We start from the raw sequence: 144,179 nt of genomic DNA, 5'->3' as shown, positions 1-144,179 counted from the left end.
TCTAGGGTTGAAAGAGATGCTGTAGTTAATGTTTGAATTTGTCGGAATCTGGCTTTAAAAATGGTGCAGTACCGGAAAGGAGGGTCCAACCTTAAGGAGAGATTAAAAAGAGAGAGAGACAGACAGACAGACAGAGAGAGAGAGAAGAAGGAAGAGGAGGAGCAGGAGAAGGAGGAGCAGGAGGAGGAGGACGAGGAGGAGGAGAAGCACCCTAAGAAGGGACCATGATATCTACATAATAACCAGACTGAGATTAGAGATGGAATCCTACTGTCTAGTGCTCCTGCTAAAATCAAGTGGACTGAGAGACCCAAAAGGGAATTGAAGCAAAAAAAGGAAGAATTCCTCTGTGCTTTGGCATTGATGCACATAGACCCGGGGGTAGAAATGGTGGCTGGTCAGGCAGGTGGGCCAGGAGGACAGTGAACTGGAGGGCAAAAGTATCATACCGTATAAGATGATTCTTGCATCTTTAGCCTCAGCCATATCCAGTCACTTGTAGAGTGACTGTTTTTGCAAGCTGGCACATTGGCATGACCCATCCAATTTATTAGCCACTGGTTCAGCAAATGTGATTCTGAAGACTGGGGTTATCCTGGTGGCCCTGTTGCCTGGCCTGTGGGTGCCATTTACAGCATTTTCCTGTGTGGACCATGGCTGACTCAGGCCATCTTCAGGTGTCAACTATTATGACACTAGCTGCTTTCATTTTTGACCATTGATTAAAATCCAACCTGTGTCATTTCCCTTCTCTCTTTACTTTTCCTGCTTCCAAAGCAGTCCCTTGAAAAGGAAACTCCACTTTCAAAATTTTAGCTAGGTAAAAAATATACATACACACAAAAATATGACTTAACATGTTAACACATGTAGTAGTTTTCTTTGGCTGTTGTAACAAGTTACCACACACAGTGACTTGAAAGTACACATTCATCATCTTACAGTTCCATAGTTCAGAAGTCCAAAATGAGTCTCACTGGGCTAAAACCAAGATGTCAGAAGCTGTGTTCTTTTCTGGAGGCTTCAGAGTAGAATGCATTTCCTTGCCCTTCCCGGCTTCTAGAGACCACCAGTGGCCCTTGGCTTATAGACCCTTCCTCCGTCTTCAAAGACAGCACATGAGGCCAGGGTCTTCTCCTACTGCCAGCCATCTCTCTGGTTTTGTCTTTAGACTTTCTCTTCTACTTTAAGGAACTTTATGATTACATTGGGCCTATAAGAATAAATGATAAGACTCTTCCTACCTCCAAGCCAGTTGATTAGCAAACTTAATTCCATCTGCACCTTTAATTCCCCTTTGCCATGTAATCTGACATGGTCACAGGTTCCAGGACTGGGATGCGGACATCTGTGGGGGCCATTAGTGTGCCTACCATACTAGGATTAGGGGTGATTTTGTTGTTGCTATTTTTATTTCACCTTATGTGTATTTTTAAATTTCTATATAATAGACATGGATTACTTACATACATTTTTAGAAATCACTTCACAAAATGATACAACTTTCTTATCCAAAATTTCCCCGTCATTGTCCCCCGCCCCCAACGCCACCATGACCACTACCACTTAAGGACAAAATAAGTCACTGAAATTTTCCATAGGAGACTACTCTTTCTTGACTATTTGCTTTTTTTTTCTTAACAGCTCTATTATATTTCCACAGTTATCTTTGACTTGTTGTTTAATTTTTTTTTTTTTTTTACTTCTGTGGTTGGGAGTGGAGAAAATATTTGTTTTTAGAACTTTCTCCATCAGAGTCACCATTGCCTCTTTTACTTGAGAGAATTTTGACATATTTATAACATATACCCCCAGTCTCTGATATTTAGAAAATTCAATCAGCATTTTCTCCATGGATCTTGCCTCATATAATAATAAAAGCTTACATTTATGTAGTACTTATGATGTTCCAGGCACTGTTCTAAGCACTTTACATATATTAAGCTAACTCACTTACTGTACACAACCATTTACTGAGATAGCTACTATCTTTATAACTATTTTATTTTTTAATGTTTATTTATTGACTTATTTATGTGGAGAGCACAAGTAGGGGAGGGGCAGAGAGAGAAGGAGAGTAAGAATGCCAAGCAGGCTCTATGCTGTCAGCATGGAGCCCAATGTGGGACTCAATCTCATAACCATGAGATTGTGACCTGAAGTGAAATCAAGAGTAGGATGCTTAACCAGCTGAGCCACCCAGGTGCCCCCTTATTACCATTGTAAAGGTGGAAATAAGGTACAGAAGAAGGAAGAAACTGAAACACAGTGGAGTTAAGTAACTTGCGTAAGGCCACACAGCTAATAAGTGATGAAGCTGGTATTCCAACTCCAGAATCCAGAATCCATCCTCTGATATTTTGTTATATTGCCATTCATATTTTTGTATCTTCTTTTCCCAACATGTTTTTCTTAATTTACAATATTTTTTCATCTCTTATTCCTTTTGCCCAAATTACCATTTTTTTTTGAGAATATAATTTTTCCTATTAGCATACCAGGATTAGGAAAGGAAGTACAGCATCTCTCATAATCTCTATTCTTAAATGCCACAAACGCCACAAATTTTACTGGTGATTACTCTTTTTGGAAGAATATTCCTGACTGTTTACTGCTGTGCTTTTCAGTCCTGTATCTATGCAAGTTGATTCTACGTATTCGGTGTCCTTTCACTTGTTTATTATTCCTGATCATGTTTGAATGCTTTCTGCAACATAGTTAAATCCTGTTATATCATAATCAAGACAAATATTATACCCTAAAATCAAATTCTTTTTTACATTTGTTTTAGAAGGAAAACTAATGTATATTGATTGGCTCTTGAGCCAGGAAAGAGGAGATGCTTTTTCAAATGTTTGTTTAACCTTCACAAGACAGCTGTGAGGCATGTGGTGCCGTCCTTACTTTACAATTGAGAAATGAGGTATTAGAGAATAATTCTATCTACAATTTACTGAAGGCTTGCCTTGGTCCACCATCTTTTTTCATGCATTATCTTAGAAACTTCGAAGGTGGTATTGTTTATCTCCATCTACAGAGGAGGAAACTGAGTCCTAAGGAGGTTAATTAATTTCCCAAAAGCTTATAGTAATGATGGTTTCTCTGACTTCAAGGACTATTGCCTTTTCTCATTACCACACAGAGATTTGGGTTCCAACTTCTGCTGGAAAATCTATTGTTCTTATGTTCTTCACTCTTACTCCTCAAGAGTGTTTATAAATTGAGGTGAATTCAAATGCCTGCAGGCCCCAAACAGGTAACAAAATGGAGCAAGACAAACCACGTGTGGGGTACACAATGGTGTAAGCTAAATGGAAGTCACAACTGATCCTGGACCTTAATATCTCCAAAGGCACATGGATAGAGCTGATGGTGAGGCTGCGTCCATGCACAAAATAGAGGGTGGAAGCCCCACATCCAAGAGTGATTGAGACCAGCTGGCTGAGGGCTCAGGGGCTTAGAGTTAGTGTAACATTTTTATGGGGGAATGCCATCACATGTTCCAGATCATCAGATTTTTTAAGACAAGACAGAAAGTTATATTTTTAAATTATAGTTTCTAATGTTTCAATGATGGCAATCAATATGGCCCTTTGTTCTTGGGCCTCCAGTTTGGGACCTCTCTTCTAAGGCTGTCTTGTGCCTTCTTACCCATTTTATCTTTACTTTCCTCCTCCTTTTGCAAATGTCATAGAATTTCTTTTCCTTATTTCTTTTTATTTTTTTTTATTTTTTTTATTTTTGAGACAGAGAGAGATAGAAAATGAGCAGGGAAGGGGCAGAGAGAGAGGGAGACACAGAATTGGAAGCAGGCTCCAGGCTCTGAGCCATCAGCACAGAGCCCTATGCGAGGCTCGAACTCACAGACTGTGAGTGAGATCATGACCTGAGCCGAAGTTGGACGCTCAACCAACTGAGCCACCCAGGAGCCCCTCTTTTCCTTATTTCTTATACCATTTTTAAAGAAATATTTCATTTCTAACTTTTTTTATTGGGGTATAGTTAACATACAATTTTATATTAGTTTCAGGTGTACACCAATATGATTTGACATTTATATGCATTATGCAATGATCACCATAAGTCTAGTTACCATTGTCACCGCACAAAATTATTACAGTATTATTGACTGTATTCCCTATGCCATACTTATATCCCCATGACTTTTTTATTTTATAGGAAGTTTATACCTCCTAAACCCCGTTCACCTATTTTACCCATCCCTCCACCCCCTTCCTCTGGCAACTACCTGTTGTTCTCTGTATTTATGAGTCTATTTCTATTTTGTTTTGCTTGTTCATTTGGTTTTCTTTTTAGGTTTCACATATCAGTGAAATGATACTGTGTCTGTCTTTTTCTTTCTTACTTACTTCACTTAGCAATAGCCTCTAGATCCATTCATATTGTAGCAAATGGCAAGATATTTTTGGTCGAATAATATTTCACGGTGGGTATGTATGCATATATATTACATCTTCTTTATTCATTCACCTATCCATGGAAATTAGGTTGTTTCCATATCTTGACTACTGTAAATAGTGCAACAAACATAGGGGTGCATGTATCTCCTCGAATTAATGTTTTTATTCTCTTCAGATAAGTACTCAGAAGTGGAATTATGGGTCAAAAGGTGTTTCTATTTTTAATTTTTTGAGGAAACTCCATACTGTTTTTCACAGCGGCTGTACCAACTTACAGTCCCACCTACAGTACACAAGAGTTTCCTTTTCTCCACATCCTCACCAACACTTTTTATTTTTTGTCTTTTCGGTAGTAGCCATTCTGACTGGGGTGAGGTGATATCTCATTGTGGGTTTGACTTGCCTTTCCCTGATGTGCCAATGTTGATCATCTTCCCATGCATCTATTGGCCATGTCTATGCCTTCCTTGGAAAAATGTCTATTCAGGTCCTCTCCCCATTTTGTAATTGGATGTTTGCTTTTTGGTATTGAGTTGTATGCATTCTTTATATGTTTTGGATATTAATTCCTTATCAGATGTATCATTTGAAAATTTCTTCCATTCAGTAGGTTATCTTTAATTTTATTGATGTTCCTTTACTGTGCAAAAGCTTCTTAATTTGATGCAGTCCCAATTGTTTATTTTTACTTTTGTTGCTCTTGCCTGAGGAGACAGATCCAAAAACATTTCTAAGGCGTCCAAGAGTTCACTGCCTGTTTCCTTTGAGGAGTTTTATGCTTTTAGGTCTTACATGTCAGTCTTTAATCCATTTTGAGTTGGTTTTGTGTATGGTGTAAGAAACTGGTCTAATTTCATTCTTTTGCATGTAGCTGTCCAGTTTTCCCAGCACCGTTGCTGACTCTCTTTTCCCCATTGTATATTCTTGCCCTTTTTGTTATAGATTAGTTGACCATATAAGCATGGGCTTATTTCTGGGCTCTCTGTCCTGTTTCATTGATCTATGTGTCTGTTTTTGTGCCAGTACGTACTGTTTTGTACTAGATCTTGAAATCTGTGAGTATGATACATCCAGCTTTGTTCTTTCTCAAGATTGCGTTGGCTGTTCAGGGTCTTTTATGGTTCTATAAAAATTTTAGGACTATTTATTCCAGTTTTATTTTTTAAAATGCCATTGGAGGGGTGCCTGGGTGGTTCAGTTGGTTAAGTGTCTGACTTCAGCTCAGGTCATGATCTCACACTCCCTGAGTCTGTGCTGACAGCTCAGAGCCTGAAGCCTGCTTCGGATTCTGTGTCTCCATCTCTCTCTGCCCCTCCCCCACTCACACACTGTCTCTCTCAAAAATAAACAGTAAAAAAATAAAAATAAAAATGCCATTGGGTTGCACTGAATTTGTAGATTGCTTTGTTTGTAGATTGTAGATTGGACAATTTGTAGGTTGTAGGGTAGACATCTTAACAATATTAATCCTTCCAATCCATGAACATGGCATATCTTTCCATTTATGTGTGTCTTCTTCAATTTCTTTCATCAATGTCTCATAATTTTCAGAGTACAGGTCTTTCATCTAATTGGCTAGATTTATTCCTAGGTATTGTATTCTTTTTGATGCAATAGTAAATAAGATTATCTTTTTAATTTCTTTTTCTGATAGTTTGTTATTAGTGTATAGAAACCAAACAGATTTCTGTATATTAATTTTGTATCCTACAACTTTACTGAATATGTTTATTAGTTCTAATCATTTTTGGTGGACTTAACAATTTTCTTTTTCTATATAACCTCATGCCATCTGCAAATAGTGACAGTTTTAATTCTTTCTTACCAATTTGGATGCCTTTTATTTCTTCTTCTTGTCTGGCTGGTGTGGCTGGAACTTCCAGTACTGTGGTAAATAAAAGTGGTGAGAATAGACATACTTGTCTTGTTCCTATCTTAGTGGAAAAGCTTTCAGCTTTTCAGCATTGAGTATAATGTTAGCTGTGAGTTTGTCTTATATGGCCTTTATTATGTTGAGGTGTGTTCCCTCTATACCCACTTTGTTTAGAGACTTTTTTTTTTTTATCATAAATGGCTGTTGAATTTTGTCAAGTGCTTTTTCTTCATCTATTGATATGATCATATAACAATTTGTATTTTTTAATACTACCTTTAATACGAAGTAATATAACCTTTATTATACAGGGAGAAGACAGCCATCTACAAAACAAAAGAGGCTTCCAACAAATTCTTTCCTCATGGCCCTCTGAAGAAACCAAACCTGCTGTCATTCTGAGTTTCCGACTTCTGGTTCCCAGAACTGAGAGAAAATACATTTCTGTTGTGTGGGCCAACCAGTGTGTGGTATTTTGTTATGGCAGCCCAAGCAGACTGTTACGTCCTCCTTCAGTCTATGTTCAACATAACAGCCAGAATGAACCTAAATCAAATCATGCCTCTTCTCTGTGAAAACTCCCCAAAACCAAAGTTCTTCTACTGCCCTGAACTGATCTGTTCTCCCTGCTGCCTGCCCTACACCCTCTCCTGCCATGCTCCCCTCACTCTTGCTCTGGCCATGGCAGCCTGTTGGCCTGACGTGCCTCAGGCACTAGATTCTGGCTCTGCCCCAGGGTCTTTTCACTGCTGGCCTTCTGCCAAATGTTCTTCCCAGGATAACCACCTGGCTCTCACTCCTCACTTCCTTCAGGCCTTTCCTCAGGTACAACAATTTCAGTGAGGCCTTTCCTAGCCATTTAATGTAAAAGTGCAACCCTCCCACACCCTACTATCCCCTTGCCTGAATTCTTATTCTCCTTAGTCCCTATTACTATCTAACACAGGATATATTTTACTTATCTTTTAATATTGTCTGCCACCCTATTCAAATGTAAATTCCAATGGGGGCAAGGATTGACTGTTGTGTCCATTCCTTTAGCTATTGTGCCTGACACACCATTGATGCTCAATAAAGAGCTCTTGAATGAATAAAGGAATCAATGAATGAAGAAATTCTTTATACCAGTTAGAAGTCTTCCTTCTTCCTAAACAAAAAGCCTTGGTAATATTATTATCAACTTACCATGCCACATTTAACCATGGTACAATACCGCTTAAAAATCCTAAACAGTCTTGAAAGAGAATGAGAGGCCTTTTTTTCTCCATAACTGCCAATGACTCTTTTTATCATACTTTTTCCCTGATAAAGTAAATTTAATAAATCTAATTTCTTTGCTGTTCCAAAGTTCCTCCCACACCCATTTACAATGGTTCCTCTCTATTACTCCTTACATCTATTCTTACTGCATAGCATTTGAATTATTCCAATAATATCCCTTCAGTTTATCTCTATGGAATTAATAACCAAATGCTCAGTGCCTTGTTACAGCAAATGTACAATGTCTGCTTTCCTAGGAAAGCTATGGATTCCTGCTTTCTACTTGAGGAAGAAATCCTGAGCAATATTAAAACCACTGTAACTTTACCAGGATGCTAAAGATAAAGAGTAATAGATTTCTTTTCTTTTTTTAATGTTTATTTATTTTTGAGAGAGAGAGAGAGAGAGAGAGAGAGCGAGCAGGGGAGGGAGAGGGAGAGGGAGACACAGAATCCAAATCAGGCTCCAGGCTCTGAGCTTTCAGCACAGAGTCCGAGGCTGGGGTTGAACCCATGAACCACAGGATCATGACCTGAGCCAAAGTCGGACACTCAGCTGACTGAGCCACCCAGACGCCCATAGATTTCTTAATTTTCAAAAATAGAACCATAATCTAAACCTGACAAAACAGACTTATAAACCCTGTGTTTTTCAAATATGGCCTAGAAAAGTTTCAGAGTGATTTTAAACATCCAATGGAGCAAATTGTAGCTTCTAACCACTTCTGTCCCCAGTAAGCCCCTGAGCTAATCCTGGCCTTCTTTTGAACAGGACTGCTGTTTTCCTGCCCACCATGTGACTCACAAGATTAGAAACCAGGCCTTCCTTAAAGTCCCTTCCATCAAGATTCTATGAATTTTGTTCATGCTGGGTAAGGCACTGACCACAGAGGACTTAAGCTGTCATTGGTGTGAGATTCCTTGCTGGAATATTTTTGGAGTTTAAGGAGATATGTTTTTAAGCAGCAATCCAGTCTGCTTTTTAGTTTCTAAAAGATTTCTAGGAATCAGGGTTATCAAGAGACTGCCCTAACCGTTGAAGCTTCAATTACATCTTATTCTTCAACTTGATTTCAATGGCTTCCAAGAAGTATTTGCCAAGTGAGGCCGTGGTGGGAGGCAAAAGAGATGCATAGTGTCAGCCCTAAAAATGCTTGCCTTCTGGTAGAGAAAATCAAATTAACATCTTTAAAACAGTGAGAGGCCAAAAAATGCAAATTGGGTAGTGTTGATCAGAAGGGCAGGAGTGGTTCAGAGAAAGGAGAGTAGTGTGGTCTGAAGAAATCAAGAAAAGCCTCAGGAAAGAAGCAGTATGTCAGGCTGAAATTTAGAGGACAATAAGATTAGGGTTAGGAAGGGGGGTCACCGTAGTTAAGAGTAGGAAAGGGGGCGCCACAGTCAAGAGAAATAACATAAGCAAAAGCATGGACATCGTTCCTGAGGAATTCTAAGTGGAGGATAAAAATCTTCATCCTCTGGCCTTTTCCTTTCTTCCTCCAAAATGCATGATTGCCTGGCCCCCACGGGGCTCTGAAAGCACCCCGAGACTGAAGTCCATGTGTACCAGGTGAGAAAGCATGTGGAAGTCTCTTCCCAGAATAATAAGTGAGTAGTCCCTTGGTTTCTCCACTACATTTTGAAGAATATAAATGAGCAAATGTCAGATTCAAATAGATCCCTCAAGAAGGATAATTTTAGTTGACTGTTTGGGACTGGAAGCCTGTCTGGGCACGTACAAGCACACAGATATCAGTTACCTTTGGTTACTGAGGAGGAGCAGGTGTCTAAACAAAGCCGCTGCTAGCCAAACTGATTTAAAATGACACCGTGCTCCTCCACAGCCCCAGGGATTAGTGAGCATGCAGCAGGCCCAGGATCACCTTCTTTACAGATGGCTTTTGAGGACACCTGTACTTAATTAACTGTCACAGTCAATGGCTACATCTGAGCCTGACATTTTGTCCTGAAAGAATCATGAAGTTATACGAGCATTACACTGCTGAGCTTAGAACCTGGAGAAAGTGACTCCAGGCTGTTTGTTCCAGGCTCAGTGGCTTCTAAAACCTCCCAAGTGTCTCTGAGCTCCCATTTAACTTTAAGTACATTAGGCAAAGGTGCAACTTATTCGTTCTTATTTCTGTGCTATTGCCTTTTCTATTTGCCTAAACATGTTTACTGAGTGCTTACTCTGTGAAAGGCTCTCTGCCAGTTGTTTAAGCGAAGAAGGGAAACACAGAGATGAATGAGGCAATTTATGTCCTCAAACAGTGTGAACTCTCCTCCAGTAGTAGCTCAGTGGGGTAGAGTAAGTCTGAAGCCATCAGGGATACAGAATATGCCAAGGGGAGGCAGGGCAAGGAGCAATTAATCTTGAGGGAAAGTTTCTGCAAAGACTCCTCAGAGGTATTTTTTGACTTGTGTTTTCAAGAACAGACATATTCTAATTGGGAAAAGAAATATTCAATAACAGAGGAGTGTAAACAAAGGAAAAAATATGAAAATGTATGATATATTTAGAAAGTGATCAGGAACCCAGGGTAGTTGGAGGGATATAATGAAAAATATGTTTTAAAAGGTAGGTTGAAGCCAGATGATGGGGAAGTTCAATGGCAGGCTAAGGAGATACGATTTTTTCTCTGTGTATGAATAATAAAGAGTTACTCAAAGTTTTGAGCAAAAGGATATAGCATGACCACATGTAATTATTAGTATGTGAAGGGTGGCAAGATATGCCACCTAAAATATATTCTTTTGGCATAAGGATTATTTTGAGTGGAAGGCAATGGAGAAGAAATTGATAGAATAGCTCCTTAGCACCACCACCGTGCCATTTGCCTAAAAGCAGGGCATGAATTTGTAAAGGTGTCCCCTTCCCTTCTGTACTAGAAAGGACAGAAGTTAACACTGGAGACAACTCTAGACCTTTATTGGCCCGGAGAAATCTATACAAAAGGAATCTATAAAACAAACCTTGTTAAAACTAGTCCTTAGGTATCATTTGTTCCCCCATATATTTGCCTTCCCACAATTTGCCACCTCTAGAGGCTCAAAGTCTTTTTCCTTTGTCTTGTCACTTCTCTGAAAAAAACTGCTGTCTTTGTTAGGCTTTATAAGCCCAAGTTCTAACCACCTCTTTGAGTTCCTCACCACTGGAAGCTCCCATGTGTGTGCACAATGCACTTGTTGATAAACTTGTTCGTTTTTCTCTTGTTAGTCTGTCTTTTGTCAGTCCAGTTTATAGGCCCCAGCCAATACACCTACGATGGGTGGAAAGAAAATAATTTTTCCCTCCTCTACTTGTACTATCAGGAATGTGATGGATGGACTGAAGGTAAAAAAAACGCCAGTGAGGACCAGCAGTCACCATATTTCTAGAATGAGATGACAGAGGCCCAACCTGGTCCAGAGATAGTGAGAATGACCAAACGGGGCAGATTCAGTAATCTGGCTGAGGTACAAGGAAGAATAGAGGTTGGCTCCAACTTTAGCTGGAGTTGGTGTTCACATGTCATCTTCTACCATACTTTCTATGCGCATCCCATCTCATGGAATAGGACTTGAACTTATTTCTGTTCACAAAGAAACTTAAACTTACAGACCTTTTAGATCTTCCCAGAACACAATCAGTTTGAGTAGATTAAGACTGACAAAGGATCAAATCCAGTAGCTGCAAGAATAGAGATACTTTCAAATGAGAAAGAGGAAACAGGAACCAGTCCATGATGAAAGAGACTGGGGACACATTTGATGTTCAGCTGCCTGGTGGTCATTAATGTAGAGATCGCCTCACTGTAATTAGGAATGCTCACTTGGTGTTCTCTCATAGCAGTTGACAGAGGTGATGACTGCTGTTTCAGATATTTGTGAACATTTAGGGTAATCTTTTGTTTGTTTTTCTTCATTTGTTTCTTTGTCAGTTAACTATTGGAGAAACATAAGTTTCAGTTCTATTGAGTCTTCCACGTTGAAGCCAAGATAGAAAATTCTCTCAGAGATTGAATCTCTTCTAGAAAACTTCATCAGCATTGAAATAAACATTAGGGGAAATCTTGTAACAGAGCTATGAAGGCCAGAACCTTTCTTTTAAATTTTTCTTTTTTTTAATGTTTATTTATTTTTGAGAGACAGAGAGAGACATGGTATGAGTGGGGGAGGGGCAGAGAGAGAGAGGGAGACACAGAATCTGAAGAAGGCTCCAGGCTCCGAGCTGTCAGCGCAGAGCCTGGCGCAGGGCTCGAACTCACGAGCTGTGAGATCATGACCTGAGCTGAAGTCGGATGCTCAGCCAACTGAGCCACTCAGGTGCCCCAAGAACCTTGTCTTTTGAGGGGGAGACCAGGCCTTTCGTCTGATGGTACAGGATGAGGATGATTTATTTTAATTTTATCTGTTAAGTCCCTTATTTACATAAGCAATTGCTTTTGGTCTATTACAATGGCTTATGCCTTCCTGAATCCAATCCTAGAGCATCATCTTTCCCAAAGATTCTGAGGAGAAAGGACTTCATTTGTGATCTCGGGAGCTACAAAGAGGCAGCACCTCAAGAGCACACCTCCGTACTGGGCAGCCTGCCTTGCCTCAGGAACAGAGGAGGCAGCCAGCCTTTTGTCCAAAAAGCTTTTTCATGACTAACCGACAGTGAAACTGTTAGGTGGAAAATGTGCTACAGAGTTTCCAATTACTCTGAAAGTAAAACTAATGTCCTCATGTACTTCCAGAATAATTATTAACGTCTTTCGTGATTGAAAACTTTAAAAAGATTCAGATCATTGGAATTAATATGCTCAAGTGATCTTGCCTAGCATCTAGATCATCTTGAGTAATTTAGATCAAAACGTTTGCTTTTATGTTCTAAAACACTTGTGAGACATAATTTTCAAAAATACATTCGTGAATGACAAAAAATATATATATAAAGCAAATGTTGTGGCCCAGGGAATTTTGATATGTTCATTCATAGTTATACTTCAACAGTGTGTTGACCCAACTGACAGTTTTTGAGACTCGTTACCTGCCAAAGAGTATTCATAGCCTAGGGTTCATGAGCAATTGTGAGTTTGTGGATACACACACACACGTGTGTGTGTGTGCGTGTGCGTGTGTTTGAGGTTTGCCTCTACTAACAGAAGAAAACTCGCATAAATCTGCCACTTAAGAGACAATCTTCATCCAAAAATAGAGCTTGATTCTTGTACTATATCATCACCTTACAGTTTGAGGAAGAGGAAAGCATCATCTGGAAGGAAAAATACGCTTAGGAAATTCACTGTGACTCTCTGATTTTTTAGGTGGTTTCCACAAAGCTGACATGGTTTTGTGTGTGTGTATGTGTGACTGTTTCTCTCACAAAAGAAATGAGCAAATATATAACAAAGAAGACGTTTTAGCAAGACCGAGTTTCGCCTCTGTTTTTGGTCCTAAAACCAAATATTTTCAAGGTAAAAACTTTCCAAGCAAGGGGAAAACAAACAATAGCGTTCTTTGTAAAAATGCCTTCTTGCCACTAATTTGAATGATTTTAGGTAATTACAGTTGGCCACGATGCAAATTCTCATGATGCAGGGTCAGTATGGCAGTAGGAATAGAAAGTACAGGCTCTTTCTCAGAGCCTTGGGCACCATCTCAAGTTAGGTTCTCTCTGCCCCAGGCCTCCCGCTGGCTCATTCCCAACCCATGGCCTCTCATGCTAAACCTTGTCTAAATCTGACAGCTCCACCGGGTCCTACGCTCGGTGGAAAAATACCATGTGCACATGTTATTTCCCATCCTCTATGGCTGGAAGACACTGATGACATGTAGTGCTCCAGACTTCCAGAGTCATTTCCAGTAACGAGATATTTTTCATGGCAGGTGTCCACGAATCACTCCGTCCTATAGATGGTCGGGCTGAGTCTCAAGGATTGAATGACCTGCACTCTGAAAATCCCTACAGAGCAATGACAGAGCCAGTTTCACAAGGTAAGGCCTCCAAAGAAATGGGTCATCCACATGCAAAGTCAGGAAATAAAAATGTGGCCTCGGGCTCAGTTGCAGGGGAGAAATTTTAGGAGGGCTAAATATAGTCACCCAAACCGGAAGACAGCCAGCGCTCAGGGTGCCCGCTTTAGGGGCTTACACAAGACCACTGTGGCATCCTTAATTGCCACGGGTGTGTTACGTAGTTCTTTTAATCTCTTTTAATCTCTCCTAAAAATAAATCCTTAATGAGTCTAGCTCCAAATGTTGACTGTATTATCATTTTTAAGTTAGGGATGAAAAGAGACTGTGGTGAGGACTAGAAAGGAGGTGTTCCTTCTTGGGAAATCAGAGGTGTAGCCCATGAGTTGCTAAGGGATGATCCTGAAAGTTGATCTTCTTTCTTCTTTTTAAGACAAAATTTCTTACAGACCCCTGTTTAATTTGTTCTGTACAATATTATTTTTTTGTTTTGTGAAAGCCTGAGAAATGTGTCTGTCAAAGTGTGGTTCCTCGCTGCCCCGGTCTGAGGATAAGGCCACTGCTTTGCCTCACCTTCAGAGTTGTCTGTGCGCCGCCCAGAGGTGCTAGTCCCGTGGTGGGAGTAGTGAGACCAACATATGGGCCAGCAAGGTCCCTTCACTCTCCAGGGAACCCCACCTTCCCGGGTGCAGTAGGGGTGGTAGAAGAGACTGGGTGTTAGCAAGGGTTTTGGAACAACGTACGTCTGGCAGTTGAATCGAGGTTTCATTTCTTACTGTCGCATCCATGCACAGACCTCAGGTTATTTGTTTCTACCTCAGAAATAATAACACCAGGCCTTCCAACAAAGGCTGTGAGAACAGATGAGGGAATGGTGCAGGGTAGTCATCAAAGGACCTGACACAGGATATCCTCAGTACACACTTAGAGGATCTTGCTTAGCATTGAAATGATCATCCGGAACAATCAGGCAACCATAGTTGTTTTTATTGCATCCAAAACACTTCTGGAAGAGCTCCTGGCTGGCTCCGTCGGTAGAGCATGCGACTCTTGATCCTAGGGTTGTGAGTTCGAGCCCCACGTTGGGTGTAGAAATTACTTAAAAATTAAATCTTTAAAAATAAATAAGTAAAATACTTTTGTAAAACATGATTTGGCATTTGATAAAGAGTATTGGGGACAGGGTTGGTTTTGCAAATGGCATTGTTCCCATGGGATAACTCACATAGATTAGTGTATGTTATCACTACCAGAAACAGAGAAGGAAGATTCTTCTTAACTGGCATTTCAGATGTCTCCAAACTTTTTTCTTTGACTCTCAATTTAAAGTCATATCAATTTGCTTCCTTGCTAGAAGGTTTGTACATGAAGGCGGCATTCCACTATGGTAGCCCAGCTATTCCAAACTGGCTGCTTATTAAGGCATTCACCATTAGTGGTCTTCCATATTTTCCTATGTGTTTTCCCCTTCCTCAAAAGCAGGGGCCATATGGGCACCTCTCTCATTCCCTGCGCCCCCCCCCCCCAGTCTTAAAACTAGCTAGAGTTCAATGAACTCTTAGCGATTAACTGTTGGATGCATGTAGAACCATTTACTGCTGAGGGATTTCTCCAAAGACACAACCTACAAGCTGAGTTTCCCATCTCATGAAAGCCACTCTCTCCACCCAAATTTCTGTATTTAACTATAATCTTCAATAGATAAGCAGGTGTTGTGGGGTTTTCGTTTTGTTTTGTTTTGTTTTTTGGGCCACTGGTTAGCTCCTTCTCTGTTTAACTGGTTTTGTTTCCATCCAAGACTACTCTTTTGTTTTTTCTTCCTACAAACTATTTTTTAAAAAGAGGTTTCTCTGGGGCGCCTGGGTGGCGCAGTCGGTTAAGCGTCCGACTTCAGCCAGGTCGCGATCTCGCGGTCTGGGAGTTCGAGCCCCGCGTCAGGCTCTGGGCTGATGGCTCAGAGCCTGGAGCCTGTTTCCGATTCTGTGTCTCCCTCTCTCTCTGCTCCTCCCCCGTTCATGCTCTGTCTCTCTCTGTCCCAAAAATAAATAAACGTTCAAAAAAAAAAAGAACATTTAAAAAAATAAAAAAATAAAAATAAAAAATAAAAAGAGGTTTCTCTCTGCAACTTTTAGTTTCCCTGAGGCTGGGCAGATAGACTTATGAGGCTTGAATTTTGTTTATGTGCTTTGAAAAGTCTAATTATAACTCTTTGGGGAGTCGCTGTGCAAAGTGTTGTATAAAAGGAGAGCTGGATGGGGGACTGACAGGCTGGCAGGGATGAAACGTGCATGTCACTGTGGTGCTGGTGCAGCTGCCGCAGCAGCTAATGCTACAACAAATAACCCTGAGACAAAGGTTTGCTGCAATACATTGTTGTATCTTACTGGGCTCTTAGAGGGGGGACTGGTTAAAGGAGGGCAACATAGCACTCTTAAATATGGTGAAGTTGGCTGCCTTTCCAAGCTGACTTAGGGGAACCAAGGAGTCCCCCCCAAAATGGTGCAAGCCTTTCATTCTATAGCCGAAAGGTCAAATGTGGAATCTAAAAACTCCCTGCTAAAGCCATGGTGTGCCACTACATAAGACAGAGTCACTGACTGGTCAGGGAGTGGCAATGAGGAGAGAACTTGAGGTCAAGGCCCTGAGAAGGAGAGGCTTTGCTGGGGCGCCTGAGTGGCTCAGTCGGTTGAGCGGCTGACTTTGGCTTAGGTCATGATCTCGTGGTCTGTGAGTCGAGCCCCACATCGGGCTCTGTGCTGACAGCTCAGAGCCTGGAGCCTGCTTCGGATTCTGTGTCTCCCTCTTTCTCTGCCCCTCCCTTGCTCATTCTCTCTCTCTCTCTGTCAAAAATAAATAAACATTTAAAAAATTAAAAAAAAAAATACCCTACTTTGGAGTAGGGTATTTATATGTTTTGTTCCTAGGCTGCTCCAATGAGGATAAAGTAAATGTTCTTGTTAAGGATATCCATTGAGGAGTCTCAGGATAGCTGCTTTACCCCCCTCCCACCCGCTTTACCACACAGTCTACAATCCACCATGCACATCTAGCCTTGTGGGCTAAGAATTGTCTCTTCCTCTCCAAGTGTCTGTTTTTTGTCATTATTTGTAAAAGCGAGGGCAAGGAGAAAGTTAGTGGAAACATCAAGTTGTTTATACCTTTGCTTCTCAAAGTGTGGCCAATGGACCAGCAGCATCAACATCACCTACTGACATCCTACTTGTTATAAATGAAGACTCCAGCCCCTACCCTAGACCTACCGAATCAGAATCTGCATTTTAACAAGGTCCCCAGATGATGTACGTGCACATTAAAGTTTAAGAAGCACTGACTCAGATCTTAATGTAGATTTATTTAATTTTGGTTTGCACATTAGAAAGACAATGGATCATTTCTGGATGTTGAAAGAGGATACGAGGACGCAAGAAGCTGTACCCCGTTCTATTCCTTGACAGATTCACCGGAATGTCTCCGGGGCCCATCATTCTGTCAATCCTAGGCCAAGTCACTTTACTAGTTTATTCCTACTCCCGCTGGATCAATACACTCCACCTGCCGGTGACTAGGTCTCAGTCATCCCCCTTCTTGTGTCCGTCTAGACATTCCCAGAAGAGGAAGGGAGTAGCTCACATATGCTCACCCTGCTACAGACATCGTGTCCAACCATGCTCAGAAGAAGAGGACATCTTTCAGACCTCCATGGCCCACAGCAGCTGCACTCTGGTCTGCTGTTACCTGGAGTTCTTTGCCATCTGCTTACTAGGCTCTAATATTTATCTCTATCTCAGGTGAGAACATTTCCCTTAGAGTGGCCACCTCTTTTCTGAAGAGGGGGGCAGGAACGGAAAGGATGGGAAAAGAGGGGGTCCCGTGCAAGACGGTGGGAGGTAGTGGCCAGAGAGCAAAGTGGATCCCCAGGTAATGCTCTGTAGAGATATGGGAGAAGAAATTCAGCACACAGTCTGCTGTTTCGTGTGAAGTTTCTTTCTGAGCTGTGCTCTAACGCCAGCCTCCCTCCATTTCTCCAAGCAAGACTTCAGCAAAATCTGCTGTCTCTGACTTCTTGGCAAGAGAGCTGAGCTTCAGAGACCGTGTCTAGCCTGTGGTCAGGTGATGTGGTGAGTTGAGATATTACCTCACCTTTGAAGGCATACCACACCAGCTGGCTAAGTGACCTAGATTTCAGGGGAAACAAGAAGTTGAGAACAGTAACTATGGACGTGTAAGTCCCCAAAATTCTAGAAACCTTGTGAACATCATTGATTTCCCACAGAATGTGGGATGAGGGAGGCTCGAACTATTACTTTTTACATTAAACACATGAGTGCTCCCAGTAGGGACTCGGAAACAATTCTGCTAGTGAGTGTAACTGTGTCCTTTCCTGCCAGGACAGAAAGGTTCTGGAAGGTTAGGGAGATTAGTTTGAATTGAAGTCAGGAAAAGCCACTGCTGCCTGCCTGCACTTAGCCCTGAGGACCCCCTTTGCCGCTCTCTGAAATCCAGCTTCCATCCCTTTGCCCTCTGCCCCTTGTCTGTCAGACACGTATGTGTCTGAACCCTTTTTTTTAAATTATTTTTTTAACGTTTATTCATTTTTGAGAGACAGAGAGAGACAGAGCATGAGCAGGGAAGGGGCAGAGAGAGGGAGACACAGAATCGGAAACAGGCTCCAGGCTCTGAGCTGTCAGCACAGAGCCCGACACGGGGCTCGAACTCACAAACTGCGAGATCCTGACCAGAGCCAAAGTCGGACACTCAACCGACTGAGCCAACCAGGCACCCCTGAGCCCAAGTTCTAATTCCCTCCCAGAGTCACCAGTGATATTGAGGAACCTATAACCCCCAAGAAGATTTTGTCTGTGGAGCACATTTAAAGGGTCTACACTGGGAGCCACCAAGTCCTGACATCTGCAAAGCTGAGCCTCTGCTGAGCTGTAGCTGAGAGACACAGGGACAAGAGAACTTGAGTTTACTTAGCTGCTACCACACGAGCATGAAAAGTCACCTTTCCTGTTTCTGGAAGTTCTCCTCGTTCTACCTACCCAGCCCAGTGCCTGCCAACGTACACAGATGCTTCAAAGGAATGACTGAGCCTTCTTTTATGCAGGGGTGTTGACTGGTACAAACATGTATATCTAGTTGGGTCACTAGATGCTTGGTTTTCTTCATTCAGGCTTAAAGCACTTATTCATCTAGAAGCCTGAAAATCTATCACCACGCCACTCGTGGTCTGCTGGCTCTGCCACCATCTCCAATAGTCCTCAACCTTTGGAGGCCATGAGAATCACTTGGGGTGACAGTCAAAGATGCAGATTCCTTGGCCCTGAGCTCAGTTGAGACTTTGTCCTGGTGCGCCATGGGCAACACTGGAGAATCCCTGCTCCAGGGTGCTAAGTCCAAGTTCCCTATCCTCCAGAGTCATTAATTTCTGCCCCTCCATAGCCTTTGGATTTTTTTTTAATGTTTATATTTATTTTATTTTTGAGGCAGAGAGAGACAAAGCATGAGCAGGGGAGGGGCAAAGAGAGAGGGAGACACAGAATCCGAAGCAGGCTCCAGGTTCCAAGCTATCAGCACAGAGCCCGATGCAGGGCTGGGACCCACGAACCATGAGATCACGACCTGAGCCGAAGTCAGATGCCTAACTGACTGAGCCACCCAGATGCCCCCATAGCCTTTGGATTCTTAAATTCCCTTCAGAGGTAGGTTCATCCTTTTTGCTTCAGGCATATTGTGGCTTTAAGAGTCGCCTATTTATTTACCAGTGTAGTCAGGTTCCTCTTTTTTAGTTTCTCTGACTCCATTTTTTCCCCCTAAAACTCTCTCCTCATTCCTCATAATTCTGCCCTTCCTCCTGCTTCATCTCTCTACTTAACCTTCTGGAAAAAATTAACCTTGTTAATAGTCCCTTTTATACAGACTGCAAAACACAACAAAGCACACTTACATTTTAAGGGAAACTTCTCTTTACTATCATTAAAATGTTTGAAATACCAAAGACTCCATCTTTATATGATTAACAGAAGAACCTCAGACCTGTGCGCATGGAAGGAGCAGTGACAAACTTAACCTACCTTAATTTTTTTTTTAAATTTTTTTAACGTTTATTTATTTTTGAGACAGAGAGAGACAGAGCATGAATGGGAGAGGGTCACAGAGAGAGGGAGACACAGAATCCGAAACAGGCTCCAGGCTCTGAGCAGTCAACACAGAGCCCGACGCGGGGCTTGAACTCACGGACCGTGAGATCATGACCTGAGCTGAAGTCGGACGCTTAACCGACTGAGCCACCCAGGCGCCCCAACTTAACCTACCTTAAAATTGTTGCTGTGGCCAAATCATGTTCCCTGTAAACAGGGAGCCACTCTCAAGCTGCTTTCACTGTGAGACCGAGGACCTAAAGCTGTCTCACCGTTCCTAGTCACCATTACAATGAAAAGATGCTACTTTAATAAGAGACTCTTAAAAAATGAGAACAAACTGAGGGCTGATGGGGGATGGGAGGGAGGGGAGGGTGGGCGATGCGTATTGAAGAGGGCACCTTTTGGGATGAGCATTGGGTGTTGTATGGAAACCAATTTGACAATAAGTTTCATATATTTAAAAAAAAAAGAAAAGAAAGGATGCTACTTTAGCAGTTTAATAGTACCTACATTCCTTATTTTAAATGAAAAAATAAAATGCTTTGAAGATTTATATTTACTAAATGGATGGGAAAAATAAGTGCTTCAAATATTGCAGGAACAAAAGAATCATTTTTTTTAGGCATAAAATTGGAAGTTTTAGATTCAAATTACTTTTTACTCATTCAAATCCTTTTGGTGAGGTCTCAAATCTTTAAAGGAAAGGACAGTGAGCTGAATTAAGAATTGAACTGCTTAAAACTTGATGAGACAGATACTGAATTATATCTAAATCACGTAATGGTTTCGTGTTTAATGTATCTTCTGTAAATGTGGTGTTGGGTAATATTGCTTAAATTCTGCTTTTTTAATAAAGAGCTAAACTTTTATAGAAAGGAGGGAGAAAAGCAATGGATTTAATCTCTACTCCAGAGAAGTCAGAGCCCCCAAACCAATGCGGTATGACTGCCACCTAGTGGCAGTATATCCTCATCACAGAAGCCGTGCCTCCTGGAAGTAGGGGAGAGGGCTACAGCAGGTGCCCTGACTGCAGAGCTAGTTTACTAGCTGGTGGTGATTTAGTAATCACCACCAGGTGACTGCAGTAGAGTTTTATTTTCCACCATGTCAACTTTCATCGCTTCTAAAACTATTTTAAGAAATATTTACTTGTTAACATAGTTTCAAAGACAGTTATACAAGGACATGTAAATCATGGTTTTCATTCTCCGGGAGTTTATCTTTATTTCACTCAGGCTCCAAATGGACAAATAATATATATTTGAGGTTCAAGTTTCCTATCAATTTAATTCTATCTTAGAAAACACTTTGTGATTTAAAAAAAGCACTAAGTTTTGCTGATTTTTGTATCTTTGGCATCAGTAAGGGAAAGAACAGTGGGGCTAAATCGGATTCACCCAGCTCAAACACTGACCAGCTGTGGTACCTTAGGCAAATATTTTATTATTTTCCAACTCATTTGTTCAACCTGTTAAACAGAAGAGCTCGAATAGATTGTCTCTAAGATGATCTCCATGAAAAGTTCCAAGACTTCGCCTGTTTCTTAATTTCTACCCCACTGTGGACCAAAACATTTCTAAACTTTAGCTGAGTGGCTCCATTCACCCTGTTCCAGCCCTCCCACCCCACATGATTACGGGCGATTTCAAGACTGACCCAATTTTCATAACCTGATTCTATCCTGGAGCCTTCTGGGAAACTGGAGTGTCTCCGAAATAGCTCAACTGAGTTGGTCAAGCAATTTTTGCTGCTTGCCATTTGCACCTGTGGGTTAGTAAAGCAGTCTTTTCAAATGAAGTTGGCAAAGAAGGCATAAAGGATTTGAATAAAGCCCACAAGGTTCAAAAGCGTGTAACCCGACATAGTTTCATTTTGTTGAGTTAGCAGCTATTTTTGCAAACTTAAAAACAAAAGCTGGTGTGTTCGAGGTTTCATTTCAGTCCATGCTTTCATTATTCAGAAATCAGTGCCAAGACGATTAAGCATGACCTTTCCACACAGATGGTGCCTCCCTTTGCTGGCACAAACAGCACCTGTCACACTCAACCTCAAATGCAGATGTTTGCATATTTTTAAGATACAGTGTCTTAAAATGGTAAAATGAGTGCTGACGTCAAGGCTTTGCGGAAGGGCACATAATATCACTTAATCTGTTTGAATTACTTGATAAGAAAGCCATATTGCAGTTCTAGGAAATTAGGAGACATGTAAAACAAAGCACTCTTCTTAAGCCACATGTCCATGTGCTTTCTTAAAATTATTTGAAATAATGTACAAATACTGTTGATTCACTGTGATAAGAGGTGTTTTGTTAAGCGTACATGATCCCCCAACTTCAACACAAAGTATAACGCGTACTCCGCATGTGCAGAAAAGCTTCAGCAATCCTGCATGATTGTTTCCAAAAAGTCACAGTATCTCCAAGTTAAAAGGAAGCTTACAAGTCATTTCCTCCCCATATAAGAATCCCTTCACTAGTAGCTACAAAGGCAAGGGAGAGAAAGGGCTGGGAGCAATCTAACCCCAAGAATAGCCTATAAAATTGAAAAAAAAAAAAAAAAGAATCAACTTGAGGAGAAGTCAGTCTGTTTTTATTATCACCAGCGACCAGCGGTTCCAAACCATGTCAATGATAAAATACTCATCCAGGCAGGAGCAGACCGCCTTCACTTCTCCACCCTGCCCCACCCCACCAACTCCCATGCTTTCTACAGGATCTGGCCTCTGATGTAATATTACATGACTTACAGCATACACCTTTCTTTTTTTTAATAAATCTTCTTCTTTTTATCTCCTAACTATCAAAGTGATATTTTATAACTATAAAAACAATATAAACAAGCATTTCAAAATTTGTGCATGATTTCATTGTGCAGTGCTGCTTCCAGCCTACCAAAGCGTGTTTCCCGTCTGTCCCCCTCTTACCATTTTTTTCTTTACATGATTCAGATCATTTGTATATCCATACTAAAGACTGTCAATCACATTTTTAAAGACTGCATAATAATTCACCATAGAGGGCTGTGCCAAACATTTTTTAACTATTCTGTTAGTGTTACGCATTTAAGCTGTTTCCTGCCTGTCACTCTTATAAGATAATGTCATGGTAAAGATTACCATAATATTACTGCATTTGTCTAAGTATAGTGGTTAATATTCCTGGAAATGGAATTACTGGATCAAAGATTAAGCACTTCTTACGAAAATCTTAGAAATTATACTGCTAAATGGCTAGTTTGCATACCAATAGCAGTGCATGAAAACACTGATCACACTAGATCTCACTGACAGCCAGCATTATCAGGTGGTTGGGTTAGAGAGAGAGGGGGCTGTTTGTTTATTTTCATTTGTTTGCGAATTTGATAAGCAAAAATGTATCCCATTGCTAATACAACTTATACTCCTTTAATGACAAGTAGGATTTTGCATTTGCATTTTCTCATTTATGAATTCCTCTTCAAGCCCTTTGCTTGTACAGATAGCCAGGCTTTGGAACTTATTTTTTATTTAAAAATGCACAAAGAAGCACAATTTTTTATAAGCTTGCCTGCCTGGGCAAGTCTCATACTGAAAAGTTTTTCTGCTGCCATGTAACCTTGACCCCACCGACCAAGTGCTGCCTTTTGGAGGCACACGCACACTAAAAAGGCATCCTTTCCTTTCTACGGCCCTCTATATCCTTACAGATAACCATCACAGTCTCCTCTGTGTTTTTCTTCCCAGACTGACCAACTGTTTCATCATCCTATTTGGTCACATTTTAGTTTATTGGAGTCCACTGGACTGGTGGACAGAAAAGAATACAGGAATCAAGCTGTGGTTTCACCAGGAGGATGGGGCAGGACTTTGACCTCCACTGAATATGGTGCTGTCTCTGTTAGTGTTGCTTAAAGCATCCTTAATCCTTTATCTATCATCTGTCTATCATCTACCTATCTATCTATCTATCTACTTTCCTGCACGATTTCATGGATGTTTCACAACAAGTAAGAAAGCTTCCGAAACTCCCAATCTTTTTTTAAATGACTTTTCTCAAGCCAGGTCTCTTTATTCTGTGCTCAAAAGATTGATTTGAAGACCCTAAAAGCAGATCTTTACATTCATGAGCGGTGTGGCAGATACACTAGCAAAGCAAAAAGCAAAAACAAAAAAACAAAAAAACAAAAGCACTCTCCTCTATTTGGCACACAGCTAGATTTCAATTCCAGGCTCTGCTGCAGCTGGGTAGAGCCACAGGATAAGTCACCTTCAGTGGAATAGGAGAGATGATATGTATCTGTTATTGGTCCAACCCCTAAAAAGCTCCCTCAACTGCTCCTCCATGTTGACCGGATTTGGGAAACTGAGAACAACTTTGAAATCCATGTGTTAAAGACAGCACAATGACTGATGTCCTGGTATGTAAATGACTATGAGGTGGGGGAGGGGGGTTGCCCCCGCTGACTTGAATACCCTCACTGGACAGTTACCTGAATAAGAACTGAACTTCCTATGCGCCGAAGTATTAAATGTTGAGTCCACTGGAAGTACTAATTTAGCATACCCTAACACAGGAGAAAGCAAGCTACAGAGGAAAGAACACAGAACGAGAATAGCATGCGTCTCTCCCATTCCTGACCTCTGCTCCCCTTTTATCACAGGATCTGGGAGCCCACAAACTGCATCTCATTGATTCCCTTGCCAGCTGTCTTTTAGAAAGAATCTGTCTCTTGGGAGACTAGAGAAAGGAAGAAATCTTTTTTTGTTTTTTAGCTTTCTGCTTTAGGCAGTACAGCCAGCAGCGGTGGTGGCATTTGCGAGCCTCGGAAGCAATAGAGCCAGTTTTCAGCTGCATCAACAGAGGTGTGTCCCCCGGGGTCCTGGAGACCAGCAGTGGCAGTCTCCCTCCCATGCTCAGCAATGCAGACTTGTGTGCCCGGATCATCAAAGGAAGTCACAGCTTCATGATCTCCTCTTATTCTTCCAACCTCTTTGTAACCAGTTCCCTGCATTATATCCCTTCCTGGATGAAATATCCAGAATGTTTTCTTTTTTTCTCACCTGGACACTGACTGACAATACACACAAATTCTGTTTCTGGAGCTGTGTCCTAGAATCCACGCTCCTGGAGCATGCACTTTGTTGTTTCTGAGCCCCAACTTTCTCATATATTAAAAAAAAATAGCAAGAATGATGAAAACTGCTCTGCCTAATTAACATAACATTCATGATATCTAAAAGAAAGTGATTATGGAAACTCATTGTAATTTATACATACATTATTTTTTTTTCAGTTGTCACACTTCTAATTAATTTAGGGCAAAGCTGTACAACGTAGCAAAGCCCCATTTATTACATTTTATCTCCTACAAACTTAAAAAATTGTAAGTAATTATTCCAGGCCCCAAGGTAGACCATGAACCTACTACCCATTAAAAAAAAAATTTCCACCCTCCTAAAAGAAGTGTGATGTTTTGGGCGGACAGATCAACATCTGAGATAAAATCTGTTGCCGTGAAACATAAATTCTGACCTGGTAACCTGACAGAGCGCCAAGATTCTAACACTACAGAATTCAAGGCATTCTTTTGAATACTGTACTTGAGTAGTTTTCAAAGGAAAATCAGGAAAAGACTTCCAGCTCAGTGAAGACCTTGATCAAAGCATGGTACAAGAGAGCAGGTGTGCAGACCTTGGGAAACGCGTGGCAAATTCAGCGGGCCATGGGAGTGCGTTTCCACGACGGGGCTCTCACCACTCACTGCTTTGGAGCCAGTTTTCCATAGCCTGCTCTGCCAGCGCCCCAGTCCTGCCGTTACGCATCTGGTAGCTGGCCCCCAGAACAACCACGGCCATACTGCCTGCCCTCCTTAAAGCCTGCGTCCCAGTCTTTGGGAATGATCTGCTCGTCCTGATGAGTTCTGTTCATATACCTCATGGCATTTCTGCCTCTGCTCTTGAATAGTATTCCACAAGGCAGAACCCACATGCTGTCTTCTTCAGCTTATCCAGGCCCATAGTGGTTTTCTTCATGTCACTTTTGCGGAAAAGTTCACAGATTTGCTCTTCAGTTGAGTAATAGGAAAGACTGCCAACATACAACCTACGGCTCTTCTTCGGTCATTTTTCCTGTTCTTCATTGTCACCTCGGAAGTTTTCCTGTTCTTCAACGTCACCCCGAAAGGGTGGGTCCCGGTACTGGCTCAGCTTCACGTAGGAGTCGCTGCGCAGCGCCTTCAGAAGGCCATGGACGCAGTGCAGAGAGGAAGACAAAGACGCCGCCACTCTGGGAACAATGAAGCCCGGCGACCCATTATTAGCATTATTGGTATTATTATTTTAATGCAACCTGATTAAGCTTCCTCTTGTTGGTCGTATCTTTCTCTTTCTAGAATTTCAGGAGCCTCTCGAGTATTTCTAAATCTTGATCCAGTTATAATATATTAGTTATTTCATCCTCTGAAAAAGACTAATATAACCTGCTGCCAACAGGAAGAAAGCTGATCTTCTATAACCACTGAGGTGATTGTATTTCTTATTCCAGGGCAAAGCTTCAGTTGTTTCAACATTGCCTCTTGGCAAATGTCACCAAAGAAACCGTGAGCCTGGCTTCCTGTACATATGCAGAACTGATTAAATGCCAGAGATGGGCTTGGGCACAGAATACATGGTAGACACAGAGGAAGGGTGCCTCAGTATCCCAGGTGAATGTTCCTTGACTTCCACTCACTTTGCTTAGGCTCCTCTTAGAAGAAGCAGGACCTCAGCCCTTTATCACTCACAGCTTCCTGTTATTTCTGGGAGTTCCCAGAAACCACCTCATGTGTGCTGAAGACCAAGTCCCCTCCTGTTCTCTTGCTCTATCTTTTGTACCAAGGGTCCCGCAAAGACCGTTTAGCCATGTCCTCCATGAGGCTGCCCTATGCAGTGTACATGGCTCCCCCATGCTCCCCTGGCTCTGTGGAGGCAGTTCAGTAAAGTGCACAGAAGCAGGAAAGGGCTGGCTTTTGATCCCATTACTGCTCTCCTCAGTAGGGGACTTTATATAGCTGCCTTTAATGGATTTATGACATCATCGTTTTTATGATGTTCTTGGAGTAAGAAAAAATTGTGCTTGAGGTAGACCAGGGAGAGTGACAGGATCACATTGCAGGAGATCGTGTTGGGTAAGAGATACTTTCTTGCACCATGCACAAAAATAAATTCAAAGTGGATGAAAGACCTAAATGTGAAACAGGAAACCATCAAAATCCTAGAGGAGAACACAGGCAGGAACCTCAGTGACCTCAGGCATAGCTTCTTACTAGACCCATCACCAGAAACAAGGGAAACAAAAACAAACATGAACTATTGGGACCTCATCAAGATTAAAAGTGTCTGCACCATGAAGGAAACAATCAACAGAACTAAAAGGCAGCCCATGAAATGGGAGAAGACATTTGCAAATGACATATCTGGTAAAGGGTTAGTAGCCAAAATCTATAAAAAACTTATCAAACTAAGCACCCAAAAACAATCCAATTAAGGAATGGGCAGAAGACACGAATAGACATTTTCCAAAGAAAACATTCAGATGCCTAACAGACACATGAAAAGATGCTCGTTCATCATCAGGGAAATGCAATCAAAACCACAATGAGATACACCTCATACCTCTCAGAATGGCTAAAATTAACAACACAAGAAACAACAGATGTTGACAAGGAAGTGGAGAAAGGGGAACCCTCTTGCACTGTCAGTGGGAATGCAAACTGGTGCAGCTACTCTGAAAACAGTATAGAGGGTCCTCAAAAAGTTAAAAATAGAACTACCCTACGACCCAGCAATTGCACTACTAGACACTTACCCAAAGGATACAAAAATAAAGATTTGAAGAGGTATGTGCACTCCTATGTTTATAAAACATTGTCAACAATAGCCAAACTATGGGAAGAGCCCAAATATCCATTGACGGATGAATGGATAAAGAAGATGTGGTATACACACACACACACACACACACACACACACACACACACACACAATGGAGTATTACTCAGCCATCAAAAAGAATGAAATCTTGCCATTTGCAACAACATGGATGGAGCTAGAGTGTATTACACTAAATGAAGTAAGTCGGTCAGAGAAAGAAAAATACCGTATGATTTTACTCCTATGTGGAATTTAAGAAACAAAACAGACGAATATAAAGGGGGGGGGAGAGAAAAAAGAGAGGGAAACCAACCATCGGAGACTCTTAATGAATAGAGAACAAACTGAGGGTTGATGGAGGGAGGTGGGTGGGGATGGGCTAGATGGATGACAGATATTACAGAAGTCACTTGTGATGAGCACTGGGTGTTGTATGTAAGTGATGGACACTGAATTCTACTTCTGAAACCAATATTTCCCTGTAAGTTAACTAACTAGAATTTAAATAAAAATTTGAAAAAGAGAAAAAAATGTTGGGTAAGAGATAGAAATATATATAACATATAACTTTATAGATCATATAATTGATTTGTCACAGAAGTAAGCAAAAATGCTATGTAATCAATCAGGCAGAGCTAAACAGAAGTGGTATCCAAAATATATAGATTGCAAATGAATACAAGGAATCTTTTGGGGTGTTGAAAACATGCCAAAATTGAATTGTGATGACAGCCACGCAATTCTTTAAATTTAGTAAAAATTGCTAAATTGTATTGCTAAACTGTGCTAGAACAGAGTCCCAGAGGTGCCCTTCATTTGTTGGGTGGTGGGAAGGTCTCAGGCATCTGGGAACAGGGGTGGCCAAGAGGACTGGAGAACAATCAGGGGTTCAGGGCAGTGGCTATTTATAAACTCGGATGGAAGTACTTCAGTATGCTAACAACCAACATTAAGTGTTTTGACAAACAATATGGCAGAGTATGGAAATTGGAAGGACAGGCCAGGGGCAGAAGGAGAAGCATTTGAATATGGTGGCTAAGGAAGCTCCTTCTGAGAAGGTGACCTTTGAACAAAACACCTGAGTGAAGTGCAAGAGGAAACCACATGAGATCTAGAGGGAGAGAAAATCAGGAAAAGGGAAAAACTGGTATAAGGCCCTGAGGCAAAAATGAGCAGGTTCAAGGAGAAACAAGAAGGATCGGAAAGCTAGGTTGAAGAGAGTGAGTAAAGTGCCAGATGTGTATGGTGTATAATCTGGGGGATACCCTGTCCCTGCTCCAATAACGCAGCAGCTGAAAATATGGGTAGGAATGGAGATAAAGTCCACAGCACCCATCAACTTGATCCTTGGCATGCTCTTCCTATGGCCCTGATGGAGCCTGTGACTTTTGCTGTACTGTGGATTACAGTGGGTGAGGGGCACATACGGCCCTTAAGAAGTTGTGAAAGAATGGAGCTTATCCTGAGTGACATATGGCAGTGTGATTCTTAAGGAGCCTCAGTGCAAGACAAGGATTTCCCACCGCTGCAGGGGAGTCTTGATTCTCCACCTTCCCTGAGATGGGTTTTGTCAACTGCACTGCTATACTACTTCTATAGAACTTTCAAACACTGGAAGATGATATGAAGGAATTAAACCACATCACTGGCTTGGTGAAAGGAACAAATATTTCACATTAGATAAAGAGGGTTGGGAATGGAGTTCAAGATTAACTACTGAAAATGAAAAGTGAGAAAATGATAGAGAAGAGGGTAAATAAGAAAGAGGAACAGGGAAAGTTTGGGAAGGTTGAAGTAAATTTTACACCCTGAAGTTGGTGAGTTATACCCATATCCAGACAGCCTCCTTATTCAACAAAGAAGCTAGGACTGCTTATGGAGATGAGACAAAAATGAAATAAAGTCTCAATTAATTCAAGACAACCCAGTTACCTTAGCTTTTGATACTGGATTAAGTGATCATATAATTGTGGCAGAAAACACAGAGGTGGTGGCTTCGAGCCAAACCAAACTGGCATTTTTTTAGTGTATTTATGTATTTTGAGAGAGAAAGAGAGTGCATGATTGGGGGAGGAATGGAGAGAGAGAGAGAGAGAGAGAGAGAGAGAGAGAATCCAAGCAGGCTCTACACTATCAGCACAGAGCCCAATGTGGGGCTCAAACCCACGACCCTTAGTTCATGACCTGAGCCAAAAGCAAGAGTTGGATGCTTAACCAACTGAGCCACCCAGGCGCCCCTAAATTGGCATATTTTTAAAAGCAATATGGCAGCTCGGAGCCCACCAGAGAATTAAGAGGTGAGATGGAAGCCTTTCCTTTGGAGCTTTCCTTTGGAGAGCTGGCCTGCAGCTAAAAAACATGGTCAGTTCTTTCTCTGCTGTTTCTGTGCCCTAATTTACTATGAAATCATGATTCTTTTTTCTTTTTCATGGGTTGGGAGAGCAGACAGTGGAAAACAAAGTTAGGCTTCCTCTACCCCAAGTTCTGGTAACCTCAGTACGTGATACTCCCAAGCCATGGTTTCCCTTTCCAGAATGTATCCTTTATTTCCCACCAACATAAACAATGGAGAGGAGGAGATCATGCTTATTTAATAACAAACAGTTAACCAAGGAAGCTGAAAGATGGTCCTTTCTGTGAAGAGAATAAATAGAATTGCCATTTCCAGGTAACCAGGTGAAAAGCAGACATTGTGATAGTTAAGCTTCAGAAATACATTAGGAAAAGATCAAAAAGGATTTTTTAGAGGAGTCTCAAATGTTAGAAGCCCATTCTCCTAATAAGGAAATTCAACTCTGGACACAATAGCTCTCAATGATTTGGATATGATAGTCATTCCAATAGAGGCCCAATATTTCTTTTTTTTTTTTTTTTAAGTGTTTACTTATTTTTGAGAGAAAGAGAGTGTGAGCGGGAAGGGGGAGAGAAAGGGGGACAGAGATTTTGAAGCAGGATCTGCACTGACAGCACTGAGCCAGATGCGGGGCTCGAACTCACATACTGTGAGATCATGACCTGAGCCAAAGTCAGACAGACGCTCAACTGACTGAGGCACCAAGGTGCCCCAAACGCTCAAAACGTCTTGATAAATAAAATTTTTTTCCAACAAAGCATAAGATGTTCTAGAATTGTTAAAACAACTTGATAGTTTGTATCCATTTCTGTGTTCAAAACCTGTATGGAAAGAATTCAGTGCCTTGAACCAGCACCATTGAAATAAGTAAAAAGTCATTTGCAACTATGTGGATGGACCTCAAGGGTATTATGCTAAGCAAAATGAGTCAGTCAGAGAAAGACAAATATCATATGACTTCACTCGTGTGAGAAATTTAAGATACAAAACAGATGAACATAAGGGAAGGGAAGCAAAAATAATATAAAAACAGGGAGGGGGACAAAACAGAAGAGACTCATAAATATGGAGAACAGACAGAGGGTTACGGGAGGGGTTGTGGGAGGGGGGTGGGCTAAGTGGGTAAGGGGCACTAAGGAATCTACTCCCGAAGTCATTGTTGCACTATATGCTAACTAACTTGAATGTAAATTTAAGAAAATAAATAAATAAATAAATAAATAAGAAATAAGTAAAAAGTAAATTATGTGATATGAGGCAAGAACTGCAGTTTCTTTAATTTAAAAATGAATACATAATACCTAAAAAATCGAACTTAAAATATATTATGAAATATTTGTTATGAATACCCAGAATTTTGCTGAAACCATCTGGTAATGCTCTAGCAACTGGTGCCACTGTAATCCTGAATGTGTGGAGAGTGGAGCAGGGGGCCAGTGGGGAAGGGTAGGAGCCTGGGGAAAATGGAGTAAGTGACAGAAACAACGACTTCAAAGGAGAGGGTCACAGGAGCGCCTGGGTGGCTCTGTCGGTTGAGTGTGGACTCTTGATTTTTGCTCAGGGCATGATCTCATGGTGCGTGAGACTGAACCCCACATTGGGCTCCTCGCTGAGCATGGAGACTGAGATTATCTCTCTCCTTTTACTCTGCCCCTCCCCCACTCGTGCTCGCGCTCACTTTCTCTCTCAAAATAAATAACTAAATATTAAAGAAATATTTTTTAAAAGACGAGAGGGTCACAGGGGCGCCTGGGTGGCTCGACTTCGGCTCAGGTCATGGTCTCGCGGTCCGTGAGTTCGAGCCCCGCGTCCAGCTCTGTGCTGGCAGCTCGGAGCCTGGAGCCTGCTTCAGATTCTGTGTCTCCTCTCTCTGACCCTCCCCCATTCACGCTCTTTCTCTGTCTCAAATATAAATAAACATTAAAAAAAAAAAAGGAGAGGGTCACAGATGGGATAGCAGAATGAGAAAAGGAGAAGGGCAGGAAGATTGAAAGGGAAGAGGGTGATCTTAGTAAATTTTTGCTACTTTCCTGAAAATAAAGGGGGGGGGAGAGGTTAAGTAAAAAACAAAGCAAAACAAAATTTGCTGAAATGGGAACAAAACAGCTACTGAAACACTGAACAAAAAGCTGTAGAAAGAGAACAGGAAATCTCAGCCCAGCTGCCCCTTATCTCTGCCGTGTGTACGTGCGTCACCTCCCAGGCCAGGACTGGCATCTGCTGCAAGTGGACCCAGTGCTCCCCTCTGGGCAAGCTGTAGCAAAAAGAATTTTGAATGTTCACGTGCAATCAGTATGCTGTGCGTTAGCAGAGCTTAGTCTCCCCCAGGCTGTCTTTAGACAGGCAGAAATTTCTCCCACGCACTCAGAGTAAGCCCGGGCCTTGCAAATCACTGACAGACGGAGGTAATAGGGAAGAACTTTAAGGAGAGATGAAATGATGCCACGGGCAGATCCTCCCCTTTAGGAACAGCTCTGCTGCCTTGGTATCCTATACGGCAGTCTCCTCAAACTTCCAGGGGCACGGGAGTCACCTTGGGAATCTTATTTAAATGCACATGCTGGTTCAGAAGGACGGAACGGAAATTCTGCATGGTAACAAGCCCCTGGTGACGTGAGTGTTGCTGGTCTTCAGACCACATTGGGAGAAACAAGTAATAAAGCACCCGGTGACTCCTGAGTGAGTCAGGTGTGTGTGTGTGTGTGTGTGTGTGTGTGTGAGAGAGAGAGAGAGAGAGAGAGAGAGAGAGAGAAGGGAGAGAATCCAGAAGAACATTCTCTCCTGCAGGTACATAGAGAGAGAAGGCAGGAAACAATACATGTTCTTGGTCCATTTATTACTGCACTTTGTCCGATTCCCAAGGATTCAGAGTTATAGTAGTTTCCCTTTGGCACTTTCAGGCACACAGGATTCTCTCATGAACTGGGACACAAGGCAATACCAGCTGAAAGGAAGCCCAGTGAAGGAAGCGGGAGTTCCACCATGCCTGTTAGTTGGGCACCAGGCTGGCATCTACAACTTTTCCTATCTTCTCACCCAACTCTTCCTTCTCAGAGAAAACAGTCATGGGCGCATTGGAAAGCTTGGGTGATTGAGGCAGAAATACTGAGAAGATGCTAAAAACCAGACTTCAGGATCAAATCTAGTGGTTTGACTCTGATTTCTTTATCCACTGTGAGGGGTTCCTGAGATAGAAGCTTCCCTGGAGTCCCTTGTGTTTGTGTGTGTGTGTGTGTGTGTGTGTGTGTGTGTGTGTGACAGAAGGTGGGGGTGCTTGCACCCTCTTCTACAAGGTTAATAGCACCAAGAAGAAACTATGCTTGACCTCACGAAAAAAGTTAGAATTGATAGGCCAATCCCAGCTGGCATGACTTTATCTTTATTCCCTTTGACAGAAACTGCATGTGTGGGTGTCCTCAGAGGTAGCTACCTAAGTTTGCATACTTCCTGGCTGACAGAACACTCCTGCCCGTGCCTCAGGGCCAGGGTGGTGAGTGTCAGTGGGAGGAGTAACCAAGTTTCACTTCCTTGCTGGTTGGAGGCTCAACCACAGCAGGCTTCTCCCTCAGAGGAGGAGACAGTGAGAAGCAGTTGGAACTCATCTCTCTCTGCCTTCCCATAGCACCTGGCAGGGGCTCAGGAGACGTGAGGAGCGCGAATGGGCAGAGCAGAATCTCTAGAAGGGAAGATGAGTGCCCAGGATCCTTCAGATCTGTGGAGCAGATCAGATGGAGAAGCAGAGCTGCTCCAGGACTTGGGGTAAGAAAGCAGGTCTTCCTCTCAAAGTACTTCTTGGGTGAGCGTGGGCTCCCAACTCCCACCCAAATGCTCACTTCGATTGATTATCTTTAGCACGCTGCCATCTCCATCTTCTGTCCCTTCCACTTCACTCATTTGTGTCTGTTAGGAATCTTTCTGCTTGGGGCCAAAAGCATACAGTCTTTTCCCGGATCTGAAAACAGGTAGGTGGAGAGAATGAGACAAAAATCAAATGTCGGACATTCTTTGAGACTCGGGACAGGATTGAGATGCAGACGTTGGTGTTGCTTGATTTCCTTGATATGGGTCTGCTTTATGAATGAAGGTGCTGTTCCAGAGTTTTGAGCTCGAAGCTGTATTGCTAGGAAAGTAAACAGAAAGCCCAGCCTACTGCATGGGAGAGGGACTTTTTCAAAAGACAAAGAATGAGGAAGTGTCTGCAATGTCCCATCTGTATTTCTCTCTCCTGACACTGCGTCTATGAGTTCTTGTATGTATTCATGTCTGCAGGCACAACGCTGAGGCTTTTAAATACAAACAAGTCAGGAAGAGGATAGCATTTCTGCCTCTAACAGGTTGTAAGTTTAGGGAGATGGAGACATCACAGTCCTGTCAGAAGGGACCAGATGAGACAACTCATGGGGATAGTTAATAAAAGGAGCAAGTATTATGCAAGAGGTGTAGGGGGTTTCCTAGAAAAACTGGGCCTTTACCCTGAAGCATCAGAAATGTCCTCAAGAGGCTGATTTTGACACCTGGGCTTCACGAGAGGCGAGCCCAGCACCTGTCTTAATAAACAGCATTATCTCCACAGCAACCCACTGACCTAGAAACTGTTACCATCTCCATCACACAAAGGAAGAAAAATGGTACCAGAGGGCTTGAAAACATTGCCTACATACACGTCAACACTTGGCAAAGTTGGGATTTCAACCTGCAGAAGCCTACATTCTTTCTTTTTTTTTATTTTTTTTTATTTTTTTTTCAACGTTTATTTATTTTTGGGACAGAGAGAGACAGAGCATGAACGGGGGGAGGGGCAGAGAGAGAGGGAGACACAGAATCGGAAACAGGCTCCAGGCTCTGAGCCATCAGCCCAGAGCCCGACGCGGGGCTCGAACTCACAGACCGTGAGATCGTGACCTGGCTGAAGTCGGACGCTTAACCGACTGCGCCACCCAGGCGCCCCATAGAAGCCTACATTCTTAACCAGAGAAAGACTGAGACAGGGATGAAATCTCTCTGCATTAAGGCTGCAGAGATCGTATCTGTTTGTGTGGTGTTACTGTAAAAGTTCTCAAGAAGTCCTGTCTTTAGATTTTCAAATGGAGGTCTCCTCATTGAGCTCTCCCTTCACAAGATAAATCAGATAGAACAGCTAGAATTTTCTAGAAAGTAAACTCCCTCTATTGGGAATTCAGTGTTTCAGGATGTCACTGTTCTTCTAGGTTGAATCTCCAAAGAGAAAGGGTAAAATGCCCCTGAGCATCCAAATGGGTGTCACAAAGTTCAGGCACTAAAGCCAGACCCTTGGGATCTCATTCCTGGCCTTATTAAATTATTAAAGCGTACTTCTTTACATGCTTCATTATCAATATTCCCAGCCCACGATGGGTAGGAAGTTCCAGAAGAGAAGAGAGACAACGGAGATACTCAATTCAATTAAACGATCCGAGCCCACATTCTGTGCTTGAATGACATTGTCACCTCCCTGGATGACAGCGGTGAGCTAGCCAACGTCTCTTCTCTTCACCATATGCCCATAGCAGGAAGTGACTGCGGGTAAAACCCACAAGGAAAACAGAATTGTGCCTTCCCTCCTTGTTCAAAGAATGGACACATTCTCAACACAACCCAGAAACACCCAAAACAGATAACAGTTATGTCCAGACTTCTGTATTTCAGAAGGCCTGGAAATTACTAAACATCTGAGGATGATTTCTGTAACAACAGATAAGCTACAATTACCTAGGAAAATTGCTCTACAGTTGTGGTTCTTCAACCTTAATTGTACACTAGAGTCACACAAAGAGTTTTTAAAAGTTCCTGTACAGGCCACAGGCCAGACAAATGCCATTAGTATCTTGGGAGTGAGCAGGTTTTTTTTGACACTCCCTAAGTGGTTCCAGAGAGAGGCCAAGGTTGGGAGTCACTGCATAGAATATAAATCCATCAGAAGTGCTGAAAAAAGTGTGGCCTTATTTCTCATTTGTTGGGTAAGCACCTGAATCTTAAATCCATTCATAAATGTTGACTTCTTGTTTGTTGGTTTGGAGGCATTTTGCTCAACAATTTTATTGAGGTGTGTTTTACAAAAGAGTGGTACAAATATCACCATAAATTAATTTTAGAACATCTTCTTCCACCCTAAGAAGAACTTTCAGGAGCATGGTTTATTTAAATATACTTTAAATATTTAAATATACTGCTGATATACCACTTGGATGAGGGGTGATTTCTAGAGTCTTCCTATTTCCCTGATGTAAATCCTTCTACCATGGGCAATTTCCAATTGCCAAGGGTTTAACAACCTGCTTGGAAAATTCCTGAACCTTTCATAATGGACTTGAGAAAGTCCATACTTATCCTTCCAGGGCATCGCTGATACACCTTTTATAGGTGATGATATCTGAGAAAGCTTGAAGATGACCTGTTGTCCTTGGCAGAATCCTGAATATAAACAAAACTTTTTCTTTGAAATTTGAGGTCACTGGTTAGGTATGATCTGTACTAAAACTTCTGGTTAGTTCAGTTTTTCTAAAAGCTCCATAAAAACAAAATGATATAATGTAATTGATAGATAATAGGTGGCCGGTTTTAATGACTTCATTTTAAAATTATTTTAAATGTATTATTTGAGTAGTTAGGTAGATTCTTATGTTGGTATTTTGGGTGGTTAGAGAGATCTCATACATCCTTATTCTTTGGTCCCTATTTTTATTCAGGCTCTGCAATATCTAAGTTCTGAAAATTAAACCCTGAACTGCAGCAAATCCATCACTTGCCTTTTTCTAGGACACACATGGCTCACTCAGAGCACAGGTTTATTCTTTTCTAAAGTACCTAAGTCAAACAACTCAGATGCATTTCTGTGTCTCATTTATAGAGCGTCAATCTAAAACATTTATTTTCTTTAATCCTCAATGTGTTCACGTGTCCAAAACAAAGGAGAAACAAAACCATCTGTGATTGTTGCTCAGATTCACTTACGCTTTGGGGGTGTGGGATTGGGGGAGGAGGCGGCAGGTGGGCAGGAAGGGAGGGGCCGGGGGTATGGAGAATGGTCAGCAATAAGGAAGAGGGGCTGGGAACAGAGTCAGGCTGTTTGTGCTTTCTAAATGAAGCCGTGGGGGAATGAAACAAGCATCGAATACAAGCGAGATCACCGAAATCACCAACTAGTATAAAATTGCTGGTTAGTTAATAATTTGAAGTTCCAGACGTTCTTTGATCACAACAAAGGTCCCTGGAGGACAATGTAGGAATAGTATATACTTTGTGGATGGGTAAGCCTTCATCAACTGTGTAACTACAGACACAAGAAGGATACTATAAAACAAAAATATATTAGGACTTTTTAAATTAAATATTCAGATTATCTAGTCAGACGTATTCCTTCAAGTGAGAAATATGATAAATGTTCTCTTTTTATATACTTTCCCAAATCTCAAATTTTAAGAGAAAGCCACAGCATGTAGCTGTATTGGCTAGAGTCAAAAAGCTAGATTCTAAGTTCTGGCTGTTGAAAAAAATAAGGAAGTTTCTCATTTCTCTACCTCCGTACATGTAAGAGAAGGTTAGAAGAGATCAGGGGTCAGCAAACTTTGTTTGTGAAGAGCCAGATCACAAATTATTCAGGCTTTGCAGGTTTTATGATTTCTGCCACAGCTATTCACATCTGCCACTGTCATGCAAAAACAGCCGTAGATAACACGCAGACAAGTGACCGTGACAGTATGGCGTTCAACAAATATTATTTATGGACACTGAAATTTGAATTTCATATTATTTTCATGAGTCACAAAATATTTCTCTATTTTTCCCTCCAACCATTTAAAAATGCAAAACCACTCTTGTCTCTTAGTCTACACAAAAACACGTACCCTGGCAGGAAATACAGAAACATGTACCCTGGCAGGATTTGGCCCTCAGGTGGTGGTTTGCTGACTCAGGGAACAGACGATAATAAGCAAAATAAGTCCTCTTTATGAGGCAGACATTTTGCATACACTAGCTCTGGTCTTCAGACGGTCTTGGCGTTCTAATTTGCTATCCAAGGAGACTCACAAGCAGAAAACTCAGACTGCCTGAGGTCCCAGAGAATCTGTTGGGATACGCGTTATTTTCTGACCACGTGCTACGTGCCAGCACCATATACCTCTTATATGCACTATGTCATTTAGCTTTCCCAGTAACACTTTCGATGTGGTATGATTATACTCATTTTATAGAGAGGGAGAGTGAGTTCAGACAAGGTAGGTGAACTATGCAGGTCACAGACCTCATAGCGGTACAGCTGCGGGACATGCCCGCGAGCTTACCCCAAAGCTGATGCTCTTTCCACTGATCAAAACAGTCACGTGTTCTAATCACGACAATTAGTAGTTATTGGACGCTCACCGTGTGCTGGGCAGTGTGTTAAACCGTTTGCGTGTGTGATTTATAAAATTGACACGTCACTGGGAAGCGGGTACTAGTAACTAATATCACCTCCATTTACAAATGAGGAGCGTGAGGGACAGCTTTTATCACCATGCACAAGCTTACATGCTCATAAACCTTTACATCCAGGAGTTTGCCTGTCCAGTGATGCAACTTCCTGATTTCTATCGAACTTTTCTCTTCTTACTACATTAGTGCTATTTGTTAGTGCCAGATGAACTTGGAGACAAAAAGAAAGTTCCGTGATTATTATAACCAGCAGATGTGATCACTAAAAGACGTTTTTCTAGGGCGACTGGGTAGTTCAGTCAGATGAGTGTCCGCTCTTGATTTCAGCTCAGGTCATGATCCCAGGGTCATGGGATTGAGCCCCATGTCGGACTCTGTACTGATAGCAAGGAGCCTGATTGGGATTCTGTGTGTGTGTGTGTGTGTGTGTGTGTGTGTGTGTGTGTCTCCCTCTCCCCCTCCCCTGCTCATGTGTTCTCTCTCTCTAAAATTAAAAAAAAAATTTAATTTAATTTAAAAAAACAGACATTATTCTTTCACATCCTTCACATAATAAGCCAGGCCAACACCCTAATTAATCAAAAATTTATTGAATTTTGTGTAGGTTCCATTTTTCAGAGCTAGACAAATAGAGTAGGCTAAGAAAAGTGTAGTAAAGTCAAAGTTTTAAAGGAATCTGTTTACAGGGCGCCTGGGTGGCTCACTCAGTTAAGCATCAGACTTCAGGTCAGGTAATGATCTCTCGGTTCACAGTTCGAGCCCCACGTCGGGCTCTGTGCTGACAGCTCGGAGCCTGGAGCCTGCTTCGGATTCTGTGTCTCCCTCTCTCTCTGCCCCTTCCCTGCTCACACTCTGTTTCTCTCTCTCTCTCTCTCTCTCAAAACTAAACATTAAAAAATTTAAATAAGGGGTGCCTGGGTGGCGCAGTTGGTTAAGCGTCCGACTTCAGCTCAGGTCACGATCTCGCGGTCCGTGAGTTAGAGCCCCGCGTCAGGCTCTGGGCTGATGGCTCAGAGCCTGGAGCCTGTTTCTGATTCTGTGTCTCCCTCTCTCTCTGCCCCTCCCCCGTTCATGCTCTGTCTCTCTCTGTCCCAAAAATAAATAAACGTTGAAAAAAAAATTAAAATAGTTTAAAAAAATTTAAATAAAATAAAATAAAGGAATCTGTTTACAGAGCTGTGATACCAAGTAGAGCAATAAACCTAGTGCCTCTTTTGTGCGCAACTCTGTAATCTTGGATTCTAAAAATGGAAGGTGATTCTCTCATGGCTGTATGAGAGTATGTAACTACTGTATAGTTCAGTCTCTCCTTGACTCAAATGAATTTCCTCTTCAGTTGTTGTGTTTTCTGTTCCTCCCTGGGTGATGGTGACTTCCTTCTACTTACGTGTGGAAATCTGTCCACAAACCTTCTCCGCACTGAGTGGAGTCACTTTGTTTCATTCATTCGCTCCTCCATCCATTCATAGATCCATCTACTGAATGAGGACATTATGCCTTGCATAATGTGGGGACACTGAGCTTGAGAAGACACGGCTGTCACATCGGGGAGTTTACAGCACAAAGGACAGAGAATGCACCTACATGGACAGTTGGAACACAGGCAGGGGGTGCTGAGGGCCATGACTGTGTCTAGATGAAGCACACAGCATTTGGCAGGCAGGAAGGAGATCACTGGTTGTGAAGAAGATGGCTTTGGAACTGATAGGCATTTGTCAGTTGAAGTCAGAACAGATGAGTGAAGGGGTAAAAGTGGCAAAACACATGGGTGTTCAGGAAATAAAAGAAGCCCACATGACTCAGAGCCTCTCGTCCCTGGGACCCAGCAGTTAATGAGTGCTCATTCAGTAGGTTCTGGGATCTGCCTCTCGGAGTCCCCACCGTCTGTCTGCCTCATTCTCAGAGAAGGCACCCACCTGCCTTTCCTCTTCTGGTTTCTAGTGTCATAACCATAGCCTTAGCCATTTAAAAAAAAAAAAAAAAACCTGCATTAATGTCTCACTCCTACCACTTCCCTTGGTAAATTCCACTTCTGGCTCCTACTCCCTGATACAGACCTGTCTGAAACCAGCACAGTCCACGTAGTCAAGACTTAATCATGTTCCTTGCTTCCTCTCTAGAGTCTCTGTGGCCACATGTTCTCCTTGAGCACCCACCTGCCCCCATTATCTGTTTTCAGACATTTTTGTTTACAAATATTTATGACTTTAAAGAGCATAAGAGCAGGGTGCCTGGGTGGCTCAGTCAGTTAAGCCACCAACTCCAGCTCAGGTCATGATCTCACAGTGTGTGGGTTCGAGCCCCGCGTCAGGCTCTGTGCTGACAGTGTGGAGCCTGCTTGGGATTCTCTCTCTCTCTCCCTTTCTCTCTGCCCCTCCCTTGTTCACGTGCTCTGTCTCTCTCTCTCAAAATGAATAAATAAACTTTAAAATAATAATAAGTAATTAAAATTTTTAAAGCTTTCAAAAACTAAATAAAAAATAAAAAGCATAAGAGCAATAAGCATAAGAGCAATAAGCTAATTTGTTTTTATAAAAGTATGGTTAGGGGCGCCTGGGTGGCTCTGTCAGTGAGGCATCGGACTTCAGCTCAGGTCATGATTTCACGGTTCTTGAGTTCGATCCCCGCGTCGGGCTCTGTGCTGACAGCTCAGAGCCTGGAGCCTGCTTCAGATTCTGTGTCTCCCTCTCTCTGACCCTCCTCCGCCGTGCTCTCTCTCTCTCTCTCTCTCTCTCAAAGGTAAATAAACATAGAAAAATTTTAAAAATAAATTTATTTAGGGGCGCCTGGGTGGCGCAGTCGGTTAAGCGTCCGACTTCAGCCAGGTCACGATCTCGCGGTCCGTGAGTTCGAGCCCCGCGTCGGGCTCTGGGCTGGTGGCTCGGAGCCTGGAGCCTGTTTCCGATTCTGTGTCTCCCTCTCTCTCTGCCCCTCCCCCGTTCATGCTCTGTCTCTCTCTGTCCCAAAAATAAATAAACGTTGAAAAAAATTTTTAAAAATAAATTTATTTAAAAATAATAATAAAAATAAAAGTATGGTTAGATAAGAAAATATTACTTTTTAGAGACACATGCTGAATGAACTACCTGGGATTAAAGTGTCATGATATCTGTAATTAACTTTAAAAATGTTCATCCAGGGAGGGGTGGGGGGAGGGGGAAAATGGGCATCGAGGAGGGCACTTGTCGGGATGAGCATTGGGTGTTGTAGGTAAGCCAATTTGACAATAAATTATATTCGTAAAAAAATGTTCATCCAAAAGCAATAGGTGTTGTATGTAAGTGATGAATCACTAAATTCGACTCCTGAAACCAATATTACACTATATGTGTAATATGTGTAAACCTAAATAAAAATTTGGAAGAAAAAATAAAAAACAAAAATGTTCATCCAAAAATACATAAAAAATATATGGCAAAAGTTTGAAATTTATTCTACCTAAAATATGGGTACTATTAAAATATGTGTATTACTTTCTTCACTACTTTATGCTATTTTTCTCCTTTATTTTTTTTTAACAAAGTTTATTTATTTATTTTGAGAGAGAGACACACACACACAACATGTGCAGGGGCGGGACAGAGAGAGAGGGAGAGAGAGAATATCCCAAGCAGGCTCTGCACTGTCAGCGCAGAGTCCATGCGGGGCTCGAACTCCCGAATCATGAAATCCTGACCTGAGCTCAAAACAAGAGTCAGGTGTTTAGCCTACTGAGCCACCCAGGCACCCCTATTTTTCTACTTTCTGAAGTTATTCATTATAAACAGTTAAAAAAAATAATTATCTGTATTAATTGTTGAAAATTTGAGAAATGAAAGCACCCAAATTCAGCCATGTACAACCACTCAGAATAACATATTGTTCAACTTATCGCCAGTCTTTTAAAAATATTTTTCTGTAAACACACACACACACACACACACACACACACGGAATTGTGGCCATACCACATATATAATTTTTCTCTTGCTTTCTGGTAGGATATTTTTCCATTATCTACTTCTTAGTCTGTGTCAAAGCATGTTCTTGGTTTTTCCCCAGCCCAGCCTGTTTCCCTCTATTAAAGCTTGAATATTTAGGTTGGTCCGAATTCCAGAAGACTTTACATAGATTAAGAGTTTGGACTTCAGTCAAATTCCGCTTGACAGTATAGAGTTATTGAATGCTTATAGGAACGTGGAATTATATGGTCATCATGTTTTGTTTTTAGCTTAATCTGGAAGTTGAGCGTGGTAGGTAGCAATGGGTCCAGAGCCAAGAAAACAAATTAGTGAGGGAGTTTACAGGTTGGTGAATGAGGAACCAGAGTGATCACCTGGGAATGGCAAGAAAGGAACAGAGGTGAAAGCCAGTAATTCCACGGAACTAAGCACAGTGAGTGATTCACATCCGAAGAAGAACGACTTCTGCTTTTGCATCATTTTTCGAAGTAACATCAAAGGAATTTTGAAAACCTTAATGTCACAAGTGTCTTTTAATTCATTCTTTGTTTACTTTACCACCATACATTTCTAACGTTGTCTAGGATTCATGGTATTGCTTTTATGGTTCTGACTCACCACCAGTAGAGTCTATGTCTTGGGTTGATTCTCCAGATAATAGAAGCGTTTCGCAAATGTCAGTCCTAAGGCAGTAAGAGGTTTGTTGCCCTTCTCTCAGCCGAGCACAGTAAACTCTTTGATGGTGAGCTCCTCAGGAGCAGGGGGGCCCCTTGCCTGCTCCAGCCCAGCCCACCACTTGGCGAAGAGTGGGCGTCCGAATGTTTGAGTTGCTTCAAGTTGAGTCAAGGTCCGTAGACCATATGGACCATATGGACCGTATGGACCAAGACCATAATTCAAGGTCCCTGACTTCAGCACTCTACCGCACCACCCTGATGACATATTTGCATGTATTACTCTCAGACTCCATCTGTCCCCTTATACCCAAAAGTTTTTACCAGTGGGACAAATTGACATTGGTGACAGGCATCGTCTGAACCATGGAATACGGAAGCTATAACTAATGAAACAAGTATCTGTCTATATTTTTTCATCCCCCCAAAAGTCTGGGGCTCTTTCCTGTAGCTGTGACTTGCTAAAAGTGGCCCTCGCTATCTCCTGGACCAGCCCGCAATGGCAGGTTGCCAGCAACAACCTTGTTGCCAGCAGCAATTGTCCAATGACAACTACCTGCATTTTATGCAGTACAGGCTTCAAGAGTAATGAGCATAAGTGCAAAGTCAAGTTTGACTCCACTCAGAGATGAGCCCTCCTGAGAAACCTCTGGTATGGATCCCCACCCGGCTATTCCAAGCTTCTTGAAGTTCTTATCCACGAAGTATTTGTACTGGTCAGTCTCTGAGCTTTGGATCCCTGTCCAAGTCAAACAATCACTAAGCTGTGACCCCTAGGGAAACAAAGACACCCTTTTTGTCTTGCAACCATTCCTCCACCTGTGTTGGCTGACCTGGGGATTGCACCGAAGGACCCGTGCTGGAATGATATGCACCCCCCGCCCCAGTCCACGACACTGCCCCTCTGGTCTCTGCTGGTCCTTAACCTCCCTGATGAGTTATTTCACCTACAAGTCAGGCTCCACGGGTCTCTCTTGAACTGTCTGTGTCCTTCTCTCTTTGGTCTCCCGGCCTCTGTCTCCTGAATACTCTGCTCCCATCTGTTTTGTGTTCCCTAAGCCGCTGCCCTCTGTGCTTCTGCTATCTGGGTGAGCCCCTGTGCCTTTCTCTGGCTCTGAGTTTTGCCTATCTTCTCTCTCTCTGTGTCCACATCTCTTGCTTGTTGTGTCCCTGACTCTTTGCACCAGTCTGTGTCTCCAAATATCTGAGTCTCTGTCTCTGTCTCTGTGTTTCCATCTCTCAGAACTGCCTGCCTCACTCCTCAGACTCCTTCAAGAACAGGTTTGCCCTGATCTCCAACTCCCACAGAATTCTCTGCTTCCTTTCAGCCCTGTTTTCCTTTAACTGAGCCTTGACTCCTACCAGAAAGAAAAACATCCTTGGGTCCCACCTTCAATTCCTTGTTTGACCAGAGAGCCAGAGCCCTGCCTCTGTGATCACTCAGGTATGCCTCCTAATGCCTGGGGCAGCTGCCCTCACTTTTTCGCTCTTCCATTAGCATATGTAAATGTGGGCATGTAGAATGGCAATATGAAAAGCCACAGACAAACTGTTCCATGACAGAAACCTCTTCAGTGGAAGGACTGTGGTGAGTTTATTTTCGGCCTAACCTATGCATCACACTCATGCCTCTCTTAGGCCTCATTAGAGCATTCACAAACTTTGCAGAGCCTGTTCGGTTCCCTCCACTTGGACAAAGTCTGTTGCCACGATCAATGGAAAAATCAGCTCGCATTTGTGAATATGGAACTTAATATATTTATATGGACAACACTGTCTTGTCCCCGATATTGTCACAGCCTGATTCTCATATAAATTGCAGCACTGAGAGCTCTTGAGCTAACAAGGCATTTCCCTAGCCTAAACCCATGATTTCTGATGGCACATGGGGCCAAGAGCTTTATTTTTCACAAAGTCACAGTATCTAGCACCAGCCATATGCCCAACTGAACGTGAAGGAAATCAACAGCCAAGCGATCCTGTAGAACGACTCAGGTGCTAAGGACAGATGAACCCAAGTGAAGATTGCTTAGAGTAAGATTGCCCAACAGTGTCATCTTATATTCTATCCCTGTTGCATTCTGAAGGATTCCGAGGCCCAGTATCACCTTAGCAAGGAAGAAAACAGATCAAGTAGCTATATTATCCATGGCCTTTAAAAAGGGGAGTGGCATCATAAACCACACATTTGCTGTCTTCTGTCTAGAGGGTGCAAAGGGTGTCCATGTCATTGAAAAGTGAGAACCATTTTGAAAACAAAGAAAAAAGTGAAAATTCTCTAAAGAGTGTTTTTATCGGCTGTTCGACTCCAAGGACTATTAGCTGCTGTGACACAAACAGGAGTCTCTGTTCTTGCTTTAGGTTGAAATACATGTTTTCTTTGTAACTCTGATGGGATAGGTCTAGGTTCTGTGTCACTTCCCTTTGCCAGGAAGGGGAAAAATAAGTCATTAAATATATGAAGAATCTGTAGATGTGGGTTACTAAGAAATTTTCTCACCAAGAACCATATAATCTAAATGGTTGTGTGGCTCATGTTGTGACATGTAAGATCACTTTCTGTGTCCACGTGTCCTTCCAGTGTTATTTTGCATTACTCCCCAACATAAAACCTCCGTTCCAACTAGGCATTCTGTTTCCTATATACGCCATGCAAGTGTCAACCACAGTGCCTTTGCTTATGCCATTTCTCCAATTGAAATGACCTTTTTTCTCACTATTTAGTGAAACCTAAGTTTATTCCTGAAGCTCCAATTCATGATCTTCCTCCTCCATGAAGCTTTCCTTGATATGCCAGCCCCTCGTGAGCTCGCCCCTCCTATACCATTTATTGGCCATATCTCTAAGATTGCAGCTATTTGGGAATTTTCTGACCAGGAGAACAGCAAATCCTTCTCTTTTCCTCCCCATTGGTATTTTAAAGCCACTTAGGACTTTCTTTGCCCTCTTTGTACTCCTCTTTAGATGAGACACACTGTGGACTCAAACCATCGAAGTTACTGAAACAAAGATTTTGGGACCAAGAATCCTGAACCCTGTGCTTCTCAAACTCTAAACTGCATATCAATCATATGGAGCTCTTGATAAATACAGATTATAACTCAACAGTTGTAGGGGGCCTGACAACGTACATTTCTAGCAAGATTGCAGGGCACTGAGTAGCAAGGCTTCGCATTGTTTTACAAACACCAGGCCCTACCCGTTAGTGTTCATAAAGTCAATTTAGTGGCTCACGATCAATGTTTGTTTTAAAATAAATGGAGAAGGGGCACCTGGATGGCTCAGTTGGTTAAGCATCGGACTCTTGATTCCGGCTCAGGTCATCTCACAGTTCATGAGATCGAGCCCCACGTCAGGCTCTGCACTGACCACGAGGGGCCTGCTTGGGATTGTCTCTCTGTTCCTCCCCCTCTTGTGTGCATGCTCTCTGTCTCTCTCTCTCTCCAAAAATAAATAAATAAACATTTAAAATATTTTTTAGAACTAGAGGAAAGAAAATAGTAAATAGTAAGTATCCTACAGAAGAATAGTATTGTTTCTTATAATACTTTGTTTTTTGTGTGTGTGTATGCTATAATGTGTGTGCATGCATGCATGTGTCTGTTTAGAGAGAGAAAGAGAGAGAGAGATAAAAATGTATTTTATACTGTGGGCTGATTGAAAAAGTTTGAAAGCTTCTCCTCTAAAGGATAGAGCAAAGTGAAAATACCAACTCATATCAGCAAATTAAATTAAGGCAATAAAACCCAAAGGGATAAAAACTATGAAGTCTCCAATAATACTGAGGCAATTTCCCAGAAGGTTCTAGCACAAAGGGGCACCGCCCTGGAATGGGAGAAGAAGCTGACTTGAGGAGCAGCCTTTTGGATCTAGCTCGTCTGCCCTTCTCTGTGGTTCAATTTACTTCCTGTAGTTCACTGAGAAGCAGCTATGAAAATTCTTTAGAGGGTGGGTGTTTCCTAATTTGTTACTATATCATGGAAGGGATAATACCACTGTTTCCTTCAAAGTCAACTGTTGGTTTTGGTAACCTCATAAACCCAGTGCAAATATTCTTTTGAAGCTTGGGGAGTCTCTGGTCTGTTCCCTCCATTAGCCTGAGATATAATTAACAGCAATGTGTGGGCCTCGGGGGAAAAGGAGACTATAACATTACTTGAATGTATGTTACAAATAGTAGTTTCTTGCTCTTTTTCACTTCTTCAGAAAAAAATGAGACTAAAAGAATTTTTTTTTGAATTTTTTGTTTCAGGAAGATGAACCTTATTCCCAACTATGCCCACACTGAGCACAACACCTAGCATATTTATAACATGTTGTATAATTAGCAAATCTTGTGCCTTTCTCTCTCCTGCAAAAGTTACAGAACCATAAAAAAAAAAAAAAAAAAACTTTGTAAAAGAAGGCCATGTTCCAACATATGAAAATAAGAGGGTTTCCGTTCTGTGGCATTGTTATTAGTCACCTTGCCTGCTGGGAAAATTAAAGTTGCTGCTTGTGTGGGGTCACATAGCTAACAAGTTGGAAGCTGCAGCAGACAGACAAGCTAAGGAAATGACTGGAGACAAAGGCATGGTCTCCCCTCAACAAAATTCTCACTGATACTATCTAGACGTTTGTCATCCAAGTTAGCTGCTTATTAGCATTTCTTTTCAGTTGGCATTTCCCAGTAGTAGAACGGTTTCTTACTGCACTTCATTCTAAAGCCATCACCTCTTAAGGCAGCAGGAGAGGAGGTGACAGAACACCAGAGGAAAATGACTTACTTGGGAGTTGTAATCAACAATAGGTTCAGCATGAATCAGCAGCATGATGCAATTGTCAAGAAACTAATGCAATCCCAGGTTGCCTTACTGTGTACCCAGCAGCTAGAATAAGGGAGATCCTTCGGGATCCTTCGGGTCCACATGTTTTACGCCTCAGATCTTAACTTGAAGATAGATTTTTATTTTTTTTTAATGTTTATTTTATTTTTTTTTATTAAATTTTTTTTTCAACGTTTATTTATTTTTGGGACAGAGAGAGACAGAGCATGAACGGGGGAGGGGCAGAGAGAGAGGGAGACACAGAATCGGAAACAGGCTCCAGGCTCCGAGCCATCAGCCCAGAGCCTGACGCGGGGCTCGAACTCACGGACCGCGAGATCGTGACCTGGCTGAAGTCGGAGGCTTAACCCACTGCGCCACCCAGGCGCCCCTAATGTTTATTTTAAAGAGAGAGAGAGCTCACAGGCTGGAGAGAGGAGGAGAGAGAGAGGGAAACACAGAATCCAAAGCAGGCTCCAGACTCTGAGCTGTCAGCACAGAGCCCGACGCGAGGCTTGAACACACGAAGTGTGAGATAATGACCTGAGCCGAAGTCGGACGCTTAACCGACTAAGGCACCCAGATACCACACCTTGAGGATACATTTTTAAAATTTGGGAGGTATTCAAAGAAGTTAAGGTCCTTGAATGATAGAGGGACTGAAAGCCTGTCATAAAAAGAGAAGTTGAAGATCATGGAAAGAGAAAACAAGACAATCTAAATGCTTTTAACTGTTTATGTAAGTATCATGTATATAACTCCAAGAAGTAGCCCTGGGACCATCTGTGGAAAGCTAGGCTGCAGGAAACAGTGATTCAACGTACACAAGTTTTCTGGCCATCAACCATGGCAGTGCGGAAAGAGCTTGCCTATAGAGTAGTGAGTTCCCTGTCATTAACAATATGCAACATAGGTTGGATAAGAGTCTTGTTAGGGTTTAGAACTTTATTTATACACTGCACAAAAGAGTTTTAAAAGAAAGAATTACAAACCAACCTGATGGTTGTGGTGGCGGATTATACGTGGCTTTTATTTACTAAGCTAAACATTCCTAATTGCTTAATGTTTTAGAGATTAAAAGCATAAGTGACTTTTATAATCACTAGAAATAAGTTTACTATGAAGCCAATGAGGCTTCAGCTTCAGGGCTCCTCCCTGGCAGTGATATAGTTAATAAATGTCATCAACTCAAAGAATATTTAAGATTAGTTCCTGTACATGAAAATGTAAACTGCCCTGGAATCTTAGAGCTCATATTTGAAAGAAATTTGATAGAGGTCCTGGAATTGGCCAACAATTACAAAAACTTCATTACCAATAAACCTGAAAATAATTTTTCAATGCTATCAATAGTTTTTAAGAATATTCTAGATGAAAGACTGAATTTTTGTTTTATTCTCTCTCTAGAAGATTATATTATCAAAAAATTATCATATGAAGAAATAATCAAAGACAATACAACCGAAAATATAGGGGATAAAAGTACAAAGCTATGTGATACAATTAAGGACAATAGGCTATTTTTCTTGGTTTTGTGATGTTTGTGATATTTGTCAGCTTTTTGAGTTTCTACTTTTTTTGTGATTTCTCATTCTAAATAATTACTTTTCTTTTTTTAAATTAAACAACACACTTTTTTAATGTTTATTTCTGAGAGAGAGAGAGAGAAAGCACGTGTGTGTGTGCAAGTGAGAGAGCACACATGTGTGCGTGTGCAAGTGAGAGAGCACACATGTGTGCGTGTGCAAGTGCCCCACTTGCAGACAGAGAGAGGGAGGCAGAGGATCCAAAGCAGGCTCTGCACTGTCAGCACAGAGCCCAATGTGGGGCTTGCACTCACGAAACTGTGAGATCACAACCTGAGCTGAAGTCGGGTGCTTACCCGACTGAGCCACCCGGGTGCCCCGAATAATTACCTTTCTTATTTTTTTGTAATTTGGCATGAATTTTCTTAAACAGAATTCCATATTTTACAAGCCTCAAGCTCCTTATGATCTGACTCTTCCCTCTAAGAATCAGAATAACAACAAGAAGAATTTTAAGCCCAGTTCCAATTATAGGAACTTGGTTGGAACACAGTTCCATGCAGTTGGGACTCTATGTAATGAGCTGTCAGATGTGCCTATTAAGCCATAAGAATCTCTGTAGCTGTCAGCCAAGGACCTGTCAATATCCAGCGCGCTGCGTCACGCAGCCAACCTCCTGTCTTCGTCTCACCACACCTGACTGCCTCTTGCTGGCACGCAACCTGAGTCCTTCACTCCACCAAGTGGTGCTCTGATGCTAGATACACCTGCCATTCTCTTGTTTCTAGGTCTGCACTGCTGTTCTTATTCCTTTCCCGTGTAACAGCTCCCTGAACGATTGACACTCCAAATCTCACCAGCCTTTAAATGGAGAAAAAGTTCCCTTCCCTCTGTCTCTCTCCCCACCCAAGTGCTAGGTCAGTTCCAGTGTTCAATTGAATAAATGAAAGAATAAAACAAATTAGTAGCAGGGCTATCTCTGGAGGTTGCGTGAAGGAAGAAGTGAACTGTTTCTCACTGTTTCAAATGTTCATTTCCCAGTTGATACCTGAATCTATTTTGTTGTTATTTTTTTCATCAGAACAAGCCACATTAGGAAAATTTGATTGAGCTAAAGTCTCCCTTAACAGCACTCCTGGTGCCTTCCAGGATTTGAGTTTGGGGTGTAGTTTCTTCAGGCTTTTATTTTGTGCTTTTACATATCTTTCCACATGAACATATATGTGCTGTGTTGTTTGGGTGGAGGGGAGAGATTTTTTTCTAAATACGTGGTATCATACTGTGCTTTTAACCCCCACTAGTGGTTTTAACTTAATGACATGTTTTGGGATCTATCAGTCTTCATGCGTGTATGTCCACAAAATCCTCGGTGACTCTTAGTGAGGGTGCCCCTGGCTCCTGAGCAGGACAGTTTTCAGTTGTTTCAGGACTGCAGTATTCTTTTTTGGGAGTTAAGCATTCCGGGCACCCCCTTCACCCTCTTGACAAAGTACTAAAGCACCTGATTGCTTGCCCTCATCATTTGGCAATGAAATGCTCTCCACACCTTTTCTCTTCCGGTTAACTTTTTACGTCTTGTATTCTACGAGCCCTCTCAACTTTGTCATTTCGCCATTGGTAGATATTTAGCATGGTTCCAAATTTTTACTCTCACAAACAAGTCTGCAGTAAACACCTTTGTTCATACTTCCTTCTGCTTCTGTGTATTTCACGAGGCAGACGCTGGAACGGCCATCGCTGGCCACATGTCCATGTTTGGTTCACATGTGCTAGATTGCCCTCCACTGTATACCCTTACCAACAGTAGGCGATAATATCCATTGCCCTGGATTCTTCAAGACTTAATACTCTCTAATTCTTCAATTTTAACCAATCTGGCGAATAAAGAAAATATCACATTCTTGTCTTAGTTTGCATTTCTCTGACTAGTATTGACACTATTTGAAATACCCATTTCCTCTTTTGTGAAAGACTTTCACTTTCTCTTCTGTATGTGTACATATTTTAATTTTTATTACATGTGCTTTATAATCCGAAAAAATAACACACACGTTAAAAAGTAACTTACACGTCTACTCAGATATTGGCTCCTTCAAACAATGGCCTTGATCTTTCTTCCTGCAACCATTCTCTTGAACGTAGTTTGCACAGTACTAGTCTTATCCTCTTGAATAATTAACAGAGACTAGACTGGGGCTCTCCCATTTGTGGTTCCTCTGACCTGCCTCGTGCAATGCCTTGTGCAATGCTCTGTGCAGATTTGAAGCTTAATAAAGATCTGAACGATAGAAGGTAGAGAAGGTTGACTATGAGAAAACTACCAACTCTACTCTATTTTCAACCTTTAGCTCTTCGTGGACATGGTCTTGAACAATCCTTACCAAAAGTGGACATATTCCTATAAAGGACGTGTAATGTTATTTGGCTCTTGAGTCACTTCCCTGGAAGATATGCTCATCGAAATTTCTCGGAAAGGAATACTTAGCTCAACTAAAAGAGGAAGATCAGATATTTGTGGAAGAGCTTTTGGGGGAATGAGGATCCCATTGCTCAATGGACATCATGAAGTGATAGGAGGCTGCCTGGCAGTCCCTGTCTTGGATTAGCCCAGGTCCAGGACTCCTAAAACCCACCACATGGCAATATTGACTCAACCAAGCTGGCCACCCACAAATTAACACGTGCTGAGATGTGTCAGATTAGAGCATGGTGTGATCCTCCTTGCTTTATACTCAAGTATTCTTATGTGTTTATGATACATAGTAGTATTTAAAAGATTACCATTAAAAAGTTCTTAGTAAAAACTGCCTCCCAGCTGTGATTATCAGAAGAATTCTGTAAATGTTTTAAACACAGTCTTCAGATCTCACTGAAAATAACCCGAAGGAATGTCCAAATCTTTTATATTTTAGACTTTTGTTAATCCAGTTTTGTTACGTCAGATCCAAATAAGTGATCTATTGGTTCAAGCTGAATCCTACACTAAAGTGTTCATCCAGAAATTAATTATTGGCATAATGCATTTGAGAACATGTGACCTTGGGGCACCTGGGTGGCTCAGTCAGTTAAGCATCTGACTTTGGCTCAGGTAATGATCTCATGGTCCGTGAGTTCTAGCACAGCATCGGGCTCTGTGCTGACAGCTCGGAGCCTGGAGTCTGCTTCGGATTCTGTGTCTCCCTCTCTCTCTCTGCTCCTCCCCTGCTCGTGCTCTGTCTATCTGTCAAAAATAAACATTAAAGAAACAAAAACAAGAACATTAAAAGAATTAGAATTTTGGCTGTAGCCAAACCTGAAGTTTTTTATAGCTTCATTTTTAATTCCTCCAATTATTCTGTTTTTCACTGAGGTATAACTGGCATACAATATTGTATTAATTTCAGGTTCCAATTGTCCTTTGAAAGGATTTTGTAATGAGAAGATTTGAACTTGTCAGCAAATTAGCTCAATGAATGGGACTGCTTTACCCGTAATTAACTTAGTGGGTTTGCTTATAAAAAGTTTGTCCTAGGGCACCTGGGTGGCTCAGTCAGTTGAGAGTCCGACTTGCACGCAGGTCATGAACTTGCGGTTCGTGAGTTGGAGCCCCATCTGGCTCTGTGCTGACAGCTCAGAGCCTGGAGCCTGCTTCTGACTGTGTGTCTCCCTCTCTCTCTGTTCCTCCCCTGATCGCACTCTGTCTATCTCTCTCTCAAAAATAAATAAAGAATAAAAAAGATATATTTTTTAATGTTTCTCCTTGCAATTGCTTTGAGCTAGTAGATACACTTCTAACATAGGACAGAGGCCTCTGTGCTCCCACAGAGGAAATATGCTAAAGAAACATACATTAGGAAATGCAGATTTAGAAAACAGATAGCTTGGAGACCTGTGTAGAAGAAGCTTCCTTCTTGGTCTTACGTGTGCTTTTTATTATCAGGCTGAAGTGACATACGGTAGGGATGTCACAGTAGATGCCAGTGTGGTTCATGACAGCAGGCTCCCTCACCCTCAGAATAGGGCTCTCCCTTGAGGCTCCTGTACATTATACATACCTCTTCAGTAGCTCTTGGTTCACTGACGTAATCGGCGTCGTCTGCATAGTCGCCCGTGTCCCCGTCCTCTCCGCTGCCGAGAGGTGTGGGTCCCTGGCGGCAGCCGCTTCCCCCTGTACCTAGCTCTCTGCTAGTCAAAATAAATTCAAAGTAATGAAAAATTATATTTGAGCAACAAGAAAATCGCACCGCAGAGGATGTATCGCAATCCATGGCTTTGTGAGTCTCCGGTTTCGTGTAACAACTAATGTGTGCTGAGTTCTGCCGTTTGCCAGGCCTGTTCTGACCATTTCATGTGTGTTAATGGGAGCAGCACTTATAATTGGCCCATGAGTTATGGCTGTTATTAACCCTGTTTCAGAGGTGAGGAAACTGAGGCTCAGACTGGTTATGTAACTTGCCCAAGGTTGCACAGCTGGTAGGGGTTAACACCTGGGTAGGACTCAGGCAAACTGACTCTGGAGACCGCAATCCGAATTCACCATACTGGACTGCCTCTACCAAGTCGTTAAAAAAATGTGAAAGAGCTGTCATTAGGAGAAAGGAGAAAGGTGCAGAACTGTGTGCCTAGCAAGCTCTTATTGTCATAGAATTAAGAGGTGGTGGAACATACTAGATGCCTTTAGATGCAAAGGATGGCTCTGAGGAGGAAACACAGGAAAATGGTTGACATTGGTGTCCTCTGTGGGAGCGAACAGGGAGACTGGGGACTAAGGGTGAGAACAAGGCTTTATTTTTACTAACTCTTCTTTGGAACGGTTTGGAATTTTTTTTTTTTTTTCTTCTACCATGGATATATGCTACCTTTTCTAAAACAAAATTTTTTTTCATCTCCTTGGGACTTTTCTAGCTCTTCAGATATTTGTCAGTTTGAAACAACATCTGATGGGGCTCATGCGTCATGTGTAAAACATTGGAATTCCTTGCTTTCAACTTCATTTCAGTCATTCCAGTGGACTCCAGTGTAATAATAGCCAGTGGTTTTCCACACTGCAGAAAGTAGTACCATACTTGCAAAAGAGAGTATGTGAGAGAGGGATCAAAGAAAGACAGAAATTTGGCCAAATCTTATACTTTTTTTTTTTTTTTAATATTTATTTTTGAGAGAGAGCACACGAGGAGGGGAGGGACAGAGAGAGAGGGAGACACAGAATCTGAAGCAGGCTCCAGGCTCCGAGCTGTCAGCACAGAGCCCCACGCGGGTATCAGACCCACCAATCACCGTGAGATCAGGACCTGAGCTGAAGTCAGACCCTTAACAGACTGAGCCACCTACACGCCCATGGCCAAATCTTATTCTTATGGTTATTTTTGACTTGGACTTTGAAAAGGATTTGTTTACGCAGTGACAGTGTGTTTGTTTGCTAGGACCACCATGACAAAGTGCCACAAAATGAGCAGTTTAAACAGTAAAGTTCTGCAGGATAGAAGCCAGAAATCCAGGCGTCCATAGTATGGGTTCCTTCCAAGGGTTGTAAGGCAGGGACCTGTTCTGGCCTTTTCTTCTTGCCTTGTAGGTGGCCACATTCACATGGCACTGTCCCTGTGTGCACGTCCGTCTCCAAATATGCCCCTTTTATAAGAGGACACCGGTCATATTAGATTAGGGCCCACCCTACATGACCTCATTATAACTTGCTAAAGACGAGATGCTAGCTCCAAGTATGGTCACATTCTGAAGTCCCAGGAATTAGGACTTCAACATATGAATCTTCAGGACCCCATTCGACCCATAACACTGCCATGATCCACTTCTCTCTACTCTCCCCTCAGCCTGGCCCAAAGAGTTCCTTGTCCTGATGTTTGGGCTGAGACTTTGGTCTTTGGGCTACCTACGGTGGAGAATATTGTTGACGTCATCCTTGAGGGGAAAAGCCAATGAAGGAAAAGTCACCTGTGGTTTGTCCTGAGTGCAAGTGTGGTTCTCTCCTTCCTAGGTGGTACCATGGTAACCTCACACGCCATGCGGCCGAGGCCCTTCTCCTCTCCAATGGATGCGACGGAAGCTACCTTCTGAGGGACAGCAACGAAAGGACCGGGCTGTACTCTCTCTCTGTGAGGTAGGATGTCTAAGAACTATGAATTCAATCTCGCCCCATCTCTTCCTTACATGGGCATTGCTTTATCATCACACTCAAATTGCCAGATAGCAAAATTCTCATGTCACCAGATAAAATTCTCTCAATTCCTGTTAGACCTGCAGGTCTAAGGATTCCAAGCTCTGAATGGTGGACTGTAAAAAAAAAAAAAACATTCTTCCTCCTTCCCTTGGCAGGGAAGAAGAAAATGTTAGAGCCGAAGGATACTTTACGAATCGTTTAGTGTCTTGCTTGACTGATGGAAAAACTGAAACCTGAAATGGTAAAGTGTCTTTTCACCCAATAAATCAGCAATAGAAACAGCACCGGAATCCAAATCCCTAAAACCTGGCCCAGCGCCCTGTTAATATTCATTGCTTCCTCTGGAAAATCAGAATGATTTGTGGCTGTGCAACTTTCATCACAAACTCAAGCAGGCAGTGAGGCAAATTTTAAGTTTTTTTCTGTAAATGGACTGACCTTTCTCAAGGCTCCACTTCCCCTGAATGTTAGTAAAACTAATCTAGTCCTTACCAACACAAACCGGTGATGGCCCAGTCCTTCTCTGGTCTTTCTCCTCCCCTGCTTCCTCCTGGTTGGCCTCCGTATCAGGGAAGATGGCCTCGCCAGGTGATAATCAGGACAGCGTCTGTTCCCTTGGCGTCTGAGGGCCTGTAGCAAGTCATTCTGGGTTTGCAGGGAGTTGGCCTCGGCTTAGACTGGGAATGGGAGGAGTCCATGAAGTTGCTCTCAGCCACCCACTCATTAACCTCAAACTGTGACTGTTTTATTACTGTTCTGATGGCGCCTCCATATACCCATGAAAATGGTCCCCTCTTCGTTCATCTTTCGCGCTGATCTGGCATAAGGAGGTTTTCTCTATTCTTTTCTGCTCCACGTGGTCTAGGCCTCCTTGTCACTAACTCAGGAGCAACACTTACACTCTTTTCTCTCTGAATCCTCTTTTTCATCTAGTTTAGCAGTAGTTTCTTTTGTTTTGTTTGTTTAATTTTTTTTAATGTTCATTTATTTTGAGAGAGAGCACATGAGCAGGAGAGGGGCAGAGAGAGAGGGAGACACAGAATCCAAAGCAGGCTCCAGGCTCTGAGCTGTCATCACAGAGCCCGACGCAGGGCTCGAACTCACAAACCATGAGATCATGACCTGAACTGAAGTCAGAGGCTTAACTGACTGAGACAGCCAAGTGCCCCTGTTTTGTTTTTTAAAGTCTCCTCTACTTCTGAGAGGGGGAAAAACTGGCTATAAAAGTATTTCCCTAAATAATTGATGGCAGGCTTCTATGAGCTCAAAAGAGAAGAATCACCATATTTTTTTATCTTCTCTTTGGGCTTCTGGACCTACGTATTTTCAAATTTTTTTTTCAATGTTTTTATTTATTTTTGGGACAGAGAGAGACAGAGCATGAATGGGGGAGGGGCAGAGAGAGAGGGAGACACAGAATCAGAAACAGGCTCCAGGCTCCGAGCCATCAGCCCAGAGCCTGACGCGGGGCTCGAACTCACGGACCGCGAGATCATGACCTGGCTGAAGTCGGACGCTTAACCGACTGCGCCACCCAGGCGCCCCTGGACCTAACGTATTTTCTACGCCACATAACAAATTACCTAAAATGTAGTGGCATTAAACAACATAAACTGATTATCTCACAGTTTCTGTATGTCAGAAGTCCCAGTGAGTTCTCTGGATTCTCTGCTTGGGCTCCGACCATGCCAAAATTAAAGTGCTGGCTGAGGCTGTGGTTCATCTGGGCCTTCACATGCTCTTCCTTCAGTCTCTTCTTTCTTCTTCAGCCCTTTTCACTCATGTCCTTGTTGCTGTAGGACTGAGCTCCCCACTTTCCATCTAGCTATTGGCCAGGGATCGCTGTCAGCTTCTGGAATCCACCCACCATTTCCTGCCAAGGGGCCCCCACAGGCAGTTCATAGCATGGATGTTTGCTTTCTTCTAGACCATCTAGAGCGAGTCCCCCTCTCCTGTGACCAGCCAAGGAAACCTTTTTGCTTTTACCAAGACTTTCATGTGATTAGGTCAGGCCCACCCAGAGAATGTCCCTATTTTAAGGTCAGCTAATTTGGAGCCTCTATTACCTGCAAAATCCCTTCATAGTAGCATCTATATTAGCATTTATTGAATAAATGGTGGAAAGTGTATGTAGTCCAGGGGCTGAGAATCTTGGGGTCCTGTTGGAACACTTCCATCCAGGGCATGTCTATAAGCCTATTTTAAGGGGAGTGGAAGAAATAGGTGGGAGGGTGAGGAGGTAAGTAAGAGGGTCACAGATTTTTAAAAAACACCTTTATTAACAGTTTTCATGTTACTCTGCTCTATTTTGCTTTAAATTTTTTCTAAATAACATTTTGGAAAAATTATTAATCAGACATGAATTTGTGCATGGCTGGAAGCAGGAATGTTACTTTCTCTGATCGACAGCAAAGGTGAAAAATTTATCAAGGGGTCAGGCTGCAAATCCTTTAATGCAAAGATCTTCCCCCGATCTCAAACAAACATGTGGAATTATTAGATCAAAGAATGCTAACTTGTCATCAATATATTTCTCATTGGAATGGTTAGATCAGAAACTTCTTCCAATTAGGTGACACATATATATCACATCTATATAAAAATGTAAAAAAAAAATAACCACGGGGGGCACCTGGGTGACTCAGTCAGTTGAGTGTTGGACTCTTGGCCTCAGCTCAGGTCATGATCTCACAGTTCATGAGCTCAAGCCCCACGTTGGGCTCTGTGCGGACAGCACAGAACCTGCTTGGGATTCTCTCTCCCCCCCCCCCCCCCGCCCCTCCTTGCTCTCTCCCTCTGTGTCTCAAAATAAATAAATAATCTTTTTAAAAAATCACCAACAGAGGTGACAGGAACCACAACCCAGCTCAAAAGAATGCCTTTTTTACTCATTCATTTGTTCACTCCATCAATAATAAATATCTAAGAGCATCCACTCTAGGCCAAACTCTTTGATAAGTGTTGTGGAAGGTTCAGGCTTTGCCCTCAGGAAGTGCAGCTCACAGGACAGTAGGACACTATACAAGTAGCTCATGACAAGGAAGAGTGCAGTGAATGACGGGAAAGGAGCCAGATGAGTGTGTGGACTGTCGAGGGGAGAAAAGCAAGTAACTCATGTTGTGAGTATCGTGGCGTACTTGACCCAGCAGGTGTCTTTGGGCTGACACTTGTTCAGAAACAAAGGGGGCGATGTTGCTGGTGAAGGGGGCTGCAAGAGCTCAGGGACAATAGCGGAAACTGTGAGGAGAACTGTAGGTCCGGTTGGATCAGAGAAGCAGTCCTCAGGGTGTGGTCCCCAGACTGGCGGCATCCCCAGAGAACATGTTAGGGATGCAAATTCTTGGGCCCCACACCCTGGACCTGCCAAATCAGGAATTCAGGGGGCAAGGCCCAGAAATCTGGGTTTTAACGAGCCCTCCAGGTGATTCCAATTTCTGATGCGTGCTAACGTTGGAGCAGGACTTACACAGAGAGGAGAGGAATAGCAGGAGTCAAGTACTTATCTATTTAGGGGCACCTGGATAGCTCAAAGCACCCGACTCTTGATTTCTGCTCAGGTCAATCTCAGTTTCTTGAGTTCGAGCTCCGCATCTGGCTCTGCACTGACAGTGTGGAGTCTGCTTGAGCTTCTCTCTCTCTACACCTCCCCTGGTCATGCGATCTTTGTCTCTCTGTCTCTCTCTAAGAGTAAATAAATACACTTAAAAATTATTTTAATACTAGTGTTTTCAATAATTGTGTTGTAATTCTCAGTTTTTAGAAGGGTTTCATGATGATGCTCATGCCTAATGTTATATTTCCCTTCAAAACAAGATAATTCATTTCTTAAATAACCTAAAGCATTTCTTTTTCCTTTTCAGAGCCAAAGACTCTGTCAAACACTTTCATGTTGAATATACTGGATATTCATTTAAATTTGGCTTTAATGAATTCTCATGTCTGAAGGATTTTGTCAAGCATTTTGCAAATCAGCCTTTGATTGGAAGTGAGACAGGTAAGCCACGAACAGATACTTGACCTATGAGACATTGTTTCAGGATGGAGGAAGGGAAAGGAGGATTTCATTAAATAGTTGTCACTTCTGTTGGGTTATGTACATACGATATGCGATTAGATATGGTTAGAAACAATTTTTTCCAATTGCTGTGCCATATGCTACATTAATAAATTTAATCTATATCTGTATCTATATATCTGTATTACCTTTACGAGAAAACAATGTGCTTTGAACAAAGTAGACAGTTTTTTTAGAATGTGATATAATAATGGATTGATTTAAAGTACACAGCTTAGGGGCGCCTGGGTGGCGCAGTCGGTTAAGCGTCCGACTTCAGCCAGGTCACGATCTCGCGGTCCGTGAGTTCGAGCCCCGCGTCGGGCCCTGGGCTGATGGCTCAGAGCCTGGAGCCTGTTTCTGATTCTGTGTCTCCCTCTCTCTCTGCCCCTCCCCCGTTCATGCTCTGTCTCTCTCTGTCCCAAAAATAAATAAACATTGAAAAAAAAATTAAAAAAAAAAATAAAAAAAAAAATAAAGTACACAGCTTAAAAAAATAGTCTATTCATTTTACAATAATATATACAGTAAACAAAGAAAAAAGAAAGGCTAGAACAACTTTCTGATTCCTCATAATTTTAGACATGGACAGTTTACATATTGGGACCACCCATAAAAGATAATGTTGAGCATTTTTTAAAACAGAATTCATACTTAAATGTTCACAAATATCACGGAATGTTAAAAATATTGACTGGAAATTGCTCTTTTGAACAATGCCTTTATTACATCATAAAATTCTGTTTCTCTTGGTTTTTGTAAGTCTTTACACTGGACTTAAATATGGATGGAAAATTTTGAATTTCCCTGTTTGAATGGTTAAAGTCCAACTAGAATATTCAAGTTAAAAAACAAAAGACACACTACCCGGGTATCTGAATTATCTAACTTGTTTTTCTGTACCAATTAAAGTAAGCAAAAGATCACCCTTATATCTGTGATACAGAATCACAATTTTATGTGGCCTAAACGATGGTAATTCTTGGGTAATCAAAAGTTGGGTGATTCCAGAATGTGTAGCAGAAGAGGAACTCAAGACTTAACAGTACAGCTATCTTACCATGAATGTGTTTATACTTGCTTTCTTGGTAAACATGGCCAGTGGACTTTTTGTTAACTTCAGTGTGGTTGTAGAGATGCCTCGCCAGTCTTTCCTCCTCTGCTGTTTCTGTGGCCTGGATAGACCCTGATATGAATCACACGGTATCAAGTGTAGATGAAAAGCACAGTGGAAACCACAGAGTAGTTGCCTTACTTTATACTGACCGCATAAGACCTATACTAGAATATTCCAAACTGAAAAACTGAAGCTATAATCTTTTTTTCTGGTGGAAATTCTTCCAATCGGCCCTGAAAACTACTTTACCAGCAGTAGTTCACATAAACAAATGACAAGTGGGTATGCATTATTTATTTCCATTGCTACTTTGGCTATGGCAAGCATTTTAGTTTCTCAAATCCCTTCACTTCAAACTTACCTCCTACTTGTTTCCCACTCTATGCTTGACTTTATTCACTTCTTGATCATGAGAAATTGAGATTTTGAAACTAAAAACTTTGTTTTGCTATCCCTATTTGTGTCCTTCTTTATGTCCCCCAGGTCCTGATATAGTGCATGACACTTTGGGTGATGGATGGATGGGTGGATGGATGATGATTATGAGTGGGAACTCTTTGTCACTTCAAAGCCATGATAAGTGTTATCTTCCAGCCTTTTTTCTTCCTCCAAGCAACGTCAGCTTCCTTCTTTTGAACTCTCCTCCTAGACTCTATATTTAACCCATTTGATCATTCTCTGTGCTCCTTCCTGGACTTTATCCAAGTTACAGAACAGGTATACATTCTGTCTACCAAAAGGTTTCAAAAACCTTTAAGGTCAAAGTGAATGCAGTGGTTTCTGGGTGAAACTTTCTGGCACAGGTCCAATCTCCAGGCAAGAGGATCACCTAAGTCTTCTTCAAAGTAAAGGCTCCTTGACATTGAATTTAAGAAATGTTAAATTTCCCTGCAAATACAGTAATCTAACTAAAGAAGTTTTACTATTAATCCTTTGGGAGAGTGAAGATTTGTAATCCTGATTCCTAAGGTAGTTTTATCCAAAGCTAAAGTTTGTTGTATCGTTATCATTTCTATAATCATTTTTTACAATAAAATTCAGGAAACTAAGATTTTTATCCTCTCTGCTGCATCTTCTCTGTGCCATTCATTATCCAACAGGAAATTTGCTATTATTTGAATCCCTCGCTACAGGCTCTTGATGCTTATGGATATATACTTGACTTCCTAGCTTCCAGGCCTTGAGTTAGATATCACCAACTCTGAAATATTCCTCTTATCTGTCCCAGCCAGATGAAGCAAAGCCACCGAAGCTGGGAACAAGGGGAAAAACCCATGACAAAGAAGTGTTCCAATGTTGGCCCTCTGGGAGTAATAGGCCCCAGGAAACAAGATAACGTGCTGAAGTCATGATGACTCTTAAACCCAGCAGATTTTCAGAAGCCACAATCAGCACTATGACCTGTGAACAACAGTGAATGGAAACCAGGATGCCACCTTCTAAAAATAGGCCCCTTCTTGTTCATTTGAGTATTGGCTCTTGGTGTTGAGCAGCAGTGATCAGGAGGCCTCCAGTCTGATGATTTCTTGGTCTGCATCAGAGAAGTGCAAACCCTTAAAGTTTTCATGCAATTAAAGGTTACCAGGGGAAGCATTTGTCTGCACAATGGATGAGGCCAGCCAGGGTTCTTACCTCCAGATCCTAGAATGGAAAGGACTAGAACGGGGGATTTCAGGCCGCTCCTTTTAGCCCAGACCCCCGTCAGGCCAGCAGCACCTTGCAGTGCCTAGAGAGTGAGTTTATTTAAAAGAGACTTTCCCACACTTACCCACTGACAGGGACGGCACTGCATCTGAGGGCAATGGGCAGGACCTCCAAATAACCAATAGCTTTACCCGACTTCGCCTTGCAGTTAAATATAGTGTAGAGGGAAACCCAGAACACTCGGTTCTGGGTTCTAAGAAAATATTTGTATTTGGGATACGTAAAAGTGTTAACCTAAGGGGAAGAATACTATTTTAAGATCTCTTCTTTCCTATTTTATTCCTTTTCTCTACTCCTCAACTTCTCAGGATTTCTGTTTCCTTAATCTGAAGAATGAAGATTTCCTAAGCAAGAGCTGAAAGCCTCTTGACAACCTGAATATTCTACGGTTATAATTTCCTTATCCCTTGCATTTAACCTTTCCAATCTCCACGAAAGTTTCTGTTCACTCTAATTTCTCCTTATTAACAGCCATCAGCAGAATATCGTTAGATATTTCTGATTGCCAAATCCCAGTCATTTCCCAAGTAAATATCATGGTGACATTCAACATGCTCTCTTCCTTTACTTTCCTCAGTGGCTCTTTTGTCTTCTAACATTTTGTTTAATTCACTTTTTAAAAAATTTTTGTTTAATGTTCATTTATTTTTGAGAGGGAGAGAGAGACAGAGTGCGAGTGGGGGAGGGGCAGAGAGAGAAGGAGACACAGAATCCCAAGCAGGCTCCAGACTCTGAGCTGGTGGCACAGAGCCTGATGTAGGGCTCTAACTCGTGAACCTCAAGATCATGACCTGAGCCTGACCTAAGTCGGAGGCTTAACCGACTCAGCCACCCAGGACCCCTGTATAATTCACTTTTTTAAAAAATCTTTGCAAAAAATTAAAAAAAAAAACCACCTCTTTGCATTAGTATGTAAACCCTTTAAGAAGAGGGATATTTGTCATTTTTGTACCCTGATCATATGTCCCAGTAGGTACAAGAATGAATGGTAATAATTTTCACAACATTTCATAATTTCATGTTGGTTTCCCTTTATCTCATTACCAAAGCCTGCATTGCAGCTTGAATGACAACACATCAACCAGTGAACTTCTGACAATTAGTTTTTACTTCCAAAGTTTTGTTTTAATGTTTATTTATTTATTTTTGAGGGAGAGCATGAATGCATGCATGAGCCAGGGAGGGACAGAGAGAATCCCTAGCAGGCTCCAAAAGGGCTGTCAGTCCAGAGCTCAATCAGGGGCTTTCTGTGGGGCTCGATCTCAGGAACCATAAATCATGACCTGAGCAATCCAGGCGCTTCTTACTTCCAAAGTTTTTGCAAAGCATCATTTAAAATGATGCTTTGTGTGGTATGTATGCTCAGTAATGCTTAAATTCAGAATTTGCCTTTTTTTTTTGGTACATTTATTTTTGAGAGACAGAGAGAGTACAGAACGCAAGTGAGGGAGGGGCACAGAAAGACTGAAACACAGAATCCAAAGTGGGCTCCAGGCTTCGAGCTGTCAGCACAGATCCAAACACAGGGCTCATACTCACAAACCATGAGATCATGACCTGAGCCGAAGTCGGACGCTTAACCAACTGAGCCACTCAGGCGCCCCAGAATCTGACTTTCATTCGTTATGATAAGCTGCAATATAAAACTTTTCTTCCTACTTGTACATGGCTTCTAAATTCAACTCAAATAGACTTGGAAATTTGAGCCTTTTTTATTAGCATGGATACATTTGGGCCATTATTAATTTTTACTGTACCCTCTTATAATCAGCTAGGTTTCATACACATATATTCTTTGAACATAGAGAACATTTATCTTTATCCTTAAATGTCTTAATATTATTAGAACAAAAATTACCTTTCCTATTACCTTGTGTTTCTATTAGAATACTTCTGTATATGAAATTGCCATATACAATTTGTTATAGGAATTACTGTGTTGTGACTTTAAGCACCCACCCAGCATGAAAAAGGATGACACGAATCAAGTGTTATGTTTGTACTTACCCTTTATAATAATCCGTTCTCGGTTTTGAAGATCCCATCTGGTTCTTTCTTAAATGTCAGATTTCCACTTCTCTTTTTGTTTTGATGTGGGGATTCCCAACCTCTTGATAACTGCTGTCATTATTATTAATTTATTTTGTAACACCAGCCTTTTTACCCAGGTGGCATTTTAAAATAATTATGTTAAAATTCAGTGTAGTTTGAGAATTGTGTGCCATTTCTGAAAATAATCGATGACAACTCAGAATTCTGCCAAACCACAGCCAAGCATCACTCCTTTAGTTTCTGCTTGCCAAAAAAGCAAGTTTTCTCAGTTTGTCATAAGGTATGTTTGCAAAAGGAAGAGGCAGGCAGGGAAGGGAATACGGAAGCAACACGTATGGAGTACTCACTGAGTTCTGAACGGGCCGTTGGATGTTTTCGCAGATACCAAGTTATTGAATCTCCTGAACCATCCACGGTAATGTGAAAGTGGTCCCATTTTTAGATGAGGAATTGAAAACTTAGACATGTGAAGTTATTTGGCCAGTGTGGCACAGCCAGAAAACATCAGAGCTGAGAGTGAAATCCAAGCCAACCTGGTTCTAAACCACAGGGGCTTTCCATTCACCTCACTCTGTCCTGACGCTGGTCTACCAGTGACACAGCAGCACGACATTGCCACAGCACAGTGTGACCTTGAGTGGGTTTGGACAGGAAGATCTTTGCCACAACGACACAGTAGGATGTTTGTAGGACAGGGCAGAGCTATCCCCTAGTCTCTTCTTTAAGGTCTGTAACAATATTTTCGGTATGTGATGTAAAGGCATTGTTCTAAAGAATGTGAATCAATCTGAACTTCTGTCTTCGTGTTTACCGCTGTTCCTATGCTATTTACATGAATTGCCACTTGGGAAATTATCTTGGAGGACATCTTAAAACATAAAAGGCTGACTAAAAAACATGCATAGGCCCATCGCATTTATGTCTCTCTGGAAGAGATATAAGACAGCCTATGTAAATATGATACAGTAAAAGAAAATGTAAAGTTTGGGGTGCCTGGGTGGCTCGGTTGGTTGAGCATCCAACTTCGGCTCAGGTCATGACCTCACAGTTTGTGAGTTCAAGCCCCGCATCCGGCTCTCTGCTGTCAGAGTGGAGCCCGCTCGGATCCTGTCTCCCCACCCCTCTGCCCCTTCTCCCTTGTGCTCTCTCCCAAAAATAATCAACATCAAAAAAAAAAAAGTGACATTATAAAAAAGTAAATAAAACGTAAAGGTTAAATGAGAATGTGGAAGAAAAGGAAAATGAGACACAAAGACGCAATGATGTCAGAAGTAAAGTACTTTAAACGGGCAGTGTGCTTGGCAGGAAACAGGACACACCCTTGGTTACTAAGTGTCCTAGTATCTCTTGCCCCTGCATTAGGCTTGTGTGTGTAACTAGATTTACAGGACATTAGAATGGGAAGGGATCCCACAGACCGTTTCATTTTTCCTTTACAAATGGAGAAACCAAGGCCTGATGAGAAACGTTGAGGCAAAAACTCTCATCTCCTTTCCTCAGGCTACCTCCTCAAGGATCTGCTTGTTCGAATTTTGATTTCCATGTACACCCTTGCGCCGACAATAAAGTACATTTCACAGGCCGTAGAGAGTTTCCATTACTCCATAATGAGTAAATAGGTGAACTCCTAGTTCAGCTCCAGCCTCTGCCATTCATTCACCAGCTGTATGTCCCTGGGAAAATGATGTAACCTCCCTGAGATTCAGTTTCACCATCTTACAAATCAGAGCTGGTGACCTAACAGTTCATACCTTAATAGTTCCTGACTTGCTATTGAGGATTGAATGAGATTGGGTATGAAAGGCTATAAAAATCATTTTTAGCTTGGCATAAATAATCACTATTATTGTTTTTTAACAAAGCACCGTTATGGTAATCCCATCATATTGTCCGCAAGAGCTGCATATTCTTTGGTATACCATGAAGAGTTAGTTGGGGGCAATTAATTACATTTGTATTTATCAAGTGTTTATGTCATCTTCAAATTTTAAGCCAGCTCCGCAGAGGATTCAGATAAAGGATCACATAAAGTGACGGCTCCGCAAAGAGCGACCTGACTTGACTTGGACATTTTAACAGAATCTTCTGACCTGGCCAGCTGATCTACTTCTCCTCCCTCTGTGTAGTTCTCCCTGTGAGACTGGAAAGGGGCTATTAAAGCCCCTGTGTATGTAAGCGAACGTAGTTTGACCAGCATCATCTTAATGATGGGTTAAAGTTCATTTGCAGGGTAGGTTGCAAAGAAGAAAGGAGAAAGAGCTTGAATATTCCTGTCACTCCCTCTGGAAAGCCGCTTCCCACCGGCGAGAGATGACAGAGAAATCCGCCATGCACACACCAGTTGCCTAGCTTGTTTTCTGAACCTGAGGGCAATAACGAAGCATGAGTGGATGTAGTCTTATCTGAATTTAATTCAACAAATATGTATTGGGCGCCAGCCACGAGCTGAGGCCTACTAGCTACGGATGATGCGGTGATGAATCAGGTATCAACCTCATCCTCCAACATCTTACAATCTAGTTGGAAACCTGATGGGCAAGCACAAGCTTTAGTGCCTAAAAGAAATATTCTAAATAAAAGTTTCCCTGTTCAGAGCGAGATGTGCTCTTGTGCTACACTCCACTTCAGATATCGAACCAATGCCTGAGGCTTGAAAACTGTTCTGTGTTTCTGAAGCGCTGCGGGATACAAGATAAGGAGTCCTCCAATGCAGTCTCACCGTATCACAGACAGAGTGGGTGTCCTGTAAGTTACAGTTCAGCCAATGCAAACTGAAATGCTTGCCTTGGCCCTGCTCTGATCACCTCAAAAATGTACCTCCACCGAGTGTTTCTGAAACCAGGTTTCATATCAAAGGCAGGAAACAACAATCTCCCTCATGTAGTTCAGAAACTGAAGTGAAACTTGCAGCCAGGTTTCCAAGAGCTGGGCTGTACAGCTTCCTCTCTCCTCCCTCCACCAGCCCCTGCCTCCTGTTGCTTTTTATCTGAATCTTCCAACCAAATCCTGGAATTAATTTGCCCTGAATATCACTAAACCCAAGTTTCTCTCTTATGGGGCCAAGGCACTACCTTGGACCTTAGGTGGAAATACAATCAGTCTGTGGTGGCTACATATTCAAGTTTCTTTTGATTGCAACCAATCTTGGCTAGCTGAACTTAAAAAAAAAAAAAATAATGGAGGGAGGCGAATACAGGGAAATAAATGGATTTTCCTTGGGGGTGGTGGTGGTAAGGATTGGTATTCTCTCCCAGATTTTAAAAGCAGACTGAGCACCAAGAGACAATAACGAATCAGCCCCATGATCACGGCACCGCTGAAGCTTTCAGCAAGCTGACATGACTGCCTTGGTCCTGCTCTGATCACCTCAAAAGTGGGCCTCCACCGAGTGTTTCTGAGACCAGGTTTTATGCCAAATGCAGGAAAGAACAGTCTAATTCATGTAGTTCAGAAACTGAAGCTAGTGGGCCTTCTCTCCAGAGAAATCACTAAGCAGATCCCCGGAAGTAAGTCCCGTGAGTGCAGCCTGAGTGAGGTGTTTGTGGGGGAGGCCCAGGGTCTGTGGGGATCTACACTGGCATACAAGGATGGGGCAGTGGCTACGGAAGGGGAAATCACTCTTAGCCCAGCAGCCGTGCCAGGAAGCTCTATATATTATTGTTTTCTCTTGGGCAGACTGGTCAGCTAAGACCTTTCAGGGGGCTGGATGTTTATCAGTGGAAGTTGTCATTTTATAAGTGCTTTGCCATTTTCTTCATTCCACCATTCAATCCAGCCTCCTTCATGGTCTTACTAGTTAAAGTCAATGTATAGTCAATTGTACTTTCCTGTTGACTCAATATCATTTCCCTCAGTTTAGCTTTTGTTGGTGAGACTTTAGAAGAGGTTTTCGAAATAGAATTTGGTTCCCCCTAGTGGAGATTTGGACAGCTGTACTTGGCCTTGTGGCCGAAGCCGGCCTTGCCCGAAGCCGGGGTAATGGTAGACCTGGGAGGCTGGTTCCTCCCAGGCTCTTCTCTGACTTAACCCTGAATTACTGTGGCATCCATTTATCTACTCACTCATCAAGCTTTCATTATGTCAGCATCTCTACCAGGAAGTGGGATTGCAAAGGTAAATTTGGCACTGCTCTAAAGAGACTCACAGGGTGGGGAAATGCACCTGTTGAAAAGGCAATGGCTTCATAATACCAAGTGGTTATAGCATTGTGACTCAGGCAGCATTCCTTGCACACAGATCTTACACTATAGCACAACTGGCCCCCAAGGCTATGCTTATCTCCTGGGCACTGTACTATGGTAGGCAAGCTAATGGCCCACCCAAAGATGCCCATGTCTCTCCCTGGACCTGTGAATATGTTATGTTATGTGGCATGAGGGAATTAAGATTGCAGATGGAATTAAGAGTACAAGTCAGCTGACTTTGGATGGGGAGGTGTGCGATTACAATGGTGTGTCCATTGTAATCATAAGGATCCTTATAAGTGAAAGACAGAGGCACAAGAGGGAGACCCAGAGACATGGCAGTGTGAGCAGGCCTTAATGCACTGTTACTGGCTTTGAAGATGGAGGAATGTGGCCACCAGGCAAGGAATGCAGGCAGTTTCTAGAAGCTAGAAAAAACAGGGAATGGATTCTCCCCCAGAGATTTCCGGAAGGAAAGCAGTCCTGCCAATACCTTGATTTAAGATTATGAGATGCATTGCAGACTTCTGACCTCTAAAACTGTAAGGTAGGGGCGCCTGGGTGGCGCAGTCGGTTAAGCGTCCGACTTCAGCCAGGTCACGATCTCGCGGTCCGTGAGTTCGAGCCCTGCGTCGGGCTCTGGGTTGATGGCTCAGAGCCTGGAGCCTCTTTCCGATTCTGTGTCTCCCTCTCTCTCTCTGCCCCTCCCCTGTTCATGCTCTGTCTCTCTCTGTCCCAAAAATAAATAAACGTTGAAAAAAAAAATTAAAAAAAAAACTGTAAGGTAATAATTTTGAGTTGTGTTAAATCACTACGTGGTGATTTGTTACAGAAGCAACAGGAAACCACTACAGGTAGTATACTTGGGTACGTGCCAGAAAAAAAAAATTGGCTAGATACATCTTTCTAAAGCATCATTTAAAAAATTATTTTCATACTGGGGGCCGTAGGTGGCTCAATTGGTTAAGCGTCTGACTTCAGGTCATGATCTCGTGGTTTGTGGGTTTGAGCCCCCGGATGGGCTCTGTGGTGACAACTCAGAGCCTGGAGCCTACTTCGGATTCTGTGTCTCCCTCTCTCTCTCTCGCTCTCTGTTTCTCTCTCTCTCAAAAATAAACATTAAATTTTTTTTAAGTTGGGTTATAGATGTAGTTTGGATCCTTATAAAACATTATTTTCATATTAAACATGGAAAAGTAGGGGTGCCTGGGTGGCTCAGGTGGTTAAGTATCTGACTCTGATTTCGGCTCAGGTCATCATCTCACGGTTTGGGCTCGGTGCTGATGGTGTAGAGCCTTGGGATTCTCCCTCTCTCCCTCTGCCTCTATCCCACTCTTTCTCAAAATAAATAAATAAGCTTAGAAAAATGCATGGAAAGGGGAGAAAGCATAAGATTTCACGTTTTTTCTAACTTGCGAGCTGCTTTGAACACTGGGGTCCAGTCCCCTCTCCTCCACGATCAGACGGAAGGGTTTAGGAGGCACCAATACATCTTGGAGCTGCCATCAGTGGCTCCTAGACTCTGCCATTTTTACTCTCAGCACAATGTCACACATGGGTCTTTGTAAACTCAACATTTAAAAATTCATGCTCCCAAAGACGCAATCATTAGATTTTCACTTAAGAGTTTACAACTACTCTATATCAAAGCATAATAATATCTAACATTTTCTTTTTCACTATCCTTTTCACAAACAGTTCTTTATTTGGTGCTTCAAAGAGCCTTGTAAAGACAGGGTAATTCTTCCCATGTGTCCGGGGAGGAAACAGAAGCTAGAATGACCGTCCAAGAGTCAACAGGCACTGAGTGGCAGGGGTGGCTCTTTCCATGATGCCACGGTGACTGCCTGGCGCATCACTGGGGGTGGTTCTCTGGGGGGGTGGGGTCACCATGGAGCCAACCGCACATTCTGCAAGCATCTGGCACGTTGTGATTGTGTCACACGGCCCCTGAGTCTGCACAACGGCTGCTCTTGATTCACGCGTCTCTGCTTTCCTTATGACTGTCAAACCGTAACCGGCCTCTTGTCCTGATATGACTGGATCTGTTCTCATGAAAGGGTCACATTGACAGGAGAGCACTGACGATGTGCAAGAGTGGGACCGGGGCTTCAGATAGCTGTGAAGGCCAGTTTTCGCTGTGATCCCAACGCTATGGGTGTGAACTGGATGCTCAAGAAAGAGGAGGCCAGAGTCTCATTCTTTTCTGGGGCCAAGGTCAAGGACCCTCTCCTGGCTTCTCTCAGTGTTCCTTTTCAAGTGATAGCAGGGCGCCACGTGGGCGCAGTATCAGAGGCCACGGTTGTGTGTTTGCAGTCAGTTCATTGGGCATGCTCGAGCCCCGTGGAATGGTTGGGCTTTGTTTGTAGGTCTATTATTGTTATCAAGTGCTTTTTAACTGCAGAGGTGGTCTTTCTCTTTCCTCGTCTCTCTCTCTCTCTCTCTCTCTCTCACTCTAATTCAAGGTCCATACTTTCTATAATCTGTTGAAGTACCTTTTCAAAGAGGCCTTTCTGACCACCTTTAAAATACCACCTTCTCCCGATGCCACCCTCATCCCCCACTACGCCTGTACCTTGCTCTATTAGGGTTTCCATAACACTTCTCTCCCCTGACATACTTCTTTTCATTTTTTCTTCTCCTCCCCTAGCAGAGGATCAAGTGCTCTATCTTCTTTGTTTGCTGCTGTAGTCCCGCTGCCTGGACAAGTGTCTTGCCCATAGTAGAGCTCAAGAAATATTTGTTGAATGAATTACTGTATTCTTTACATCTCTGCCCATGTTGGGTACAATCTCCGTCCTGCCTTTATAAGACCCAGTGAAATAAAAAGCAAGAAGCCATAGCAAAGGGAGAAAGAAAACCTTAACTTACTCATTTTGTAAAGTATCCAGTTCCTGCTCGCTGGGTGATTGGGGCAGGGAAGGGTGTAGAGGGGGGATGGTCAGAAACATGGTGTCAGGTGGGCTCTCAGCTTCAATGTGCCATGCCCAAGGCCCCAAAGACTGGCCCCTTTTGGAGCCCTTGTGCTGCCCAATCCCCTCCTCCAGATGGAAGTGAAGGCAATCACACATAAGCCAGTTCAGGTCATGTTCACTGGAGGAAAGCGAAAGCTTCACGTAGTTTATTTTGTTAATTGGGTGTCAGGAGACAGTAGGGAAAATGCAACGAGTCCAGTTTTTTGAGATCCACTGATTTGTTAGAAGGCTTGTTCTGAAACGAGTGAGAAATAAGATCTATGGACTGAATCCTCCCATGCCTCCGTGCGTTTGTTGGGTTTTGCTCTCATGGTTTTTATAAAGCCTACCTGGAAAACTTCCAGTTGTAGCTTCAGGTCTGGATCCATGTTGTCTCCTCTACGAAATCTTTTCCAATGTGTTCTAAAGGAGGGGTCTTCGGGGGCCCCGGGCACCACCGGTATGCTTTGCCCACATCTCTGACGCTGGCCTCGTCACCCTGTTCATGCACATGACTACCCGTGAAGTGACATCCCGTGCTAGTTCTGTCTGAGCACTACGAGGACAGAAACCATCGCATCATGCTTTATATCTTCAGCGTCCAGCTTAAGTGCCTGGCATATAGTTGGTACTTGATAAACGTCGAGAAACGAATGAGTGAATAGGTGAAAAACAAGAGACTGAAATCTAGACACGTTATCTGGTCATTTAGCATTTGGACCTTCTTTCTGGGGCTCCTCTTTGATGAGGTTCTTTTATCTTCATCCAGGCACTCTGATTGTTCTGAAACATCCCTATCCAAGGAAAGTGGAGGAACCATCCATTTATGAATCTGTCCGGGTTCACACAGCAATGCAGACGGGAAGAACGGAAAGTGACCTCGTGCCCACTGCACCCTCTGTAAGTGGCCCTCCATCTGACCACAGCGTTTTCACTGTCTAAACGTGGTAATATGCAGTAAGAGTTCAAAGGTTTTCTATATTTTTTAAATGTTTATTTTTGCGAGAGAGAGAGTCTAAGCCAGGGAGGGGCAGAGAGAGAGGGAGAGAGAATCCCAAGTAGGCTCCACACTGTAAGCACAGAGCCCGATGTGGGGCTCAAACTCACGTACGGTGAGATCATGACCTGAGCCTAAGTCGACTGAGCCACCCAGGTGCACTGACTGAGCCACCCAGGTGCACTGAGTTAGATAGTTTTAAAAGGATGTTTGTCCACATAAAAATTCTAACTTGTGATATAAAACCTGGAAAGAAACATAAGGTTTGAAGCCCGTGACTCAGTTCACCTGGTCCATCTGGCAAATCATCAAAAAATACATTGCCATAGTGAGGATTCTAAGTACCTTGAAAATGGCACTTAGGGGTGCCTGGGTGGCTCAGTCAGTTAAGTGTCCAACTTCAGCTCAACTCATGATCTTACAGTTTGTGGGTTTGGGTCCCCTATTGGGCTCAGTGCTGACAGCTCAGAGCCTAGAGCCTGCTTTAGATTCTGTGTCTCGCTCTCTCTCTGCCCCTCTCCCCTTGTTGTCTCTCTCCTTCTCTCTCTCAAAAATAAATAAATAAACACTAAAAATAAAAAAAGAAGAAAATGGCACTTAAATTCTTCCCTTTACTTAGCTAAACAAGTTCTTGGTAGAATGGGTGAGAGATGTAGATGTTCACATAGTTGGCTAAACTGTTATTCTGCCACAAGTTTCTTATATTAAGAAAATTTGTGGGGCGGGGGCACCTGGGTGTCTTAGTCAGTTAAGTGTCAGACTTCAGCTCAGGTCATGATCTGTGGTGCATGAGTTCAAGCCTCGCACTCGGCTGTCTGCAGTCAGCACAGAGCCTGCTTCAGATCCTCTGTCCCCCTCTGTCTCTGCACCTCCTCTCTCTCTCTCTCTCAGAAAACAAACAAATAAATAAATAAAAACATTTAAAAAAAAGGAAGAAAAAATTTTTTTACATCTCAATGGTCTGCAGAGGAACAGTATTCCCCACTTTGACTATAAAACATCAGGATGTTATTTTTTTCCTATTCTTTTTTCCCCCTCCTGAATGAAGGGTATGGACGGACGGACAGACAGAAAATATTTGCACTTCTTTTTTTAATTTCTTTTATTGTTTATTTATTTTTGAGGGAGAGACAGAATGTGAGTGGGGGAGGGGCAGAGAGCGAGAGGGAGACACAGAATCAGAAACAGGCTCCAGGCTCTGAGCTGTCAGCACAGAGCCTGACGCGACGTGGGGCTCGAACTCACAAACTGTGAGATCATGACCTGAGCCAAAATCGGGCGCTTAACCAACTGAGCCACCAGGCGCCCCGACATTCGCGCTCCTTTGCAATGTGGGCCTTTGTTCAATTTCAGTGCAACAGCAGCACTCACTGTTCCTCAAGTCCATTTCTGTTTGCTCTATGAGCTGTGAGCCTGCAAGGAATCCTCCCAGAACTGCTTCCCTGCCCTGTGCTCAGAGCTCTCACACTCTCCCTCTCTGCCTTGCTTGCCAAATACTCCCGGTATAAGACATCAGGATTTGTGTGGATGATAAAGAAGACAAAAAATGAAATACGGAGAACCAACTCTAGACGGCAACTATGACACTTGAAAAAAATCATCCCTTGAAGGTATTAGGCTACAAATGACAAACGTGTGGCCTCTTTGTCTCTGCAGAACTTTTCCTACCCTGCCACCAAAGAGATCTTTCTTAAAAAGCAGATCGGTCACTTGACCTCCCTGCTTAACCTTGGGTGGTGGCCGCTGTCTTCCCCTCCCACCTGGCCCTGTTCATCCTTCTGGCCTCACCTCTGCTCCTCTCACACTCACAGTCATGTGCATCCCTCTGGCTCTGCTCCTTCTCCTCTCCCTGCCTCAGGTACACTGTGAACACCACTGCTGTGCCCTCACCCTTCAAGGCTCATCAGAGATTGGTGCCTCTCAGGAAACCTTCCTGGGCACCTCCTAGCTTTGGTGAAAATGCCCCCTTTTGTGCTCTGAGCACCCACTGTTCACTTTGATCCTGCCATCATCACGCTGGAGGCTAATAACCACTTGTGCATTTGTCTGCCGTCCCCGCGGTCTGACACTTCTCAGGACGAGAATCCGAGCTTGTCATTGGAGCTCTGTAGCCTAGCCTGGTTCCCAGGCGCACGTTACATTTTTTGCTACTCTGCTACGTCTCCTTGAAAGTAAGCATTGTGGGAATTGGGTGAAAGGGGTATTTTAGCTTTGTTAGAGTTGGAAGAGGAAGTATCAAACCTCAGAACCAGCAACATTTAGGAAAGCAAGACAATGAATAGTTCCAAGTCAGAACAGACCAAAGGCCAAGTGAAGACTCACTCTTGGGGTGCCTGGGTGGCTCAGCCGGTTGAGCATCTGACTTTGGCTCAGGTCATGATCTCACGGTTCGCGAGTTCAAGCCCTGCGTCGGGCTCTGGTGCTGACAGCTCAGAGCCTGGAGCCTGCTTCAGATTCTCTGTCCCCTTTTCTCTCCGCCCCTCCCCTGCTTGTGCTCTGTCTCTATCTTTCAAAAATGAATAAACATTAAAAAAACAGAAAAAGACTCAACTCCTAATCATTTTCCAGCCAACCCGCCCTCCCTGACTTCGTCTTTATGCATCCTTACCGCCTTACCAATCACCTCACATCTCTTTCATTTGTCCAGTCCATGTAACTTCACATTCTCCTCAGCTACACCCCCTCCCCCAACCGAGATCCCTGCTGCTACACCCGCCCTCCCCCCACCCCTCACCGAGATCCCTGCTCAGGGTCAGCTGCACCATACTCTACTACGTGTGTTCTTTATCAACAGTAAATTGCAGGACCTGATCTGTAGAGCTGGCGTGAACATGGGATGTAGCTCCCTTAGGTAGAAATAGACCTCTTTGAACCAAATTCTGAAAGCCTCATTGCTTACCTTCTTTGCTCACTCCGAGTGTGGGATGGATTCCCCTGCCCAAGCATCTCAGTATGACTATACACAGAACGTTCTGTACAATGGGGTTTTTAAAACAGTGGTGACTGATTGGTGGAGTGTGGCTGCACCCACACTGCGGAATGACAAATCCATGAAGCTTATTGTGCATCAATACAGGCAGAAAATTACCAATGTTTTCCGGTGTCGCAGGCAGAGAGAACAGTACAAAAGCCCTGAGGTGGGGACTAAACAGAGGTGCTTTGTAGACTGGCAAGATCAGAACGATTGGCATGAAGTGAGCGAGAGGGCAAGTGGTGGAAGATGAGATTATTGAGGGAAGGAGGGGTTGATCGCCTACAGCAGTGGGGTTCTTAAGGGGCCTGCTGCCCAGCTGAGTGTTGGGAAATTCGCGGTGCTTTGGGGCCCTCCTGGCATCAGTGGGTGTCAAGAACTGAGAAGAGCCTTAGACTTCACCCTGCTTGCAGACTAACAAAGCTCCACAGCCTCATGCCAGACTTCTGTGCATCTGCCTTTCCTCTGGAGGGAAACACTATTTCTATCTTCCAAAGTCATTTGATCGGGAGCGCCTGGGTGGCTCAGTCAGTTACGCGTCCGACTTCGGCTCAGGTCCTGATCTCGCGGTTGGTGAGTTCGAGCCTCATTGGGCTCTGGGCCGACACTGCAGAGCCTGCTTGGGGTTCTCTCCTTCCTCCTCCCTCCTCTCTCTGCCTCTCCCCCACTTGCACTAAGGTTGTTTGTTCTTAAAACAAGCATGCCTTAAAAATAGCTCTGGGACAAAGGGCTGGTGCCTTGCTCATAAGACATACAGAAACATGAGAACCCTGAAGACTTGTTTCCCAGCAAAGGCAGGGGCCATGGAGGCTAAATGTGCCACCACACATAGGGGAGAATTATCACGTCCAAAATGTCAGCTGTATTAACAATAGGAAAGGCCTTGTAGAGAAAATAAATACTTTATTTTTGTTCTAAGTGTCGAGGAGAAATGATACGGGTTTTGAGCAACGTAATTTAAGTTTTAAAATTTTAAGACGCTCATTCTCACCACTAAGTGCAAAGTGGAATGTGTTGCAAAGTTGGGGCGAGGTGCCCAGTTAGGGGGGCTGTTGGCGCAGTCCAGGGAGAGACGGTGGCAGTGGAAACTGAGAGCGGGGATAAGAACTGGTGAACTTCAGGGTGTGTTTTGAAGGTAGAAGAGATGAGACTTGCAACAGGTTGAATGTGGTATGTAAAGGAGTCACAGAGTAGGCCTCCTGCACTTTACTCATATGGCCAAGTTGGCAGGAGGGGCGGGTTTGGCAGATGGGAAGAAGCAGTTCTGTTTTGGCTCTGGGAAATGTGAAATACCAATTGCTTCTGCTGATGGAGATTAAGTGAGATAATATAGTTCAAGAGCCTGACATAGAATAGGTCCTATCTAAAATGTTAGCTCTCTGGGGCTCTTGGGTGGCACAGTTGGTTAAGCGTCCGACTTCAGCTCAGGTCATGATCTCATGGGTCGTGGGTTCAAGCCCCGCATCGGGCTCTGTGCTGACAGCTCAGAGCCTGGAGCCTGCTTCCGATTCTGTGTCTCCCTCGCTCTCTGCCCCTACCCCACTCACACTCTGTCTCTGTCTCTGTCTCTCTCTCAAAACTAAGGACACATTTAAAAAAATTTTAATACAATACACTATAATACAATAAAATGTTAGCTTCCTGGGGTGCCTGGGTGGCTCAGTCAGTTAAGCCAAGTCGGAATCTTGATTTCAGCTCAGGTCATGATCTCACAATTCATGGGTTCGAGCCCCACATCTGCCAGTGTGGAGCCTTCTTGGGATTCTCTCTTTCACTCTCTCTCTGCCCCTCCCTTGCTCGCTCTCTCTCTCTCAAAATAAATAAATAAACTTAAAAAGTATGATAATAAAATGTCAGCTTCCTTAGCTTCCCTGTTATGGGATTCATCCTCTTTTTAATGACTCCTTCCTTCTAAAATTTCTGTTCCCTTTGCTTGTGCAACATTTTTCTCTCTTTATTCTGTTATCTTACTAATATAAGATACATTGTGACATCATAATAGAACAAAATACCCTATAAGGAATTTGGTTTCTTCATAAATTTATGAAGTTACAAAGTCTTCACCTTAGGGTCCTTGTTTTAGGCATATTTCTATTTGCACTGTTCCCCACCATTCCTTACATTTTATAGGTGCTAGTTATGTGTGTGATAGTTACCCTTGAATTAATGCTACATGAGTGAAGAAATGACTCATTGTCACTTCATGTGTCAATAAGTCTGCATTCCTGAAATTTCTTTCCACTGAACGGAGGCCTCGAGAGATGGTCTGTGAAAAAGGGATGCTAGGATAGCAGAGGATCACGTGATAAAATAAATATGGAAATGCTACCTCTACTGTTCCTTCTTAAAATTCACAAGGCATATTAGCATCATACAGACTCGGGGAAGTAAAGAAATGTCTCTACTTAGTCCAGCGTTTCCCAAATGTATTGACCCAATGTCAGTCCACGGGTGTGTGCCTGGGTGCGTAATACCCGTGCAACAATCAAAGCAATGGGTTTCACGTGACACACTTTACCAACCCCGACTTTTACAAGTGATGTGATGTGGCTTATTATTTGCAAATTGCTAACTCAAGTTAGAAGAGAGTCTCTCACTTGTTGTCTGTTGCTATAGGATTCCCCCAGAAGATCCAGTCTGCAAACAGTTTCTCCCCACACAGGGAGGATGTTCAAGAAGGCAATTACTCAAAGATCAATGGCAAGCTTGTGTTCCTTTTTAAAATAGGGCAGAAATAGACAAAAATCACGTTGTGATAGATCTGAGCTTTACTTGGTGCTTCTCTCTTTTTCAGCTGGGCACCAAAGAGGGTTACCTCACCAAACAGGGGGGCCTGGTCAAGGTAAGGAAATGGGTTTCTGCCTGGAGCCAGCCACAGAGAAAGAGAGCATGTCAGTAGACTCAATTCCCACGTTGACATTCTTTTAAAACATGCTTGCCCACTCATTTTGACCCAGTTAAAATATTTCTCTGTTTCAAGAGTTGATCTTTATGACTAATATTGGTCAAAATTCTGGAAACTCACTTGACTGTCTTTGGCAAAGTCAAATGTGTAAGAGTAGGCCTACAGTTAATACTCCCCAAAACTTACAGTCCTTTTAATGGAACAATAGAGGATGAAGGATGAAAGTAGCAAGTTGACTCTAGAACATTCTTCTTTTTCATTTTTTTAACAGAGAAGTGAAAATTGTATAAAATGTTTACCCAAAAGTAGGCCAAAAATATCACTGGCATTAATGTAACTATGTTATAAAATCCTAAAGGAAACACAGTTTAGAACTTGACTAGTGTGGGGTATCCAACTGTCCCTCCATTTATGTCATTGTACCAAGATGGCCTTCATGGAATAGGTCTACTCTTCCCTATTTTAAGAGTCGGGGCACTTAACCTCTGTCATGGGTACTGGCCTGCTTGAGTTCAACCTAAATATTTGTTTATTTGTGTCCCTACTAGACTGGATGCTTTCTAAGGATAGGAAGTATTTATATTCACAGCATATCTGTTTTTAAGTTCTCTGTTACCTCTTTTAACTGGACACATTGCCACCCGAGATGAGGGTTCTGTCAGTACGTAAGAAGGAAGAGGTGGGAAACACCAGTTCCTGCCACCAATACCATGGAATTCTTAGGCAAGTCTTAGAAAATTATGTGGTTTGAGGTTCCTAAACTTCAATTTGTGTATTTGTTAAACAAGAATATCGGCATCATATAAGGATTGGCTATAATATATACGAACATCCAAGGATAGTATGTAACCCATAGTAGGTGCTCACAAAATGGTATATATTCTTATTATGGAGTTAATAAGACAGACATTTAGTAGTTTGTTATAAATAACCTTGGATATTTATGATAGACCATTTCTTCTTATTTGTTTAAGTATGTCAATATCTCTATCTTCATTATGAACTTAAAGCATGAAATCACTTTAGTTTTTGTAGATATTTTGAACATTTTCTTCAGAAATGACTTACCACAACAATATTTTATTGGATCTAATCTTCTAGATACTATTGAAATTAAAGGAAACGACCCAGTTCGAAGATTGCATTCCTATATTCAAAACCTGCATGTTTTAATTATTTTTTTTCTCAGACCTGGAAAACAAGATGGTTCACATTGCACAGGAATGAGCTGAAATACTTCAAAGACCAGATGGTGAGAAACATGATACATTTGCCCTTTACAAATCAGCTCTCTAGATGCAAAGAACATCTGCCTTTGAAATCCCTGAGATTTTCTTTATGAGTACCTGAAACGCCAATAAGTGATTGGAAATGTGTGTTCTTGATTCCTGATATGAGAGTTGTTTTCTTTTTAAGTAATCTTTACCCCCAACATGAACCCTCGGGGTTCAAACTCACAACCCCGAGATCAAGAGCTGCATGCTCCACGGACAGAGCCAGCCTTGTGCCTTAGGCAGAGTTCTTCCGCAAGGATGAGATGTGTGTCCCAGAAACGGATCTTTTGAACTGCTAAACCAACTTCCCAAGGCACATCATTCCCTTGTTTAGGGCAATGGGTTTGTTGTCTTGCTGGGGTGTATTAGCTTTGTCTGCAGCAGTTTCTCCCTTTAGTATAAAATATGTCCTTTCCCATGCCCATTTCATGAAGCCAGTTTGAAATTATTTTATTTCTTCTCACTTTCCCTACACCAAATTTCCGAGAAAGTAGAAGTTTAAAAACATGAAAGAAAAATATGACTCCCTTCTATGTGTAAAATCCATCTCCAATAAGACAAATATATGGCTTCACTCATATGAGGACTTTAAGAGACAAAACAGATGAACACAAGGGAAGGAAAGCAAAAATAATATAAAAACAGGGAGGGGGACAAAACATAAGAGACTCTTAAATATGGAGAACAGAGGGTTACTGGAGGGGTTGTGGGAGGGGGGATAGGCTAAATGGGTAAGGGACATTAAGGAATCTACTCCTGAAATCATTGTGGCACCATATGCTAAATTAAATTAAAAATAAATAAATTAAAATTTTTTGGATGTAAATTGTATGTAAATTAAATTATGTAAATGTAAATTAAAAATAAATAAATTATTAATAAAATAAAATAAATTTTAAAAATCCATCTCCACTAAATTTAAATTGATAAAGGAGCACCTGGGTGGCTCAGTGGGTTGAGCATCTGACTTCGGCTCAGGTCATGATCTCACGGTTGATGAGTTCGAGCCCCCCTTGGGGCTCTGTGCTGACAGCTCAGAGCCCTGGAGCCTGCTTTGGATTCTGTGTCTCCCTCTCTCTGCCCCTCCCCCACTCATTTTGTCTCAAAAATAAATAAACATTAAAAAAAATTTTAAATAAATAAATTAAATTGATAAAGACAATCTCTTCCTAACATCCAGTTTCATGAATAGCAAATCCCCAAACCAGGGGTTATGACTTCCCTTCAGGAAGGTTCTCTATGATCAGTCCCCTTAATGAAAGTAAAATCGACAAGGGCATATAATGGAAGATTTTTAGGGGGATAAATGATGGACAAATTTGTGTGTTTTATTGTGATGACATATAAGTTGCTTTTTTTTTTCTTTTTTTGAAGTCACCAGAACCAATTCGGATCCTAGACTTAACAGAATGTTCAGCTGTACAATTTGATTATTCACAGGAAAGAGTAAACTGTTTTTGGTAAGTTGTCTTGCAAGGAAATGATTTTAAACGTCTTCTTGGCAGACAATTACTTTAGCTGAGGAATAAAAAAAACCCTGTATGTACAAATGTCTTGATCTGAGGGGCACGGATGTAACTAACACACGGCGTATGTATGTTAGGAATGCTACAGCTGAGCGTGACATAATACCTCATTTAAAGTGACTTAAACCAATAGGCAGGTCCGGCAGCATAACTGTTTACGTTGTACACTGCATAAGTATATACGTAACAGAATGCCACCAACATCTCAGCTTTATTCCTTTGGAGTTTTTTACTCATTTTAAATTTTAACTTTGTTGACTGCAACAATGGGTGATTTGTATTATTATGACTATTTCTGGCAGATAACACAAAAGTGTTTCGTTCTAACCTAATCAGTGCATCATGACAATTCTCTGACTAGGAGACGTGTCTTGAAAAAGGAGTACTTTATTTTCCATCAACCTTAATGTTTTTCAAACATACCCACATACCTTTCAGTTAGGTGCATTATAAGTATTTTGCCATTACCTGCTATATCTCTATCCATTCACTTTTTTTCCTGAACAAATTGAAAGTAAGTTGGAGACATCATGGCACTTTATCTATATATACCTGGGCATGTACCCCCTAAGAATAACAATGTCACCATTACACATCCAAGAAAATTAACGTTAATTCTGTAACATCTACCAGTAATGGATATCTTTTAAAAATTCACTTAAAGGGGGGTGCCTGGGTGGCTCAGTCGGTTGAGCAACCGACTTCAGCTCAGGTCATGATCTCATGGTTGATGAGTTCGAGCCCCCCGTGGGGCTCTGTGCTGACAGCTCAGAGCCTGGAGCCTGTTTTGGATTCTGTGTCTCCCTCTCTCTCTGCCCCTCCCCGACTCATGCTCTGTGTCTTTCAAAAATAAATAAACATTAAAAAAAATGTTTTTAAAGAAAAAAAATAAAAATTCACTTAAAGGTACCATATGAGCCAGTGGTGGGGCGGGGGGGGGGGTGGTTATTGGTTATATAACAAAATATCAGGAGGCAGGCAGCTAACATGACAAGATGGGAACCAGTGTCTCTACATTACTCTTGACCTTGAGCAATTCATTTGCTACTTTAGTGTCCAAGACAACTACTCCAGCTTTAGGCCTCACATTTTCATGTCAGTCATGAAGAGGATGTAGGAATGGGATCACCCATACCTGTCCCTTTTTATCAGGAAAGCAGGCATTTTCTCGGAAATCTATCAGATTTCCCCTCCTATCTCATTGGCCAAGGCTGGGTCCCATGGCCATCAGCAGCAGCAGGGAAAGTGAGAAAACTAGTATGATCATAATTGGCTCCAACTAATTATAATTTATTGCCTGGGGTTCTGTTAGCAAGAAGAAAGGAAAAATTATCTGCATTAATAGGCAGTTAATAATGTCTCTCACAGGGAGTACCAAACAATGACAATTCCAGAAACCAGTTCTATATAGTACCACCACTATCCCCTCACCACCCAACTGGGCCTCACACCAAGGTTTACCTTCTATACACAGGGACTTACTTCTTGTCTATTCAACATTAATCACTGATACAAACAAGATATGCTGCTTTGGCTTTAGGATATAGAAACCGTTCTGACTTAGAGCGGAAGGCTTTTTAAAAATTTTTCTCACGAGTGAGGAAAAAAGGATTCTTAGTGTTTTGCATCTCAAGGATAAGGACGGGAAGTATGGGCAAGATGTAAGTTAGGGCTGATCTTTTTAGTCAAAAGATTTGACTAGATAGCCAAAGAGAGACAGTCAATGAAGAGCTACCATATTCCTAGAATAAGTTTGCATGCCAGTAGGAAAGTTTGTCTTCTTCTAAGCAGAGATGAACTCATGACACAGTGAGCAAAATGAATAGTTGAGATTTATTATCTTTTTTTTCCTGTCCTAATTAGTTAAAAGTACCTACATCCAACAAAGCAGCTTATTTCTCACTGAATCAGGCCAACACAAATGGGTTTCTTCAGCAAACTCTTACCCGTCTTGCTGATTCTTTGAATCATAGCACGCGTTCGGAGTCATTTAACACATCAGCTGAATAAACACACAAGTGCTGTATTCAGTCTAAGACATAAGCCTACAAAAGGATATGGGGGTGTCCTGGACATGTTTTTTTTTTTTCTGTTTTGACTTCTCATTAGAAAATATAAACTGACCAGTAATAATACTATGAATCCACAACTTCCTCCACATTTCTGCCCTTTGCTGGCAGGAATCACTCTGTATTTATCAGTTCTTCAAGTTGCTCTTTGTTGATTATTTTTTCCTGCTGAATATTCTAATTACTGTTCAACGAATACATTCAACCAACCACCTGGAGTATCTTATGTTTTTCTTTCATCTTCTCAGCTTAGTGTTTCCATTCAGGACATTTTATCTCTGTGCAAAGACAGGAGTAGAAGCCGACGAGTGGATCAAAATATTACGCTGGAAACTGGTGAGTTATACAAGTCCTCTTGATGTCTAGTACTCAGAAATAACATGTTGACAACTTCAAACATATTTCTATTGAAAGTGTCAGACTATCTCCAAGAACGAATGGGGTGTCCACTGGCAGACTTCTTGTGAGTCACTGAAGGCATGGAGATGGGGGTAAAAGAGAAAGGACGGGGCTACCCTGGGGTCTCAGCCCTGGAGCCTTAGCCTCTCGCCCTCAAGATTAGTCTTCCTTTGAGTGGGTGGCCTGGTCCAATTTTGCCTGGAGGACATGTGGGACTGGAAGGTCAGACAGAGGAAAGCTGCCATATTTCTATAGTAGAAATTCCTTTTAAATAGAGAAGGAAGATTGATTGCTAGAGGAACTTCCCTTAGCTTCCAGTCTTTGTGAAGATCAAGCATGAAATGTGGTTTATTTTATCTGCTTTCTTATAAGGTGCTTATAAAAATTCACCAGTCTCATACATTTTTTGTAGATGTGTTTGCAACTTAGTGAGTTGTTAGTCAAGAACGTGTCCTTACGGCTTTCTAAAATTTTCTATAAATACCATCTTGAAACCCTTGATGTTTTCAAACATCAACAACTTTTCTTAATTTTTTTTTTTTTTATGAAGAAACTTGTTGAATATTCTTTTGTAGATGCTAGGACTTTTGCTTTTGGTTGTATTTTCAGTTTGAAATCCAAATAAGTATACCACTCATTTTTATTTTTTATTATTTAAAAACATTTTTTAAATGTTCATTTATTTTGAGAGACAGAGAAATAGAGAACAAGCAGGGGAGGGACAGAGAGAAGGAGATAATCCCAAACAGGCTGAGTGCTGTCAGTACAGAGCCTGATGCAGGGTTCGAACACACAAACCGAGAAATCATGACCTGAGCCAAAATCAAGAGTCAGACACTTAACTGATTGAGTCACCCAGTCTCGCCCCCCAACCCCATTCATTTTTAGATAGTTCCAATGTATTTGACACTCAGTGGGGAACTACTTTGCCACATGAAACATTTGCTCAGATAATCAATTTTTCATTCTTTGTATTCTGTAATTATGCAAGTGACACATCATTATTATAGAAAAATTAAAGAAAAAGTATATCAAATTCACACACTTTCAGACTTCTCCCTGTGCAAATAAATATTTAAAAATCAAAATTTAATCACTCTTTACATACATACTCCACTGGCAATGTGTCATAAACATTTTTCCCTATTAATAAATTTATATCTAAGTATTCATTTTGATTCATTGAATAGTATTTCATTTTATGAATTACCGTAAGTATTAGGCCAGTTCCCAATTTGTACATGTTTTAGCAACTACTTTTCAATATTTATCCTGCAAAAAGTACGGAAAGCCATACTGAAATTCGGTGGGGGGTAGGGGTGTCACGTGTTCATTAACTTACAGATGCAATGTGTCCTTACTAACCAGCATGTCTTATTTAATATTTGCTAAGTTCGTTATCATAAAATTGCTCACCAGTAAATATGTATGTGTGTATGCTCTATTACAGTCTCAAATAAGAAAGCAGCTCGACCAAGGGGAAGGCACAATCCGATCTCGGTCGTTCATCTTTAAATAGGCCTTCCCTGCCCAAGCGCGCAGGACGGAATGGTCCCTGATGTTGTGATCCACAGCAGGCTTCAGACGAAAGCTGACTAAGGCTTTTTCTTTCAAAACAAACCAAAAGCACATGCAGATTTGGACCTTTCGGAACCCACCACATTTGCTGACTTGTGGGTAACTGCTTGCCCTTCAGGATGTTGTCACCTCCGTGAGAATACCAAAGCTGTCATCGTTCTGATGGAAGCTGATGAAACCACCAACCCAGGCGTGCTCACTTTTAGGAAATGTAGAAGACAAAGGGGTTTTGTGTTCTCTCATTGCGGTCCCCAAGCCGCATGGCATCCCATTCTGCATCACAGTCAGCTCCTCCGACATCCAGGTTGTGCTATCAACCAGGAAGGGAACAGCTATGTGCTTTGACTGCTTCTATAGAAAGTGTCTAGAAATAACAAACACCGAAGATTGAGGATGGGGGCAGCGCTGGTTCTGTTTTTTGTTTTTGTTCTTTCTTTATACAGAAAACCAAACAAAACCAAAATGGGAAATTTCTTTTCTCTTCGTAACAGGCTCAGGCATCTGGTGGGTCCTTCCTTCCCTTCTAATGATAAGCCCGTGAGAAGTACATGTCCTACCGGCTATTAAGTAGGCTGAGAAAGATAAAGGAAGGTAATCATTTTGGGGAAAATGTTTTAAAGAGTAGGAAAGCCTAACTTGAGGAAAGGTCATAAAAGAGCCGGTTACTTGTAGCTTAATAACAATCCGTGTTATTAGTATTATAACTAGAACAATAATAGAGTATTTGTAAGCGCTGGGTTCTCTTCATGCAACATCTCTGCGAACAGACTGAGAGACTTGTGAAGCGGAGTGTGTTGGGACAGTCCCTTCCCCAGGGCGAGCTGCCGGTGTCGGCCTGGGGCAAGTCAGAATTCCCTTGCACTGAGATAGCTGAGCACTCTTGCCTTATTCAAGAGCAACTTCTGTGGCCACATGAAGGAGCAACACTAAGTCCACATGAAACGAACAATGATGTGTTACACCGCATTTTCGAACTACAAAAAGAGGATTGAAATAGGGTAACGAGATACTGGCATCCAGAGCTCAAACAGATTCTAACCCCTTCTCTTATCTTTATGAATACTGCTTTTTTTTTTTTTTTTTTTTTTAGATAGAAGTTTAAAGGGACAGAAAAGTGGAGGGAGACCCCAAATACAAGAGATTATGGTATATGGTGCGAAGCGATGTCGTAACACTGCTTTTGCAGTTCCAAATGCGTACCTTGACGAAAAAGTTGCTTCTGTTACTCAAAACATCTAGGACTCAGAGATTACATTACATTTTTGTGTATTTCAACAAGGTTTTTCATGTATTTTGTTATGTTTGTATCATATGAGATAAAGCAAATGGCAACTTAAAAATGTATTATGTCAAGTTCACAAAGTAAGCAGTTGCAAATGAATCTTCACTGAGATGTGCGGTTCATGTTTTATTTTCTCAGAACCAAGTTTTTCTTTGTGTAGGTAATATTGTTCCTACTTTTTGTAAAATATGTCCTGTTTATTTATATTCTTTGGTTAAGTTTATTAAAAAGAGCATTTTGCTGTGCCTGTAATATTTTGCTATTAAGATATATTTTATCTGTAATTTAAAAGGAAATACAACTGATTAATGTCATAAATGGCAATGAAGAATCCACTTCTGTTAGACTGTGTGCTATGAAGAATTTGGAGTTGAAGAAATACTCTCGGTCTTGAAGGAGTTCTTAGGTAATATGGGAAAGATAATAAATAAATACATACAGGGGCACCTGAGTGGCTCAGTTGGTTAAGCATCTGACTCTGGATTTCAGCTCAAGTCATGATCTCATAGTTCATGGGTTTGAGCCCTGCATCGGGCTCTGTGCTGACAGCTCAGAGCCTTGAGCCTGCTACAGATTCTGTGTCTCCCTCTCTCTCTGCCCCTCCCCTGCTCGTGCTCTCTCTCTGAAAATAAATAAAATTAAAAAAAAAAGGGGGGGACGCCTGGGTGGCTCAGTCGGTTGGGTGTCCGACTTCGGCTCAGGTCATGATCTCACAGTTTGTGGGTTCAAGCCCTCCGTCGGGCTCTGTGCTGATGGCTCAAAGTCTGGAGCCTGCTTCGGATTCTGTGTCTCCCTCTTTCTCTGCCCCTCCCTGACTCATGCTCTGTCTGTCTCTCTCTCTCTCTCTCTCAAAAATAAAAAGAAACATTTTTAAAAATTTTTAAAAATTAAAAAATAAAAATATGGGGCACTTGGGTGGCTCAGTTGGTTAAGTGTCTGACCGTTGGTTTTGGCTCAGGTCTTGATCTCACAGTTTGTGGATCCAAGCCCCACATCAGGCTCTGTGCTGACAGCTCCAAGCCTGCCTGGGATTGTCTCTCTCTCCCTTTCTGCTTCTCCCCTTCTCGTGCTCACCTACTTGCTCTCTCTCTCTCAAAATAAATTTAAAAACTTAAAAAGTATACACACACACACACACACACACATACATCCATGATCACATATAGAACTAAGTAATACAAATTCTGCACATGAGGCACACAAAGCTGCACGATGGAGAGTATACTTCAGCGGGGATACAGTCATTTTTTGGAGGGTTTGGACATGAAGAGGTCAAGCTCACCTATAACATAACATACTATGCAATTGTACTCCACTAGATGCTTTACCTGCTCTCAGCAGCCCTGAAAAGGGGTCACGATTTTGCCCCCTGCCAGGAGCCTGCTATCTCTCCAAATCCAAGATAAGGGAGGCTGGTTTATGCCAACAGCAGATGGGAGTGGGGCCGTCTGGGAGAACAGCCAGTGGGGTGTCTGCATCAGGTCCCTTCCACTACCAGGTATGTGTTTATCATAAAGGAGGTGCCACTTAAGACACAGCCAAAGTATTAGCAGGTATTCTCAGAACGCCGCCTAGGAAAATCTTGCCCCACAGCAACACTGTTCCCTCTGGACTAGCGGAGTCACCCCCAGGGCAGGGACGGCTATTTATGCCTCTGAGGGCAACCTGTCCGCTATGACAGAGCCACTAGGAATCAGAACACTCAGTGGGCCACAGCCCTTCTCTTCCCACCCGCATGATGTGGGTGCTTCCACATCATTTGCCCCTCCCATTCGCCACGCACAGGTCAGAGTCAGGCTGTGTCCCCATTTCAGGCAAAGAGCAAGAGAACAGTATGGCGTTAACATCGATCCTACTTCCCTTCCCCTCCACTACTTCAGGTCGGTTGCAACAAACCCGTATTTTTGCCAGACTCCTCCGAGCCAAGTATGCCTCATAGCAGATTCCAGGCTAGAGACTACACTCAATCACTTTGGACTCAGGCCGTCTGGGCATGATGCCCCGCAGTTTCCTCAGTCACGTGCTGTGGACCAGGCTTTCTTTTTCTTTTTTTAAATTTCTGATCTATCACCGACTGAGATTTTGTAAAATCCGATAAAAATAAGTCGTTAGAGACACGAACTCAAACTACAAATAGCACAACCTCAAGTTCTTATTATCAAAAACAACAGACATGAAGTTGGTTCCGCCTAATTGCTGTTGTTTAAACACTGACTCTCAACACTTACTCTCTTACTTTTGTACTTGTCACGTGCCACTCACAGGCGTTAACAGCCCAGTTTGTGGACCACATTTCTAGTCGCTCTGGTCTAGTGAACTGGCAGATAAAAGGAGCCAAGAGCCTTCTCGAGAAAGAATGCACCCGAGGGAAGAGAAGGTTGTGGTGCAAATGTCTCATTGATGGATTATGGACACTCGCCACAGGGGAGGGGTGATTCTGAGCACATTCTTGTCTGTTACACCCACAGCAAGCCACAAAGGAGCGTTCTCACTGGGGTCTTAAGGGGAAGACATTGGGATAGTGTGTTGTGTCACATTTATAGCTGTGAAGACCATGCCCTTAAGTCTTCCACAGTGTCTAGGCACTCAGCACAGCGGCAGGGGCCAGGGGTTGAGCTCATCCCAGAGAATGAAATTGGCAGATGCCTGCAAAAACTGGTTTCAGGAGCGTATGGAAAGTGCTCTATCGGGAATCCCAGAGACACTTGGAAGACATCTGAGAGGAACTGGATTTTCCACAGAAGCCACGAGGATGAAACCAGAGAAGCGTGGCCAGTGAGTTCCTGAGCCTGTGGTTATTTCTCCACTTCTAGAATGCTTAATTGGTGTAGACTTACTCAGTAACTGGCAAGATACACAGCCTGGTTTTCTGAGCTGCGTTGTGAGGGCTACTATAGTCGGAAAGGACAAATGTAAGTCACTGGAACCGTCTCTACTCTGGAAGATTGTAAACCAGAAGCAATATTTGGGGAGGGGTTTCAGAGATTAGTGCCACCATCACGGACTTGAAGGATGCAGGGGTGGTGATTTCCACCACATCCCCATGCAGCCCACCCGGGGGACCCGTGCAGAAAATAGATGGATCCTAGAGAATGACAGTGGCTTATCACGAAATTAATCAGGTGGTGACTACGATCACAGCTACTGTTCCAGATGGGATTCCATTTCTTGAGGAAATTAACAAATCCCCTGGCCCCTGATGCGCGGCTATTGATCTGGCAAATGTATTTTCCTTGATAGCTATTAGTAAAGACTGCCAGAAGCAGCCTGCTGTATCCGGCACGGCCACCAATACACCTTTCACTACCCTACCTCAGAGGTTTACCAGTTCAGCCCCATGTCATAATTTAGTCCACACCAACCCTGATCACACTGCTCCTAAGACGTCACATGGGTCCACTGCGCTGATGACATTAGGCTGATTGGACCTAAGGAGCAAGAAGTAGTAACGACTCTAGACTTTCTGGTAAGACATTTGTTTGAGGGTGGGAAATAAATTCAGGGGCTTTCCACATCACTGAAACTCTAGGGGTCCGGTGGTGTGGACAGGTCAGATATCTTTTCTTTTTAAAAAAAAAAAAAATTTTTTTTTTGGATGTTTATTTATTTTTGAGGCAGAGACAGAATGTGAGTGGGTTGGGGCAGAGAGAGAGGGAGGCACAGAATCTGAAGCAGGCTGCAGGCTCCGAGCTGTCAGTAGAGCCTGACACGACGCTCGAACTCACAAGTTGTGAGATCATGACCTGAGCCAAAGTCGGATGCTCAATCGAGTGAGCCACCCCGGCCCCCTCAAATATCTTTCCCAAGGTAAAGGATACCTTGTTGCATCTGGCCCCTTTCGCAGCCAACCAAAGGCACAATACCTAATGGGCCTCTTTGGATTCCGGAGGCAATATACCGCTCATCTTGCTGATGGAACTTGTTGCCTTTACCATGTTCCCCATCATCCTAAAGTCGCAGGCCTGACAGAGTGGCAGAATGGCCTTTGAAGACTCGGTTACAGCCCAGCTGGGGCAACGTCCCCATGTTCTTGCGCTGTGCTAGTTTAGAGGCATTTGTTCCAAAGGAAGGAATGCTTCCACCGGGCGACACAATGATTCCAACATGCTGGACATTAAGACTGCTACCAGCTACTTTGGGCTCCTATCTCTGATTCTACAGATGAAGGGAATTACCGTACTGGCTGGGATGACGGATCCTGATTCCCTGGGGGAAATGGGGCTGCTACTGCACAATGGAGGTAATAGTATGTTCCAAATACAGGGGATCCTCTAAGGGATCTCAGTACCACCAAGTCCTGTGACTATAGTCAATGGAAAACTACAATTCAATTCAGGGAGGACAGTCAATGGCCTGGACTCTTCAGGAATAAATGTTTGGGCCACCCCACCAGGCACAGCCACGACCAGCTTGCTGAGGGAGAGGGAGTATGGAATGGGTAATAAAAAGCAGTTCTAAATACCAGCTACAACTACATACCCAGTGGGAAAAACAAGGACTCTGATTACCTTTCTTCCTTGTTTTGTGTGTACATAAACAAATATGTACGTATTATAAATACACACATAGTAAGCACATCTTTTTTCTTCCCTCTGGTATCCTCTCATTACCTACCATAAGATATATTAAAAATGGTTAACCTTACATCACAGCATTTAAGCTATAGTATATGAAGGCGAGAAGTGAGCATGACCCAAGAACATCGCATCCTCTTCTGGGGAGAGTTAACACGTTTTCTGTATGTGGGTTAGTTGTTTGATGTTAGAAGTACTTTATGTGGAGATTAAGGATGCTTTAGGAAGATGTACACGATGCCAAGCTGACAAGGGTAGACTGTGAATGTTATTCTGTGTGTCAGCCTAGCGAGGCTGGAGGACCCAGTTACTCAATAGACCATGAACCGACATGTTATGTATTGTGTAGCTGTGCTTCACACCCATCTATAATCCACTGAATTTAAATAAGAGTTATCCTCGATAATACGAGGGGACTTCATCAATCAAAGGTTAGCCTTGGGGTTCCTGGGTGGCTCAGTTACTTAAGCGTCCAACTTCGGCTCCGGTCATGATCTCACGGTTCGTGGCTTCGAGCCCTGCACCCGGCTGTGTGCTGACAGCTCAGAGCCTGGAGCCTGCTTCCGATTCTGTCTCCCTCTCTATCTGTCCCTCCCCCACTCATTCTCTCTCTCTCAAAAATAAACATTAAAAAAAAAAAAAAAAAAGAAGCCTTAAGAGCAAAACTGAGGTTTCCAAGAGGAAATTCTGCCTTAAGACTGCAGCTTCAGATGTGAGGGTGATCTGGCTGCGACACCTATCACCCCACTGATTGCCAGGGTTGATTCGGCTGATCTGGCTGGCGAGGCGGGTGACTCCACGTGCGTCCCTCCCAAAGCTGAGTGCTCCATCGAGGCAGACGACCTTCCCCGATAGAGGAGGACCGTTCTTTGGTCAAGGGTATACGAGTAGCTGCACTCCCCTGCTAGAACCTCCAAACAAGCTCTCAAGGTTCACCTGGAGGAGAACGTAGGGCAGCCAAGCTTCCAAGACTCCACACACATCCAAATGAGGCGTTGCATGTGGCAATTTGCCTTTGTTTAAAAAAAAAAAGAAAAAAGACTGCAGGCTCAGCTCCTGCCACAGCTTTCCCAGCCTTCTGACCTGCCCTACAGATTCTGGACCAGCCAGTTCCCACAATCACATAAACCCACTCCTTGAAATCAATTTAATACATATATAGCTTACTGCTTCTGTTTCTCTGGCAATCCCTGATTGACACAATTTTCTTCCCCAAATACCCTATCACCGTATTATTATAAATTGTGTTTGCTTGAATACTTAAATTTTATTGTGTTTGAATTTAAAAATTCAGAAACCACCAATGAAGTTTACAGTAAACAGGCTCAGTCGTGGGCTCCCTGTCCCCCAGGTGCCTAGTCCACTAGTGCCACCAGGTTCTTCTGTGTATCTTCAGAGACAAGTCTACCATATGCAATCAAACATGAACACACGCGTGTATTTTTCTTCTTATATATAAACTGCAGCATACCATGCAATCTCACACCATGCTTTTGTCACTGAACGTCATGTCGTGGATTTCTCAGTAACTAAAGAACTGCTCCATTCTTTTTTCCATTGGGCAAATGTAGTCATTAATGTAACCAATCCTCTACAATTAGGGTGACCAAATAATTTCTTACCTAAAGTGGGACACTGGACAGATGAAAGGAGCGTTAATAATTACACCAAAACCAGCAGGTATAACTGGTATGTTAAGCCCAGAACATAGGATCACCCTGTCTATGAGGAGTCATTCAGGTTGTTTCCAATCCTTTGTCATTACCAAGGTGCAATGAATACACTTATAAATATATAATCTTGCACATGCCCCTTTTGTATCAGTAGAAATTTCTAGAAATGGAATTGCTGGGTGGGAGGACAATTTCTTCTAATCAACTGGACTGGTCACAGGGTGCTCAAATTAAACATTTCGTGTCTTTGAGGATGTTTCCATACCACTCCATCTGTGGACTAAGTGGATTGCCCTCTGCAGTGAGGGTGGGGTTCAACCAACTCATGGAGAGTCTGAATAAAACAAAAGCTGGAGAAAGGAGGAATTTGCCCCTTTGTTTGCCTCACCCATGAGTTGGGACATCTTATCTTCTGCCCTCAGTGGATTTATACCAGTGGCTCCCCCTGGTTCTCTAGCTTGCAGATCATGGTACTTCTCGGCTTCTAGAATTATGAAAGGCAATGCCTCATAATAAGTCTTTTATATTTGTTTAAAAGTCATAATACATACTTATAATAAAAGGTATATATCCTACTGGTTCTGTTTCTCTGGAGAATCCTAATAAACTAGGCCAAAGGTTATGTGCATTTGGAAGTTTGACAGATTACCAAAAAGTCCTATAACCTAGTGGGTTGAGTGTTGGAATCTTGATTTCGCCTCAGGTCATGATCTCACAGTTGTGAGATCACCAAGCCCTGTGTCAGACTCTGTGCCGAGCTTGTAACCTGCTTGGGATTCTTTCTCTCTCCCTCTTTGCCCCTCCCCTAGCTCATGTGCTCTCAAATATTTTCTTTTAAATTGCCTGTCCTACTTACTGAGTAATCCTCTTCCCACGGACTTATGTCAAATTCATAATGTTTTAAGTTCTCGTATGTACGTACTGAAGTCTGTTTCTGGGTTAGTTTGTTCCGTTGATCTGTCTAAAGTACACCTAATTGAGTTTATACTATTTTTTTTTTTTTTTTACATTTATTTATTTTTGAGACAGAGACAGAGCATGAATGGGGGACGGGCAGAGAGAGAGGGAGACACAGAATCGGAAGCAGGCTCCAGGCTCTGAGCCATCAGCCCAGAGCCTGATGCGGGGCTCGAACTCACGGACCGCGAGACCGTGACCTGCACTGAAGTCGGACGCTCAACCGACTGAGCCAACCAGGTGCCCCTATACTACCTTTTAAAAACAGTTTAGCTTCACATTACCTTTTCAAACATTTCTTAGTGATTTTCACTTTTCTAGAATAATTATCTATCTTCTTCAAACAAATTTTAATAGTAGTAGCAGTCATCATGCAAAGGTTAGAAATAGCTCCATTTATTATTACAGTTTCCTTTCCTGGGATTTTTAGGTATATAATTATTATTACCTGAAATTAAAAGTTCTGGCTACCTCATTTATAATCGACCGTCTTCTTGTTTAAGCATCATTGCATTAGCAACAATCTCCTGGACACTATTAAACAATAGTCCAGATGATGGGAATTCTAGATTTTAATGGGTGCATCTAATGTTTTACTAGGTTTTCTTAACTATTTATAGCTTCCTGCAGGTAAAACTTACCCTCCTGCTTACTTCCACATAAACGCTGTTGCTCAAGTCCCATTTAAATTCCCCCCTTCTGGGTTTCTACAGCCTCCCGTATAGCTTCATGATAGCTCTTCCTGTACGTACCTGTTTGTATTTACTGAGCTTTTAAGTTCTTTAAAGGAAGGTACCACAAATTTAGTTTCATATTTGTACAGAAAGAGGAACGGAGGGAGGGAGGGAGGAAGAAATAGGAGGGAAGGAGGGGGACAGGAAGAAGGAGCAAGCAGCCAGTGTCTGGCTGACCATTCACTGCACAACCCGAGGGAGAGTATTCACACACTCCACATGCAAGGCACCCCTGGGGCACAGAAATATGAATCTTATTCCTTAGAATGCCGCAGCGTGGCAGCTCTGGGAAACGGTGCACAGTAACTGGTGCTCGATGCATGTGAACTGAACTCCGATTGTCAAAGAACCTACCTAGGAAGGAACTACTAACTCTGAATGATGAACTGCATTCCTGAATATAAATAGCTTATTCCAGAACCAAGATACTTCTTTTGTAGAGATTAAATTAGGCTCATGAATACAGTGTACTTTCCAATTGACATTGTATGGTGCGGAAAACAGTCTCCAAACCGATGTCTGTAAGAAACACTCACTACTTATTCATGTAGTTGAAAGAGTGCATTCGGTGAACTATATTCTTAAAGAAACCTATTTAGTGCTCAAACTATATACTTTAAAAAATACTATTTTATTTATACTCATGTATGAAAAAAAGTGGCTGCACTACCATGTTTACATACACACCAATACTGGAAACAATTCAATAATGAATCACTTTTAAATTTTATAAAGAACACACAAACATTAAAACACTGATTGGTTATAGAAAGCAGACTGGAGAAAAAAAAACATTAGCTATCATTTTCATTTTCATTAAAGAGCAGCACCCTCTGAGAAGAATCAAATCAGTTAGTAATATTCATCTATATTGCAAAATAATATATACATAGAAAAGTTAGTGATTGTACGGATTTTATTACTTTTACTAAGCCATTTTATCTTCCTCACACTCAATGCAAAGAAATAAAACAATATAAAGAAAAATATGTCCTCATTATTATTCACAATAAAAAGGGTCTGCTTCATTCTGCAGGCCTGGGCATATTATACAATAGGGAGCACTTAATGGCTCCAGTGGATCAAAGTACCATTTTGATTCTGACCCAATGAATAGAATCTCATGCATATCTGGTGACTGGACTAACTCCATGGGAGCTGTGATGTATTGAACCATTTCTGTGCTATCCCCAGATCTCACTAAATTAAGACCCTACACAAGAAAAGATAACAATCAATCTGTCCATAAATTGTATCTATAGGCTCTTTCTTTAGTGGAAGAAGGTGGGAAAGGGGCCCTTTCTTGAGTATATGGATATAAGTATTGTTGTGTCTAAAGATTGCTGGATTGATACTGTGTCTGTTATAATGAAAATCAGGTGTACATCAAAACCACTGGCAGATTAAGAAACTTCCACAACTTGTCTCAATTCTTCGAATAATGGAGCAAGTTCCTTTTCTAGGCTGACAATGAGTCCTAAAACAGAGATTAAAAAAATTAGAACATCAGAAAAATATTCCTGAAAGTCTTTGACTTAAATTTCCTGTCAAAATTTAGTTACTAAAAAGCAAACAAGATCTAGTTTAATCCCCATAACTAAAGCAAAATATTGTAATTCTAAATGATCAAAACCCCATATTAAGAAGTTTATTTTCATCATTAAAGTAAATAAACAAAAAATATTTTTATGTATAAGAAGATATAAAATGAACTATATGTACTGTAACTCCGTTACAGTTTTGAAAGGAAAACTTTAATTTATACTTTACTATTTCAAAACCTGTACAGATTCAGGAATGATACAAGATTTTTACTTAAAAAGCTACACTTTTTTCCTGAACAAATTTTAATGGACTTTATCAAAATATAGGTAGACAGACTGCTTCAACCTTAAGCAAAAAAATAATTAGAAATTTATTTTATAAATTCAGCAAAGCTAAAGCATAAGTGGGTAAGTCAAGTGAAAGAATGAATTTTAAAGATGAATGGTATAAGGAGAAAACATACACTTCCATGTTTAAAATTTAGTGATGAATCTGGGAGACAAAGTAGTCTAGAAATTAGCATATCTAGCTTCTCCTTAGTTTACCAGAGTGAAAAGCTATGTATCTTACACTGCTTGTTTTATGCTCAAAAATCTTCCTCCCTTTTGCAGAATATTAAAAACATCTGAGATTCTAAGATTGAGCATCAGGCTCTTGGTTTTGGCTCAGGTCATGATCCCAAAGTTGTGGGACAGAGCCCTGCACTGGCAGAGCCTGCTTGAGATTCTCTCTCTCCTCCTCTCTCTGTGCCCCTACCCCACGCTCTCTTTCTCTCTAAAATAATATTGACAAGAAAAAAAATAAAAATAAAAGCATCTGTGGGGCGCCTGGGTGGCTCAGTTGGTTGAGCACCCAACTTCAGCTCGGGTCATGATCTTGCAGTTCGTGCATTCGAGTCCCACGTCAGGCTCTGTATTGACAGAACCTGGAGCCTGTTTCACATTGTCTCCCTCTCTCTCTGCTCATCCCCTGCTCATGTACTCTCTCTCTCAAAAATAAGCAAACATTAAAAAATAAAAAAAAATAAAATAAAAGCATCTGGGATTCTCAAAAAATGTTCTAGGGACTAAAATATATTTCTGTACATTATCAAAATTTATAACTGATGACTTAGTACATGATGGTGATTTATCACAACTGAGGTTTAATATATTTAAAATATCGACACCACTACCATCCTATATAATTTACAAAGTGTTTTCACATATAGCATTTTACGCCTTCAAAACATTTAGAAACGGAAGAGACATTGTAGATCATCCAATCTTAACCCCTCACTTTAAGATGAGGAATGTAAAGACAGGTTTCAGTGATACAGCTGGAAATAGAACTTGCTCAAACAACTTGGAAATATAACAAATATTTGTATTTGCTCAAATAAAAGTTCTAAAAAGCAGTCAAATCTAAAGGAGACAATACTAAAAAAAAATCCCACTTTACCCAAAAATGAGTTAATAAATTACAGAATACAATCATTATTTTATACATAAATGCCCAGTGAAGGCTACTGGATATAATGGGATCTTACGATCTACTATAAAATGTACAGCTTCCTAGTATTTGTTCTCTAATTCTTCAACCTTCACAAAGAACACATATATGTTCATCCTAGTCACGCTCTTTAAATTCTCAATCATAATTAAATATGCTATGATTCCACTCATATGTGGAATTTAAGAAACAAAACAGACGAACATAGAGGAAAGGAAGGAAAAATAAAGTAAGATAAAAACAGAGAGGGAGGCAAACCATGAGAGACTCTTAAATAAAGAGAACAAACTGAGCGTGGCTGGAGGGGTAAAGGGGGAGGGGATGGGCTAAATGGGTGACGGGCATGAAGGAGGGCACTTGTGGGGATGAGTACTGGGTGCTATATATAAGTGACAAATCACTAAATTCTATGTCTGAAATCATTATTACACTATATGTTAACTAACTTGTATTTAAATAAAATTTAAAAAAATCTATGAATAATATTGGAATAGAAATAAAGAAAGCATATACTTACAAAAAAAAATTCTCAATCACATTAATCTTGCCCACTATTGTTCAAGATTTTACAAACTCCAATAGATTGGTCTACATGGAATTGAACTCATCTCTGACCATTTTATTATGTATTTTGTTTGGTTATCTTCACCATTCATTCTCTTTTTGTTTTAGGCTGTTTTAATGTGAACAAGATGTTGCATTCAAGAGGTGAAGATAACGTTTAATTTTCCTTTTTATCTTATAGAATTACTTACCCATACAATTTCTCATCTGAACTAGAAAATAACCCCATAAGACAGTTAAAGCAGATATCAGCTCCATTACACAGCTAGAGTAAACAGAATCCAGAAAGGTTACTTTTCTGGAGATCAAGGAACAGACAGTGGAGCTGGGCCACAAATTCATGTTTTCTGATTCTAAATCTACTATTCTTATCATGTTAGACTGCTCAGATAAGGTGTTTTAAGAAATTAAAAGCTAAGCTGGGTGGCTTAGTCGGCTGAGCGTCCAACTTCGGCTCAGGTCATGATCTTGTGGTCCGTGAGTTCGAGCCGTGCATTGGGCTCTGTGCTGACAGTTCAGAGCCTGGAACCTGCTTCAGATTCTGTGCCTCCTTGTCTGCCCCTCCCCCACTCATGCTCTGTCTCTCTCTGTCAAAAATAAACATTAAAAAAGATTTAAAAAAAAAAGAAATTAAAAGGTATTATTAATTTAATTTAATACACACCTGTATTGGCATTGCTGCTGGCTATGAAACTCACCACCAAAGGTAAACGATTGAATTGAACCACCTAAAAAGAAAGTAAGCTCTAAATTAAGATGTTATTCAAGGGGCACCTGGGGCTCAGTCAGTTAAGCACCGGACTCATGGTTCGTGAGTTCAAGCCCTGTGTCAGGCTCTCTGCTGTCAGCACAGAACCTGGAGCCTGCTTTGGATTCTGTGTCTCCCTCTCTCCCTCTGCCCCCCTCCCACTTGTGCTCTCTCGCTCTCAAAAATAATTAAATAAACTTAAAAAAAAATAAAGGATGCTACTCAAACAAGACATTTTAATCTTTCAAAAATTTTTATTTATATTTAACATTTATCCATTTTTAAGAGACAAAGAGAGACAGAGTGTGAGCAGGGGAGGGACAGAGACAGAGAGGGAGACACAGAATCCGAAGCAGGCTCCAGGCTCTGAGCCGTCAGCACAGAGCCCAATGCGGGGCTCAAACTCACGGACCACGAGACCATGACCTGAGCTGAAGTCAATTGCTTAACTGACTGAGCCACCCAGCCACCTGGGAGTCCCTGATCTTTGTGATGGATTCAACTGAGGTATTTATTTAATGACAGTATAAATAAATACACACTTCATGACAGTATATATGCATATTTTATATGATTATTTTGTTTAACCTCATTTTTTAAATTACCTGACCAATTACTATTTTTTTAATTTAATTTTTTAAATGTTTTTTTATTTATTTTTGAGACAGAGAGAGACAGAGCATGAGCAGGGGAGGGGCAGAGAGACAGGGAGACACAGAATCCGAAACAGGCTCCAGGCTCTGAGCTGTCAGCACAGAGCCTGACGCGAGGCCTGAAGTCATGAACTGTGAGATCATGACCTGAGCCGAAGTCGGACGCTCAACCGACTGAGCCCCCCAGGTGCCCCTAATTTAAACTAATTTAAATTAAGTTTAAATTGACTATTGTTTAAAAAAAACTTAGTTTCTGGGCGCCTGGGGTACTCAGTTGGTTGGCTAAACATCTGACTTCAGCTCAGGCCCTGATCTCTTGGTTCGTGAGCTCAAGCCACACTTTAGGAGCCCCGCTTCTCTCTCTCTCTCCGTGCCCCTCGTGGGATTCTCTCTGCCCCTCACTCGAGCATGCGCGTGCGTGCGCTCTCTCTCTCTCTCTCTCTCTCTCTCAAGACAAAACAAAACACCAAAAAGACCCCCCTAAAATTAGCTTTAACCTAATCCTTATCGGTGAAATTAAAGGTCAAAAGGGTTGGTCGTCTTTTGCCTATTACACATTAAAATATGTTAACTTCTAAAATAAAAAATATCACTTGTGTAACATCAAGCAGCACATGAATCATACCCTGGGAAACTCTGCTCTAAAGGAGAAGCTACTAATTTACTCTAAAGAAGAAAACGCAGCCAGAGATCAAGAGGTATGTAGCAACTAAATTCTTTCCTAATAACCTCACATATTATATATACATATTCCAAATCAAATGAAGGAATTAGCAGCAGTTAACAAATAGCTTATCATGTGACCAAAAAAGGAAAATTTTTTATCTGTCACAATAACACAAAAAGTATGTCATTTGAAAAATCATATTTGTTAAGCTAAGGGCACCATCTACTGGAGGTAACAGTGGCCTGACTTCCTTTTTTAGGATAATGTACTTTATTAATAAAAGTTTTAATTACTTTTCCATATTAATTAATTCCTGATGTAAAATGTAAAGAAAACTACTACAATTCAACATAACCAATTTGAAGGCTAATGGCATCCATTTCAAAACTAAAATTTAGAGTAACATAAGCTATTTTATATAAAAGACATAATAATAGTTGAAAGCAGCAAGCCATTCAATAATTATGAACCTACCTGGTAGGTGTTATAGTAACAGATGATACTTTTATTTTTTGAAAGTCCAAGTTTGCTCCCTTGATCTGTTGCCAGGGCAAAAGTAGATAAGAAACCAGGTCTCAAAGCATGTTCTGGAGCATTATCATTGGCCACTGGAAATACAAATGATTTACATAAAAATTATGCAGTGGACAGGATACAGAGAAGTTCACTGCACTTTGTTTTTTTAAACATAAATCAGTAAAAATATCAAGCACAAGGGCTTTTATGCTTCACAATATTGAAAATCCTATCACTAATCGGGTCTTACAATTTAGGCGAGATAAATTTCTCAGTCAGAAATTGAGTGACCAATAGCTAAAGGCAGAAATGCTGATTCTCGCAAGTTTTTTTAAAGAATACTAAAAACGTCTATATTTTCTTAACTTCTACTCTAAAACACAGATTAATCAGTATGTTTACTAATAAACTGGATATTCTGGCTAACCAAGAGCCAAGCTAGAATAGTCAAAAAAGCTTCAAAAAAAATCTTTGCTTTCATAAAACCCATAGCAGTATCACTTATAGATATTGACAATTTTGCAGCTGGTCATCGGTTTCAGGTTTCTTTCATTCATTTAAAGGCCTGAATGAAGTCAGTTGTACCAGTAAGTTCAGAGCTTAAGGCTTTAACACAGAGATCCTAAGAAAGAACACGAGAGCTGGAAAATCCGAGATTATTTTGATTTCGTTTAAAGCTCTTGCTACAGAACTGAGTAAAGAAACAGGCAGGTGCCTTATTTGCCCATGACCCCTATGTTTTATGGTGGGTTAGAAAGCACACTGACCCACACATCAGAAGATAATGGGTTCTATTATTATCTTCTCACTGACTCATGTGCAACTTTGCCCTTGACCATCTTTGTTTACAAAACAAAAGAACTAAAATTAGGTGATTTTTAAAATTTCTTTCTAAAGTCTAAAATTATCTGACATATATAATAACCTCGGGTGGAAAATAAATTGCAAACAATATACAGAACATTATTTAATCTTTCTTTGGTAAGGCTATTATAGCATCCCTATGAACTATGACCATCCATCTGATAAGAAAGAAGTAGTAAAAATAGTCTTAATACATACTGACTCAGTGACATCATATATATTTTTTTAAAAAGCTGAAAAATAGGCAAAACATTTGCTGTTTTTTTTGTTGTTGTTGTTGTTAACAAGCTCTTCCTTAGGTGAACAAGTCTTGTTAAAGTCTGGTTAAATAACATAATTGTGAAGGTAAAAGTTTAAACAGTATTTTATTTCCAGTAAAAAGGCAGAAAATCCACAAAGAGTAAACAAAACAATCAATGTATGTTGATTCAAATGTATGAAGTTTATCCCCAAACCACTAGCAACACTGATTAAAAAGTGTTGGGGGTAGTGTGTACATATAATATATCCCGCTGCATATGTGCACGGTCTCAGCACTTACATTTACCAATGGTTTACATTATACTACAAATGTCTTCAAGAAACAACTGGGCTTGTGATAAACCCATGCTTAAACTCTGGATGGTAACACAATATATTCAACATGTAGTTAAGTCATAAGCTCCAACCCAGCCTTCAGCATTCCAAAGCAAACATTTCCGCCCCCCAACCAAGACCATCTCCTGAAAGTATTGCAATAGCTTTTCTATGCTTGCCTTCTGCACTACTGAGACATAAATACGTTTTTACTCAAAAGCAAATGTGACACTGGTGGGGTGCACAGTTTTACCTTTAATAACAGGCACTCCATCTCTATCTGACACAACGATAGCATGGAGCCCTTCAACACTAGAAACAACAAAAAAAAGAAGTTAAAATATTATGAAACATTTCATCTTCTCAAAACATGTACCTCAAAGTCATTATGGGGATTTTCATGTATATTTCTGAAAAACTATGTAAACTCCGTTATTGATCTCATAAGCACCTATACATCTGAATGAGTACTGAATAAATTGAATGACAATATTACTGACATGCTTATAATCTTAAAAATTTATGTAATTTACTGATAAAGATCTAAAACAATGTAACTCTCCGTTAAAATTGCTAATTATCCTTTCACTGTTTATGAAAAGTATGACGGCGTTTATCAGGAGTAGTGGCTACAGTGACAAAAAGACAGATTTTTCTCTTTCTCTCCCTCAATATCAAGTGCCTAGTATTTGGGGCATTTGATATTTATGATACCATGATACAGAAATAGTCACTGCTTTCACAAAGCTTACAGTCTAGGAGGGAGACTGTCAATCAAATAATCTCATGCTAACAAATGTTAAACGACAATGGTATCAAGTGCCATTAAGATATCTGTGGGGTATGAGAGTCTATAAAAGGTGGGTTGATTAGGCAAGTGGGTCAGGGAAGGCTTCCCTGAGACAGGTGATTGAGCTGAGATGTTAAGGCACTAGTCGAGAGATGAGGGGCAGAAAGCTCATCATTCAGGCTGAAGGAACAGGATGGAAACAATGAAGATCACATAGAAATCTTTTCAGCTATGCCTACGTAAGAAACAGTGGAGAAATGGTCCAGACTATAACCATACAGTCCAGTCTAGGCTCTTCTACATTTACTGTTCGTGCTACTCGGGGACAGCTATGAAACCTCTGTGAGCCTCCATTAACAATATGAAAATGGGAATAACTGTACTTATTTGGCTCTCATAAAATTTAATAAAACCATGCATGTAAAGTAGAAGCTAGTACATAGTTAACATTCAAAAATATTATTATCAATTAACATCAGAGTGTCATTTGTGCACACTGACAATTTATTACTGTAGTTTAAGTAATAAATTAGAGAATTCCTAGAGCACAAAACTAAAGTGTTAAAAATTAAAATGGGAAAACATTCTCCAACTTTTAGCCCTATACCTATCTTATAATATCCGCAGACTGCTACTCAGAAATGTTCAGTGCTCCTACTATAATCCACATTATCCATTCCTTATTGTGTTAACCTTAATGTTTTAACTTAGAAATGAGAAATATTTGTATTAAGATACTGAAATTAAATTTTTTGATGTTTATTTTTGACAGAGAGTGAGAAAGAGAGAGCACAAGTGGGGGAGGGCAGACAGAGAGGGACACAGAATCTGAAGCAAGCTCCAGGCTCTGAGCTGTTCACGTGGAGCCTGACATAGGGCTTGAATTCACACACCATGAGATCATGACCCGAGCTGAAGTTGGATGCTTAACCAACTGAGCCACCCAGGCGCCCCTGAAATTAAATTTTAAAGATCCTACTGGCAAAAACTTTTAAGTCAGAGAAGTGTTACTAAAATTTGAGAAAATGTTATAAATACCACCATTTATGAACCTCATGTTAAAAACAGGAATGATGGAAAAACTGTGTATAAACATTCACTGGTATTATTTTTTTATTATCATTCAATCCTGAAATTACCTACGGACTAAAATGTGCTCTATGAAGTTAACGTATAAAACAAATTCTTCTTAGTTAAAAACTAAGTTACATAAAAATATACACCACAGATATTTGCACACACAGAAACTAGTCTGTACATTTTTCAATAGCAACATCAGTTGAAATAGGAAAAGGTCGGAAACCTAACTGTCGTCAAGAAGGACAAGTTAAATAAATTATGACACATATACAATGGAATACTCTGCAGCCATTCAGAACAAAGAAACAGCTCTTTAAATGTACCGGGAAGGACTGAACTCAAAGGTACGTCGTTAAATGAAAAAACAGTTTTAAACAGTGTATACAGGAAGCAACAAATTATGTTAATGACACGTGTATGTATATGTTTGCAATACACTGAATGTTTGTGTCACCCCCAAAATTCACATGTTGAAACTCTATTCCCAGTGTGATGGTATTTGGAGATGGGGCTTTTGGGAGGTAGTCAGGCCACAGAGCTGGAACTCTCATAAATGGGAAGAGTGCTCTTATTGAAGGCTAGAGAGCTAGCTTGGCCTTCTACCACGTGAAGATATGGGAAGTCTGCAATCTGCAACTCAGGAAAGGGCCTTCACCAGAATCCAACCATGCTGGCACCTTCATCTTGGACTTCCAGGCTCCAAAACCGTGAGAAATAAATTTTGGTTTATTTACAGGAAATCCAATCTATGTGGTATTTTGTTATAACAGCCTCAACTAAGACCTCTGTGTATGTGTAAATATGTATGTGCTTATATGTACGTTTGTTTGCAGGTGCATAAAGTATCTTTGAAGGTGATGGGTGGCTCTGAGAGGGTTAACTGTGTAGCTGGGGGGCAGGTGTAGGAAACTTCTCACTATGTCCTCCAGTTAACTTTCGAATCTTAAACTTTATGAATATATTGTCTACTCAAAAAATAAGCAAATTAAAAGCATGTAAAGAGAACTACAAAACAATGTTTAGAAGTATCTGTGTCATCATAGGTAGTTTCTTTTTTTTTCTTAAATATTTATTTATTTTTGACAGAGAGAGTGCAAGCGTGCATGAGTGGGGGAGAGCCAGAGGATCTACAGCAGAATTCTGCCCTGACAGCAGAGAGCCCTATGTGGAGCTGTGAGGTCATGACCTGAGCTAAAGTCCAAGGCTTAACTGACTGAGCCACCCAGACACCCCCACCACAGGTGGTTTCTTTTCTCCTATTTTCAAGGTAATTAACTTACATGCCAACTAATGCAACAAAAGAGGAAGCAGAAATAAAACGACTTTCTTTTTAATGGATTTTAAATTCACAGAGATAATGCCCAACAGAGTAGAAAAATTTCTCACACACTTAAAATACTCAAAGAAATCAGGTTACAAATATAAAAGGTGTTTCCAATTGTACACATAGTGAACAAAGAATAACATGAATAGACTTTAGCAATAGTTGAAAATAAGTATGATGCATTAATAGGCACACTACACTTCTAAAAAAATTTTTTTTAACGTTCATTTATTATTGAGAGACAGAGAGAGTCAGAGCACAAGCGGGGGAGGGGCGGAGAGAGGGGGAGACACAGAATCCGAAGCAGGATCCAGGCTCTGAGCTGTCAGCACACAGCCTGACACTGGGCTTGAAGTCACAAACCAGGAGATCATGACCTGAGTCAAAGTCGGACGCCTAACCGACTGAGCCACCCAGGTGGCCCAGGCACACTACACTTCTCGAAGGACTTAATTATGAAATATTCTGCAGACATCTAAACCTTAATCAAACATTTTTACTCCAAAAAAGGAAATGTTGCATTAGTAACCAAACATCATACTTTGTTTTATTCATATAATAATGAAACATTTGGTTATTTTAAAACACAAAAAAGTTGTGATTATCATAAAGCCTGAGCCTGCTTCGGGTCACAATTAGACTTTTAAAATATAAATTCAAGAGCTATATTTAGGAGGGAATTTTAAAATGAATAAAAACATATTCCATTAAGTGCCTTGGTAAACTGGCTCTGGTCATTATGGGGGACAAAACAAAACACACGGTCCCAATCCTTTTCCTTTCACTATAGAAAGATTTTCATTAGACTTTTACAAATGCCCTTTATACAAATACCTACTATGCTTCTGCTCCTATATTGTGTTGCCAGCGTGATACTTCCCCGCCTGCCCCCCAGGTCAACTTTAGCATGCTTTCAATATGCTGAACTTCCAACAAAGTAGATACAGATAAGAACAGAAGGCCATTATTTTGTACGGTTTCAGTATGGACACATTTTAGTTACCACAGGTGAATTAACTAACACTATCCCCCTGGGTCAAATTTCAGGGAGTATGGTCTATTAACTGAATAACTGCATAAAGTACAAACCTCACTAACTCTTCACACAAATCACTATGTGAATAACTTTGTAAATAACAGATGCACATTATGTCAGTAACCAGTCACATCACTTCTTTCAGAGTGTGCTGGTGATTGATTGGTCACTGAACATCTGTTACTCAGTGTATGCAGAGGCAGTAGAGCATGGAGTTTTGTGATCTCCCTGTGTCTTCTAAAAATAAAGCATGTGACATTAAAAAGAAAGAAAGAAAAAAAAAAAAAAAGGGAGTGCCTGGGAGGCTCAATTGGTTAAGTGTCCAAATCTTGGTTTCGGCTCAGGTCGTGATCTCACGGTTCGTGGGTTTGAGCCCCACATGGGGCTCTGTGCTGTGCTCACAGCCTGGAGCCTGCTTCAGATTCTGTGTCTCCCTCTCCTTCTGCCCCTGCCCTGCTCTATGCTGTCAGTGTAGAGCCTGCTTGGGATTCTCTCCCTCTCTCTCTGCCCCTCCCCCGCTCTTTCTCTCCCTTAAAATAAACTAACTTAAAAAAAAAAAGAACTGAAATAGGGAACTGGCTAATAAAGATGAAATATAGCAAAGGGAGGAGAAGTGACAATGCTGGCGGTGAAATTCAAATAGAAAGTACACAGTTCTAGAAGTAACTGGCTGGAAGAATGCTGCCACTTTCATTCTTGTGCACAAGATGTACAGCCAGAGGAACTTTGTGAAAGTGCACTTACTGACATAAATTAGGAAAGTGGTTGTGATGAAACCGATGAAACTATCCCAGAGGAAGTGACACTGGCAAAAAAACTTTGCATAGCATCGATAGTACAAAGGACAAAACTGTTGGCAGCTGATCCAAACTTAGAAAGGAGTGTGCCAATTTGGCAAGGTACAGAAAAGATGCCTGTTCCTTATCTTAAGGTTATACCTTTCATATATTTTAATGTTTATGCAGAGAAGTAAGCGCTATTCAGTGGGGTGGAAGGGGGGGGCACTTGTGTGGCTAAGTCAGTTAAGCGTCTTGACTCTTGGCTTCAGTTCATGATTGTCAGTTCGAGCCCCGCATCAGGCTCTCTACTGACTGTGTGGACCTGCTTGGGATTCTCTCTCTCCCTCTCGCTCTCTGCCCCTCCCCCACTTGTACTGTCTCTCTTTCAAAATAAATTTAAAAAAAAAAACAAGACAAAACAAAACAAAAAAACAACACTGTCTCAGCTTGTATGGTCACTTTTATGGCCCTGCACTATCGTGCAAGGCTAGGACCGCCTGCTAATCATTATGTTGAGAACAGACGCAGCACCTGTCTTTCTAGTTTGCAAGTGCTGCAAGGAAGAGAGTAAAAATGAACTTAAGTACTGCATTAACATGAAATCAAAGGTAACAATTACTTAACACTTCAATAGTATTGTCTTCCTGAATACAGAAAAATATACATAAATCAAACCCACGAGATAATATCATTAATTTCTACTAGTCTGTAATCACAGTAAAGGCACAATAGACAAATCACAACAAACAATTCAGGCAAAACTCCAAACAAGAGATTTTTTCCTTTTGTTTATCTACTGACAGAAATAATAAACTGGCATCTAAAACTTTTTAAGTTCAAACATTTGGAGAATAAAAAAAGAAGTAACATAAGGATCTCACCACGTATTCTGCTACATTACACCTCAAAGGTTATTTAATTATTCTGGAATGTGAAAATGAGTGTCTTGAGTTATATTCCTCTCTCTTAGGTCCTTATGTATTATTTTACACCGAACTAAATGTGAATTTTAATTCAATTAAAGGGACAAAGTCGGGTGCCTGGGTGGCGCAGTCAGTTGAGCGTCCGACTTCAGCCAGGTCACGATCTCACGGTCCGTGAGTTCAAGCCCCGCGTCGGGCTCTGGGCTGATGGCTCGGAGCCTGGAGCCTGTTTCCGATTCTGTGTCTCCCTCTCTGCCCCTCCCCCGTTCATGCTCTGTCTCTCTCTGTCCCAAAAATAAATAAAAAACGTTGAAAAAAAAAATTAAAAAAAAATATAAAAAAATAGGGACAAAGTCCTTTGAATCACAGAAATACCTAAAAGGAAGTTTGCCGGTCTCAACAGAGAGCCTAATTGAGAGTGGTACATCAAACGGACTGGGTGCAGGCAAAGGAAAGCCTTGTGACTTTTCCAAGTATGAAGTGCTGCCTACGTCTAGCATTTTCGAGCTACGCCGACTCAGCAAGTAGCTCTTAAAAGTAATACTACAGGAAACCCAAGCTCTCAGGCTTTTTTGCTCCTTAAAATTGCTCTAACTACTTCAAAGCACAATCCATTAAACAGCCCTCTGGCATTCACTAGCTAGTTAACCTCTGAAAGTCACATTAACTTCTCTAGGCCTCGTGGTATTTATCTGCAAATTCAAAGGACAGTTCTTGTGCTACCTAGCATTATTTGAAATGGTAAATAATAGCATAATAGGACCATACTATTAGTCTAAAAGAAACAAAACGCTACATAATCAATCATATATTATGCAAAATTTATTTAATATCAAATGAGTAATTTTTTACCTTGGTAATTTTTTATACAGGAATCGCTTCAGGTCCTGAAAGAGAATATAAAATTATCTTATAATAATGTGCCTTGTACCGTTTCTCTAGATACCAAGCTATCCACATTTCAGGTACTTTAAGTCATCATTCATAATCCTTCTTGCTTGTGGGTTTTTTTTTTTTCTTTCTGATTTTGACACTAGTTCTATGACTTGGAACAAGTTATCTAACCTTTTTCTCTAAGCCCCAGTTTCATTATTTGTTGAGGAGGGGTAATAATCATGAACCTATGTTGTAAGGCTGTTAAAATTTATTGAGAAGATACATGTAAACTTATAAGCATATCTAGAAAAATACACATATAGTAAATACACATTAGCTGTTAAATTAGATCATACTTTCCATACAATTTTACATCCTGTTGCTATTGTCATGTTCACTTGGAAATATATTATGAACATCTTTCCATGTCCACAGATAAACTTTCTAACATCGCTTTAACAATCCTGGGTAAATTAAGCTGGTAAGAACAGATACTACACTTGATCTTAGCCAAAAGGTCAAGAAGCAGTAACAATCCTGGGTAAATTAACTTCTCTGGAACTCAGTTCCTTTTCATGAGTAAATATAAATAACAACATGTGTCAAGTGTTAAGCATGAAACATAACCAGGAGTAAAGAAATAAAAGATGGGGTGCCTGAGTGACTCAGTCGGTTGAGTGTCCGACTTCCGCTTAGGTCATGATCTCACGGTTCACAGTTCAAGCCCCGGGTCGGGCTCTGTGCTGACAGCTCAGAGCCTGGAGCCTGCTTGAAATTCTGTGTCTCCCTCTCTCTCTGTCCCTCCCCCGCTCATGCTCTATCTCTCAAAAATAAAATAAACATTTAAAAAAAAATAAAAAGAAATAAAAGACTGTTTTATTTCCTCTCATTATACCCTCTCACCTGGGGAATTTCACTGACAATCCAGGTATCAGTTATGAGGTCCTCATAAGTAAATCAGGTACCTGTTGTTTTGAAACTCTAATCCCTACTATTCTCTAAACCTGAATGTTCATTTCATGTTATCACCACCATCTTACCTCTGCTCTTATCTTAAACACACACACTAAAACTCCACTCGATGTTTCATGTCAAATCCAGATTTCCTCAATCTCATTTCCACTAACGGCACTACCAAACCCATTATTCAGGTTGAAACACAGAATAATATTTAACCTTAACCTCACCTTTGTCACTTCTAAATGATTTGTGAAGTCAAATGTTTTTAAAATGATCTCGGAGCGCCTGGGTGGCTCAGTTGGTTAAGCGTCTGACTCTTGCTTTCGGCTCAGGTCACGATCTTATGGTTCGTGGATTCAAGTCCCACTTCAGGCTCTGTGCTGACAGCGAGGAGCCTGCTTGGGATTCTCTCTCTCCCCTTCTCTCTGCCCCTCCCCTGCTCACTCTCTGTCTCTCAAATAAATAATAAACTTAAAAAAAAAATTTTTTTTTTTAATGATCTCTTCCTCTCCTTTTCAACTGACATTACACTCTAGGTTTATTTTATTATTTATGACTTGCCTCCCAACTGGTATGCTGGTCTCCCATTTCTATCCCACACAGTTCTACACAATGCCAATAACCATATTATTCTCCTCTACTTGGGTTAGAGGTGCTTCCCAGATGATTCCCTGTGCAGCCAAGGTTGAGAACCAACGTCTGAATGGCTCTCCACTGTTTAACAAATTCTGTACAAATTCCTTTAACATTTGAGCCTCTCTACAATACAGTCCACACCTAATTTTACAGTCCTGCTTCCTACCACTCCCTTGTACATATCCTCAGTCCCAAAGTGGACTACTCACAGCTCCTCCACAAACATCTTTCTCTTTCCTAGCTCTGAAACTTTGCTTACACTATTCACTCTAATGGTATTCTCTATCAATCTTACTTAAAAACAAAACAAAACAAAACAAAACAAAAAAAAACCTTGCTTCTCATCATTTAGAGCTAATCTCTACCAAATACTTCAAATAAATTTTCCTGATAAACACAAACGAGATGTAATCCCACTCTCCTTTGAAGTTTCACATAACAATGTATATACATTTATGATCACTTGCCTACTCTACTTCTTTAATTTTTAAAAAACTCTTAAGGAATTATACCTTAGTCATCTTTATTTCACCCACAGCCTTTTTCACTACAACCTTTGCAAGGCAACACTCAACAGATATACAGTGATTTGAGTATGCCTGAAGAATAAGGTCTCAAAAACACAATGGGAGACACCCAAAAATGGAGTGATAAAGGCATACAAAGTTCCTAAATACTGAAACACATAATCTTGCAACCTAAAAAGAAAAACCACATTCATAATAATGTTGAATGATCATTCAGTGTTATGTTTAAGAGCATAAACTCTGGAGTCAGACGGCCTGGGTTGGTATCTTGGCCCTACAACTTACCAGCTGTGTAACCTGGGGCAAGTTACTTTATCTTTCTATGTCTCAGCATCCTAATCTAGAACCCAAGGACAATAGTGCCTACTGCACAAAAGTTGTTGCAAGAATTAAATGAGTATATTATATTCAATGTTTAGAAGAATGTCCAGCATGTATGTAAGTAAAATAACAGGATGTAAATTACAGACATAAACATTAGTAGTATTAGTTCCCTGTTGTTTCTAATAACTAGTACAATCAAGTTTCCTAAACTTAGAACTTGGGTTCTATTGCTGTGCCAAAGGGGTATCAGAAATCATCTCAAATTGCTCCAATGAATCTAGAAACATCATGACCACTTACTGGGGGGCGGGGGAGGGGGCGGAGATTCAAGGCAGCAAAACATCATTTACAAATTCAAATGGTATTCAGAGCCTCTCAGGCCCGCAGGCCTGGGGAGTGGGAAGAATACAATTTCCTAAACTTCAGACACCTTAGTGTCTTCGACCCCCATGTGGACAGAAACTCAGGACACCCCCCCGCCCCCCCGCAAATCTATTTATAGTAGTTACTCGTTCCAGAGTCTACAGAAAATACTTGGGCGGGGTGGGCTGTAAAAGGAAACATTTCTACTTGGGAAGCTTTACCTCTCCCCACCCAGTAGGCCTCCACCAAACTCCCCACCCTCCCCTTCCTCTTGTGTGGGAACTCACATCCGCCATGATGAACCCCTTTCTCCCGCAGGATCAATCTCCACTCCTGGAAGAGAAACTCCTGGTGATTCTCCCCTCAAGACTGCTTCCCACCTCCGACCTGATAAGCGGAGTCAGCTCCCATCAAAGCCAGGCAAGAACCCCCGGCTCCAGGACCCGCACCAGGCAAGCTGAGCTAAGTCGGGAGTTCCCAAATACCCAGGCGGCAGCCGGGATGCCCTACCTCTCAGCCCACTCCACCCTCTACCCGCCAAGATCTAGGCCCAAAGGAAAGAGGGAGAGGGGTCCTCTCCTTCCCTGGCGTCACACCGCCCGCGCCAGCTGCGGGCCCTGGCTGAATAACGAGCAGAGCGGCTCGAGTTACCTGGTTTGCTGGGTTGCCGTGTTCTCTCAGCTGCAAATTCAGGGACAGCTTCAAAAACAGTCTCCTCCAAAAGCCGTCGTCACATGATTTGTGACCTCTGCCGTGCTCCAGGAAGCACTTCCTACGCCTCCGAGGCCCGATGACACTAGATTTCCGGGGAAGCGCAGTGGCTCCGGAGCGCGCCTGGGGCTTTGGCGTCCGACCCACTCGGCCCCTCCCCGCGCCTCCCCGCCCCGCCCTGCGGGCTGCTCCCTGCGCCTGCGCAGAGCTGGGGGCGTCAGGACCCAAAGTGGTGGAAAAAGCGTCGGTACTAGACCTTTCGGCACTAAAAGCCCCCCAGAAAAATGCGTGCAAGGGGACATTGTTGTGTGGAGAGGGTGCGTAAGTTTCGTTAGTTGTTCCAGGTCTGTTACCTTAAAAACCTTTTCTTGTAGGTGAAAAAATTTGAAGGGGGTGGTGTTTGCACACTGAACAGCAGGCCCGATGACTGTGATTAGAAGTCCCAGGTTAATAGGTTTCTGACCCCAGTGCCCTAATCTGCCTTGGCTTTTCCTGGGTGCCACCCACGTGCTCTTGCAAAAGGTCTTGTCTAGATTGAATACAGGAGCTGTGGGCTTTCTGGAGTCCTTCAGCAATGCAGACATTGGACAGCCTTCTGCGCCTTTTAAGGATGCCCGCATTATTTTGTTTCGTGTCTTGCTTGTTTGCACATTTAACAAAAACCTACGGTGGGTGGTAAGAAAATGAAGACTGTCAGAACTGGTGGACAACTCATCTTCAACTCCAGTCCCTAAAAGTGGAGTGCAAAAGGAATTAACTCTAGCCCAAGACGTGGTGAAGAGTCGGATGCTTATTTCCTAGTTATTCTTGAGGACGAAATGGCAGACTGCAGAGTTCCCAGATGTTACGGATGACCTCTCCTCATCATTACAGGTGAACTTGACAGTTCCACAGCAACTCACATGGTTGAAGATCACTTCCTTTTTCTTATTTAAACCCTTGGATCTCTTAGCTTCTGGGATTCTGCATCACTTATTTTAGATCCTCACCCACTCTAGTTTCCTCTCTAGATGATGACATGTAAAGCTGGTCTTTGTTTTTTTTCTTTCCAGGTTCCCGAGAATGTGAGTCCTAAGTCTGCACCTTTCGTCAAGAGTTCTAGGTTCACATTTTCAGCTGCTTGTGGGTTGTTGGATATTTCTACATGCATGTCTTATTGTCAGTTCTGACTCAGAAGCTCCAAAAACTTCTCCAATAAACCTTTTTTTCCTAATGTGTGTGTATTGTTTCCATTTTGTTCCTTATGTCAGCTTGTCTTTCCCAATAGTGATTTTTGCATCTACATTTTTTCCAGTTCTTCATTCAAACCCTTACTTTCTTTAGCAAGACTATATTAATAGCCACCTAATAATAGCCAGATAAACCTTCCAAAAACAATGTATATTACTGCTGCTCAAAAAACCTGTATTGATGTACCACTGCAGACAATGATAAAGTTGACAGTCTTTAATCTGACACAAACATACTCTCTTTTACTTCTGAATGCATTCTAATGTGAGTCCTATACTCCAGCAAAATTAATTACCCCGTCCTTCCATCACTGGTTATTATTTCTCCACACTGGTTTTGAGGGTCCCCCTTTTGAGGGGGGCTTGGGTAAGGGATGGTAAATTGTGAGACAGTGACTACAATGTATGAGTGAAACTAATGGAAGATAAGGATTATTTTAGTAGACTTGTTTGTACAGGTCCATTTTGGCATCAGTCTCACCTCTGGTGATAAGAATGTTCTCTTCCTGGTAGAAGAAGGTCCCCTTTCTCACAGGAAATTTTATGACCTGCTTTTTTGGTAAAAAGGGAGAAGTCAAAGAACCCCTGGTGCATCTGTTTTCTTAGGGATTTCAGCTCAAAATAATCAATATACCCAAAGTATATTTTGGGGTGAAATGTTCTGAACCCCTTCACTTTCTACTTTAGCTATTTAAATATTGTTTTCTGATAATATCGTCTCACAGATCACATTCTCTTGAATGCTATTATATGTTACCAAGAATAATTGATACTTGTGAATAATTATGTGTCATAGTTTTGGTTTGTTTCCCCAATTGAGACTATAATGTTTAAAAAGCTGGGTCATTAGTTTCTAACAATGCCTAAATGTCTTGCACTCTATAGGCACTCATTCAGTATTTGTTGAATAACAGTGATTGAAAGAAACTATTGGAGTGCCTGGGTGGCTCAATCAGTTAAGCATCTGACTTTCAATTTCAGCTCAGGTCTTTATCTCATGTTTCCTGAGATCCAGCCCCGTGTCGGACTCTGCACTGACAGCATGGTGCCCATTTAGGATTCTCTCTTACCCTCTCTCCACCCCACCTGCTCACACACGTGCTTTCCCTCTTTCTCAAAATAAATTAAACTTTTTTAAAAAAAAGAAGTATTAATCCTGATCCTGACTAAAACTTACCCATTCCTGACCCTCACCATTTGCCCCGAAGTTTATTTTTTTATGTTTATTTTTGAGAGAGAGTGCAAGCAGAGGAGGGGCAGAAAGAGAGACAGAATCTGAAGCAGGCTCCAGGCTCTGAGCTGTCAGCACGGAGCCTGACGCAGGGCTCGAACCCACGAATCTCAAGATCCTGACCTCAGTCGAAATCAAAGAGTCTGATGCATAACCAACTGAGCCACTCAGGTGCCCCTGCCCCCAAGTTTAGAGGCTAATAAAAATATGAACCCTCAGGGCACCTGAGTGACTCAGTCGGTTACAAGTCTGGCTCTTGATTTCAGCTAAGGTCTTTATCTGCCTCGTCAGTTCGAGCCTTGGGTCCAGCTCATGCTGACAATGCAGAGCCTGCTTGGAGTTCTTTCTCTCTCTGCCCCTCCTCCATTGACTCTCACTTCTCTCAAAATAAATAAATCAACATTAAAACAAATGAACTGTAGCAAGTTCTTTTGAATTCTGCAAGTACTACTTTTCATGTTGACATTTTCCATCCTAACGACCTCAATAAATGATAGCTGACCTGCGAAACACTGCTGTTTTTCTTTTTGGGTGACAAAAGTGGAGAACACAGCTTTCTAAGCTCTCCAAATACCACCACGTCCTCAAGTTGAAAGAACTAACAAGATTTCTAATTTCCAAGTGTGGTGATTTCCAAATTACGGCAAAGGGAGAGTTCCTTACATACTCAGATTGATGTGTTTGAATTTACTCACTGCTGCTGATACAGGATTAGGGGAAATATTTACTGGCCTAAAAGATTATCAGCACTATGTACTAGATCTCCAAAGTGGGGTGTACCAGATGATCCCTGAGGTTTAGGAAGAAACTAGTAGAAACTGTATATACGAACGCCCAAAATTTTTATGTTAACCGAATTTTCTAGTACACAGCATACTGGAGAGGGTACTAGCATATATTATTAAATAGCTAAACATGCACATGTTGTTGAAGTTCTAACTTTATTGGTTGTATCAAAAGCCTTTGTTTCTGCTTATTTTTAGCTTAAGTTTCTCTTAGCTTTTGTATATGGCAGAGATATCTTGATTTTTTTTTTTTTTACATTTTTTGTTATTTATTTTTGAGAAAGAGAGTGCGAGCAGGGGAGGGGCAGAGAGAGAGAGGGAGACTCTCAAGCAGGTCCCATGCTGTCAGCACAGAGCCCAATGTAGGGTTCAAACTCACAAAACTGAGATCATGACCTGAGCCTAAATCAAGAGTTAGATGCTTAACTGACTAAGCCCTCCAGGCACCCCTCAATTTTTTTAATCCTTCTTTCCTATGAAAAATTACCAATCATTTTGGTTTAGGTTGGTTCCAGTATTTATGTGAAAATTCTAGTTGGCATTCAAACTCATGAGGAGAGTCTTTCCAATTCTCCAACATACAAAAATGAAAATGTTATCACTTAGATTGGCCAAGTTGGAAAATGTCTTGCTAATATTGATTCTGGCTATGGTTTGGGATTTGGCCCATTGAGAACACAATTGCAAGATCATGTGTAATAACTTTCTCTTTTCCACTACCACTCATTGTCATCACACCCTGGATTTCAGCAGTCACTTAAGTAATCACTAATTCCACTCATCTCTGGCTTGCATACAATAGGCAATCACTGAACCCCTCACTTGTCAACATCTTAAACTCTCCTACCTTCTTTCCTGCCTGCCAGAACCCCAAATTTGGATGAGTTTAACAAATTGTATTCTCCAGGCCTATGCCTAGGCTGCTGGGTTAGACTGGAGAAAATACACATGACTTAATGGACTATAAATTCTGCCACCGACCCAGCATTTGTAAAAATCCTACTTTTTCACTAGTGAGCTGACAATTCCTTCACACTGTCTTCTTCCTAAGCCTCTGTTTATTTTTCTTTTCCCCTCCCCCACTTTATACAGAGAAACTGCCTATTCATCAATCCAATGCAAGCAAGCCATGACATCTTACTACCAACACTACAAACCTACCTGCCTTTGCACCCATCCTTTGTGCATTCCTTTCTGAAAGAATGCTGGTGGTCTCTTAGTTAAAGTAATTCTTCCATCTGGCCAGTGGACTAATATCTTCTGAACGAATCGGGCACTTACTACTAACTATCCCCTTTTCTCTATCTTTACTCTTTCACTTTCTACCTGCCCCTTTACAGAAGAATGAAAAACAACAGAATAAAACAGATCTCTCATGTCATAAATAAGATCACATATAATTAATAATTGAAAACACAGAAGCCTTCTTTAGAAACCACATCCTCAGGGCACCTGGGTGGCTCAGTAGGTTAAGCATCTGACTTCGGCTCAGGTCATGATCTCACAGCTTTTGAGTTCCAGCCCTGCGCCAGGCTCTGTGCTGACAGCTCAGAGCCTGGAGCCGGCTTCAGATTTTGTGTCTCCCTCTCTGCCCCTTCCCCACTCACACTCTGTCTCTCAAAAATGAATAAATGTTAAAAAAGAAAAGAAACCACATCCTCTTCCAGCTAACATCCTTCTCTGCTCCCTTTCACAGCCAAATTTTTGGAAGGTTTTTAATTGCTGCCTCTATTTATCCTAAATCCAATCAAACAAATAATTCTCTTGATTCTATCTCCTGAATCTCTCTCAAAATCATTCATTTATCTGTATTCCTACTCTGGTCCAAGTCATGATTATCTCTCCTTTGCCAATCCTACATTCGCTTTTGCCCTCCAGTCTTCCTGGCACAAAACTAAAATGATACTTTAAAAACTCAAATCTCATTATGTAACTCCCTCCTTAAAAATCTCAAAGGTTTCCTAATAAAGTCCAATTATCATCATCATAATCTATATATGGTCTTATGGAACCTGGCCCCTATCCTATTTTAATTCCCTACCTTACCCTGCCTTTCCTATGCCATAATCATACAAGTTTGTTCTCATGCAAGCTTGTTTTCACGCCGGTATAGAGTTTCTATGCTTTATCAACTTAGCACACTCCACTGGAACCGTATCTCTAGCATTCACCTCACTTCTACTACTTATCTCATCTTTTGGGCTTCAGCTCAAGCTCACTTTCTCGGAGAAACTTCCCCTAATCATCCCTCCCAGAGTAGGTTACATCTTCTAGACATATGCTCTCGTTGGACCTTAGACTTTTCTTTGTACTATTCATCGTAATTATAATTAGTTATTTACTTGACATTTATTTTCCTGGCTAGATATAAACTCCATAAGGATGTTTGTCTTGTTCAGTGATTAATTCCCAGCAATCAGCTCACTGCCTGGGATACAGCAGGCATTCAGACATTTGTTGAATGGTTGAACGAATGAAAGAAAGTGCATATTAAGAGTATCAAACATGAGAAAAACAAATCCTTTACAGTGAGAACAGACCTTCTTTTTATTCATATATTGAGATAAACTGCAGAGACTGAAAGACAAAAATTCATCACAAATCATTCAGCAGAACATTCATTAAAAATCAAGTGCATTTTCTTTAACAGAGTTCTCACACAGAAAATTTTATTTTATAAGTCTGATATAACAGTAAGTATTTTACAAATCAGACATTTCATTTTTAAATCTAATTGTATAATCTTGAATGCACTATAGACAAATAAAGTTAGCTCTCCTTTACCAGTATCACTTCATTTAACTTATACAAGGCTTCCATTAAAATTCCATCACACCTTGAAAACTACCTGCAGCTTTAAAAAACACATGATTTAAACTTTAAGTGGAAAAGTCTTATGTAGCTATCCAAAAAACAAAGCCAAAACCAAAACAGGTAAGAAGCATTTCTTAATATAAATAAATTATAAAATACCATTTATGAGTGAGTTTCTTTCTTCTCATTGGTATGGTCAGCCAACTCAAAAAACAATTCATTTTGAAATCGATGCTTAAAATACTACAGTGTCACTTGAAAACCTCTATTATTTTAGTGGCACTCTTAAATGGCATAGTAGAATCAGATTGGAATGGCCTGACTCCTGTGCCAAAGTGAGTAAGACTTGCTCAAATTCATGCCGGGTGTCATCACTGTGCAGTCAGTAGACAGCCCGGTGACCAGTAGTCCCAATTGTTAATAAAAACTTACTAAACTAGACACTTCAAGAAACACTTCTTACCCTGACATATTTCCACTGCTAGATACAGAAACATACAGTTATATTTGAAGTATGAGCCTTATAACAGGAATCTCTGTTTAAAATTTGAAACGGATCAATAGAAAGAATTCACACCAATGAAATTCTGTGGAATGATTTTCAAAGTTAGAAATAAGAATATCCATGGCTACTGGAAGCCCTGCTCTGTGCAAACATAGTGTGGTATATATTAAACAATCACACATTTGAGGTATTAGCTGGAAAAATATATATATATATATATATACACCTATACATGGACACGTCCACAGAATATTCACAAGTCCATTGGCCCCAAAACCAGCAGATAATAAAATTAAATGAGAACGAATCACATACCAACAGGAAAAAGTTACACACAGGGAACTTACAAAACACGCGGTTATATAATCCTTAATATAAGGAGTATGTTTTGAGTTAATGTTTTGAGGGAAAATGTTTCCGTTTACATGAAAGTGTCTATTTAATAGTAATGGAAGCCAAAAAGGAAGCCTGAATTCTAGGACTGTGTTGCCTGTCAGATTATTAAAGGGATGTGTAAGAATTCCTTGAAGATCCTCATTCTACTCACTTTTTCTTTGTACTTAAAAATTAAAATCAAAAAATGTTTTATAAGTTATTGTTATACTATTCTTTCCTTTTTCATTGGTTTATAGAGGATGTTATGGATTTTAACTAGGCAACTGTCCAACGTGGCCAACAGACATGGTTTTCGGCGACTTAGTAAAGATTAAAATTCAGATTTATTGTTCATTTTCAGGACTTTTTCTGTTCAGACAAAAAAAAAAAAAAAAGATTATGATGCCCTTTCAGTTTGCTACACTCAGTATGAAGACAGATAGTAACATGGGTAGTCCTGAACCTTCATTTGGGGAAACTAAATAAATGCACAAATTCTCCTTTTGAACTATATGGTCCTCTGCCGTAACACTTACTTAACTGGAAAGATGGCTCATTTGGTTCTCAAGTCAACATCAAAAAATGTTTCATTGTCTTAACACAAGTGGGAGATTTAATTTTTAACGAAATATGTGGGAATACGTTATTAAGAATATGTCACAGTTATTAAAAAACAGATGCATTTAAAACTATTACAACAGAGCAACAAAGAGAAATGAAGAGGGTGATCATTTCTCTCACTATACACTATTTTACATACTAGTGTAGCTGAAGATTTAACAGGAAGAAAACTTAAGCATAAAAGTGCAATTACAGTGAAGGGCTGAAACTCCACATTCCTATTCTTGTGAACACCTGAGCTGACACAAAAGCAGAGTGGCTTAATGCATTGGCATATATACGCCTTAAGGATTTATTCTACCAAATCTGTGTATATTATAAATAAAAATGCAATGATTATGAAACAAATACTTATTTAAGCATTCAAATGCAATCCGTCCCCAAAATATATTATTTTTACATACTAGATGGATTAAAACTTGAATTTTCTCATTGAGAATGACATTCTCAGATTTGATCAAAATAAATTCTGAAGCTTATAAATGACTAGCACCAGTCTATCTGGGAACTAAGGAATCAAAAAAAGGAGGAGAAAAGATACTATTTACTTTCCCCCAAATCCTTACAAGGACAATGATGTTTATATGTATGTATGTAAAAAGGGATAAAAATGTAAAGCATTAATAAATATAGTTGCGGCCAAACTTCTCAAATACTAGTTAGAACAGCTAGTAAAGCAATACTCAGAGATTGAGAGCTTTGAGGCAATGATTAAAATGAATAGTACAAGTTATCAAATGAAATTGCAAAGCTCATGTAGCTAAAAATAAGATGGTAAAAGTTGAGATTTTTATCAGAAGAGTAGAAAATATGAACATCCTCTATCTCAAGATAGTTAAAATCCTCTTACTTTGTAGAATTAACCCCAAATTCTAAGACACTTGGTTGGGTCTTTACACCAAAATATAGACAACATTAAGGACTTAATCTTTCCTTGCACACTTTATACGTGGCTTAAATTATCAGGCACTCAATCAGGTATTTCACACAGTTGTCTGAAAATTTTATTTTCTCAAACACACTCCCCCAAACATTTTATGAAATGTGATGGAATGCAGCAATGCAACTGAAATATAATACTGTCCAAAAGCCACACATGACTCCATAATGTATAACTTCACTTCATTTGATAACTACATGAATCCCCTTAAAAAGCCGAGATTAAGGGAAAAAGAATCACTCAACAAGAGTTCAGTTCACATTAGCATCAATCACAATAGTGTAAATTTCCCACTAAAGCTGGAAAAATAAAAGGATGAGATTTTTTCTCTTAAATTTTTGTTAAGTTTTCTGATGTACATGAACTTTCAAAGTTAATTAGAATGCTATGACCTTATTTTTTAAAAAAATCACTCTACAGGCTCAAGAACATATTTAAATTTGTATTTTCTTTTAGCACTGCTATTATTTTTTTTTTTTAATTTTTTTTTTCAACGTTTATTTTTGGGACAGAGACAGACAGAGCATGAACAGGGGAGGGGCAGAGAGAGAGGGAGACACAGAATCGGAAACAGGCTCCAGGCTCTGAGCCATCAGCCCAGAGCCCGACGCGGGGCTCGAACTCCCGGACCGCGAGATCGTGACCTGGCTGAAGTCGGGCGCTTAACCGACTGCGCCACCCAGGCGCCCCAGCACTGCTATTATTTTATTTCTTTAAATATTTCTAAAAGAAAACTGGTTTAGCTGTCCAGTTTTCCTGGAACAGTATGTTGTTTCGTTTAACCCACTAATTCATTCAGGTATTTCTACTGATTCACCTGGAAAGGGGATATCAGAGAACATTTTTAAAAAGAATGATCATTTTAGCGGTTTTATTCAACAGGTGCTATAAAATTCACTACATTCAGAAAAAAAATCTTTAAATAAAAGAACACTGCCACTCTAACTGGCATCCCCTCACATACTAAAAAAAAACTACCAAAGATGCATTTGTGTTCCATTAACTGAGTATGAAGCAAAATCATTAAAATATTACAGCTGTTAGACTAGAAATCAAATAGGTTCATACTCAATATACAGGCACCAAAAACTTCAATTTCCAGCTTATTTTTCTAATTTATATTATGGATTGAATTACAGACAGCTTATTCCTATTAGACTAATTGAATTACTCAATGGTGAATAGATTTTTAGCTCAGAATTTTGTAAGGATAACTTGCTATAAATCACTATTCTACCTGCTGCTATATTTCTGCTCACTGTTGCATATGGCCAAACAGATCATGCTCTGATCAAATAAGTGTGCTGTAATCTACTTATATGTTTAAGAGTTGGCAATCAGGTTAAAAGGCACGAAGCTTCATTTTAGTAGTATTTTTTTTTTATTACTCATTTGTAGAAGAACCCATTTACTTGAGATCCTGCTTAAATGATAACTAAGAAAAAAGTAAAATTTCCATGGGGGACAAAACAGGTGGGTCTTCTTCTTCATAAATCTGAGCAACCTTCAATGACAGATATATAAACATTTGAGGGGCTTATAATTATTGGAATTGCAAATGACGTAAGTGCAATTTACTGTTGAAGACCCTTTCTGTTTAATATCTACATAGCCATTTCCTCATATTTTCTTTAAAATCTATCAGTATAGCATTTCATTTCTATGCATGGCTTAGCAATTCATAAAACTAAATAGCAAACTGATACTCTACACCAGTTCATTTATCTCAATATATATTCTGGAATATAATGGCAATATTAAAAATATCAATTCCCTCTAAGCTGATAATGCTACAAGATTTACACAAAGTTAAACAGCTTTTGTTTTTTCTTTTCTTTTTGAAAAAGTTTCATTGCTTGAACTCCACCAACATTCGACATCTGACAAGGAAAACGTAATTTTCTCATAGGACATTTATTCTATCAGTTTAAACTAAAGTGTCTCATGGAGCTAAATGCTGAAAGAATTTAAATAAAAATGTAGTAACCCGTATGTACACAAAATGATCATTCCAGAAATATTTACATGACAAAAGGAAACATGGAGAACTACTAAAACTGGAAACTGCCACAGGTGTGATAATCCTTTCTCACAACATTTTATTTAGGAATAATGTAGTACGCTTTTAAAGTGAAAATAACTGCAGAAGCATAACGAAAATGTTACTTTTAGTTTTCAGTTCCTTACTATTTAAAGGAGCCAGTAGGTCACAAACAGTCCAAGATTTCAGGGACCAACCATTCAGTTTCGTTGTTAACATCCAATCTTTTTCTTTAGCTCTCATGATGAAACTAAACTTACTTACGGAAGAAATTAAGAGTACACTAGAAGGTATAAACACAATCCCAGTTCATCCTCCTTTATAAATACTGGTCAGCCGCTCCAATTCTTTACAGTTGTCCATGCTCAAGGCATCTGCCTTCCTTCGGAGACGATCATCACGGTATACTTTTGCGGCATACTGCATATCTGTTTCTGTTAACAAACAAAAACATTTTGCTAAGTAGATACTAATTTAGGTCACCTAGTTATTTAAACCGAAATGATGGTTAATAGAAGCCCTTCAATACATTTCTATTAACTGACTTTTTTTTTTTTTTTTTAAGAAAGAAATCCAAGTATTCCTCCTAAAAGCCTTTGGAAGCCTAGCATGTAAAACCAACACAGAGCTGTTCTGGGAAGAAAATGAAAATAAAATCCTATCAACCATTTCCCTCACTCCTGTCTCCAGTGGTTTAAAAACTACTGCTCTAGGGGCGCCTGGGTGGCGCAGTCAGTTAAGCGTCCGACTTCAGCCAGGTCACGATCTCGCGGTCCGTGAGTTTGAGCCCCGCGTCAGGCTCTGGGCGGATGGCTCGGAGCCTGGAGCCTGTTTCCGATTCTGTGTCTCCCTCTCTCTCTGCCCCTCCCCCGTTCATGCTCTGTCTCTCTCTGTCCCAAAAATAAATAAATGTTGAAAAAAAATTAAAAAAAATAAAAATAAAAATTACTGCTCTAAAGCATCGTCTGGACCTTTCATCCTGAAGATACCATATGCTATTCAATCCTGCTAGTGGTTGTTTTTGCTGTGACCTCTTGTTAAGGGTTCAGATTAATTCATTATGCCAGGACTTGAGTAGAAAAAATTGAAATCTTGTCCTGAGTTCACTTGAATTAAAAAAAAAAAAAATCTTGGGGCACCTGGGTGGCTCAGTAGGTTAAGCATCTGACTCTTGATTTTGGCTCAGGTCATGATCTCACAGTTCATGAGTTTGAGCCCCCCATCAGGCTCTGCGCTGACAGTGCAGAGCCTGCTTGGAATTCTGTCGCCCTTTCTGTGCCCCTCCCCTGCTTGCTCTCTGTCTCTCAAAATAAATAAAAATAAACTTTAAAAAAATATATAATAAAAAAATAAAAATTAAATTTAAAAAATCTTACTGAAGGAACACATAACAGAAAATAGCTTGCTACAGCATCATAGTAGTGGTATTTAGCAAATAAGTACTAAGATGTTCTTCAGTATGTGGATAGCATTACTAAAAAGAACAAATGGGAATCTTCCGAGAGATCTTCCGGGAACTATTCCTTGCTATCTTCCCGTTACTCTCAGTCATTTCACTGTTTATTAACACTTCCAAAGGGTGGGGGCACTTAGGAAAAAAATGTAACAAGACCCAGAAAAAAGTCACTTACTTTCTGGAAAACAATGGCCAAAGTAAAAGACATCAGTCAGGACCACATTCAAGATAATACTCACAGTAAGAGTGTATTCTACTGGCAAAGATCTTCAGAACAGATCTTTATTCCGTCAATCCAGCTAGGATTTAACAACTCAGTCAAAATCGCTCCATCCCTTTTATTTACAAATGAAGCATTTGTGAAATCCTTTCGCAGATGTTTCTTCCCAGATGAGGTAGATAAAACAAAGTTCACAGGGCTAGTCAACAGCAGGGTCTAGATTCCAAGCCAAACCTCCAAACTGCTACCCTTTTATTCTTTCCATTACTTCAAATTATTGCTTGTGTTTTATAAAACACCTACTTTACCAATCTAGACATTACACAGTGTTAAAAGTGACTACAGAACAGAAAAACTCTGGTAAAAAGAAATCTATTGGCCAACAACCTTTTTGATGACATCAATTTATAAAACAAGATGAACTTATCCCAATCAACAAGTAAAACTTTCAATCAATGGATTAATTAGTGTCATACCGAGCTCCTCCCACTTCCATCTTCACTTAAATTTGTTAAATCTCATTTTGAAAATTTCAAACCCACATTAAAGTGTACTGAAACGAACGAACGCTCTAAAACCCTTTAGACCTTGATTGACCAATTCTTCACCTTTTGTCAAATCTGCTTCAGCTCTCTCAATAATAAAGGCTGTTACTGTTGTGGTGGTGATTATTACTTTACAAAACCTTTTGAGAATAAGGTGCAGACGTCATGACTTTTCATTCCTAATTACTTCAGCATGTTTCTCCTAACAAGAGCATTCTCTTACATAACCACAATACAATTTTCAAATTCAGAAATTCAACAACAGTAGAATCCTCTTATCTAATGTACAGTCCATGCTCAAATTTCACCTGTCGTCCCAAGGATGTCCACTACAGCCATTTCCTCCCCTCCCCGCCCAGGAGCCAATCCAGGATCATACACTGTATTTAGTTGTCATTTCTTTTTAGTCTCTAAGTCTTTAGTCTTTTTGTCTTGTTCCACTGATACTCTTGAATGCAACCAAGTGGTTTTGTAAATAATGACTTACTAAAATCAGATTTTAGTTAAAATTTCCTTCCGATAGTAACTTTAAAAGACACACATGTTAACTGTGTACAATATAGCTGCAGACAACTTGGTAAACAGAACAGATTCAAAGTCTGTGAACATTAATACCAATCCTGCCAGATTACTAAAAGATTAAACTAAAGTATGCCAAGCAAAAACACTTGGTTCATAGTATGGATAGAATAAAAAATGATTATAAATACCATAAGTAATACTATTGAACACTTACAGATGCAAGATATTATGTTAAGTGTAACATATATGATCTGTTATGGTCCACATTTTAATGATGAGATAATTATGATTTAGAGAGGTTAAGTAACTTGGTCTGGGTCACATATTGGTGGAGCCAGGATCTTATCTTGCAAGGCAGTCTCAGAGCCTTCACTCTTACCATAACATTACACTATCTTCCACAAACATGAATATCTTTTCCTTCCTTCTTTCTATTTATTCAGCCAATTTCCCAATTATTTAAGGTAACAGAATTTAAGTATGCATAATCCCCAAATCACCCATATGTGGTTGAAGATTAGAATTCGTATTTGAAAGGTGATAGATCTAATGTGTTAGTCGTTCTTTTAACACAAAATACGCAGGTCTTTCGTACATTCATTCTTATGAATTCATTAATCTTTCATCCAATTATTCATATATCCATCAAAAGTTTACGATATGCCAAGATATGCCAAGGATTGTGCAAGGCACTAGAGACCAAAAAGTGAAATAAAATGAAATAAATAATATTTGGTGTGCTCTGTCCTTAAGACCTTCCGCTAATGGAGTTTCTCAGCCTCAGTGATATCGATATTTTGGTCCAGAGAACTCTGTTGTGGGGGCTGTCCCCTGCACTGCAGGATGTTTAGCAGACCACGGCCCCAGTCTGGTCTGTTGGATGCCAGCAGCAATCTCTCCCACCCCCACCCCATAGTGACACACACAAAGTTTCCAGACATTACCAAACATATTGTGAAGCAGGGGCAAATCATTTCCAGTTGAAAACCAATAGTCTAGGGGCGCCTGGATGGCGCAGTCGGTTAAGCGTCCGACTTCAGCCAGGTCACGATCTCGCGGTCCGTGAGTTCGAGCCCCGCGTCGGGCTCTGGGCTGATGGCTCAGAGCCTGGAGCCTGTTTCTGATTCTGTGTCTCCCTCTCTCTCTGCCCCTCCCCCGTTCATGCTCTGTCTCTCTCTGTCCCAAAAATAAATAAACGTTGAAAAAATAAAAAAATTAAAAAAAAAATAAAAAAAAAGAAAACCAATAGTCTAGTATAACCTTCTCCACATTGAGACCAGAAGGATTTCACAGACTCAGACTTGGAAACCAAGAAGGTTTCTAACTTCCACTTTCTCTTCTAACTGCCACTATATAGATGAGGACTCCAAAGTCAGAGACAAGAACTTTCTTGGAAGTATACAAAGGTTATGTTTTATCGACTCTTCCCTACTGGATGGGAGATGATGATAACTGCTACCATTTTTCTGGGCATTTACTCCATGTGAAACACTTTATTGTCTGATTTAATTTTTATGACAAACCCATAAAGTTGGGCATTATTGAGAAGATTACAGAGCACAGTGCCTGGACTGGCTGGTTTGAATCACAGACTACCTCTATGACCCTGGGCAAGTTACTAAATCTCTCTGTGTCTCAGCTTCGTCATATATAAAATGGGTATAATAACTTCAGAGTGGTGTTGTGGAAATTAAATAAGTTAATATATATAAAGTGCTTGGGACAGTGACTGAAACTAAGGATTATACAAATGACACTTAGTTCCTCTTCCCACTAGTCAGCATCATCCATTTCACACCTGAGGGAGGAAATTCATGAAGGTTAGAATATTTGGCCCTAATCACTCAGCGAAAAATTACAGAGCTGGGATTCAACTTTAGTTTGTTTAACCCCAAAGTCTACTTTATATGGTCTACATTATTATATGTAACAGTCAGAAAAACAATAACCGTAACAACACTAGATTCACATGCACCATCTCTGCAAATTCTTACGGTCAAGCTTTTTATGGGTGGAACTGCTTCTTAAATTAAGGAAGCTGAGGCTGGAAAAGGCTAAACAAATTGATTAAGTGTTCCCAAGGACTTCACGTACAGAATAAAACAAAATGTCAACAAAACTCATTATACATTAAGTGTTAAATGCTTAAGCTAAATTAATGAAGAGTTTCAAACTTCACTCTGAAACAGGATGCATATTAAAATCGATGACATAACAAATGTACCAGAATTTTTTCTTTTCTAGTGATACATAAAATAATGATGCATGTTACAATTGACAACATCTTAAATACAATGAAATTTGGAATTATTCACTTATTCAACCAAATATTTACTGATAACAATACATACCATTTATTAAGTGCTTTCTATGTAAACTATGTGTTTATACTATTATAAGGCCACATGTACATTAAAATGTATTGTCGTATTCAAGTACTGAGCTCCAATTATGTGCCAGGCAATTCCAGAACATTTCTGGAGGAGGGAAATCTACAATAATCAATTCCAAAGACTCTGAATAAGTTTTTAAATGTTAAACATTTCATAAACTTACTTTGTTGTCTTTCTTTCCAGCAATTATTTCGAATATTAGTCACATAATCTTCTTCCACACTCTTTTCTACTTTTTGTAATAACATTCCTTTATATTCATTTTTAAAGTCCTTGTTGACATAATAAACGACACCCAAGTTTTCTGTCTGCATTTTAATAGTTTGCCCTGATCCACTGCAAAAGAAATGCTTGATCATTATTTTTTTTAATTAAAATTGTACATTCTGATCCTGCTACTACAAACCAAGTTAACAAAACAACTAAAAATAATTAAAAAGTTAACATTAGTAATCATTTGTTTACATTTTTTCAAATTGCCTAAAACCACCATTCATGTAATAAAAAAGTAATCCTATTTTAATATAGATTCTTATAAGTTCTTTCAATTCTTAGTTAATTAAAATCTTATTTAGAAGAAAGGAAAAGTTATTTCTTATTTTTACACCAATCTGCTTTTAATACTGTAAAATCACTGGCAATATGATTTTATCAGTTTCTTGTATGTTCACTGTATTACACTAAAGTTTTCTAGAATGGATGCTGCATTAAATTTCCTTTATGTCCTGATCTTATATAAAGTATATTGCGGAAAAATACCTCATATACCAAAAAAGTAATATTTGTTTTTATTTAATTAACATGTCATAAACAAAAGAGTGAAGTGGTTTACCCCTCAATGATACAAATCTATGTAACATCAATTATAATTCTACTTTTGTCTTTCAAACTATTTTTTGTCTTTGATCTCATCATATTACCTATTACATAAATTGCTATTAAGCTCAAATACAGTACTTCTGTCTTTATCCACAATAGAACAGAAATGTAAACTAACAAGATAATACAAATTTATTACTTGAGCAACGATTTTTTTAAATTAGAAATTTTAAAATCTGGTACACTTGTAGCAATAGAAAATTACTTAAAAGCTAAAGAGAGCACAAGGTCCTTTAAAGGAAGCTAGATAAGAAACAATATTTTTGTGTGTGTGTAAAACTTAGCTACTTACGATCTGGGATATAAGGAATAAGGAGGATTAGAGACCATCAATTGGCTTAATAATGACACGAGGATCAATACAATAATGGGCATCAGCTGGATAAACACAGAAAAACCTCCCTATAAAAAAATCATCAAAAAACAACAAATTGTAATATAACTGTAGTTGTCAATAATCCAACAGTTGTCATATATTTTTAGAGGCAGAAAGGACATTTGACATCATCTGGCTCGGTGCTTTCAAATCTGCCTGATCATACCAGCTTCCTGGAGTGATTCTTAAAAATACCACTTTCCAGGTGGAGATATGCAGATATGTAGATCTGTAGATATCCTGATTTGGAAAACACTGATATGAACTGATCTCATGTAACAGATGAAGAAGTTCTCTCTCTTGCAAAACTATTTTTCCCTTGAATTTCAGAGTGGTACATGAAGCAGACGAGTGTCAGAGCTGGGGCCCATGCCTTTTGATTTCTAGTCCAGCGTTCTTTCTATTTACCTTTCCACTTCATGTAATTTAAGTGCTATATGCAATTGGGTATAACTGTATTAGAACAAGGAAAGTAACTTCTAACTTAAGTTTTTCAGTATTAATTCTAAATTCTTTAGGACCAACAACGAGAAGCTTTCTTCAAAGCATGCACTCTGCAGGGGTATCTTCATCAGAATCATAGAACACCAAACTCCAAGGTATCATTTTGCCCACCACCCTCTTACCTTGACTTCTACCCCTGCTCCCGCAATATCCCTGAAGGACTGTCTAGTCTCTATTGAATACCTCTGGTAAGGGAAAACTCATTACTTCCTTTTAAAACAACTTGCCCTATTTTCAGACAACCCTAATTGCTTTTCCTGAACTGAAATGTGCCATTTTGAAGATTTCTAATCATATCATAAACATACATCTCCTCTTTCTTCTTCTCGTTCATGTCCACTATGTCGATGCTGATGTTGATGGCTATAACCAGCTCGTCCATTTGAAAATGAATGTACGCTACCTAAAAAATTAAAAGCAAGGTAAAACTAAGGAGAGAAACTGTGATCAGAAAAATGATATATTTTTTACATTTTTATTTAATTTTTAAAAGTTACTAAAATAATACATGTTTGAGTAGGGAATGCTTATTGCCCTTTCCTCCTGTGAGTAAAGGGTGGATAGAAACAGCGATGATCCTTCCCAGACTTTGCTTCCTTGGAGATGGAAGTTCTTTATGAAAACCTAAATAAGAGTCCTCCCTAATATTGCATCCATAGAGGACTTTGTTGTGGTTGGTTGTTTTTACAAATCTTGGGTCTTACTCTCAAACTCTGCTTTCTGCATTTATCAATGAATCACAAATACCTCTAGAAATCAAGACAGTGCTAGAACTTATTAAAAACAAAAAAACCAAACAGCTGTATAATAGAATATGGTAGAGGTGAACCACAATTTATTCAAGTATTCTCCTGCTGATAGACAATCAGATTGTTTTCAAATAAGGTGACCAATCAGAAAGAGCTACCTCTGACAAAGTAAATTATGTCATAACAAGCAAAAGAACTGTAACTCAACTATCTGAAACTTGACTATTAACCCGAAAGATTCTTGATTGTTCCCACATATTTACCATCAAAATTACTAGTCTGGATAACTTTTCTGTGAGAAGTAATTATACGTCATAATATGTCAAAATACATGTTGTATTTTCATTCATTAATTTGCATTTACACATTCTCTTTCCTTCAAGGATGCTTTACAAAATGCCCTGTCAACGACCATAATCTTTCTCAATAATATTCAGGCAGGGCCATCAGGCCAAATTATATTGCTACATTCATGAAGATTCTCCTAATTTTGAATCGAATGTTTAACTTAGTACCTTAAATAAATGATGTCAACATTACTGGAGCTATAATTTTAACTATCTTACAGGAGCTATACAGTTAGAGAACATTAATTCTCACACAACTCAGAGTAAATAAAGTAGCATTCAATACAACTTATGCTGGTACTATAAAATCTATTCATTTAGTAGTACTTCTACAATATTTTACTTTGATAGCCTAATTCAACCAATTATTTCTATCTTAAAATAATTTTATTTTATTTTTTTTAATTTTTTTTAATGTTTTTTATTTATTTTTGAGACAGAGAGAGACAGAGCATGAACGGGGGAGGGGCAGAGAGAGAGGGAGACACAGAATCGGAAGCAGGCTCCAGGCTCTGAGCCATCAGCCCAGAGCCCAACGCGGGGCTCGAACTCACGGACCGCGAGATCGTGACCTGAGCCGAAGTCGGACGCTTAACCGACTGAGCCACCCAGGCGCCCCTATCTTAAAATAATTTTAAAAACCCACTTACTTTATATATAACCTATGAATCAAACATTTTAATATTTCAATGAAAAGTACCTCTACATATATCCAAACTAGCAATTTATAACGCGATGAATGAAATGTCTACAAAGATCTTCAGAGAACCAATGTCAAATTGTCATCTAGGGTATATGATACCTCCTGTAATTGTAATAGCACTTAATTAAGACACTGCCACTGGATCTCCTATTTATATATCCTTTCTTCAGCTTTATATAAAATAGAGAATATCTGTACTCATTTCTTTTTTAAAAAAATTAAAACATGTTCTAGAAAAAAGTCAGACTTACATTGAAGGTAATAAATCTAACATTTTTTTCTACCTTCATGAAAAGTCATCGGAGGATCCTAATACTGTTAAGAAATGTAGCGGAGAAAGTAGATAAATCTCTACGTAGCCTAATTGGAGGTGAGAATCTCTAGCTTCATTAAATATAATATTTATAACTAACATTAAAATACCTGAAGGAAATCCACCACCAAAGAATATATTAAACAAGTCTTCTGGAGTTATATCAGCTTCACAACCTCTATGGAAATTAAATCTACCATTGTTCTGGTGATTACATGCTTGTTCTTCATTGCCCGTGAGGTCATATTGTTTTCGTTTTTCTGGATTGCTTAAAACAGCATAAGCATTTCCAATCTCTGAAAAGGTAATGAGTAACAGTTGGTAAGCAAAGTTTTTATACTATAAAAGACTTCCCCATATAAAAGCTACTGCCATGTTAACCAAAAAACAAACAAAAAAACCCCCACATATACAGACAAGAAACAAAAAAAACCCAACAAATCCTACTTAAGGCTAATCAAGAAATAGTAAAACAGTTAATAACTTATTTTCGTATATATTTTTTAAAAAGACATACATTGCCTGCCATTACACATATTATTACCTCCCATTCAAATTTTTATGAGATGGTAAGTCTCCTTACTATCTTGCATATAAAGGAATGTACATCCTGCTTTCTTACTACTAATGGTCCATCCCCTAATATCCTACTTCTTCCTTTTGAATACCCTAATTTAGTCATTCATTAGAGCTACTCAAACCAATAATAGTAACAGTAGTGACCAACTGCCAGGCTTTGAACACAGTATCTTATTACATTATTCATTATTATCCCTAAATTACAGATGAGCCTCCTGAGCCTCAAAAAGGTTAAGAAACTTGTTCAAGGTCAAAATGTTAGCGCAGTAAGTATACTCTATGCAACCTACACTGTTGCACATGCCAGCCCACAATGTGCTATTTTTCATTCTATTCATGAACAATTTATTCCTCTTAACACTGGAAACTCCATGAGGGTATGGACAATGTCTATGTTTTCACTGCAGTATCCCCATGGTGCACTTGTGAAATCTGAATTTGCTTCTGAATGGATCCAGATGGTCTCTAGTGTTCCTATCTCACTTCACTAAGTTTGTGGTATTTATTTATAAAGAATTCTATTTCCCTTCTCATACTCCCACGTCCAAAAGAGGCAATGGTATGTTGGTTACAAAAATGTCTTTTTGAGGTAATTTACAAAAGCTGTAATGCTTTGATCCAAGCAGGAATTACCCTATTCTCATTCTGACACTTCTAATAATCATTTCATAAATACAGCTTGCTTCTTAAAGTTGATTGTAAACCTTTCGCAATATGGGGTATTTTAAAAACACTTTTTGGGTCCCATGTGGCAGCTGCCATAGGTACTGTGCAAGCAAATAGATGCTCATTAGTTATTTTTGGATGATTAGATATCACACTGAAATTAATTATACACATATACTCTGGAACTTTTCTTCTTATAGAGATTCTAAAACTAAAACCTGGGATTCAGAGATAGCTTGCAGGTGGTCTGTGAATCCCAGTATATGAAAAATTAGTTTGATGGTCCATTTATCTAAGGAGATAATCCAAACCTTTCTTTAGATTCTCAAATAGATCTATGACTCAGAAATATAGCCACGATTTATAATGTTGCTCTAACGGGAAAGCATGATCAGAGATCCAAACAATGTACTTACAAACAACATCAAGGTATTAAACCATACCTAAAAGAGAAGCATATCTATCAATATCTGCCAAAGTTGTACTTCCAGTAACATCAGTTGTTATTTCCAATAATATCAGTCTATATACAAATAGACTATTCCAAGTAATTTCATAATGCTGTTACTTTTTACATCATTGATATATTGGCATCTCAATCCTATTTTAAAACAGGTTTTGTTTTTTAAAAAAGTAATTTCCAAACAGCAAGCTATTTTAGAAAATCTATGTGAAATACTGTCATAACCCATAATTGTATATGTAAGACAATTTATTCTAATTTTCTATTCATTTACTTTGTTCTATACCCATAATAAAAATTGTTTTTCAGTTCCTTATTACCTAAAAAATTAAGCCCAAAATTTATTTTGGTATTCAAAAGCTGTACAAAATACATTTCTACCCCAGTCTCACTTACTTCACCAAAGGTAACTTCCACCATATTCTCTTCTCTTTAATTTAACTTCTATTCTTTTTTTTTTTTTCTTAGAGAGAGAAAGAGGGCTCAAGTGAGTGAGGGGCAGAGAGAGAGGGAGAGAGAGAAAGAGAATCCCATGAGAGGCAGAGAGAGAGAGAGAGAGAGAGAGAGACAGTGGAGGGGGAGAGGGAGGGAGAGAGACAGAGAGAGAGAGAATATCCCATGAGGGCCAGAGAGAGAGAGAGAGAGAAGTGGGGCTAACCCAAAGTGGGGCTCCCGCTCACCCAAAGTGGGACAAGGGCTCACCCGAAGTGGGGCTTGAACTCACAAACCGTGAGATTATGACTTGAGCGGAAGTCAGATTTTAACTGACTGAGCCACCCAGGCGCCCCTTATCAAATTTTCATTCTGAGGTAACTTTAAACTTACATGAGGTTGTAAGAAATAATACAGAGAGATCCTTTGTACCTGCTACCGAATTTCTCCAAGAGCAATATCTTGTAAAATTAAAGTACTATCACAAATAGGATATCGATACTGATATAATCAGGATATCGGACATTTCCACTAGCATCCTCTCATTGCCCTTGTAAAACCACACCCATTTCCTTCCCTTCCATCCCCTCTTTAATCCCTAACGACCACTAATCTAGTCTCTAGTTCTGTATTTTTGGCATTTCAGGAATATTATATAAGAAGAATAATACAGCATATAAATGGAATGAAACCATTTGGGATTGGCTTTTCTCAATTAGCATAATTCTTTGGCGATCAATCCAGGTTGTTAGGTAAGCCAAAACCATAGTCTCTCCTTTACCTCCAATCCATGGTTTCAGTTACCCTTAATCAACCATGGTGTGGAAGCAGATGATCCTCCTTCTGACTTATCATCAGATGTCAATAGTAGCCTGATGCTGCATCACTATGCCTACCTCACTCATCTCACTTCATCTTATCATGTAGGCATTTCATCATCTCACATCATCACAACAAGGGTGAATGCAGTACAATAAGATATTTAGAGAGGGGGGGGGGGGAGAGAGACACCACATTTATGTAACTTTCATTATAGTATGTTGTTAAAATTGTATTTTATTGTTATTGTTGTTAATATCTTACTGTGCCTAATTTATAAAATTACACTTTATCACAGGTATGTATGTATAGAAAAAACACCCACAGTATATATAGGGTTCAGTACTATCTGTGGTTTCAAAAGTCCACTGGGGGTCTTGGAACATCACCCCTGCAGGTAAGAAGGGACTACTACAGTTCATTCCTTCTCATTGATGAGTAGTACTTCATGGTATGGATGTCCCACTGTTTGTTTCGTCATTCACCCACTGAATGGGTTGTTTCTAGTTTTTGGTATTATGAATAAAACTGCTATTTACATTCATGTACAGGTTTACGTGTGAACATAAACTTTCATTTCTCTAGGATAGATGTCCAGGAACGCAACTGCTGGGTTGTATGGTCGCTGAATATTTAGTTTTTTGAGAACCTGCCAAACTAACCATTTTACAGAATGACTGTGTCATGTTACATCCCATCCACCATGTATGAGTGATCCAGTTTTCCACATCCACATCTAACACCAAAGATGTTGTCACTTTTTTTTTTAATTTCTTTAACGTTTTATTTATTTTTGAGAGAGAGAGAGAGAGAGAGAGAGAGAGAGACAGAGCAAATGGGGGACGCGCAGAGAGAGAGAGACACAGAATCTGAAGTAGCCTCCAGGCTCAGAGCTATCATCACAGAGCCAGACGCGGGGCTTGAACTCACGAACTATGAGATCATGACCTGAGCCGAAGTTGGCGGCTTAACCAACTGAGCCGCTGGGCGCCCCGTCACTATTTTTTATTTTAGTCATCAGTGATATCTCATTTGGTTTTACTTTACACTATCTCTAAAGGCTAATGAATGATGTTAAATATCTTTTCATTGCTTATTTTCCATTTGTATCTTTCCATTTGTCATCTTCAGTGAAATGTCTTTTACTCATTTTCTTTATTGAATTGTCTGTTTTTAAATTTTTGAGTCTGAGGAGTTCTTTATATATTTTAGATAGTAGTCTTTTCCAGATATGTGTTTGGCAAATATTTTCTCCCATCCTGGTATTTGTCTTTTCATCCTTCATAAGGTCTCTACAGAGCAAACTTTAAAAAAAAAAAAAAAAATTATGAAATCCAAATTATCAACTTTTCCTTTTATAAGCTGTGCTTTTGGTGTTAAGTATAAGAAATTATTGTCTAGCCTAAGATCCTAAAGATTTGCTCCCATGATTTTTGCTAAGAGTTAAAAAGCGTTTTATAGTTTATGATTTATTTCAAGTTCATTCTTGCAAAAAGTATAAGATTTAGGTCAAAGTTAACTCTTTTCAACTATGAATATCTAATTGCTCCAAAACCATTTGCTGAAAAGTCTATCCTTCCTCTGTTAAATTGCTTTTGCACCTTTGTCAAAAGCCAGTTAGGTATATTTGTATGGGTCAATACTGGGGCTTCCCATGCTGTTCCACTAATCTATTTGTCTATCCCTCTGCCAATACCACACTCTTTTGACCACTGTAGCTATAAAGTTAGCCCTGAAATTAGATAAACTGATGACTCCACTCCATTCTTTTAGTAAATTGTTCTTATTTATTCAGGTTCTTTATCTTTCCATATGAGTTCTAGAGCAAACTTACTTTAATCTACAAAAAAAAAAAAAAGGCTTCCTAGGATTTTGACAGGAACTGTGTTAAATACGCATATCAATTTGATGACACCTGACATCTTTACTATGCTGTCTTCCAATCCGTGAACATGATATATTGTTCTATTTATTTACATCTTCTCTGATTTCTTTCACTAGTATTAAATAGCATTCAGCATAAAAATCCTGTAAAAGGTTTGTTAAATTTACACCTAAGTATTTCTTGTGTGTATGTGTTTGATTACATTGATTCTATTTTCAGGAAGAGACCGTAGAATTAGTTTAGATTTTTCTTTAAAAGTTCTGTAGGATTCTCCAGGAAAGGCATCTGAGTTATTTTTGGGAGTTTCTGATTACTAATCTAATGAATTTTTAATTTGTATCTATATATTCACTGCTAGTATACTGAAATGTACCAAATATTTCTAAAGAGAAAAACTGCTTTTTGTATCCTAAAATCTTGCAGAATATATATATCAATTCTAAAAATATCGGGGTGAGGTACATTCTTGAGATTTTTTATAATTAGATCATTTGTAAACAGGGACAGTTTTATCTCTTTCCTATAATATTTATCTCTTTTATTTTCTCACCTTAATGCACTGACTAGAATTTCCAACACTATACTGAATAAGTGTGGTGAAAGGAAACATTCTAGCTTTGTTCTCAATCTTGGGGGGAAGCATTCAGTCTTTTACCATTAAGTATAGTGTTTTCTGTAGTTGCTCTTTTATCAATTTGACGCAAGGCCTTTCTATTCCTATTTATTCTGTCAGGGCTTTTTTTCTGTTAATTTTTATCACAAATGAGTGGTGAAATTTTTCAAATGCTTTTCCCACACTGATTGATACAATCATGAGATTTTTCTTCTTTAGCCTGTTAATATAGTGGGTCACACTGATTTTTCAAACATCAGCCTTGCATTCTTGGAATAAACTCTACTTGGTCAGGGTGTATAACTATATATACAGTATAGGTATTGTTCAAACGGTCTCTGAAATACTTGGGAGTCTTTGAAGATAAAGTAGACGGGGTATATTTTGAAGACAACCACATCAGACAGAAGGAAAGGGATCCATTTCATTCAAATATTTTTTTAAAGTATGTTCATATATACTGTGCAATTTACTCTCTAGATGTAAACAAAATATTCCCTGCTTTGAGAAACTTCAGTTACAATCCTAACTGTAAAGAACTTAAGAGTTCGTTTAGTCTATCCTCCTTGATAGCAACCTATCTTTTATTTTTAAAGCTTTACAAAACACACAAATGAAGGGGTACCTGGCTGGCTCACCCAGTAAAGTGTGTGACTCTTGATCGTGAGTTCAAGCCCCACATTGGGCATTGAGCTTATTTAAAAAACAAAACAAAACAAAAGACCCACACAAATGAAAATATCTCTTCTCTCTAATTTAATTCCCGAAACTGATTACCTCCTCTTTTTTATTCTTGAAGGAAATAAAAAGCAAATGGTGTCCATCTTCTGTAAAATGTCTTTTGGCAGTTACAGAGCAATCAATCTATACTTACCTTTCATACAAAAGAAAAAACTATAATATTTGCTTAAAACAAAGTGCTTAGTATCCCAAAAACAGAAGTTAGGATCAATTGGTTAAAAATAAAATAAAATGAGGGGCGCCTGTGTGGCTCAGTCTGTTAAGTGACCGACTCTTGGTTTTGGCTCAGGCCATGAGATCGAGCCTTTCGTTGGGCTCCGCGCTGACAGTGCAGAGACTGCTTGAGATTCTCTCTCTCCCTCTCTCTCCCTGCCCCTCCCCTGCTCTCTCTCTCAAAATAAATAAATAAACTTAAGAGGATTCAGAAGATAATGAAAAGATCCTGGGTGCTGAATAAATGATTTCTGTATGATGACACTAGCCGTAATGTCTTCTAATTAACTACCTCTGCACACCAAGCATCTGTGAATTACAACCTAGTTTTCCACCCACTCAATGAAAAACGCGCTCATCAACCAATTCCCTATTCTGATCCTCTTTGGGATTAATAAATTGGCATTCTGATTTACAGATAACCTCCTGTGTACTGAATAATGTGAGCCTCTCCTCTAGAGAGGAACCACCTCCCAGCATGTTGATAAATATTAAGTTTCTAGTTTGCAAAGCGGAGCATTAGACTCTGAAATGTACCACATCAAAGTATAATCACCTTTGTCAAGTTCCTTCCGAATGTCTAGCTGGAGTGACGTTTATACTGCTCACCTCTTCGAAATGTAACATAACATGTAAAAATATTGGTAGATCCACTCACTGTTATTTCAAGACTAATAATGCTAACACGACTTCAATATGAAGTGAGAGGAACGAGCAGTTTAACATTTTTAATATTAATGAAGAATTAAAACTGGAATCACTTAGCAGATCACAAACATGCAAAGAACTCACTGCCAAGATATTTTTCACTATTTAAAAGCACCAACAATTTGGGGTGCTTGGCTGGCTCAGCTGGAAGACCGTGCGACTCTTGATCTCCAAGTCATGAGTTTGAGCCCCATGTTGGGTGTAGAGATTACTTAAATAAAACTGAAAACAACAACAACAATTTTAAATTAAATGACTTTAATTCATAATGTGGAAAAAAATTATTTTTTTTCCACATTATGTGCTAAAGTTAGTGCTTTGGAGTAAAGAAACATTTTCTCTATTTTCAAGATGCCACTTTTAACTGAAGAAAACAGAGAAGGTGCTCAGTGTCACAGGGATATTTTACTTCTACCGGCGCCACTTTGGCAGCTGCTTTTATTGGAATATATTAATTGCCAAAATACATTGGACTTGGCAGCTTCCTTCAAGAAATAAAACTGTTTTGTAAATAATATCAACAGTATTTTGTGAAAGACCAATGGAATCATCTATGTTTTAGGAGCATTTTAAAAATTAGTGTCTCCATCCTGTTATTCCAAGACCCCAGTGTTTCACTGCAAACATGATATGCTGACTGTAAAAATGCCTAATTCTCAAGAAGAACAATCACAAATTAAAAAAAAATTTTTTTTATGTTTGTTTATTTTTGAGAGAGAGAGAGAGGCAGAGCACAAGCAAGGGAAGGGCAGAGAGAGAGACACAGAATCCAAAGCAGGCTCCAGGCTCTGAGCTGTTATCACAGAGCCCGACGTGGGGCTCAAACCCACAAACAGCAAAATCATGACCTGAGCTGAAGTCAGACACTTAACCGACCAAGCCACCAGGCTCCTGGGGGCAATGACAAATTTAAGCATTTTCCTATGAATTAGAAGTTAACTACTATGAACAAACTGCATGTAACAAAATACGAAATTATAAAATGAGGTGACATTCATTCATGAAACCGGCAACAACAACCACAAAAAACCTTGAAATAATATTAAGAAAATGAGGAAGAATGAGTAGGCAAAAGGAAAAAGACTTTTTTAAGTAAGCTCTATGCCCAAGGTGGGACTCAGATTCATGACCCCAAGATCAAGAGTTGCATACTCCACCAACTGAGCCAGCCAGGTGCCCCAAGATACTAATTCTTAAAAAGAAAAAAAAATCACCATAGTTAGAACCACATACAAAAAAATGCAAAAATTGGCCAGTTAACAGAAATATAACAACACTGGGCAAACAGAAATTCCCAAGCAATTTCCCAATTTTAGACAGTCTCTATTATCCTAAAAACTCGCAAAAGCTATGTTTTGTTTCAGTGCCCTTGGAAACAGATGGTAATGCACTAGAAGCTTATGTATACCACACACTAGTGTAGTAAACTAGAAAGCATGCATGATTATCTAGAAAAGTTACTTACAACTTCGCCCAAACTGGCATTTTGCTCTTTTGAAGCCACACTGTATTTGTTTGGCTCTTGGTATAACAAATTAATAATAAAGTTTTAAAGGATTTTGAGGACACTTGCTTAAGCTGGCTTCTAAATGAACCAGTCTAAAGGCAGAATTTAATATTCTAAAACACTGTAAAGTGGATTCTACAAAGAGCTTAGTAAAACTGCTTTAAAAGGTTTACTTTACTTTTAAAAGCATCTGTTGCTCCAGGTGCATGGTTTTTGTCTGGATGAAACTTCAAAGCAAGCTTTCTATAAGCTTTTTTCAAATCTTCATCACCAGCATCTTTGGTAACTCCAAGTACTTCATAGTAATTTTTACATTTGTTTATGCTGTGAACAAGAGAGTGTGTTATAATGTAAATTTCAAGGAAGAACTTCAGGAAATATCTCTAATTTTTACTTATTAGAATACTAAGAAGAACTGTCTGTGGACTATTTCCTCAGTATCAAATGATAGCTTATCCCATTAAAGGTTATTGCTTCATTCTCTTTTTTGACCACAGACCATTCCCTTAACCTCTTTCCAGCCTATGGAGAGTTGGCCATGAGAATGTCCTTGGTGCATTTTATCCCAACTACAGAGAAGTAGCAAAGCCCGTAACAATCATGGATGAAGGACAGAGCACACACTGAAGCTAGAATGAGAGAGTGAGAATAATTTTATAGTACTCTTAAGTGCACCAAGAAATTCCAAAACTTTTCCCAAGTATGTCGTAGCTAAGGTTAATTTAATACACACTGCATTCCAAGAGTTCTATTGTCACATAATGCAGACCTCACCAAATATCACAGCAATATTTAGTGCATGTAAAACAATTACAAGTACTCTATGGTTTCAACGTCAATGCAAATTAACTCAGTTTGGCTATTCTAAAGAGAATTCATCTGTGTCACTCTAAGAAAGATAAAACCTCATAATAATGTACATCACAGGAGTCAAAAATGTTACACCCAATTTTCATTCTGATGAGCATACTTTTAAAGATTACTGACATAGCTAACTAAAGGTGTTAACAGATTTAAGCCCGCAGTCTTTAAAGAATATGAAGAAATAAAATACTCTGACTGGAGCAGAGAACACTAATAACTTTTAAATGTTAATATTCTCCCCCAAACTTACTAATTTTCCTTCACTAGAATACAGTAACATTTTAAACATCTTCTGTGGAGTACTGTATGACTTTAGATGTGTTCCATGTGTGAGTCGCCTGAAGTAGCAACAGGATAAAGAGCTAAGAAATAATTGTTCACTGGCAGCTAAAGAACTGCAGAGTGACTTAAAGTTCTGAGACATGATTGATCTTATTTTACTACTGAACCTATAAGTCATCACAGTGCTTGATACAGGATAGGTTCTCAGTAAATATTTCTGGAATAAATGAGCCTTAGCCCTCCTTTTATAATGATCGCATTCAGGGGCACCCGGGTGGCTCAGTTGATTAAGCACCTGACTCTTGATTTCAACTCAGGTCATGATCTCATGGCTCATGAGATCGAGCCCCACTTTGGGCTCTGTGCTGACAGCACGGATCCTGCTTGGGATTCTCTCTCTCTCCCTCTCTCGCTGCCCCTCCCTCACACATGCTCCTTTCTCTCTCTCTCTCTCTCTCTCAAAATAAATAAACTTAAAAAAATAATAATGACAGTATTCAACATTTGTTAAATGAACAAAGTAAAAAAAAAAGAGAGAAGACACTGTATAAGATTATAGAAATCTATTTATAATCACACATCAACAAAAATCTGTTTTGCGGTCTTCTTTATGATAAAAATAATTAAAATTGGATGTTTCTACTTTGATAATAATTATTAACATTTTATTCCATAAACATGATATTTCCTTTGTTTAACCAGCAATATTTATTGAGCACCAATTATGTCACAGACAGTGTTCTGGGCACTTGAGATATATTTGTGAATAAAACAGAGAATGCTTCCTGCCTTTGTAGAACCCATTCTCCCAGATATGTTTAGAAACTATGTGACAGAAAAAAAATGAAAGGGGACATTTATAGAACACCTACTGTGTGTCAGGCACAGGTCCACAATCACATATCCATGTTCCAAAATCCATAAAGCTCTGAAAAACGAAAGTTATTCTATAACCAATTTGATGCAGAAACCTGACTGAACTCTTTCAGAGGCAAAATTTGACCTGATTGGATGTGAAGCTGCTATAGGGTTTTCATTTATCCCATTTAGGTGTGAATATGTTGCTGCAGAAATGTTACTATTAGGTTCTGGGCTGCTCACTAGAGGTTAAGTGTTGCTATGTAATGTATAATATATGCTCCTTACTATCTTCCTAAAATATGAACAATTCTGAATTCCAACCTACATTTGGTCCACAAAGATTTCACACAGAGAATTGCAGAATCATATTATACTGGCTATTTTACATAAATTGTTTCATTTCCTCCTCATTAGATGTTATTCCTATTTAACCAATGAGAAAATCAAGGCTTTGAATGGTTAAGTTGCCAAAAGTCATATAACAAAGTAATAGAGGGGAACTGAGTTTATTTTTTCAACAAAAATTTACTGATCAATTACTTTCTGCGGACACTATTTCAGATGCTATAGTGGTGAATAAAATACTGAAAAGAATCACGATTCACATTAAATTTACAATTGGGAGAGGGATGAACAATGAACAAACAAGTAAAATATAAAGTACATCGTATGGTGATAAGTAGAGAAAAATAAAGTGACAAAGGGGACTAGAGAATGGACAAGAAGGCAGCTATTTTAAATAGGATGATGAGGAAAGGCCTCACAAGTAAGGACTCAAACCTTAGTCTGTCTGACTTGAAAATTCTGCCCTCAGAACCACGGTAAGGAAAAGGAACCCTTCAGACACCTGAGTAACCCACCTCTTCCTTTCTATCCACTTTTCCTATCAGTGTTTAAACAGACTTTTCTCTCCCAGGTATTTTCAAATGTTGGTTTTGGTGCCCAGAACGTGCCTTCTCTGCTTCTTGCTTAGTTAGTTTCCACAACTGCTTCAGACCTCAGCTTGGCTTTTCATTTTCTCAAGAATTCCAATTCCTCAAGACTCAGTTTGGTGCTCCTGCTGTATCTTCCCCAAAACCCTCTGGACTTGAGCCCTACCCCGGCAATTACCACAGTGTACTGCACCTACCTGGTCCGAGCCCTCTTCTAGACTATAGACCTCCTGAAGGCAAAGATTATGTCTTGTTCACTATATGTGGTGAATGGATGTATAATAGATGGACGGATGGATGAATGGCCCAATTTGAAGGCAGAAACGGTTAGGATCTAACGGTCAAAGGTGGTAAGTGCTATAATGTAGTTGGCATCAAAAGTTAACTTGGGGGTGCCTGGATGGCTCAGTCGGTTAAGCGTCCGACTTCAGCTCAGGTCACGATCTCGTGGTTCACGAGTTTGAGCCCCGCGTTGGGCTCTGGGCTAACGGCTCAGAGCCTGGAGCCTGCTTCCGATTCTGTGTCTCCCTCTCTCTCTGCCCCTCCCCCGCTCATGCTCTGTCTCTCTCTGTCAATAATAAATAAAACATTAAAAAAAAAAAAGTTAATTTGGAATAGAGGAGAACAGACTGTGGGACAAGGAATAGAGCCAAGAATATGATAGACACTATGTGAATGCAGAAAACAAAAGGCAGTGATAAAA

General features: G+C 40.5%; 3 protein-coding genes and 2 pseudogenes across 4 annotated transcripts in view; 1 reads left to right on the top strand and 4 right to left on the bottom strand.

Annotated features, from left to right (window-relative positions):
• Positions 1-25,370: 25,370 nt before the first annotated feature.
• Positions 25,371-26,435, bottom strand: LOC121038099 (nuclear cap-binding protein subunit 2-like; annotated as a pseudogene).
• Positions 26,436-33,406: 6,971 nt separating this feature from the next.
• DAPP1 (dual adaptor of phosphotyrosine and 3-phosphoinositides 1) lies at positions 33,407-86,923 on the top strand. Its single transcript, XM_040477618.1, has 9 exons — positions 33,407-33,635; positions 55,224-55,346; positions 59,267-59,400; positions 72,241-72,371; positions 78,234-78,281; positions 79,534-79,596; positions 80,993-81,078; positions 83,462-83,549; positions 85,063-86,923. Exons 1-9 carry the CDS (start codon positions 33,535-33,537, stop codon positions 85,129-85,131), a joined length of 843 nt encoding a protein of 280 aa, XP_040333552.1. The 5' UTR covers positions 33,407-33,534; the 3' UTR covers positions 85,132-86,923.
• Positions 86,924-95,022: 8,099 nt separating this feature from the next.
• LAMTOR3 (late endosomal/lysosomal adaptor, MAPK and MTOR activator 3) lies at positions 95,023-112,420 on the bottom strand. The gene is made up of 7 exons (XM_040477582.1): positions 112,304-112,420; positions 111,940-111,985; positions 108,819-108,853; positions 102,288-102,346; positions 100,553-100,686; positions 98,675-98,738; positions 95,023-95,887 (listed from the first exon to the last, which is right to left on the bottom strand). Exons 2-7 carry the CDS (start codon positions 111,946-111,948, stop codon positions 95,814-95,816), a joined length of 375 nt encoding a protein of 124 aa, XP_040333516.1. The 5' UTR covers positions 111,949-111,985; positions 112,304-112,420; the 3' UTR covers positions 95,023-95,813.
• LOC121040566 (uncharacterized) lies at positions 109,196-109,372 on the bottom strand (annotated as a pseudogene).
• Positions 112,421-121,553: 9,133 nt separating the features above from the next.
• DNAJB14 (DnaJ heat shock protein family (Hsp40) member B14) overlaps positions 121,554-144,179 on the bottom strand; it is a 43,338-nt gene continuing 20,712 nt past the window's right edge. For both annotated transcript variants that reach the window (XM_040477548.1, XM_040477556.1), the window contains 6 exons: positions 140,716-140,861; positions 132,022-132,207; positions 130,108-130,202; positions 129,212-129,321; positions 128,204-128,376; positions 121,554-123,338 (listed from right to left, as the gene is read on the bottom strand). In XM_040477548.1, the coding sequence (XP_040333482.1) occupies positions 123,214-123,338; positions 128,204-128,376; positions 129,212-129,321; positions 130,108-130,202; positions 132,022-132,207; positions 140,716-140,861 (835 nt within the window). In that variant the 3' untranslated portion in view covers positions 121,554-123,213. The remainder of the gene's footprint in view (positions 123,339-128,203; positions 128,377-129,211; positions 129,322-130,107; positions 130,203-132,021; positions 132,208-140,715; positions 140,862-144,179) is intronic.

Source organism: Herpailurus yagouaroundi, unplaced genomic scaffold (genome assembly GCF_014898765.1).
Source record: "Herpailurus yagouaroundi ecotype Mexico unplaced genomic scaffold, PumYag 28, whole genome shotgun sequence".
Classification (NCBI taxonomy): Eukaryota; Metazoa; Chordata; class Mammalia; order Carnivora; family Felidae; genus Herpailurus; species Herpailurus yagouaroundi.
This window is presented reverse-complemented; position numbering and strand designations above follow the sequence as displayed.

Excerpts from the sequence above, each read along its gene's own strand:
- LAMTOR3 (XM_040477582.1), bottom strand. Across the intron at positions 98,739-100,552 it reads GTTACTATAACACCTACCAG|GTGGTTCAATTCAATCGTTT; the intron begins GTAGGTTCATAA and ends CTTTCTTTTTAG. Across the intron at positions 95,888-98,674 it reads CAGCAGCAATGCCAATACAG|GACTCATTGTCAGCCTAGAA; the intron begins GTGTGTATTAAA and ends TCTCTGTTTTAG.
- DAPP1 (XM_040477618.1), top strand. The coding sequence starts at position 33,535 with ATGGGCAGAGCAGAATCTCTAGAAGGGAAGATGAGTGCCCAGGATCCT. Across the intron at positions 55,347-59,266 it reads CTGTACTCTCTCTCTGTGAG|AGCCAAAGACTCTGTCAAAC; the intron begins GTAGGATGTCTA and ends TTTCCTTTTCAG. Across the intron at positions 81,079-83,461 it reads GAAAGAGTAAACTGTTTTTG|CTTAGTGTTTCCATTCAGGA; the intron begins GTAAGTTGTCTT and ends TCATCTTCTCAG.